We start from the raw sequence: 117,769 nt of genomic DNA, 5'->3' as shown, positions 1-117,769 counted from the left end.
AGCTACTCGACATTATTTAACATTTTGAAATATTTAATAGCGTTAAAGGTCTTCACTCTTAGCTAATTAAATCCTTACTTTAAAACAAACGTCTAGGTACATTTTTCATAAAACCTGAAAGTCGTGTCCGTCTAGCTAAGTTGCTAGCATATATAGCTATATTTTTGACCAGGGAGGGATGCTAACATTTGAATTGCTGTAAAAACATTGTAAATAGCTGCCATTTTAATCTTTTAGAATTATTTCTCCACTTAATGTTTGCCTGACAGTAATGTGTCCATCTTACAAATCACATTCATTGTTCAAAAGGGCAAAAATGCAAAATCGTGACTGTGGGACTCAGTTTAGGACTTTAGTGTGCAACGTTACTGTAAGCTATTTGTTTGAATATTTTATTTCATGTTTTGATATATTTATATGGGTTTAAAGTGTGCTTAAGGCATTCCCTAGTAAGCAGGCTGAGTTAAGTGCAGATGTAATTTCTAGTTCTTGCATGATATATTTATACAACTAAACAATATATTTATTGTTTAGTTTGGAGCCACTCATTTAATATTCCTAGTGTCATTGTGGCACCTAATGACTTTACTTTATACTATATTGTGATGTTTAATTTTCTGTAGATTGTGCAGTACTACAATGTAAGCTACAATAACCACCTTCGGGTACAGCTATAGCCTACCTGTAGGCCTATCTGTGAACGTGTTGTTTGTTTGTGTGCTCTCTGTAGAAGTGAGCTGTGGCTCCTGTGTGTGTCTCTGGCACTGGGTCCCTCCTCCTCCAGTCTCTGCCGTCTCTACAGTCTGACTCTGAACTGATCTACTGTTGCCTCGCTCGCTCTCAGCTGGTGTTGCGACCACACAGCCAGGCTCTCCGCTTGTTGTTTGATACTTTTGGTGAACTTTATCTCCGGCGTGTGTGCTGCGTTGCGCATCACTGCTCGTAAGGATTTTGGAAAACGTGCTGCTGCAAGATGGACTGAATTGCAACAACTCAGCAAAGTGTGGATACTTAGAAAAAGAAGAGTATTTCTGTAGAGAGCAACCTTTCTGAGGGTTAAATTACCATCATGGAAGAGGACGACGGGCATCATGAGAACGGTATCCACGCCACCAAGGAGTCGGACCGACAGCAGCGGCTCAGGCTTTGTGTTTTAAATGAAATACTCAACACCGAGAGGGATTATGTTCGGACATTGCTTTTCCTTCAGTCGGTAAGTTTGACATTACCTTTCATGTTGCTTATGTTCACGTTCCGCTCTCTCATTCACGGGAAGAAAATAAAGCCAAACCCTAGTGATACATTTTATAATTCAAGTTTGTCTTTCCTTTTGACAAACGTACACGTCTCGTGCGTTGTATTATACAGCTGGTGACATTTTATGAAATGATAGGCTACACTCTTCAATTCGGCATACATACAGTACATTAAATGACACACGTTGCAAGATATAATACACTTTAATATTTTCCCTCCGCTGTAGCTTACTGGCTGGGTATGAAGATAAACCACCAACAACGTGTATTGAGTTTGGCGTGAAGTTCTGTACACCAGAGTCGCTTTTCTGTTTTGTATCTAATTTTTAACATTCTGCAGAGTTAGCCACACCTCGCAGCTTTGGTTGACAGCCTTTGTTTGCGGCATCTTCACATATAGGCCTACTTTGATTTGACAGCTTTATTCTGAGAGGGCAGCCTTCTGGAGATGTTATAAGCATAGACGTACCTGTGTCAAACTTCCTGCATTTTAGCCTAATTTTGTCATTGAAAATATGAAGGTAATGTGAGAAACATATTCCTATGCAGATTTGTTACAATTTAGGCATGGTGTTTTCCGCTTGGGCATGAATGCTGGGGGGCGGCATCATTCACACCTCTCCATTGTGTGTTAAAGCTCAGGCTCAAACTAATCAAAGGAGAGCTCAATCCACACTTGCCTTGCAAATAAAAAGATATTCATGAGCAGTCACCACACTTCCTTTTCCCAGACAGAGATAAGAAACCATTAAAGCACAGCTACTTATTCACTCATTGTACATCAGCTGCCTTTGATAAATAGATGTACTGGTAATTTTACACACTCCTTTCAGCCACCAACACAGTGCCAGTATAGATGGCTCCCAACTGCAGGAAACCATTCAATTAGTCACTTCTCCTTGTCATTTTTGTTGTCTTTCTCCTCCCCTCATCCTGCCGTGTCATCTGTGGTTCTTACACAGTGCAGGTGGTTTCTGCTTCCAGCTGTGACAAAGTCAGTGTGTGGTTAACTCCAAATTGGCTGCATTTAATGTGACACGATTAATGTGACGTTGTTAGAATGCTTCATTGCTTGCTGTAGGGAAATCGCCTCTTTTGTTGCCCTCTCCACAACAAGGGCAAATGTCAGGGTCAGCTACAAAACCTAACCCAAAGCTGGTAGGAATTCAGGCTTTTCTTACTTACTTTGCCATACTGACTCGAAGGTTGACAAGGCAACTGTTGATTGTTATAATGTTTTACTTGCTGTTTCTTGAAAGAATGAATGATGCAAATGATTCTGTTCATTTTCTAATTTCAACATCTAGCAAGCATTTTTCAAACATGGTCATGGTTCCCTCTTTCTCTTGTGCTGTCATGCGTTAAGGAACTTCCTCAAAGTTCTTGAAATAGTTCTGTTCATCTGTACAGACAGTTCACACTAGCACAGTGTTACGAAGACACCAAATTATCATATAGACTTCAAGTCAGTGAAGTATTCCTTTCTCCAGATTATACCCATATAATATAGCTTCAAGATGATGCATGCAACCAAGCCTGAACTCGTTTACTTAATGTATTTAAATTCTACACCATTTGGGGGCCAAGCTCGGTGGTACGGTTTCCTTTCACAGTTACCAGGAAGCAGCCATTGCTTATCTTCTGTTACAAGACAGGCCAGGCAGCAGAGGGACATGCTCTGACCCCCCCCCCCACCCAAACCCAGTTCTGACATGATAAAGACAAAGCCCCAGTGATTTATTAGAGAAGTCTGGGAGCTTTTTCCTGTGAACATCTGAAAGCTGTCAGTGCCAGTGCCCTCCACCATGCTCCTCCCCATCATCACATCAATTGGCATGGCTTGATTTAAGCCATACGGTGTGTAGCCAGAGGGGAGTCGGGCTTGAGAGATATTCTGTTATCACCTGTGTCTTTGCATTGAATGCCCTTTTATACAACCAAGCCTTCAGTCAGTAAGGCTATAGGGTTTTGTTGTTGGGATTCATGGGAAGCTAAGGATGGCATACTTATTCAACTCTTGCACATTCACAGTTTGTTTGTTTCACAATGAATCATCCTTTTTGGTATAAAAAGGAAATGCCAGTTATGTGTACTGTAAAAGCAGACTGTTTTTTAATGTATCATAAAATGTAGCTTGTTAACAAGTGTTTCTGTAGGCTGGAATAGATCCCTAAGATTGCCCTCATTACTAGTTATCTTCACATATGGGCACTGTTTAAACAAGCCTTGATGCCAAAGAATGCTGCTCTGTATTAATGTACCCTATATATGATCGTATAATGTTGTGCGTGCATTTAGACCATTCTCCATATGGAGGACATTGTGGCGTCGGGGCTCAGTGGCTTACATAGCTAAGGGAGTACATGGACAAGAGAAATAAGAAATATCAGTCCTCCTCCACCGACCCCAATCGTCTTCAAATACCTCCCATGCTCTCCGTCCAGGGTCCAGCTGAGTCTGCTCCCCTTCCCTAAGTGGGAGCCGAGGCTTTGTCACCATGCAGCTCACTGTGGTGTTGATAAGGGAAATCTGGCTGTGGGAACTCGGAACATTTGGTTTCAATAAAGATATAGAGTGGTTCAAGGTGGGGGGTAGGTGGGTTGGAGATGCATAGTCCCTCAGTGTGAAGAGGCTAAAGCAGTGATGGGGAATGAAGAATGCGATTGGTTATAGAATAGAATCAGATTGTTCTCCAGCAGTTATTTGTGTTTCCAATACTTAGTTTCATAAGGGATGTTTTCTCACATATTTGACTGGCTGCTTTTTATTAGTCTTGCATTGCCAGACCTTCCTCCATAGTGCTGTGGAGGAGGGTCTGGCTAGTCCACACAGCATTCCGGGATGGGAGAAAAACGTGCTCTGGTTTATTGGCATTGTTTAAACCAATCCCAATCATCTTGGGCGGCGCTAAGCCCCGGACGGAGCCACGGTGCCGCTGCAAAATAGCCTCGGGAAGGAACTTGTTTTGGTGGAACGTGTATGTTTAAAAGTTGTTTTAGTCGTGCAACAGAAAACTCTGATTGGACAGATAGTCTAGCTAGCTGTCTGGATTTACCCTGCAGAGATCTGAGGAGCAGTTAACCACAGTCCTCATAAATCGGCCGGAGTTTAAAATTACAAAACACAAAGAAAGCGGAAGGTGACGGACATCTGGCCGAAAAGAGCGACATCCGGCAGAATTTCTGGCGGCACCGGAGCAATCCCGGAAGTGGAACGTCATGGATATAGACTAGCTTTTTATCAACCTGCCTCCTCTACTTCAGTTAGATAGCGCTTACTTTTTCCAGAATGCCCTTTGCTAACAGATAATGTTTGAGATATATATATATATATATATATATATATATATATATATATATATATATATATATATATATATATATATATATATAAAAATAAAATGCATGCATGCATTTTCTGTGAGTTATACATGAACATGGGAAAAGGGATAGGGATAAAGTAGGTGCTAGACAGTGAGAGGTGTTTTTCCCAGTCAAGAAACTGCACCTACGACTGAAAACACAACATGGATTGAGGATGCAATGCTTTCTAGTCTCCTGATGCCACTGTCCTATATGGTGAACTTATGGAACTGACACCACAGCATGACAAACTGTTAATGTATAGATCACTGTAACAATTTCTGCGGTCACACAGGAGATATCAGGACGTTTTAAGTCCAAAATACATTAACATAGACAAGTGTTTAGATTTTTATGCAGACCCCCTCATCTTCTTTCTTATCTGAGGTCATCTTGACAGTTTTGTTTTCCTCTGGGTTTCTCCCCCATGTCAGGGATAGAAATTGAACAGTGGCAGATTGAATGGCAGCTCCCTGTTGGCCGCCCACATCTCTCTATTGCCCTATCACTGATTTATTTTCCATCTCTCTTTGTGCTCTTCCACAACCTCCTGGATCTTTAGCCCCCATACAGAATCACTTCTCTCAATCGCAATGATTGCAAATAACACATATAAGAGATGGTTATCCGGCTTTGGCCTCTCAGCCATTCTGCATGTCACTTATCTTCACTAGCAATAACAAGCTGATCCAATGTGCTGGGGATGGTGGGAGGAGAAGAGGTGAGAAGGGGGTTGGAGGTGTGAAAAGAGGGATTAGAGGATTCAGTTTTCAATGTGAATCTCCAAATCTATTGCCTCTTTCAGGTGGAGTGGAAGCAGTCTCATCCTTTTTCAATTCCAAGTTTATGGTGATGCTATTTTAAGGCTTTTGTTGAAGCAAATTCCCTTGTTTGTTTGTGTCTGAATTGATCGTTTCTTAGTGCCATAGATTAGTGGGGATTTTCTTCAGGGAAGCGCTTTGTTGATTTAATCCACGCAACTGGATTTCCCCCGTCATGATCCACCAAAATGTAGACTATCTCCGACTATGACAGGAATACGGTCCGTGGCGTCATGCCCAGTAGAAGTGAGGGATTTTCTTTTAAAACCAAAAAAAAAGGATGGTTTGCAAACTGCTGTCGCTTCATTTTGACCACTCTGACCCATGTTTTAGTAAATCCTGTCCAGTTAGGACAACAGTGGAATCATGTGGCCAATAAGTTAGTCAGCTTTTGACCTTCCTTCTTAATTCTGAGAAGTGTGAGACTGAGAGAAGGGTGACCAGGAAGGTCTCGTCAGGCTGCGGGATAATAGGAAACATCTGGAAACCCTGCCCTCTGTGACCCTTGCTTTGGGCCACACACAAGTGAGATTACACATGTCTAATACTGATGTGTGTTTGTGTGGATAAATAAGAGTAATTTTTTATTTATTTTTTGGTGTGTGACTGCACATACTCTTTATAGCCACAGTTTTTTTCACACTGCTTTCTCTTCTTTTGCTGTTGTTGACTTTTAAATACACCTGTAGTTACTGTTGACAAGACTTGCTAAGCAAACAGGGTGGCACGTGTACATTCATACAAACGCATTATCCGACTGGTACCCAGGAAGACAGATGTGCAGGAAGCCAGCCTTGAGCTTCCTCTCCAAACTTGAGCCTGTGTCTACCTCTTTCTTTTCTTTTTTCTACGCTCCATCTCTCCAGCCCTCCCCACTTGGTGGGAAAGACCAGCATGAAGTTTCTCTGGGCTAGGGGGGTATAAATAGCTTCAGATTCTAACTCTCATCTTGGCCACAACGCTAGTGGTTTTAGTTCACTGCAACCTCAGCCCCACTGAAGTCATACAAACACAGGCACACATCCTATGTATATAGCAAGAGTCAAGGGAAAAAAACTCCTAACAGCAGGTAGAACAGTTACTATGGCAGACTGCTGGGGTTTTGCAAGGGTTTTTATTATTACTGGGCTTTAAACTCTCTACTGCTGCTTAGTAAGACTTGAGAGATGGGATACAGATACAGAGTCTCATCATATCTTGTAATTTCCAGATTAATCAAACCTTTAAAAGATCAAGGCAGCTTTATTTGTATAGCACATTTCAGCAACAGGGCAATTGAAAGTGCTTTACATAAAACATTAAAAAAAATATATATATAAAATAAAAAAAACAGACAGGACCATATTTCTTTACCATCTCATCCACCACGGCCCCGCAGGAACATGTGACTTTGTACTCTTGTTACCCATAACAAGAGTGGAAATACTTCTCTTTACCTACAATATAGCTGTCGCTATAAGGCTTAGTTTAATCATGCGGTATGAAGTTGAAGTTGAAACACATGCTGGCGTAGAATGAAGGAAAGAAGAGAGAACTAAACATTTTGGTTTAAAAATATTGTGCCCTTCCATTTGATTAATCATGCTAGATGTTATCTACACGCTTTGGATTTTTGGTTAGAGTTCAAAACAACTTCTCTGACTTGTTTTGTGGGCCGTCTGTTTCCAAACCAGTGCCCGTTGTCAGAGACGTTTGCACTCTAAGACCTGTAGCATTACCTTAACCTGAGGTCAATGCATAAACCACTGCTTTAACTTGCCACTGTGTGCCCTCCCATCTCACTCTGCACAATTGGTACCTTGCAGTGCAGCTTTTGCCACACAGTGCCAGACTGATTCTTCACAATGCAGAGTGTTACATAAATGGGGGTAAATGCCAGTTTCCAACTTAATCTTAGTGCTTTTAATAATAAGTCATGTGTGTTGATAAGCCATTTCTTTGAGGCATAAGACTGCAGCAGGAATTTTAAGAATTCAAGTTAACAAGTCTAAACCACTGTAACACCCGGAGGCATGATGTCAAAAAAAAATAAAAACACCTCTTCCTTCCCTCCACCAGATATGGTTTGAGATTGTTACAGCTGTGAATTAGCATAGGAGAGAAGTACATGATCAATGTGGAAGGGTGGATTTTGTGAATGTGAAAAAAGCCATTAGTGTTCACTGTGTCGAGTATCAGACCATGCAATGCCAAGAATGCAGAGCAGAGATACTTTTCAGATGCACTGTTTGGTTAACAGGGATCTTTTTATGACTGGAGCAAACACCAAATAAGAGACACTACCACTGTGTATGTGAGAAGCTCTGTGAAGTGCTCGTCAACAGGCTGATATATGATACAGTGGATGACCTGGCCTGAATTGTAATAGCGCGGCAACATGAGATCTCGAATGTCCCTTGGAGAACACGACCTGGACAAAGTTGGGACATGTAGTTTCTCAGGGTGGATACTGGGTGTAGTAGCTGTGCAGCATGTTTTTGAGAATATCTTGAAGGGTGAATGAATAGGATGGATGGATACCTGACGTGGCATAGACTTTCCCCGGGGAGCTTCTTATTTGGTTTACGAACTGTGGCAGCAGGCTTACAATGTTTGTTTGCTTTCTCAAATACAACCAGATGTGTGGCTTCTTTTAAGGTCGGAGGTCATTTACCTTGGATGGAAAAATGCTGAAAAACAAAACAACCATAGAACAACTTTACACAAAGCTTCTTGGATGTAGAGAATATGGAAAAGAGGTTTGATAAAGCCTGGGTTCAATTACAGGACTGCTGATGTGTTGCCCGATCAGGGTGGGTCAGAGTAAAGGCCTGTGTGCTGTCCAGCCAGGAAGCTGCTCACAGGACACAATGGGACAAAGGAGTGTCTCACACACACACAACACACACTACCCAACACAATCCTAAAAGTAGGTCTTCTTTTGTCTTTCGTTCCATGGTACAGAAGCAGTTTCACAAATCTATTTTGAAGTGGACCGATCCAATCCATCTCATTTGAAATGTTTAAATAAAATTGGTGTCCAGTTATCCAGAGTGGATCAAGTGGACTTACTAATGTAAGATTTGTGCACCGGTGGGAGATGTCGCTATGAATGGCGTTTCCTTTCCAGTTCATTCTTGTCTCTTTCATGCACTACTTTGGTCTGCAGACTCAGGTCTTAAAGTAGCATTATCACTTCCTCTGACAGACTGTTGGTTTATGTGTTGTGCCAAAACTGAATGAAAAGTGTGTCTAATGATGCCTTGTTCAGCGTAAGAATGCCAATAGAGCGTACTGTGTGTGACAGCCTGAGTGAGAGGTGGAATGATGTAAAAGTGGTGGGAAGATGCACGGAAGACATAACACGGATTAACTTTTCTAGCTAATTGCCACGACTACGAATGAAGAACATTTACACAGTTGAAAACAAAAATGGCATATGCTGTAATTTTCTTGTCACTTTGTTAAATATTAGCTCTCAGATAAACAGTTTCCCTTTACCAGTTAGTGGAGATCTTTGTCTATTGATGTTATTTAACCCGCAAGTTAAACAGGCTGATGACTGTTGTTATAAGTGTTCACAACAGCTGCTGACAAATTCTTGGGGCTGGTTGCTGAAGGGCTTTTATTTTGGCATTTGTTCAGTACGATGACATTTTTTGCCAACTAACATGGCATGATTAAAGGCATGAGTCATACATGCTTAAGCTGTTTCTGTGATGATTTTGTTCTCACATGCTGACAGGAAACCTTTAGGAAAGGTACTACGTTTGACATAATGAATTACCATTTTTTGCCTCCAGGTGGTTTACATAGCCCTTTACAGGATAGACATGTGACAGAAAACAACACCTGTGAGTGAATGGAGCCCTTGTTTTAATTGGGACTTTACCAGGACTGTTGTCTCTTTTCATCATATGATCACATATCTCTCTGCTGTACTTTTGCTTAAGAGGAAACATTGTAAAAATGATCCTAAGCATCACTTCCAGAAGTGGAAACTAACACAAGTCGGCCTTAGTGACTGCCAAAATAAGATATTGAGATATAATGTAGGTCAGTTGCATCAGTGTTTTCAGAGCTAGAATAATAAGACTTTTTTTTTTCAGACAGAGAAGGCTCTAACTAGCTGCTGTCTGTCTGTTCGTCCATTCAAAAATGTTCTCTATCGGGTTGTTAAATACAGTTTTAGTCAGATCTAGTGGGTGTTTTCTATGATCTTCAACCCCGCTTTGCTAAATGACCATTATTGTGTAGTATGGGACACTCATTTGGTTCTTTCCACTATTTTCTCTCTGTCTGTGCCCTTGACACTGTTTATGTCTGCACAGCTGAGCACAAGGTGTGGCATTCTTAGTTTTGCTTGGTTATGTCACATATATGAAAGCAAACACATGATTTTTGTTCTGAAACACACAGGTGTTATGGAAACTATAGAACATTTCTAACTGAATGTAGCTTAAATGATCAGCTACATCTTTTTCTGTAGCTGGACTTTGGTCTGTCGGAAGCTTCACATATCTCTGATGGCTCACTCAACACCATACTCACCGCACTCTGATCCAGTCTGTGATTCCCTACGTCTGTCAGCACCAAAAAAACTTGCGTCCAAAACGTCCAGATGGCCTCTGCAATCTGGTCCATGATGTTATCTCCTGATCACCACATGTCACCCCTCAACGGGAACGCCACTTAGAAAAAGGATCCACGGACAGGCCTGCGCTGAGCATCAAGCACTGGCAGAGATGAAATCAGGTTATTATTTAGCCGAGATGAAAGATAAACGTTCCCCGTGAAGACAATGTAATTTCAGCAGTGGAGACTTGAATAAACAAACATGTCAAATATAGATAAGGTTAGATCATTTTAACAGCTATTTACATCTACATTCTCACAAGGGGAGTATGTGAGAACAAGTGTTGCATGCTTCTGTCTTTTGTTCTTATAGATGTGTTACAATGAGTGACAGAATTGCAAGTGAGTCTTTAATTGTGTGACAGAAGCTGTTTAACAACCTGAAAAAGTGGCGATATCATAGGATATTTATAACACATTAATTATGTGCAGCCACTGTGAAAGCGGGAGCATTAAGCTAACTTAGATGGTTAAAATTGCCCCTCAGTTTTACATGCGTCATGCCAACTTGTCCAATAAAAACAAGACCTGCTCAGAGGTTCTAAATGTTTGCAGCAGTGACACCCTTTGAAAGCAGACTTTTGATGGATTGAAAAGGCTTTCTAAGCCAGATCCAGGCTGAGAGATTTTTCACTGCAAGTGTTACTGAAAGTTTGTATTTCACATATTCATCATCATACATGCATTAATGCAACAGAGCTAATTAGGGCTTGATAAGTGGGCAGTTTTAAACAACAGGAAGTATCTGGTCATTGTTGCCTGTCTGTCCTCTGTGGTCGAGACACTGACACATCCCCCTGTAGTGTTTGGTTTCCGCCCATGTGGGCTACTCAAAGAGCCCTAAAGTTTAAAGTCCTTCAAAGCGGAAGTGAGTGAGAGTGGGAAAAGAAAAAAAAAACTGGACAAGACTCAAAGAAGACTTTGTGTTTTGGTGATTGGCTCTGCCAAAAAGGGTTTCTCTTGGAAGACAGCGAGAGACTGGTTGGCGGGTGAAGGGGAGCTGAGGGAGTTTTTGGAGGGTTGGGGAGGGATGTGAATTACGGCTTCAGAGAGAAAGTAGTCTGCTAAGGTTTGCTGGGGTCCCTCATTGTGGCAACGCCACGGGCCATTCTCTGGCTCCGCTGCACTCAGGCCACAAAGAGGGGATTTCTTCATTTATTTATTCAATTTCATGCCATGTCGACCCCAAAATGGCCCCCATTCCCTCTCCAAAACTGCCCTGTCCCCCTTTGTGGCTGGCCACCCCAATCCTCTCCCAAAAAGAGAGACCCTTAATGGACGCATTGTTTTTAGCTTGTTGTTGTTTTCTCTTGGATAAGGAGGGGTAGAGAGTTTGAGGCTGGTGACCTGAGAACTTGCATAGAAAAGTCCTGAATCTGTGGATCTGTGATTCTGTTTGAGAGTTGTTTCAGTAGGTGTGGGAACCGCAGCGAATTGAAAAGGGGCTCTCAAGGCCCGCTGGAAAACCCTGACAAGTGTTAGAGCTTGTGCTTGATATACAGGGTCGCTTGTGAGATATCTGAATTGAGTGAGATGGCCCAGCATTGTTGCTGAATGCTGATGTAGCCATGGGCAATCAAAATAATGCCCCAGTTTTGTCCCCATCATCGCCATCTTTAGTCTCATTATGGAGTAGCTGCTAGAATGAGAGAGGTCTCCTCCCAAAGAAGATAATCAAGTTTTTATATTTGAAAATTAAAGCAATGATGTGCTTAGGATGGTTCAATCTGATAAACAGACTAATTCAGTAATGAGCTGCTCTATTAAATGACTAGTTCCATCGACGTGTACCCATTACAGTACCTTGTATTGCTATCCCAAATATTGCATTGCATGTAAATTTGGAAGTAACAGGAAACATAATCCATTAGGTCAATGTCTCATCTCAGTTATTCTCTTTCTCTAGGTTACACAAAAGACTGTTTACCAAATGGAGGTTAATGAACATGAGTGAACTGATTTAAAGTGAATGGCAGTGACACATGGCACATATCTGCATCAGATCAGAGTCTGACCTAATTGCCTTGTAGGTCAAAAAGCAATTTTAAAGTTCAATGTTTCCAAACTAGCATACACCAGGGGTGTTGAAATGAATCATTGCATAGAGCATCGCTATGCGGACGTGGGCGATTCTGCATCGATGCAGTGACAGACCATAATCGATTATAGCCTACTAATGTTGCTTGTTGATTTTTCGGGTCGCTGTTTTTTTTTGGGGGTTTTTGCCTTTTGTCTATATGCGGTGTTCAGACTCTGTACCATCAGGAAGTGTCTTTTTTAAGAGCAGATACAATAAAAAGGGGAGTTCATACATATCTGACTGCTAGAATTTGTTGATGAAAACCATGTGTAGTAATGTATAATAATATTGAGGAGGTGATGCATCGTGATATCTGTTTTTTTTATTTTTTATTTTTTTACTGAACCCTCATTATTTATTAAGTTTGTTGTGTAATTCAGGAGACTAATACAGAAACACTCTATAATTTTTTTGTACGAAATATTAGAAATCCCTTTCAGTATAATGCACTCAAGTACAATGCCACCCCAGCTTCCAAAATGTCAGTCAAGGTGCCAGGTTTCTCACATTCATCTATCCAGTAATTCCTGTTTAATATGGATAGCCTTTGCTAAATGTAAACATACAAATTAAAAGGATCCTCCCCACCTGACTCTGAGGGACCCTTGAAGCAACATCCCCTGCCAACAGTGTGACAGCAGCTCCAACAGCTTTAAACCAATCTGCATGACCGTACGCCTGACTCACTCCCATGTTGCAACCTGACCTAGTTTGACAATTATGACTGTTTCTAACTTCTCTCTAGTTAATTTTTTATTGTAATTATGAGTGTGTCAAGTTGTTTTGTGTTAAGAAATCATTTTTAATTGTTAGGATTTGACACATTAAGAAAGTGTAGGTTACATAGTACATTGTGATGTGCTTGTTTCACTGTCGGCTCCATGAACTTTACGGTGGTGTTGTTGGGTCATCTTTGTGTACTTGGCTTGGGTGCAGGTAGAAAGCTCTGTTCAGAAGCAGACAGGGCAGACGTGAAGGCAGCATGCCTCTTACTAAGCGTCCAGTCGAGCGAACACTGAACCCACACCAGCATATGGTCCATCTGTATCTTCACACCTTACTGTCTGGCCCCTCTTTGCTCTGATAAACCTCAACATTTAGCAAACACCCCCCCAAAACCTGACCTTTTGGCTGTTGGACATATGAGATGATGCCTCATATGACACAAGACAAGTTATTGCTGTTAAACAGTGATCACACTGTCTGGGGTGGCAGGTGATGGCGAATGTTTTTGTTTTTCTTTTCAGCCTGCCAAGTATTATGATGGGTGGAATTTGCATGTGTAAATAATGAAGACAATGGATTTTCATTTCTGTATGTTCCTTTCAATCCAAAGCAGTAAGGAGTGTGTAGAGCACAATGGGATTTATTTGTTTGTTACATTTTGGTTGCATGCTATCACAAAACTGTCAGACTTTAATTAGAACACAACAGAGTTAGCGGCTTATACTTCCTTTACACAAAGGCCACACTTCCTGTTCCGAAACAACATCTGCTGCTTTTGTGTCGAGTGGCACTGCTTCATTCTGCAGACTGTTTATCTTCCTTCCCCGCTGAGTTGAACCAATGCCTATCTGCTTGAAAAGAAACTAAGTTCTTGTCAATTATTTGGTTGTCTAAAAAGGTATTTGTTCAGTGTGATTGCTCTGTTTTAACTACCTGTTTGCGTGCCACACACACATACACACTGACAGAGGCGTATGCACTTCGTCTTTTGCAGTTTAAAAAACAAACAAAAAACGTGTCTTCACTTTTTCTCGCACATACGTTGTTGCAATAAAATGGACAGTGACTCAGCTTGGCGGGATCCCCCAACCCTCCCTTCAACCTGATCTTGTGCCCGTTCAGCAAGTGGCACGTGAGTCAGCTTTTATGTGAAGTGTTGTAAGGGCAGTTTCGCACTCGGTCCACTTGGGAGGAAGAGTGATGTCTGCTTTGGCACGACAATCCTTTTGAAAGTGTGGATAGACTGTGCAACATGCATTCATGACAAAACTTTATGCGGTCTATTACATCTAATGTGCTACTTTTGTAAGACACGCACTTTTGCTGTCAATGCTTTTTGCGTGATATCCAGATCAGTCATGTCCTGTCGTAAGGCACAGTTTTTGTGTGACAAGGCTCACAATAGTGCAGATTTTCACCAGACGAGGGTTTTGTGCGGTGCTCTTTGCATTCATTCACACCACGGAGGTAAAATGACTCTAGTGATCAGCCCCAGAACTTACAGTAGCTTTCACATTTGTTGTGGACTGAGTGCTTTTCTGAACCACACCTGACTTGGACAGGTTTCATACTTGAGTAAACTTACCGAACTCTTGGGCCAAACAGTGTCCAGAAAAACCTCATGTTGGTTCAAGTGTGAAAACACCCTTGTACAACAGTCATGAGGGCAGAGGTAGGGGTGTGGGGTTGTGAAAATGTTTGCAAAAAGCTAATATGCTATGTGCTGGTTTCTGGTAACTTGGGGTCATGTAGGATTGCTCTTTGCTGTTTAGTTTAGATCATTATCAGTCCATCTTTTTAATGTCTATTTTTCTTTTCCTGATATAAATATGTCCAACTGCATACTTTAGGCCAGGATCTTCATCTGTTTGACTTTTGTAGTAAATAACTAATTACATTTTTTTTTTTTTTGTATCTTCATACAATAAACACTTCACGCTTCACCAGCCTGTCATACTTCACTACACTGACAAGAGACCAAGCCATTACATTTTACATTTACTTAGTGCTGTCAGTTCAAACAAGACTTTAGCCGTACAGTTTCTAGGTGAAACTGTAAATAAGTACATGGGAGATAAGAAATCACAAAAGTGAAATAAGAGAGAAATTATTATGATTGATCATTGAAATATTTAGCAAACTGTTCAATATTATAATGCTTTCCATAATGATGTAGGTTAACTTTAAAGTTTTATATTTAAGAAAAAAGCAACCACAGGAATAAGGTATAAACTGTTCACAGCTACAATAATCATTTAGTTATATTTTTCCTTTAAAAAAAAATAAAATGTGAATTTGATGTTGATTTGATTTTTAGTATGACTTTTCGACTGCTTCCTTTTTGTTGGACTTCCTTGGCTTTACCATACTGAAATATTAGTGGTACAATTCTGCATTAGTGTCGTACTTGGCAGCTACTTTGTGGTCTATCAAGAAGCTCCATGGTTGTGTTACTAGTCTCCTGTGGGATTGCATCATGAGCAATTTCCCCTAACAGCCCATCAGCCCTGTGGCAAGAGACCATTGTGTGCAATATCTCTGCCGTGCTCGGTGCAGCAGCTGAGCCCTCTCCGTGCAGCCACTCTGACTCATTATTATGAGTCCAAGGGTATCAATAAATGAATTTGTGTCCCATGTGACCAACGGTTATTAACACATTGATTGATGTCATCGCTATTTTTAGTTATTCTGAGAATAAAGGCATCTTATACACACAATCTGCTGTGATCTATTTAGGGCAACCTGTGCATGAAAGGCCACAATAGATAGATAGCATAGCTGTTTTTTTTTTTTTTTTTTCCCAATGAGATCTATCGTCTATATTTTTTAAAGACCACAGTTTTCTTTAGACACTGTGCTTTTAAAACATCTCCTAGTTCATCTCAGTCAAATCGGGTCGAGAGCTGACCTGTGGTTGAATCAGATTTCAGATACTGTAACTCAATGACAAATCTGTCCATCTTAACCAACGTAGATAGCGTTATTGTTATTCAGCATACATGTAAATATAATTCATCAATGTCTGATCCTCCACCCAACATGAACACACACCCTCGGCTCACTGATGACGATGTGTTGTTGTCAGAAAAGAGGCAGACGGGTCACCTGAGTAGAAGATTTGGAAGTAAACAAGGACCGTCAGCCGCATTCTGCTGCCTCTCAGCATGTTGATTAAGAAGTAATGAGCTCAACAACTGCGTCCAGCGGGTAGAGTAGAGTTACAGTGTTGGTCATGACGACTGTGTTTGTTTTTCATGATTGATTTTTTTTTTTTTCAATAAAAACTGGCTTAGCTAGATACTGTGGAAAGGATGGCTCTTTCAATATTCATATCTTAGTGTGTGTGTGTGTGTGTGTGTGTGTGTGTGTGTGTGTGTGTGTGTGTGTGCGTGTGTGTGCGCGCGCGCGCGTGTGTGATGCTCTGGGGTATTCGCCTCTCCATGCAAATGATGCATGACTTGTAATATGTTGAGGGTTATCTGAGGATGCAATCACATCTGCTTCTTTTTGTGTAAACCAAACCAAAGTGGGAAATAGTGACTCTGTTTTATTTTTGCTCTTTGTTTCTTGCCACATTATAAAGCCACTCTGGACATGTTAACAAAAGTCACATGGAATTACGCCTAACTTGTCTGTGAGTATTGGTAGCCTGTCATCTTACCAAGCTACAATTTTTAGGCTGTGGAGGAAGTCAAAACTAATCAGATTCCAGTATCCTGTAACTTCTGCTAAGTGTGACTGACTTGTCTGTTCTCTAGGCAGGGAGTTACTTTCACTGGTGGTCATTACTGTTAAGGGCTCAAGAAATAGCTGAATATGAAAATCAGTCCAGACTGTAGTTTGCCCAATTATGATGCTTGGCTTTCCAAGCACATTGAACTGCTGTCCATCAGATGTCAACATCCTTCCAATTATACCCACAATACCTTCCTTTGGGGAAATTTGCTGTTGTTCATTCTGATCACAGTTTTTAAAATATTACAGTCGGTAAAAAACCTGAGTTTGAGTAAACTCAGACATGCTTGGTGTGAATGCCCAGTTTAAGCTCTGTTCTGTTGTCAACTCTGGCTCTACTGAAGCTGGTGTTTCAGTCATGTTGGTGGTGGACTGGGAAAGCTTCCAAATTTCTCTCCAAATAAACCTGTGTGCTTTGTGATGGAACAATGAAGACAGCCAATACAACCCTGGGTGAGACGGCCATGTTGGTGCGAGACTTTGACTGAAAGGATCTCTTTGTTGCTCCTTCCCTCCATCCTCTCTGCTGATCCCCCTGTCACCACATCTGTGTGGCACATTGTTTTTAAAGAGTGAATTCTGCCTGGATGATAGATGTCAATAAGGAGTGACTCCAAAGTCTGGATATTACCTCTGTTGCACCCCTGGTCCCTTTTCCTTTATTGTTTTTATCCTTTGCTGTCTCCTGTACCCTGCTCTCCTACATCATGACTGAGGAAAAGTCTTGTTTCCTGCCTCTTCTTGTCTTCTCTGCCAGGGAGCAGTCTCACTCTCACATGAGTGACTCCTCCAGTGTGGACATGGTACAAGTTGCCGTATGGGAGATTTAATTAGTGTATGCCTCAAGCACAATCAGCTCCCTCCCAAAACCAGTCAAGAACACAACAACTAGTGCTTCCCTTTAATACTGGTCTTAATTAGCAAGGTCGCAGCTCACTGCTAAAGATCTTTGCTTTCTATTTTGGTACAACCTACGCAAAAGCCAGTAAAGACGGGAAAAAAAAAACTGGAGACAATCCTCCCAAAGTGTTCGGTCTCTGAGGAAATAATATGATTGCTACCTGCTGCTTGGTTGGCTGGGTTCTATCTTTAGATCAAATGTGTGATTACAAATGTCAGTCTTTCATTATAGGCAAGGAACTCACTATAAGTAAGACATGCAGTTAATGCTGCTGTGTGTGACTGAATAGAGCATGCAAGGGTTTCCTACAAAGGGTCAAAAAACATGTCTTACTTGCATCTACTGGTATCTAGTCAACATTTTGGGTTGATAACCAACAGTGCATTGTAAAAAGTTTCCATAGCGACTATTTCTTTTCCAATAAGAATATTTGGACTGGATATCTAATCTTAATACTTTTTGAGTACCGACTAAAAGCATAGTATCAAATAATTCCTCAATTCTTTGATCAGATATTCCCTGATCAAATTTGGGAAACTTTATTCATTTCATTTATTTAACACTGATCACTGAGCAGTGAAAAAAGGGTTGGAACATGTTTATATCCCCCAAAACGAAGGTATCAAAAACATGCTCGATGGTGTTTTAAGTCCCTAACGTCGACTTCAAGGCAGCGCTGTGACCGTTTACTTCAAGGCACCTAACCCTAACCCTAACCTTAACCCTAACCATAACCATTGCCTAATCCTAGTGCCTTAATAGAGGCAGCGCTGCCTGGAAGGCGACGTTGGGGGCTTAAAACACCAAACACCCGAAAACATATTGCTTGGTATTGAAACTCAGGTACTGTGTTGGCGTCATGCATTGCCCAGACTTACTAAGACATTGTTGTTGAAACATTGCTGTTGAATATTTGTCATTTTTAATGATGTGCGCACCAAAAATGAAAATGTATTGTGTTGCGGCAGAAAATCATAAATAAAAAAAAAATAGATAAACAAAGGTTATCGCAAAGCCAAATAAATTGATAGATACCACTAGAACCATTGACTCTGCTTGTTTCATCAGTGTAACTTTTAAGTGGCAGGTGTAAATCGGCTGAAAGATTTAGCAGTATCCTCCAGTAGTACTTTAATTTCAGAATCATGTACATTCATCAGTCAAGTGTTTTTTCTTTTGTAACACCCTTCATCCATGTGGCACGCTATCATTTCTCAGACCTGAGGTGCTGAAATGCAGGCAGACACAACAGCAGGAGCCTGCCAGATGAAGGAGGCTACAGGAGTAGAGTTTTATTTGGCGGTTTGGGGATTCATATCTCCTGTATCCCTTTCTTTTTTCAAGACAGTATTGGCGTCTGGAGATGAGGCAGACAGTCAGACTGAGGCAGGTTAAGCCTGTCAGACACAGGCTGATGGACAGAGAATTGGGGAAGAGAGAATAAAAGAAACTGTTTGCAGATTCACTTCCCTCCCTCTTCACCATTCCTTTTTTTCATGCGTTAGGATTCTGATTGTCATTCATGTACACACACACACACACACACACACACACACACACACACACACACACACACACACACGCAAAGCTCAACTTGACATGAGCCTAATACTGTCGTCTACGGTGAAGTGGTGTCTGTAGACGCTGCAACAATGAAGCAGTTATTTTTGCTGTCTTACAGCTGAATGCTCAGTTGCATTAGCTTCCACTACAGAAGATCCATACAGTGAGCTTTAAGTGTCACAAGACAGTGAAAAAAATACATGTCTTGCATATAGTGGAAAGTTTTGTGGTACCTAAGGGACAGTGAAACAATTGTGACATGTCTTTGTGTAGCCCCATGTAAGGCAATTTCCTGTTAAGTATGTGAGTATACATGTGACTGTCTGATTGCTTAAAGGCTTGTGCGTTATGCTCATAATCAGACATAATATGTAGGTATCTGTTTCCACAAAGCAAAGATCAAATGCATACTTATTTAAAAAATAATCAGTAGAGGGAACCTGGACTTCCGCTTCCAGGCCATACGCTTATGTGACAAAAAGTCTTGTTATCTTGTTGATATCGAATCAGACTTTCTCATGATGCCTTCTCATAGATGTAAAAATGCTTCAGCTTGCTGCCATATCAACAATAAATCACAGTGCTTATTCTTAAACATGTTTTGTTTCTGTTTCCTCTTCAGGCATTTTTGCAAAGAATCAGACAAACTGCAGATGACCAACAGTGTCTCTCACCAGATCATGTCAAGGTATGCCTGGCTTTTAAATACTTTGCACAGCCAAAAGACCAAGCATATAGGTCACTTTATCAAATGATTCGATACAATGATCCTCAGATATAGTATTTATTCATGGATTTGCTTTCTTTCTCCACATCTCTGTCCATCTGTTGGCTACTTCCTTGCTCTTTTTCCTCTCTTCCTTCCACCCTGCCTCTTTATCTCTTCCTTCCTCCATATCCCCTCCCTTTACATCATCCCCTGTTTATAGATTCTGTTTTCAAATATTGAGGACATCCTGGAGTTGCACAAAGAGGTGTTGTCTGCAGTGGAGGCCAGTCTGCAGCCCGAACCCCACCCTCAGCATGCACTGGGACACGTGTTCCTCCAGTTTGTAAGTACATGACACACACAAAAACACACATGAAACAGCAGACAGTCATACACATATGCAAGGGCACGCACGTACGCACGCACGCACACACACACACACACACACACACACACACTCTTTTTATGGGCTACCCGTAACCACAGATGCAGGGAAAGCATACAAAGCTTGCTGTGAAACTACCCCTTAATTCTCTCTTTCTCGCATGAAACACCCCTCCCATCTCCCAGAATCCCCCCTCACACACACACACACACACACACACACACACACACACACACACACACACACACACACACACACACACACACACTACCACCCCTTTGCCTTTCCTCCTTTCTTAACAGGCCTGCATCCTGTCAGGCTAAAGAGTCTCTCTGCATCAGTCTGCGTCTCTGCCTCTGCCATCTCTTCTTTTGCCTCTACATCCCTCCATCCAAAGATTCCTCTCCGCTCTGCAATCCCACCTTCCCCACCCCCTCCGCTCCCCTCTGTTTGAACTCGTTTGGCCCCAGCGAACAAACAAAGAAGGGTCTGTGCCGGGGAGGAAGAGATGGTGTGTCACTCAGCGAGGGGACAATGCTTCTGGTGGTAGCACTCAATCGCAAGCTCCTTCTCTCGCACTCTCTGTTTGTCTCTCTCAGATGAATTTCACTTCACTTTCACTGAGGCACAGAACACCTCAGCTAGGTATTCCACCACCAGTGTGCTCCATCAGCCATTCATCATCCATTTTTTTTTGTTGGAGAACAAATAAACTCACAAGTTTCCGCCCCTTGCTTTTTCACCTGGGTTCAATCTAATATCAGAGTAAATAGTGAGATTAATCTCAACCACTAACATTATTTCTGTCTCCAGAGCAGGTTTTGCCTCTGAGAAATTTCTGTATAGCCAAAAATCCAACCTGCATGCAATTTTTTTTTTTTTTTTTTTTAACTGAACAACCCCTCTGGAGTGAAATGAAACAATCAATAATAATCCATCCACTGCCTGCCTGTGGCATGAATGACATCACATTTGAATTGACTATTCATACACAGGTACATCAAAATGTACCTTCACACATGTGTGAGGCGTCATGGTCATTCAGTCTGTCAGGCCAAGTGTCAGGGTGGAGAATTGATTAAAGGAGCCAAACCTGTTTTCATAGCTCTGTGGTCGGACTGGGAGATATAGAGGTCAGACTGGATGGGTAATAGGAAAGCTGCAGGTGCCTGGATTTCTAACTGAACTGATATGTTTAGGAGCCACAGCCTCTTCATAATTTCAGTTTAGTTCAAGTCTACATCAGTGCCATGACAGGAAAGAAACCTTTGTGACTCTAACCAGTATTGGATATTGAGTTCAGGTATTATGGGTGGGTCATACTTATAAAAAAAAAAAAAGAAACTCAATAAATGTCACTGTAGCACTGATGTAATGAATTTTAAAGTGTTTCAGTACAGTTCTATTCAACTGATTACGATCTCATGTGAAAAATATACATGAAAACTGAGGATATGTAAAGTATTTAAAATACACAGTAAAAATACTGCGACTAAGAATTACTTTCATTATCAATTAATCTGTCAAGTATGTTTTGCTTTTTGCTGGCCTTCCAACAGGCCAAAACCCAAAGGTTTTCACTTTACAATAATATAAAAAGATAAAAGCAGAAAATCCTTACATTTAAAGAACTTGGTTGATGAATAACTTAAAGTAGAAGGCTGTCACTACTCTGTATTTTTTTCTTAGTGTCAAACAAATCCAATAAAAAATACTTAATAATATCATAATAATAATGATATGATAATTATATCAAGTATCTCTGTAGTTGTCCAGAAACTATAATAGTTGTTTGACATTTATGGAGGTGTTTAAGTGATGTGTTGGGGTTCTACAAGAGGTTATGTCAATTTAGTTATTTATATATATATATATATATATATATATATATATACACTGTATAGACGTAAGAGTGGTAATTATCCTCTTATTTAATTCTCAGCAAATAAGCATATTTTCCAAAATGTTGAACTATTCTTTGATATTAATGTTTAATGTGCAAACAGAAAGTGTATACGATACACAAACACACTTTTTTTTTTTTTACCTCTTTCTCTTCGGGTTGGGTTTTCTTCCATCTTTGTGTGTGTGTGTCTGATATAATGTGCCACTGTGTTTGCGCGTCTTGCTGTTGAGGTATTGAGCTTCCCACACATACCTGTTACTGTTTATGGCAACACTTAAAGCCCCCCCCCCTATTTGTTATTTATGATAAAAATGCAATATATGGTTTATAACACAGTGAAACGTAGATATAAGTCAATTAAAGTTTATCAGTGAATATGTCAACATCTTAAACTCCTCCTGTGAGCACAATAAGTGGAGGCTTGTGTATAAACTGATAATAAATGACAATATAATAATATAGTAGTAGACACCTAATATATAAAATAATAGACTTAAACATGTCCTTATGTCTGCTTACATCTTATAGTGTTTTTAAACCCTTATTAAATGTGTATACACTGCTTATAAATGCTAAATAGGGGGAGAAGTGTTACCCTGCATATCCATTACACTTTCCTCTTCAACCGTGACCTTTGTCTCCTTCAACGCTGACACGTCTCAGCCAATCAGCTGGCGCCGTCTGGCCCCCTCCAGCCACAGCCCTTGACCTCGACCAGAGGTCAATACCATGACTGGGATTTGATTAACCTCCTGCATTGTTCCACAAGACTGTCTGCCACTCACAGTCAGTCGAGAAAAATGGGAAGATTCATTGCTATTCAAAGTCAGATGTTGCCAAGATGGCTTGGGAGGCTGCAGATGTAAAAAAAAAAAAAGAAGAGAGAAACCGCACCAGTCTTTTATTTTGAATTTAAATAACCAAAATTGTTTTTCATCGTAATTCTTCTTAAGCAGTATACAGATGTTTCTCCGTCACTATTAAAGAATATAGAACATTTTTAAATAACATTTTTTTTTTTTTTTTTACTAACAAAAGTCTGTTTCCTTTACCAAACACACCCACCCACTGATGCACACAGTTTATTCGCCCTCGTTTCAAGATCACGGCATGCATGAAATCGTTCAAACCCTGCTAAGGTGAAAAAGTGACTCATATTAGAGGAGAAATCGGAGACATCAATATTTGCTTTATTTCTGGGAGTGTATACACGGCACTGTGCAAGAAGCAACAGTCGTGTCATTATGAACTTTCTGAACTACAGCCATTATGCTTTGACTCTATGTGATTCCTCTGTGTGTGATACTACCCTCTCATCTAGCTTCCGGAATAACATTCCAATGATGAAGAATTCAAATAAAGACCTATGTTTATCAATGGGACAACCCAAGTCTTTGAGCTATTCTGAGTACAACTGATGTCTTTCAGGGCAGTCCTGATGTTTAAAATTGACTCTGTGGTTCACATATTGGCCCTGGTAAGACATGTAGTTGTGCCTGTATTGACTATGTAGTTGTTGTCACCTGAGAAAAGGAAATACCTTGGAGTGGGCTTTGGTTGTCAACATAGCTTCAATAAGGCATTCTGTTTCTGGGAGCAGAACGGTTCTATTGCAGATGGTGATTAAGAGTTGAAGTGGTTATTTCAAGTTCAGTTACCGAAGTGCCACCATATCCAGGAGCATGTAAGTGTTTTAACTGATATACATTGCCTACATTTACATGTCCCTAAACACTCCCGTCATATCCAGCCTGCCCAAGTATTCTGTTGATGGGTTAATCCATGGATTGATTTTTCTATTCTCTGTTTGATATAGACTGGAACAGCTTATTCACATGTTGCTACATATTACAAGGTATACACACATTTGATATTTGGTGCATTTGTCCAGCCTTCATAGTTTGTTGCGGGATGGTGTTGCATTGTGCTGTGGACAAAATAGAGCCACATTATTGTCACAATACTTTGTATTTGTTATTGCTAGAGAGCTTTGGGACTGCTGAGATAACAGAGTGGTCTCAGTGAAATAAATTATACAGGTTGATGATTTTTGAGAAGATGGGCAAACGCATTCAGAAACGCTAGTTTCCTTTATGCATATTATGAGAAAGCATTTACAATATGTGTCAGATAGTTACGAATTTTACATGTGCACATGAACAAATAGACTTAAGTGTTACATGCATATTTACAAGTCTTGCCCCTCCTGGGCTCTCTTCCTCTAGCTGTGTATTAACTGAGTTTGACAGTATCTGGGGTTTCACGCCATATGCCGGCCCAGCTGTTGCTCCCAGTGGTGCTTTGGAGTGGAATTCCCTGCCAAACGTGGCTTTGGGTGTGTTTGGGTTCCTGCCTGCCTATGTGGTAAAAGCTGCCCATTGTTTATATTGTGCTGCTCACTTGTGTTACACATCTACCAAATAGTTTCAACTCCTTCTGGTCAAGGCAATAGGATTGAGCAGAGACGTAGAGTTCTATAAAAATAGCTGTTCGCTTTGTTTGGCTTTGCCTCTGTCACCACTGCTGGCTTGTAAAACAGACACATGCACTCAGCAGTGACACAGACTGTGTGTGTGTGTGTGTGTGTGTGTTAAAACCACACCCGATTGGTAACCATTTGTGTTTTTAAGTGTTTTCAAAGATGATCATTTTATGAAACTTCATACAGTATATGCTGTCAAACTCTTTAGGCTGATTGGTGTCAATGACTGAATAATGATTATTCAGTATTATTATTATTATTATTATTATTATTATTATTATTATTATTATTATTATTATGGCCAAGCAAGCTTTAACTGCAAAGCATTCAGGCAGCAGCAGTTAAGGTTGAAAGCGGTGTCCGAGCACCTGCAGTTTTGGATTTCACTTACTAGGCTGTTTCAGATGACAGTTTCAGTTTCTAGATCTTGAGCTTAGGCCCGACCATGCACATGGTTTCACATCCCAATTACTGCAGTTTAGAATTTACAATAGGCCTCAATAAGCTTCAGGATGTAAATTCAATTGCAGCTGTGATATTGTGTACATACATTGTTATCTACAGTATACTGCATGAATAATTCATTTCAAGCTACAGTGTATTCACTTGCCCAGGTGTCATGTTATGTATAGTAAAGAAAACTAAATGGCTCAACAAAAGCTTCTGTTTTAGTAATGGGGTTGTTTTGTCTTGTTGCACAGCATAATGCTGTCACCTAGGAAAAAGGAAGTGTCCTGTGTTGTCATGCTATTTTTCCCCCACTATGATGTAGATTACTTTGGAAAAGAGAAGTGTGACAAATTATGTTTTAAGAATACTAAAGCACATAGCGATTCAAAAAGCTTCATGAGAGTCTGTATTCTTTCGGTAGTTTGGTCTAATCATTGTTGCAGTTACACTTCACCATGAAATGGCAAATGCTGATGTTTCTACTACTAATAATGATGACGTGCAGTTCTCCACCACTTTTCTTGAGGTATAGTACAACTGAATCTCATTAGACTTTAGTAACTGGAGCCTTCTCCCCAGTTTTCTGCCCTGCACTGTGAATCTTCCCCCTATCAGTTGTCTCAGTGGATTTCTCAAATTGTTGCCATCTAGTAAAATATGGTATCAAGTCCCTGTTGTGCAATCCTGACCTGTATTTTTCTCCTGTTTTGCAGAGGGAGAGTTTCTCAGTGTACGGCGAGTACTGCAGTAACCATGAGAAGGCTTTGCGTCTTCTCATGGAGCTCAACAAAATCCCCAACATCAGGACCTTCTTGCTGGTAAGTCGCCACAGCGCCTCTCCTCTGCCCTGCTTATCTTGCCTATCCTTTGCATGGCTTCTCCACTCCTCATGCCATCAAATTTGTCTTTATTCTGCATTTTTATGGGTTTCCTTCCTATTCCCACTATGACTCTGACTTAGAGCTGGGCAATATATTGATATTATATCGATATCGTGATATGAGACTAGATATCGTCTTAGATTTTGGATATCGTAATATGGCATAAGCGTTGTCTTTTCCTGGTTTTAAAGGATGCATTACCGTAAAGTGATGTCATTTTCTGACCTTACCAGACTGTTGCAACTGTTCTATTATTTACCTTTACCCACTTAGTCATTATATCCACATTACTGATGATTATTTATCAAAAATCTCATTGTGTAAATATTTTGTGAAAGCACCAATAGTCACCACTACAATATTGTTGTGGTTATCGATATTGAGGTATTTGGTCAAAAATATTGTGATATTTGATTTTCTTTATATCAACCAACCCTACTCTGACGTCTCTCCTCTTAATTATGTATACATGATATCCATATTTTCGTTATATCATGTCACATTAGTCTTATGTTTCCTTTCCCCTAGTAGTGGTCAGACTTGTGTTTGTCCATATAACCCTCACACCTTTTTTTCTTTTCTGGTATATTTGACTTCCTTTGCCCTACATTTTTACCTCCTGTGAGTCTCCTCTCACTTATTTCTTTTTCTATCATCTGTCCATCATCCTCCTCATTTTCCTGCCATCATATCACCTCCATTTCCATGTTAACACTTAAATAAAAGGGCAGAAACCATAACAAGGTCGGGGGGTTCTTCCTGCCCGGACAGGATGCAACCACCATCAAGGTCACTGATGTGTCGCTCTTGTAGTGTTTCCGCTGCCAGCTGTTTCTGTGTTACACCCAAACCTCTGGGCTCTGGACAATGAACTTAGAATGATGACAGGGCCTTTGAGCGAGGGGCCAATGAAAGCATCTGCAGATTCTGGGCCAGCCAGCTGTGGAGTGTTGGCAGCCTTTTTGGGATTGGCCGAAAGATCTGAGGCCCTCCGTTTGTCGCTGCCTGATGGTTTGCTTCCATAGCATTATTCTGCCCACTACCCACAGGACTGGAAACAGTGGGATCAGAGTGTTGCTGTGTGCTTTGGCTTTTTGCCTTCCTGGCCCAGTGATGCAGTGGTTAATTGGTTAGGCATTGTGCGACATGGATGCTTCCAAAATAAAATCACTACACAACATCTGGTTATGTATTAAAACAGTTTTCAGACCTGTTTAATATAATCTCAAATATTGGACTAGCTGTTGTGCTTTTAGTAGCAACTATGAGCAAAATAGAAACAAGATTGGTTTACTATAATTTAGGAACCCCCCCCCCCCCCCCAAATATTCTATTTAAGAAGTTGACAAAGATAAAATATGTGATTCTTCTGCAGAATAGCAGAAGATACAGAATGAAAGTTTTGCAATTCTTGAAGTGGGGACCATTGTAAACCATTGTCATTGCTATTAATGGCAGTGTAACATGTATAATAATTTCTTTTTAGTTCTTTTTAATTCCAGTGGATTTTCTTTTTTCTGGATTAAACTATTTTTATGCTAATTGAATCACACAAGGAAGAGAGCTTTTGAAATTGTATGTAGAAATGAAGCGCTAATTGCGATGGAAAGAGAGAAGTGAAGTGAAAGCAAAAGGAGGTCAGAGTGAGAGAGCAGAGGGAATTCTGGCTTAAGGCTGGCAGATTACAAATAAGAAGAAGATCAGAGGAAAGAAGAAAAGGAAGCCAGGGAAGATTTAGACAGAAATGGTGGTGTGGGAGAGAAATTCTGCGGAATCCCAAAGTTCTGCAGTCATGATCAGTTGCATTTCTGCTGCTTATTTTTCATCAACAATACCCCCACCATCCTCTCTTGCTCTGTGTAGAGCTGAGAGGAATTGCCATATGATTATAATGCTCTAAACTGATCTGATCTTTCCCACTGGAGAACACTCAAGTGGTTTATCTGCATGGCTGCTTTTGATCTTTCATCCCATCCCATGAGCTCATAGCATACTGACAGGCTGCGTTCCTTCAAAATACAAGGCACGGAGAAACCATGACTGTAACTGTAACCCCCCCACTTCTGAAGAGAAGCCCTCCTTTTTTTCTCAGTGATCCTTCCGTTGAAAAGTGTGGCTATTTTGGAGGGTTTTTCAGTGGTACAGTTGAAGGAATGTGGAATAGTTTCAGACATGGAGTGTGTCTAAATAGGCCAGCTTAAAAAGGTGTTTTTTGTTTTAATCTCCTGAATCGCCCTCTTTTCTGAAAGAGACTCAGAAAGAAAATGATCTTTTGGTGAACATAAAATAAAGTGCTACCAACATACTCCATGCGATGCATTCATATGAATTAAGATACTAAAATAAAAACTTGACACAAAAGAAAATGCAGTACTCTGTATATGTAAAAATACACCTGCGTAAACCTAAATCTGAAAATGTGGCTGAAACCGACCATAAAGTGCTATTGGTAAATAGTAAACGCCATAGATAGAGGATGTTGTCATTAGCGGTAAAACCTTTCCGACAACTACAGCTATCGTGGTTTAGACCTACCAAAATATGAATGGTATAGGGATGAATGTGTAACTGTGTGAATGTGACAGGTTGTCGTTGCAAATGAGAATTTGTTCTCAATCGACTTACCTGGATAAATAAAGGTTAAAAAAAAAAAAAAAAGAAATTAAGGTTGTGCAGAGAGGTCATGTAACAATGTAATTAAATGAAAACATTAATAAATGGTAAAGGTAATAGTAGTAGTTCCTCTTTACTGTAATATAATGGCAAAATTGCTACAAGTATAAATAGACTAAGAAATAAATACTTGTGCATTTCTGACACAAAATACATTACTGGCCTTACATGATTATTGTTTAAAATCGCTCACTATATTGATTCTTTATACTATATTGAGACTAAATACATTTCTTTCTGTGCCAGCAAAGCATTTACTCCATAATTGCACATGCATTTCTTTAGCAGGAAGAGCATGTTTCAATCTGCATACAGGTTTTAATAACTTGTTTATAAAAGCAGCAGACATATGGAAAATTAACCACACCTAAGGCTTTGCTCCTACACAAACCAAGACAGATTATTCTTCTGCACCTGGACCTGTTATAGATCTGCTGCCGGTGCAACAGACTGTGACTGAATGGAAATGACAACAATAGTCAATTAAAGTCTGTTTATTGCTGAAAAAAACACAAGAAGTATGAGACAGCAATGAAAACAGCTGCAAATGCTCTAAAATAGACGCTGTTAACATAGACAAATAGATGCTGTGTTAGAAAATAAACATTTTTTAATTAGTTTTTGTATTGTTTGAAAAGTTAAATGGACTAATCTATGCTGTAACTGAACCAAGATGAACTTTGAAAAAACAAGACTTAATGAAGAAATATTAGATTTTTTTTTCCACCTCTTTAATTCATTCCACTGGTAGTCTATATCGACGACGTTTCATTTACGGGATTGTTCCGGTGCCGCCAGAGGTTCCGCTTTCGGGCCGGATGTCCCTCACCTTCCACTTTCTTTGTGTTGGCATTCTAAACTCTGGTCTATTTGGAAAACATCCTCCGAGCTAGAACCGACAATCAAATTATAATTATCTTTTTTTGAGTAAAATTCTAATCACACACTCGACAGCCATTTTAATTCCATAGCTCGCCTCCCGTGCACATGTTCCACCAAAACAAGTTCCTTCCCGAGGCTATTTTGCAGGGCCACCGTACCTGCGTCTGGTGCTTAGCGCCGCCCAAGACGATTGTTAAAGTTTAAAGAAATGCCAGTAAACCAGAGCATGTTTTTCTCCCATCCTGGAATGTTGTGTGGACTCTGGCAATGCGAGATTATTCCACTGGTAACGAGACAGGAAGTAAAGCTAAAGAAAAGACAATTTGTCCAGACAAAGCTGGACTCACCAGCACATTTTCCACTCTTAATTCTTTGGTTTTCACTTTTGTACATTCTTAACTTACTTGATTAGTAAATGTAAGTGTGAACATTGGTTTGTAATATTGTTTGTTTGTGTTTTTTCTTCAGCACTGTATGCTACTTGGAGGGAAGAAAAGCACAGATATTCCTCTGGAGGGTTACCTTCTCTCTCCCATTCAGAGGATCTGCAAGTACCCTCTGCTGCTGAAGGTACTTATTTTATATTGTTAGCAAAAATTGCATACCTTTTGGCATTTCAAGGCACCCAATCTACCCAATGTACTAGTTTATTTGTCTGCAGAGGTGGCAGGATTTGGACTTAGAAGAGGTTGTTGTTCAGGGTCACAGTACAATACTTCAAGTACTACTTCTGGAAAGTCTACAGTTTTTGTTTTAAAACTCAGCCCAACTCCCCGTTTCCCAACCTAGGAGCTGCTGAAGCGGACCCCCAAGAAGCATGCTGACTATCCAGCAGTGGAAGAGGCTCTGCAGGCCATGAAGGCTGTCTGCTCCAACATCAATGAGACCAAGAGGCAGATGGAGAAACTGGAGGCTCTGGAACAGCTGCAGTCCCACATTGAGGGCTGGGAGGTGAGAGCAAGAAGGACAGAGTGAGGGGGAATGAGAAAGGGTCAGACAGTAGTCATGAAGAGACTCGTATGTCACAGGGATGCAAGATAAAGGGCCAATTAAATAAGGAAATAGCTATTGCTTGCTTGAGAAGTGAAACCTTGAGAGCTGAATGATCATGACAAAACGACGAGGGGTATTTCTGTGACATTCAGAGGGTAAAAATTATAGCATCCTGAAATGCAACACAATTATGATTTTGTACAAGGTACAAAGAAGCGAAAGTCCTGTAACCTAACTATGACAAACACAGCCAAACTTATTTTAAAAAGAGCTCAAGCACCACGGTTGCCATCTATCTTGAAGAGTTAAGAACTATTGCAGCCAAATCACTGCTCTGAGCACAGGGGCCACGGACGGGGCTTGGGAGCCGAGCGAAGGGTCCAGTGCATTTTTCACGCCTCCCTCACCCACCACAACAGAGGCCTTGTCTTAGCAGGCACCAATGGGACAATCCACCCACACAGGGTGCCAATGGGGATGCCAAGAGGCATACTGCCCAATCAGAAGAGACTTAGGAAGCAGAGCTCCAGTCTCACATGCACTGGGAGGGTTATATGAGGGGACCTTTTGGAGAGAGGGGTGGGGGGGCATCCCACATCACACATCCCACTATTCGCTTGCCAAAACAGGCCCCACTTCTCCCTTTCCCTCAGAAAAATGTCACAATTTGACCCTGATAATTGGTTATTCAGTTTGGGTATATTGACAGTGAAAGACCATACCGAATATTTTCTTGTCCCTGTCCCTGTGATGAATAATTAATTGTGCATTTCTTCATCTTTTCTTTTTTCTTAACATTTTAAATTTAACATCTTTGAGTTTAGGCTGATAGTAGTTGCACATTGAACTTGAAGACATAACTTTAGGCTTTCTGGGAACAGGTTACAATTAATTGTTTAGTTAGTGCACCAATATGACTATGCAAAGGCGCTCAAAAGGCTGCTTTCTTAAATAAATAACTGTATTAAAGAATATTTTACATTATTATACATTCATTGTATTACAATGTCAGCCAATTCTAGAAATGAAACCAGATAAATGAAAGAATAAATAAAAATAAAATAGCTAAATAAACATCAGTACTGTATGTTCAGTATTAGTCTATTGCTGACCATTTACATAAGGAACTAAGTAATGACACTATCTCTAAATCACCCAACCGTCGTTTTCATATTTGACAACATGTACGCTGATACCGATAGATACAGATATGTCTGCGATAAGCCAATATTGGCCAATAAAATTGGTGGAGCTCTAGTTAGATACAATCCTAACAGCAAGTAGTATCGCTGAGTCACTTTAATGTGGGGTTAATGTTGGGCTAATTTACCTAAATTGCATGAACAAGAATGATTATTGAGCTCAAATGATATTGGTCATCAAACAGATCACAGCCATTAGATTGCAGCCAAATTAATTTGATTGAAAACCTCCGACTGTTGTTTTTGTGGCCCTAGACAGGCAATTTCTCTGTGCACTTCCTCTGAACAACTCAGTAGAAGCTCAGAAAAGCACTTCAGCCCCCCCCACAGAGCCTTCAACCTTATAGCATTAGCCTCGTACTTGTTTCCTCTCTCCAGCCACTCTCCAGGCTAATCACCTCCAGCTATAATGGAAGAGGCCTCCAGTAGTGCCAAATCAGGCACAGGAGCATTACCGCTTCTCAGATACACTGTGTACGCGCGCACACACACACGTGCACACACATACATGTCACTATGTATTTCTATGGTGGTAAGCTTTCATATACATTATAAATGCAGGAAAGCATAGACACGCCTGCAAACACACCTCACAACACTCAAAGACAACAGCCATTGGCACAAGCAAGCCGATCATGCCAACCCCCACCTCAGGTTAGTGCAGTTAACACGAGGTTGAATCAATCGTCTGAAATACGATCCCCTCCCCAGACCCTGTCGGTATGCACCTTAAGAAAAAGCTCAGAGAATCGTTTTCTCTCTGCGAACTTCGGAGCAATGAACATCCATCATAAATATATACTCATGGGAATCAATTATGGATGCTCGAGAGGGGGTGTGGCCAGCGGGGGGGGTTCCACTAGTCTCTGGTGGACCCATGTCAGAAACATCAAAGATAACCGCAAAGTCCAAGTCTGATGTGTGTGTGCCTGTGGGGCTGTGGTGAGGGGTGGTGGGTACTCTACAAGCCAGAGGGGGGAGTTTGTCCTAAGTCAGCACATGGGTGTATTTAGTTCCAGATGAATGGAGTGGAATGATCCGTTTAACAATGAGTAATGAGATGTCTTGATGTTTTGTTTAATTTAATGTTTTAGAAACCATGTTTTGACAGCTTGGTGGGCAGCATGTTTATCTACTCCTGCTCACTTGAGGAAGTTATCCATGTTAAATGAAATCCTTTAATATTTCCACGGTTATTTGAATTTTGATAGTAGGAAACAAATTAAAGGAACATGTGAGTGCATGGTTGCTCATGCATGTATCTGTGAAAGTGGTTACTGTTCCCTAGTTGGAAATGTGAAAACACTGAAAATGATTTCCTAAAACGAATGATGCCTAAATAATGTTAGTAATAGGTACTGAAGTTCAGCCACTTTGTGAAAAGGTTAGTTAGATGTCATGCTGTGGTCAGTCAACAAGATATTTTTCCTAACGGGTCCAGATTGATGTCAACAACCTTGTGAGCAAAGACCGGAAGGTTCATGGATCACTTTTCTAAATATTAATTTTCTAAATTTCAGTAATACGTTCAAAATGAGAGGAAGTACTACTTAATGGCTGATTAATGTAATTCAGACATTTCAATATAGAAAATGCGGCATATATGTTGAACAGAGAAACATTGAACTTGCTTGAAAGACCAGTGTTTGTGTCATTCTGCTGATTATTTTGGGGTTGGGGTGTATTTGATAGCTGACGGCTATAGCGACGGCTTTTAAGGCCCGATCATATCCAGTGAAAGTGGTAGGCTGCAGAGTAGCATAATACATTTTTCTGAATAAGTACAAGGGAGTTGACAAGGCTTTTATTTTACAATTTTTTTTAAATTGACAAAGGGACGAAGCATTTCATCCGAATAAGGCTTAAGCACTTCCACCTACGGTCTGTACCATGTCATGAGTCCTGTGTTTCCTTCCACTATGCATATACAGCTGTATTTGTATGTGTATGAATGCAGGCATGTATTTGTAGCTTGTGTGTACATGTGCTTACATCCTGTGAAGAGAATAAAAAGGTGTTGTTAGTTCCAGAGCCCCACAGGAAACTATATGTAGGCCAAGGTAACAGTTATGCAGGGCTGCCCTGCCACTTTAGTGTTTAGTGCTTCCAATTAATTTACACATTATGAATTTGCAAAAAGGTTCAGTTTGAGACAACTTTACAGTAATGTTGGGGAAACTCTCCAGCTGCTATGTGTTATAAACACACAGGAAGGCTTGGTGTAACTCATCACAAGTTCTGTAATTGACTTGCCAGTGGCTAACTGTCTTGGCAGTGAACAGCGTGCAGTTAATATTTTTGCATTGGGTGTAAATTGAAGCTGGGTGGGGGGCAGCTGAGTTTACTCTTTCCTATCATTGACGATGGAATGGAAAACATAATTGTTCACAATGTCAAAGTTGAATTTCATATTGTTTCACTGAGGCTGTGAACTCTTCAAGTTTTTATACAGACAACAATGTTTTGTTTGCAACTCCTCAGTCTAGACTGAGAGTGCTATCAGAGTTTCCATGCCAAAACAAAATGACAAACGGCCCTGTACATGATAGATAAATCTGCCATCTTAAGTTGTGTGTCACACTTAATGTTACAGTAATAATGCCAGTAGCTAATCTCCTTTTCAATCTTTTTTTTTGTTGTTGTTTCAGGGAACCAACCTGACAGATATCTGCACAGAGCTGCTGCTTCACGGAAATCTCCTTAAAATCTCAGCAGGCAATATCCAGGAACGTGTCTTCTTCCTGTTCGACAACCTTTTGGTTTACTGTAAGAGAAAGTCCAGGTGAGAACGGCAACCGCCGGACTATACAGCAGCTTCCAAAAGGAGAAGGAACAGGAAAGCATTCAGAAATATTTTTATTGACTGACTACTGGAGAGAAACCAGACATAGAAAATTGGAGCAAATGTCCACATTCCTGTTTGTGTAGACAGGATTTTAGTATGCAAACAAAACAGAAACAACTACACGTGTCTGCTGCTCCCATAGCTGTGTCTGCATGAATGTACATGTGTTAAAGACACAAGTTCTTTTCTTACTGTGGCACTGGCATCAACGGATGTTTTCCCTGTTGAGTGTAACCACAGTGTTGTCCCATTTTGTAGGGTTTCTGGAAAGAAGTCCACCAAGAGGACCAAGTCTATCAACGGGCCCCTCTATGTGTTCAGAGGCCGAATCAACACTGAGGTGATGGAGGTGGAAAATGTGGAAGATGGAACAGGTTTGTGTTTTCCCAGCAGCGTTACCTTTGGAGAGTGTCTATATGTTCATTCATGCAACTTCTCCTGAGTCTGTGGTTATTTCTGATGTAACCGCTATGTTACCCAAGCTCTTGGTTTGTTCATTTTGATGGCAAGTGTACGAAAAATGACATTGTGCATTTAAAGTAATAGTAACTACTTTCTATTTGCCTATAGTGCTATTTTTTATTTCACATTTTAGTTTATGAAACTGTGCCAGTTATAAACTGGTGGTTGGATATGAATCAGGTACTTGTTGACAGTTTGGGTGGAGTATCATACTTGCACCTAGTTTCAAACAGGATGTAGCTCGCAACCTCACGTACCACCTTTTGATGTCAGCTATTCAGTAATGGGTTGAGGTGTTGCTACAAATCTGAAGTGCAAAAGCAAGCCCGAGCTGGGAGATAAACTTGATGTGCTCACGTATTAGGTTGATATTGTGCCAAAGATTAACGACTCGTCTAAGAGCTTGTTAAGAGGTTGTAAGGTTGTCACCCAGCTTATTTTGCTGTTGTGGTTTGGTTGCAAAGCACAACGCTGGGCTTAGTAGAAACATTTTGTCTTCCTCTCTCTCACGTTTCCCCCTTTTTGTCTCACATGACCCTTTTTTTCTGCATGTTGGCTGCTGGCTGTCACATTTAGGCTGCCGAAGGGGAAACCACAAAGAAAAACATGCCTTAGTCCAGAACCGAGGGGTCCCGCATTGAAAATGCGTGCATGTGTGAACTCTCAGATCACAGATGGCCAGATTACTAAGTGTATAAGATATGAAATGTGGGGTTATCATTGACTTTCTATTGAAAATGATAAGAACAGATAACCCAGATTTCAACCAGATTTTCAACCAGATTTTTAACCAGTTTGATTAATTTATTGTGAAATGAATTCAAATTCAAAGAAATGAAAGCATTAAACATACTATCATTTCCACTGACTCATGCACCTCTCTGTCTTGATAAATGCCACCTTAGCAGATCTCAACATGTACTTACATAAAATTTTATGAGAATCTATCTTTTCCATCCCAGTGGCTAAAAGAGACTCGGCACAGTAGTGTGTCCAAACCTAGTTCCATGCTTTCCCAGGTCAGCAGGAGCTCCTCCCTGTGGGACCTGAAGTATCAGATCTATTTATATGACCTTTGAGCGTGAGACTAATGCACCCCATTACCAGAGGCTATTCATTATTCAGTAGCTGCTCACCTGCAGCTAAATGGATGATAAAATTAGAAAGGGATACAAGGAAAGATTTTGTTGAGTCAGTGAAAAGATGGCCTTTTCTACTCTTATGGTGCATCATGTTTATTATTTTAATTGGCTTGTAAATCATTGCTGGAGTAGTAAATAACTTTAGTTAGAGATAACTCTAATGCTAACTTATACAACATCTTTACAAGTGTGGTATGCGTATACACAGTATTACTTTTCTTTACTCACTGAGGTCAGTGTAAACATGTCTGTGGTTTCACATTCTCTCAAAATGAAAATGCTAAGAGAGAACATGAGAACAAGAGGAGAAAGAAAAACAAGCTTGACATAAAACTCTGAATCAGAGAGATAATTTACATTAGTAAATTTTATTTTATAAAGTAAGTTTTTAAGTATAACCCGAAATGCCATTCCAATATAGGCCTGACAAATCATAGCTTACCCTACTATATAATAAAGTCTTTTAATTTTCATTTAATTATGACCCTTCTCCCATTTTAAAAATGAATTTCTTGATTACTTTTTTTTGCCTTGCAGCGGACTATCACAGCAACAACTACACAGTGACTAACGGATGGAAGATCCACAACACTGCTAAAAACAAGTGGTTTGTCTGCATGGCCAAACATGCAGAGGACAAGCAGAAGTGGCTGGACGCCATCTTGAGGGAACGGGAGCAGAGAGAATGTGAGTAACACTTTTTTAGGCAATATACGGCACTTATAGTTTATGGGCCTTTTTTTAGTACTAGAGTTCCCCTCATGGAAAATGATCTTGCTTAGAAAGACATGGCAGCACAGACCATGTTTTACAAGGAAACTAACAAGTGTGAGCAATTCTTTTTTAATTAATGCTTTAATTGTTTGAAATACACTTGCCACAGGTAGGATGTATTGCAGGATGGTGTATAGAAGCGCCTCCTGCTCTTCTCCTACCTCTGCTTTTCCATCCTCTCTATTTGCCCTACAGGTTGGTGTCACCTTAGATTCACAAACCATCAAGGCTCCCTCAGCTGGCACACAGTAACAAACACAGACTGTAGATGTGCTTATGACCTGGATGCAGTGTTTGTGTCCTACGGTTATGTCCCACCTTGAACAAGCTGCCTGCCTTTGTTTAGTAAATAGAGGCTTAGGTGACATGACGTCTACAGTTGGCCTGGTTGACCTGTGCACTAAGCAGATTACTACAACAATCTTCACATAAAAAAACAAAAAATCAAGGTATAAGACGAATCAAAGCCCTCGGTGTGAAGTGACTGATGTCTCATTAATAAACAACAAACATGCTAAAAACAGCATCTTCGCTTTAAATAGAAGAGCTTTCGCTCGTCAAAGAAAGTGAAGCTCAATTACATCATACACGTGCATTTTAGATAATCTGGATCTATTTTTACAATAATAAAAGTGTTAGTGTGTCTTGCATAGACTTAAAGGCAGAGTAGCATCAATTTCAGCAGTTTGTTTTGCAGCCATGTAATGAATTGATGTGGAATTAGCTTTGGATTAGTGTGCAAAAATCCAAAGTGTGTTTAGTCTCACCCAAAAGAAATACACTTCATTCATTGATGGTAAAAATAAGCCCTACACAGCACCACACCCACTGATTTAAGATTAGTAATGCAAACTGATATTCTTGTTGCTCCTTCAGACTTCCCTCTTTTGCCTTAAATTGTGTTCCCACCTGTTCAGCACCGACCACCTGTCTTTGTTATGTTGTGTGCATTAGACAGTGTGAAAGGCTTTAACCAGATTTGGGGCTGCACACAACAGGTCACCTGATAGCATTGATGGCTAACAATCAAAATTGGATCCCTAAAGCTATTGGAACATTACTTGGCTAAATGTATCTCAAAGGTTCAGCTGCACACGATGCGTCTTAGCTGAGTACAACTGTCAACATAAATATTTGCATTTTTGTCTGTGTACATTCACATTTAATTAGCATCCACAACGGAGGTCGACGTCATAAGCATCTGATCCTGTGATAAAAGGGTTTCAGAGTAGGAATAAGTACGAACGAGTGTGCTGCAGCTTGTGGTGTTTGGTTTCAACCCGGCAGAAATCAACCTGAGGCTAACAGATGCCAGATCAGTCACAGTGCCCAATTTCCCCACACTCTCCCGTTATATTACCCTCTCCACAGTATACTCTGCTCTCAGTGTGCTTACCTTTCTCTCAACCTCTTAACTACAGTCTAGACAGCTACAGTACATGATAAAGTTTTATTGCAATAAATCCTGGCAACGTTTTCTTTTTCATGTCTTCCCCTTCATGCATTATTGCTTTTCCTGACACGCCTTGTTTAATGTGACCTTTTCCATGTATTGCTGTGGTCCTTCCGTGTGCTGGACATGTGGCTCTCTTGAACCCTCCTAAAAGACTGCCAGCTGGAGGTGTTTTGTCTTATCACTGTTTTAATGACAGTTTAGAGAAAATGCGTGGGTCAGATAATGCGATAGGGTATTAGCTCATGCCAATGAGTGCAGGAAGACAAGGAGCAGCACAAGACAAACTCTGACAGCTGGAACAGAAGCTGAGGGGCCTCTGCGCTGGACAGGCCCCGTCTGTTGTTCAATGACACTCATTGTTTAAGTCTACTCCAGCTGCTGTCAAATGTAATATAAACCCACCTCCATCACAGGCTGCCAGTACAGAACCCCGGAGACTTAAGAGTTAGCAGTGTAACTTTTTACATTGTTTGTCTCACCCCTCTCAGTTGGTCAGGCTTCCACCACAACACTTCTACTTTCAAAGCCATAAGTTGCGTAATGCAGCAAAAAAGATATCTGTTTTCAACTGGATTGCACAGTTTGCAGTGGACAGCCAAGAGTCCGAAAATATTAAGGACCCTGGCACTCCAAGCCGACCTCAAAGGAATAGTGACAAAGGTTAAGTGATCAAATGCCTTGCATTGCCGCACATTTCCTCGTGCCTTCTGTTCATATTTGCAGATAAAGTCACTTCAAAGGCTACAGCCAAATGCCAGATGACCGCCAGCATGTACATATGAGAGGAAATAACTAGTCAGCAGTTTGTATTTGTAGTCCAAAAAACATCTCAGGAAGACAAACAAAGTCCCCTACCATATTCAAGCCAAAACGATAAGGAGAAGCGCCACTAAATGGGGCGAATTCATTGATTTGCTAGGCTGAGCAGCCCCTTAGCAAGGCTCACTGGCACAATGGTTAACAACGGAAGATTGTCAACTTGTGTGTGTCAGGGTCCGAAGAGAAAGCAAGGTGGTTGACGAGTGACAAAGATCCCAAGTTAGATCGGTTTCCAGCTGTACCAAATAAGTTTTCTGTCAAGCATATTGCAACGTGATCAGAATACTTTATAGTTGAGTTCAGCAGATTGATGTGTCGCTCAGTAGAGTAAAACGTGTGGTGTACAAGCCACAGCCGACCTGTCGAGTGCCAGTGTGACGTCATGGGAGCGCCATAACTGTTAAATAAATAAAAGAATTCTTCTTAACCCAGTACGTTTACAAGTGAGACTTGCAGTCACTCTGAGAGTCCTGGTGTCCAGTTACCCTCGAGCTCGTTCAGGCTTCCTGTTTCCACTTTGTCGTGCACCGCTGAAAAAAAAGCGGTGCGCGCCCTCTGGACGCACACTCAAAATCCTGGCGCACCAGCGAGATCTACGTCATTTTGACGTAACATTGGCGCACGCAAGCTCGGATGCGGTGACTGTACAACGGCCTTTAAGAAGCTTAGGGAGCCACAGTGCAGCAGAGTTGAGTTGCCCCGAGTCAGAAAGTCTCACAGTGCGGTTCAGAAGTTCATCAAATCCACGGTGAGGTTAAGCGGCTCAAACTGTGAACTTACTGGAGAGGTTTTACTGGGGCAGCGAGCCTTACAATACGCCCTCACATGTAGTGCTTTACAATAGAGGAATAATAGTTAACAAACCAACACAGAAATAAGATCAGGATCACACTGCCCTCCTGAACTTTACTTACTCCCAAAAACAACTTGTCTAGGAGAGATTACCATCTGGGTTTGTTTCAGAAAGTAAGGTTGTGGCAGCCCCATGCCGCCATGCTCTGTTCCTGGCTTCATTCCATCTGCACAATACCAGAACACAACCGGGCCGTCCAGGCAAAGGTCCATTTGTTTCTTCTAACAGCACCATGACGGCCTTTGCCTTTTGGCTTTGACACGTGTGGAAGCTGTGGAAAGCAAGTAGAATTTTTTGTCCAGTAATGGGTCTGCTGTATTTTTCTTGCCATTGGGATAGAGTCACTGTTTTTACAGAAATGTTTCTCATTCGGTTGATGGGAAGGTTGACAAATCCTCTTAGATCTGACATTTTTTTTTCTCTTTTGTTTGTAGGTCTCAAGCTTGGAATGGAGCGGGACGCCTATGTGATGATTGCAGAGAAGGGGGAGAAGCTCTACCACATGATGATGACCAAGAGTCGGCACCTGATTAAGGATCGGCGCAGGAAGCTCAGCATTGTACCCAAGTGCTTCATGGGAAAGTGAGTTTCTTTGCTTCTTTAGTGCCTGGTTTCTTCAGGTTCCAAGAATGTGACTGCAATGCTATGCTGTTCACAGGGGGATCCTTACAAATTGTCGTTACGTAAGATCAGCAGGCTTTCAAAAGAGCTGGTATCCAGTCTCCCCAAGTCTTGGCAAGATGCCTAAACTGTATTATCCCTACATCCTCTTTTCCATAATGAGTCTCCTCTCATGGTTCATAGAAAAGACCAAGTTGCTCCCCACATACTCACCCAGACTTTTATTTGCAAACTGAAGCTCTGCAACAAGCCACCCCTCTTTCGGTCCCCTTGATGTTCAGTACAATGAATAGACAATGAAAGACTTGCTTTAGTGTCCCTCAGGCCAGCGGTTGTGAGATCCTGAGCAGCAATGAAAATTCTTTCCGGCACCATTTTAGGGAAAAATAAAATTAGGCAAGGCTACGATGGAGACCAATGACTGTAAAGATAAACCAGGAAGCAACCATTAATGTCTGCAAAACTGCCAGCATGGCCTCTCAGTATATTACAATTCATAAAATGCATCACCTATGTGAAATAGTTTTTCGAGAGGTGAATGCAGTCGACGATAACACTGCATTGAGTACTATCACATCAGCTGCTGCCAAGAAGCAAATTTAATGGCTCGCTCAAAAATGTAATGGTGTTTCTGGGAGACATGTTCCATCGTGGTGGCGTCACATGAAGTCCTTGTCTGGGTGTTTTCTTCTCTCTGTTTAATGTACCTCACTAGACGGTCAGGATCCTGAGATCTTCCAGGAATTACGTTCAGCCAAAATGTGTACGTCAGCATTCAGCACTCCCTGTCAGAATATAGGCCCTACTGTTAAGAACAGTGCGCTTTTACTATCCTCATTGAAGTAATGCTTTTTCCTGCCCCCATCCACTAGTAGGTCAGAGTCAGAACATTGGCTGTCGAGCTGGTTTAAATTTCAATATTTGCTAACATGGATGCTTCTTTTCTCAGACAATCCTTTTTCAGTCACTCCCTTCCTCCTTTGCCTCATCCATGTGGTATAAGTTTGTCTGTTTTTCACTTTCTATCATCTCCCACTTTCTTCACTTTATCACTCAGTCATTTCCTGCCGATGAGTGCAACCTGCATTAGCTCTGCATTTGTCTCACTGATGAAATTAGCAGCGGCCATAGTTTGAATGCTTATTGCATTAAACAGAGATGCTGACTGCTGGTTTGATAGCACCCTTGTTGTCTCGATAGCATCATTCCATCATCTGTCTCTCTGTCTGTCTGTCTATCTACATTGGAAGGTGGTCGGTGTTACCTCGCGTTACATTTTCTTATTGCTACTTTTTTTGGTTGTGCCAGTGCTGGCCTGGCATCTTTTGTGGGGATTTAACGTCCTAATTTTCTTGTATTGTATTGTACTTTTTTTGTGGTAAGAGGAGAGCTGTTCTAGGAAAGGATAGAATTAGATCTACCTGCTCCATTTCTGGGTTGGCTTCTATTCCACTAAGTTTTGGTTCTCAAATCTATTTTCTCACCCAATTCCATACTGTGTTTCTTCAGAGCAGGTTTTGAGCATGTAGTGTTTTCCTACTTTAAACAAGACAAAATTAAGTACACTATAAAAAGTCAGTATTCATACTTGCGTGCACTTGATGCACACTGTTGTCCCACAATGTAATTTACAATGGAAATGGAGCTGGAACAAATTAAGATAAATAGCAAATGGTGGTGAGATGGCTCCAGAAAGATCTTAGAAAACAAACAAAAAGTGTTTGGGAAAAAAAAAAATCTCTTTGTGAAGTTTAATTGCCAGAACATCCTAAAGTTGCAGTTAGAATAATTTACAGACAGTACAATGACACCAATATTGTGTATATTGTATTTGTATTCTATTAGTATAAAACCGTAAAGTAAGTTGTTTTCTTGTATAGTACAGTACTTACTGCAACACAAGTGAAGATTAGTATGTAGTATATATACGGCACACGGTCAGAATGTAGTATGTGGAATAGGGACACAGCAGTTGTCTATCCAAGTCTAGGGGGTCACTTGAAAAGCCAATTTGCTAATGTTGCTGAACTATATATATATATATATATATATATATATATATATATATATATATATATATATATATATATATATATATATATGCAGAAGCGCAACCAATCATTAGCAGATATTCCCCCAAATCCATTATCCCTGTCTTCTACTTCTCCGTGTGTGACTGAAGGTTCTGGCGTCTCTCTTACACACACACACACACACACACACACACACACACACACACACACACACACACACACACACACACACACACACACACACACACACACACAATGCCTGCTCATCATATTAATTTCCATCACAGCTCTGTGTCCAAAATTAACTTGACTCTTATGTACACACACACACACACACACACACACACACACACACACACACACACACACACACCAATTAAGCCACCGGCTTTGACATGAACATACAGAGAGACAAAAAATACATACACTAATAATGCTGGCATGAAAACACATTCTTTTCCCAATGAATTGATAACATACTCTTATACTTTTGTGCGTCAGGCAGACATAAAGAACCAGTGGCAGCTCAAGGTGTTCGCAGTTCTTCATTATCATACACACACAGCAATCATATGCTTGTGGGTCATCTTTTTATGCACGCACGGCCGCACATCTTGTTTGCTTGTCATTTATGCATGCTAAGCAATCACACACTCGTACGTCCGTTGCATGACTGCCTGAAAGTAAATCAACGCACGCACATACTGTATATCTCACACACACACTTTGAAATTGTTCCCATGCTGAAATGTTCAATCTTAGAATTCAGGAACACACACACACACACACACACACACACACACACACACACACACACACACACACACACACACACACACACTCACTCACTCACTCACTCACTAACTATCTGGGGAAGTGATTTCACTCAGCAGCATGAAAGACGAAGAAGGGGAGAATGTAATTTTCTCCTTCAAACATTTGTTCAGCGCACACTGGGTGTGACAAAAAGGGAGCGGAGCTGAAGTGCTTAAATTTGGATAGTTAATGCATGTACAGTACCAAAGCCTGAGGGATATTTGAAGAGAAAACGAGAAACTTTGTTGTATGAATATGTATTGTAGATGCACTGTCTGTGCCTGTGGTCGAAGTAGTTCATTAAAACTGTAACCATTTTAAATGTCATACTGACAGACTAAATTGCAAGAGCCTTGCACAGTGTTAAGATATTGCATTGCGCAAGGCTCTCAGTAGTGAACAACATCCAGGCCAACTCCACTTCAGAATGGATATTGGTCTACTGAAAGCAATAGGCTCTGCTTGCAAGGCAAATCCTATATGCATTGTACATGTATCATTGAAATACAAACTGTTACAGTTGGGAATAGTCTGGGGAAAAAATTACCTTCCCTAGGTTACCTCTGCTGACTGGCCACAATGTGCAGAAGTGCAATTTTGATTTCAAAGGTGGGGTGGACACAGTTAGTACAGGCACAAATACTTGCTGAAATCATGTGAAATGACTGTGAGCTAGATAGTACTTAACTGTGGAGTTTGACATTTAAACATTAAGGTGGTGCAATAAAGAAAAAGTGGGGAGTAAAATGCAAAATGCAAAATAACTATCAAAAATATAAAATGTAGAGCTCAAGCTTAACATTTTAAATTGTATCTCATCTGACAATGTACTAGACAATCCAAACTCCATTATAATAGTTGGTTTTTAGTTTTTAAGTTATTCTCTTTTCCAAACTCTCCATTCATTCTGGATAATCAGTAATTTGCTGCACACTGAAAATACCAACTCACACTATACACATTTAGTAATCAGAGCCACAGTCAGCAGTGTATACCAGTGGTTTTCATATACAAACAAAGCACTGGGTTAAATCTCATTTTTCTTCTTCTGCTTAAACAACATAATCCAACAAAAACTAATAAAAAGCAGTTAGGCTCTGTGCAATGACTCTGGAGGGAAACTGGAGCACTGATACTGTTAAGTCTTTAACGCCTTGGCTACTGGTGCTGCTGCCTTGCTAGAGCAGCAACCTGAACTCCCCATTGTTATATTTTAGTGGTAGACTGTGGCACGTGCATGTAGACTTTGACAACTTATCAAGGAGTGAATAAGGACCTCTGCACATATGCTGGGAAGTTGCTTTGGCTAACCAAAATACCAAAATGCTGTTTTCAACTGAAGACTAAGCTGTAGTGCACACGTGTCAAACTCAAGGCCCGCGGGCCAAATCCGGGCCCTTGCTAATTTTGATCCGGCCCCTATATACATTTAGGTTCACAATACATTTTGGCCCACCTACTTGTCACTTTTCACAACGTTTTTTCCCAACATTTCTTGATTCTTTTGGCATTTTTTCGACATTTTTGCCGACCAAACTGTAAGTGAGAAGACTACATGAGACACGCAATAATTCAAAGATATTTGACTTTACCCATGACATAAAAGCAATAAACTCTACGTCTGACTCTCAATGTGATTCTCATTTTCTAGTGTGGCCCTTAAGGAAATTGAGTTTGACGCCCCTGCTGCAGTGAAACCCCCCACTGGAGTAGATATATCAAAACATCTCACATATACATAGGTGTTATAGATAACGTTACAGGTTTTCTTTGCATTTTATTTTTTAAATGTAATGTTCTACAGTTAGTGTTTAAGAGCTTATCTATCAGAACAAGGGGTGTGTTGCAGGTTTTATGAGTGTGGTATGGTCTGTATATCATAAAAAAGGATCAAACTTTATGTATTTATTATATAAGCCATGAGCATGAGAGGCTTAATGAATGAATTTGATAGTAAATGGGGGTACTTTCAAAAATACCAACCATATCGACAGAAAAACAAGACAAAACATAGGGGCACCCAAACTGTGTGTCTGCCAGGTAATTTCTGTGAAGTTCAATGCAAAGACAGCACAGCAAGGAGCCCAGTGCCAGGGATGGTAACAATTTCAAAAACAGCAAACAGATTACCACTTTAAGAAACCATGCCTCATCATATGCTTCTTTGTCTTTGTGTTCTCAGTGAGTTTGTGTCATGGATGATGGAGAGTGGAGAGATCAGTAAGCCTGACGAGGGGGTCAACCTGGGACAGGCCTTGCTGGAAAATGGCATCATTCACCATGGTGAGACGAAACAAAATCCTTTATTTCTCTCTCTCCTTTCCTTGATCTCTTTCCGATTTTCTTTGTTTGTTTTAGTTAAACCTCTCCCATCTTCTATTCCTTTATACTTTTGACTCGCATCTTGATGCTCTTTGCAGCTCCCCTTGTCATGTTGTTTTTTTTTTTTTTTTTTTTTTTTTTTTTTGTTTAGTCATCTCGTTCTTCTTTTACTGCCTCTCTTTTTCTCTGATTCACATTCTCCTTCTGCAATAGTTTGACCCATTCATGTTATGAATTTGTCCCCCCACTTCCTGTTGGAGCACCCAATTTTAGGGTAGAAACCACCATGATCCAAAGGCAATCTTTGGTAATAATAATTCTGGAAATGTGTCTTACATTATTTCCCCTTCCCTGTTTTTGTCTTGAGTGTGACATTCACAGGACCACCAACCTGAATTATGCATTAAGGGATGACACACACACACACACACACACACACACACACACACACACACACACACACACACACACACACACACACACACACAAACAGCTATGCATAATGTATGAACACAGTTGTCCAGAGTGTTGCTGAAGGGGCTTTTGTACATAGTAAGTGCAAACCACTGTCACAATGTATACACACCACCCTCTCAGGGAAATTTGCTGAGATCCAACCTTCACATTCCTTAATACCTGTGGAAAAAACCCTGAAATCCTCCCTCACACTAGCCTACGACCACAGAGAGGTACAATGATGACATGCAGGGCTCTGTGGGATAGCAATGAGGTTTTGTGGGCAAACCGTAGAGGCTCAGGCCCTGCAGGCAAAGTATAGGTGTCATCAGTTAGTCACTGAAAAGAAATCAGACAGAGAAGTAATGTGACAGAGTGGCAAATTGAAGCTGTCCATCTACCCTTTCTGAGTCAAGCATTACTTAAGTGAAGAGACACATAAAAAGAGAGACAGTCAACCACATGCATTTTAAAGTATGTAATGCAAACTTTATCCAATCAGCTGTGCATGTTTGAGCCACTAAATCACACCAGTTCATACTTGAATGTTTGTCATTTTGACATCTCCTTTGCCCCCATAATAATTCAGCTATCATTTTATGTGCTTTAAATTTCACATTTGACACTTTACAATGGCTGATTGTGTGGTGCCTTTGGTTTTATGAGGACATTTTAAGTCTAGACTGAGAAAACCAGTAGATTTTTTTGAGCCCATGCCAACTTGTTGTGGTAGAACCAAACTGCCTCTGTTTGGCAGATTTCACTCTTAGCTTCTCCAACATGCATCTGTTTGTGTATGTACGTATGTATTAGTCATTTTCCATTTTCTTTATTGGATTAATTATAGATACAAACATTTTTTTGTTTATTAATGTGAGTATGGAGATGTTATTGGAATTGGCAGCTGTCTGCTATGTTAAATATTTGAATATCATGGCTTACCCAACACAGACAGAATTTACAACTGCAGAGTTTCCCACAAACGTCTTGCTTTGCAAACAATTCCTTCTACAAATGCAATTTGTAAAAAAAAAAGTTAGGAACAAATCACATTGGAAACCCAATGCTTAGCTATACTCCCAACATTATGAAACTTGCATGTTTGAAAAGGCCCAGACAAAGTTACGACAGTCTTTTTTCACTTTACTGTGCAAAGTTTATTAAGAGGTGGACTCAATACAAGTATGTTTTAACTAAATATTGAGTAGTTCGTAATGCATCTGTGTGTGTATGTACAGTCAATAAATCATATTGGCCGAACCATATGCCACTCTCCACTAAGCTCTACTGACACATCCTTGGAAAACTATGGCTATAGCTCTTCAGCCATTGATATCTAAATACATGTGGACATTATAGACATGCTAGCCATTTAGATGTGACAATAAGCAGGAACATCAATGTTCTTATCAATCTTTTTGGAGTCAATGTAGACATTTTTTTGAAGACTAGAATATCTCAAAGCAAAAAAAGAAGTTGTGAAAGGCACAGTTTTTATTTTGCTTAATTATTCCACAGTTAAGAGTGGAAGAGGCAAATGAAATTTCAAAGTACTGCAAATCCCTTGTTCTCCGTACATACAGTATGGACAATGATATATGTATCTACTTGCAGTAGCGCTGATATCTACAACCTAGACTGTTAACGGAATGCTTTTTCAAATGAAAACAAAATTTAAGAAAGGAGAAATGGCATACTTAAGGTTGATAGGTTATGAACCCAGCTAAGGTGACATTATCTCATTGTGGTGATATTTCAGTGTCGGACAAGCACCAGTTCAAGAACGAGCAGGTGTTGTACCGATTCCGCTACGACGATGGTACCTACAAGGCCCGCAGTGAGATGGAGGACATCATGTCTAAGGTAACTATAATTCTGCATCAGGATATCATTATTGGTGTTTGATAGGTAATGTAAAAGCCAAAGTTGAGGAAAAAGGAATAGCCCTTTTAGACGATAGGCATTATAAAATTGTTAATATGCATCAGATTTACATTCAGTAAATTAGAAGGAAATAGAGATAAGTGGCTGCACAAGCTGCGTTTGAAAATTGCATATAAGCATCTCATATTAAGTCTTATAAATCATTGTACAAATGAATTGATTGTAGAATGATTCAAAAATGTAACGAGTGCACCTTTGCTAAAATTTGCCAAATTCTGTATCCAAAATGTCTAAAGAATTTTATGATTGTTTACATTTGTTCAACATATCAACAGTTTATGCAAATGTTCATACTCTAGAGGCACTAATCCCATTCCCATAGAAAACTCTGTCAGAATCTAAACATCTGACATAAAGATTGGTTATGTTGGCCTACCTGACTATGATTTTGAAACTTTTATCTTCAAACGATAGCCTTGGGGTAACTCTTTTCACAGTCAACAGTTAATTCTCTTGGCCATGCTTGTACTTGCTTACCCAAGGTGTGTATGTTATATGACTCAGCGCCTCCGTTTTTCTTCCCTTTTTAGGGCGTCCGGCTGTACTGCCGCCTTCACAGCCTCCACACACCTGTCATCAAGTAAGTACCTGCCCTTCTCTCCTCTCTCCTCCTCTCCCGCTTTCCTTCCATATGCTAATGTCTCCGCTGTCCAGGTGCATGAATGCATATTCATGAAGGGTTCGCATTCGGCCCACGTCACCCCTTTCTGTAATGACTGCACTAACAGTAGCACTGCCAGGAATGAGAGCCCTCAAACCTCCCTTTCCTCTCCAACTTGGACTACCAGCCAGGCTCTAGCTGCTGTAGGTTCATGTGTACAAGATTCAGTTAAGGTGGAGGATGCCAGGTTTCATGACTGGAGGTTTATATGGGGTACCTGTTAAAGGATTAAGGAGAGCTACATGTTATGAGCATTTGTCTCTTATCTTTACAGTGTTATGGGTTTGCTGAATGTATGTTAGTAACTATATATATATATATACATACACTTACATGAGTTAAGTGATAACACAACACAAATTTCAACCCTGACAACTCTCTCTCTCTCTCTCTCTCTCTCTCTCTCTCTCTCTCTCTCTCTCTCTCTCTAAAACGTTTTACTTGAAATACATACGCAATACACATACTATAGAAATATAAACTTTACCGTATACAGTATATGCACACACATATACAAACTCCATCCCCAGAATGTTATACGCCCCATATGCTGATAAACAAATGCAGTTGTCCATTAGTCCTTAGTTGTTAATTTAAACTAAGCCTTATTATAATTCAGTAATAAGTCTTGTAAATATTGGCCCAAGACCTAAAACTATGTCTTAAATTAGAGTTAACTTAAAAGAAATTGTAACACTGAAATTAAAATCGGTCCTGGGAAGTGGAAAAATGATCTCACTTTACCAAAATGTTTTTCTTCTGAAGGTCTAAGAGTCAGAATAGAAGTACAAATGTAAATAGAAGCACAGGAAAAACATATCGTCTCCCTCTGACACCTCCTCAAACACACACACACACACACACACACACACACACACACACACACACACACACACACACACACACACACACACACTCTCTTTATCTGGCACAGCCCCTCCCTTCATACTCTTCCTCCATTACCCCTCTATCTCTCCCTACATCACTCACCCGCTGGTTGAAATGCCCGGGGCTGCCATCGGTGCAAACAAAGAGCTTTTGGTCCGGGTACAAATCCTATTAACATACAAAGGCAATCCCTCTGCTTGCCAGCAGGATATTATGTAATATAGCCTTGCTTTTTTAATCCATCACTAAATTGGCATTTGGAAACATTTTGAGTGATGGATGTATTGCATTTTATGAATCATAAATAATTATAAACCGTGCCTCTGTTTTATTTAACTCTGAGTGACAAAGCACCCGCCGGTTTGCACTTGACATAACTTATGATAAAACAGATATAAACCTAATGAAATCAATCTTGGGAGTGTCATATATGTCTTATGCTGTAGAAGATAATGCCCTCCCTAAAACAGAAAATCATTGATCAGTAAATGATGTCTAGAAGCAGCTTTTCATGTTGTTTCAAGGCATTGTCTGCAGTATCAATCAACACACTTCTTGTCCACATATTTTGATTTGGCTTTCATTATGAATGTGGCAGTATGGGTGGTCCAGACACACCCTATGTCTTACTCACAACATTGAGATGTTAAAGCAACTGTACCGTTCATTTCATAGGCTCTGATACACCCATCGAGTCACACAACCAACCACACTTCCTCTGTAGCGTTTCCTGTTTCACATGTAAATGTTGAGCAGATTGGTCCACAGTGGTTGTTAATGTAATCTCACAAAAAAAGCTCAAAGAATCAAATAATAAAATGATTAAGTCTGGCAGGATTTAGAAAACTATAGAACGACTGTCTGGAACACGTGTAGCACATGTAGTACTATACCTGCAAATATATAATTCTCATGATATGGATGTTGTCATGGCAATAACAGAAATTTATATATTTTTTACTTTCTCTGACTCTAAATCGAGACGATGTTGTCTTTTGTCTGTTACTCAAGAAATGCAACATAACAAACGCAAACAGACACTGTTCGCTGTTGATGCTGTTAACCACAGAGAGGTTTTGTTATCTGTTAAACACATGTTGTATGTAAAGCCACAGACTGGGAACTGTGTTTTTCTTTCATGCCACCTGTGTTGTACTGTTAAAATACATTTTGTGAATTTTTTTTTTGCTTCTTTAGGGACAGAGACCACCATCTGAAAACCTTTAAATCTGTGGTGCCTGCCAGCAAACTGGTTGACTGGCTACTTTTGCAGGTAAAATCGTTGTCTTATTAGACTTTCATTTAATCCAAACACATATAATACTAAACAAGGCGCCAAGGTTGTATAAAATGATAATAACTGTCATTACTGTCTTTTTTTGTGTCATTGTACGGTTTGATTATAGACTTGAATTGTATTTCAATCAATGATCGTGAAGAGCACAACCAAGGACATGTAGAAGCAGTCTCCAATCTCTCATTGTCTTTGTTTTACACATATTTATGAACGCTTAGTGGCTCACAAATCACCATCTTTACTGCAACAAACGCATAGATAACTCAGGCCAGCGGTGCTGCAGCCTGCTGTGTATGAGAAGGTGTAAACAGGCATTGTAACTGACCGACAGTGTGCGTCATTGATTTGGTTTCCCAGGGAGACTGCTCGACCCGAGAGGACGCTGTGACGCTGGGCGTGGGGCTCTGCAACAATGGCTTCATGCACCACGGTAGGTTAAATTCTCTGTCACACACACACATGCATGAAGGACAGGTAAAGACACCTCAAATTGACTAGGATTTTGACTTCAATTCACTTAGATCATCTATTCTGCATAAGATAAAAGGAGCTCAATGACACATGCATGGTGTGGAGATGTCTCCAATTATTTACATTGCTCTCTTTTGCAACAGCCCATTCACACTGTTGTTGTGTGACTTGATCATTCCCTCATCGTGCGTTTACCCATATTTGCCCCCCTACAGTCAGTCCTTCCCTCTGCCCGTAACATGTAATATGTAATATTAGCCTCTCCTCTATCATGCTGTCATAGGTTGAAAAAAGGGCATGGTAAATTTGCATACCTGGTCTAGCCAAGTATTGGTAACCTCACTGACCACATTGTAGTGGAGCGGCTTTGGTTCTATCCCAGCATGTTGAACGTAAACAGAATTAGCAGCGTACCCTAACCAGAGCTGTTTGGCTTAGCTATGTGGCTGTCTGGGTCAGTCCACTGAACCATGACCACTGCTTAAGGCCTAAAATTGAATCGCTCATCTTCATTGGCCAAGTGTATGATGTGTACTTAGTGCTGGAATGCTGAAGAAGTAACAGTCCTTTTAGTAGTGAATTACATTAATAGGTTACACTAGCAGACAGGTACCATTTCACAAGCTGCTTATTGTGCAACACTTAGTACAAGTGAAACATTAGAATGTATACAATACCAAGGCTTAAATGTACACATGATTTAAAGCATACACATTTCTTCTCAAGCATCTGTATTTCACTCTCATTTAAACACAAACATAGCCGCTCCCAGGCAGTCATATAGTGGCTTTCCCTTTACTTTTAGCTTGCTTGATTGGCACTCACAAATATATCTGCCTCCCTCTACCATCTGTTGGAAGGTGTCACTTGTTCTCTACCTCTCCTCTGCCTTTCTTCAGGGTCACAACCTCTCTTCTCAGCCTGTCTGCACTCCTCACCTCTTCTTAAGTCACTTGTTTTAGTCCTTTAGTCAGCACATCTGCTGCTTTTCACCTGGTACATTTTGAACTCTTCTTCTTTTTCCATTTTTTTTCTGTCCTTGTCTTTCAAGTCTTTTTATGTCTGTCTGATTGTACTTGATATGAGGTTACGAGGCTCCTTACTAGTGGGAGGAGCATTGATAACAGATAACAGTTAATTTGCCTTTCATCTGTCCTTACCTGCTTACATCATTCATCTACACGTCTGTCGTGAACACCTGTTGCATTTTGCCCTTCAGGCAACTTAACATATAGGGCACATTTTCCATGTATCCTCCATTAGTCCTGTTATACGGCAGGGTTGAATGGCTCCTACGCCAAAATATCATTAATTAATCATTTGCCAATATTAACTATAGAATGCCAATAATGGAAGTAACGGTGAGTAATGTTTTTTTAACCACAGATTTTCCTTCCACCACAATATTCTGAAATGTAAATCAATACTGAACCAGTGAAAATGAATGATCTTCCAATGTTCCCCTCAGGGACTAAATGTGTCTTATGGGGATACATTTATTGAAGGTGTGTCTATTTGATGGTCATTGAGATTAAATGATTTTAAACCCCTGGTTAAAGTTGCCACTGCATTCAGATCAGTCTGAAATGCAGCTTTTAGATTGCTGTTTGAAATTTGTTTGCACTTTGTAGAGAAGATACTGAAAGACCATTACATTCATAATTGCCCACATAGTTGCTTCAGTGCATTATATTTTATGTCATGCCTATATAGTTTAATTATATAATTTAAATTTACTTGATATTGTCAGCTGTTATTAGCATTTAAATGATGATTTAGCATGTGTGTGTGCAACTGTGTGTGTGTGTTACTAGGGTATGACAGTTTCCGGAGTAGCACTCCCTCCAGTTGAATAGGTGGTGTTAAGTTATTATATGACTTCAGCCTCTGTGACTAAGAGGAAATTACTCATGTTCAGGCTTCGTTTGAGTTGGTGTAAGGCCTGTGTGTGTGTGTGTGTGTGTGTGTGTGTGTGTGTGTGTAATCAGTTTGTGAAGGCTTTTGTTCACCTGAGGGTGCCAGATGCTCGCCAAACCTCTGAACAGCTGGGTACCTTTGGTTCTTTGTGTTGGCTGTTCAAGCCCCATTTTACAGTGGCCTTACAGATTCATACACCTATGATAAGATGATTTGGGGCCAAATGTAAAAAATGCCAATTCCTATGTGACAAAACAAGATGGATATTTTACACAAACAATCTGCCTCCAACATCATGGCTTTAGTCCAAATGCGAGCATGAAGCTGTCATTTTAGAGACATATACTTTTATCTCACCACTTCATCCCGTTTTGTTGCTAACACATCAGGATAAACAATACCCACAGACCTTCCCGAGTACCACCAAATACAGATATATTTGTGTATCTGCACCTGTTGCAGTGTCCGGTGTTGATACAAATGAAAACTGACAGGAGAATTATTGTGGAAGAGCGTTATGTTTACCACTTCAATTCAGTGTTTCACAGAAAGTAACAAAATCACAGCTAAAATGATTAAAAAAGAGAATCTTTCATTCAAGAAAATCGTTGTTGAGCACAATACCTGCTCACATACTGTAACCAAGGGCCTTATTTCAGTGGCTTAGGTTTTTATCAAACTGTCTTATCAAAAAATGTAGTGTGTTTTGGTTCAAGTTCAAAAACGGCTGTGACTGAAGAAGCATCCGTAACGTGGTCCTCACCTGTTAGACCCCATGTGTTGGAGTGAGGCTCAGCCCACAATGGGATTTCAAAACACATTTAGACACATGGCTGTGTGTGTTTCTTGTGTCCTCTGGAGAATCCTTCCTAGCCCTTGTCTGAGCTGGCTGCGTCCCAGATGTGGTTTGGCTCCAGATGTTCCTACCTGCATCATGAGTTAATTAGCTAATTAACTGTTAGCTTGTTTGTGTGAAGATGTGCACACATTAAGTGGCAACTTCTTGGGCAAACATTCATATCTCCACAGGTCTTTGAAGTTGCAAACACACTTAACATTTACAAGGTCAGTTTTGCAAGTGAAGGCCAATTTTGCAACAAGACCATCAATTTAGCCAGTATGAGCGCAAACAAAGTTTGGATTATTAATGGACAAGAAACATTGGATGTTTATTTTATGGCCTTTCATTAGCACCACTTTCAGCAACTTTTAACTGAGATGTACCCTATTGCTGTTAGAGTCGTTATTTCTTTCTGATTACATGGTGTGTGTTTTCCCCTCAGTCCTGGAGAAGAGCGAGTTCAAAGATGAGTCCCAGTTCTTCCGTTTCTATGCGGATGAGGAAATTGAGGGAACCAGCACCAAGAGCAAGCAGCTCCAGCGCAATGACTTCAAACTCATCGAAAACATCTTGGCAAAGTCCCTGGTGGTAGGCTGGAACACACAGGCACATAAAAACCACAAAATCCACACATTCTTACTAGAAGGTGTAACGGTTCACAAAATTCACGGTTCGGTTCGATACGAGACAGCGGTGTCACGGTTCGGTACGTTTTCGATTCCGCAAAAAGAAAGAAATGTCAGAGAAATTTACCTTGATTTTTACAAATTCATCATATCATAAAGTATGATCTTTTTACTTTGAACAATGACAGAGCTCTACTTAATCCATCTTCTGAGGTGTCTTCTTAGCAGCATATAAAACAAAAACGGCTCCTTATAAAAGAAATATACACGTTACAGTCAGGTAGCTTTGGGTAGCACTTGACGTCCAGCCGTCTGCTGTCAGAGCAACAGCTGGTGCTTCGGACAATTGGTTCTCTATTTGGGCTTTTGTTTTTTTAGTACAAGGCAGGAATTACGGTCTGGCTGAAATGGGCTCGTAAAGGAATAGTGTAACAGGCCTCAGTTACTTTAACCATGTTCGTAAAACCTGCTTTTTCCACTACAGAGTAGGGTCTCCTATAGGGGTGCACGATTCAGAAAATGTCACGATTCAATATCGATTTTTAGTCGCATTAACGTTAATAGCCATATTGCAACGAGCTAGTTCAGCGTAGCATGCCTGACTGGAGTGGAGTGTTTTTCTTTGGGAGTGGGAGGTGCAGACAGCACATTGCCTGTTACGTTGTTTGGGCTGCCTTGTTGAGTGCAGCGGCGCTGAGAACATTATATTTTTACACAATTTAGGCTTTTTTTTTCTTTTCTAAGTGAAATAGGATCAGTCCAACGAATCGTTCAGTTTGTAATGCACCTAATTGAAATCCTCGTACCGAACGGTTCAATACGTGTATCGTTACACCCCTAACTGTTACACAGAAGCCTATTGTCACGTTGCCAGGCTCACATTGTCATTTAGTTTCTTTTTGTAGAGAAAAAAATGATAATTGTTGGTTAAGTGTTAATAAGTGTTTCACTGAAGCAAGCACACTAAATACTGCACAAAGATCTTTTAATTTACTACTTGTGATACCAGCAGTATCCACTCTAGAGAGTGTTACCAAAGAAAAACCCTTATCTAGGATGGGAGACAATGGATCAATGGAAATGGATTCAAAAACAAAGAGAGCAAGCTGCTTTTTTGAAATCTATCCACATTTATCTGGATGTGTCACTCTTTCATGCAAATATATGCATACACACGTGCAAGATATTGTATGTGTGTGTTGCTAAGACAGTGACGATATAACAGAACCATATTGTAGTGTGTGTGTGTCTGTCTGTCTGTCTGTCTGTCTCTGTGTGTGTGTGTGTTTCTGATCTCCACAGCTAGATTTAATTAACATCATACACGCAGAACCCCCCCCCCCCACACCTGCCCTTGTCCCCACGGGAGCGGGGACTGCTTTGATGACAATACACACTTTTGAATTTGCTCTGTTCAGTTTGCATCTTAATGAGTCTTGTCTTTTGGAAATCAACTGTACTGCCTGGGATGAAGTCCCTTTTGTGTTGCTGCTGAGACAAGAGATTGAACCATGAGAGGTGACTGCAGTTGATTGTTGCAGTTAGACAAAGTGTACACTGAAGATTTTATTTAAGTGCACAGACGTGAAACTAGGGATTGCTAGTTAGCTCAGTTTGGATTTGTCCCCTCTTTACTGATTGTTCTATTAAAATGGCTCGCTAGATAGGACCTTTCATTCCAGTCTTTTTACTAACGGGCTGCTTTGTTCCCTTATTTAATAACGCAGAGTCTGAAAACTAGTTTTGTGGACATTGGACAGTGGTTTCCAGAGGCTGAAACTGAAAGTGTTTAGTTAAGTCCATTCTCTTTGGGGAAACCTAGAAGCATCACTAGCATCCTTTTTCATATCAGAGTGGGAAGTGGGCACGCTATCTGGCCTTCCACAAGAAGTGGAAAAGGCTTTTTTTCCTTGATTAGCAGAACTAATCCTCCCTCGTGGCTATTATTGAAGTGAAGTGCAGGAACTCTTTATTTACCTCAGCCATCTCCTCTGATGTAACATGCAGAGATCCCCATCTTATCAGGGCCATGCAGCAGGAAGATGGCCTACCTAATGGAAGCTGGCTAATGTGTTTGGTGATGACAGCGTTTAACTAAGCCTCACCCCACTGGGGAATAGAATATGAGAGGCTGAGAACCATCGAAATAAAATCCAAAATCCTCAGAAGCAAGACACCGGACACACATTGTAAATCACAGATTGCAAAAGTTTGTATATACGGGAACCCCGAAAAAGTGCCATAGATCACATTTTTAACACGAAGCATCAAACTTCCAGCAAACACGAACAAATGACCTTTTACAGCAATGGCATGCAGTTGACTTCTGATTAAGAGTCAGATGTACGAGATGTACTAAAGACAACATCTGGGTGTGCAAAAATTAATATATACTGTACTGTATGTTATGACCGTTATTTTGCTACTTGCTCACTTGTGATGCTAAACCAGTGAAGTCACCCGTGTAAATGTGGGAGTAATTAGGTGATTTCCTTTGTGCGTGCTAGATTCACCCTGAGGAAGAAGACTACGGCTTTGAGATTGAAGAGAAAAACAAGAGCATTGTGGTGAAATCTGTCACCAGGGGCTCACATGCTGAGGTAATGGCCAACCCATACACACACATACACAATAACACACGCTGTATCGCCTTCTCGCCCCAGGGCATTAGTTCCGGTAGGTAATGGCTGTCTACTGTTTTGACGGCTGCTGTCCGTCTGCCTCTGTTTCGCTTTGGAAGGACTTCGTTCTGATTGGCTGTGAAGCCATTAGACATCACCGGCCCAAAAAAAACAAAACACGCGCACACACCATTTTATTCATCCAGAGGGATTTTAAAATGCAGATAATGTTGTGATAAAACATTTAAAACATGCATGGCTATTGACTTTCATTTTATTAAAGCATGTTGTAGTATTACTGTTATGTTCAGGAGCAGCCTGTAATAATGTAATTTGTCATATCCGTGTCTACTCTGTCAGCAGTGACAGACTTATTGTTTTTCAACCTGACAAATAAATAGCAACCAAACCTGCGTACTGTTACACAATCTTTCCAGCATCTTCCAACTTGAAAACAACTTTAAGGATGATGCCCTGGTTGTTTGTGGAATCTTTTTTTCCCCACAGGTCCAGAGATGGGAAAACCCTTTCTTTGCTCCCGACCAAAATTACATTTTACCATATTTCTCTATTATATTATATTTCTCTCTCCCTGTGGTTCAATTTTCCTCCAAAATAATCTTCTGTTATTTTACTCATTTCCCACATTGCTCTCCCCTAAGTCATTTAAACAATCTTAAACCCATAAACCCTTACTCTTCTGCTCCCTCTTACACCCTTTCTCCATTTCTCTCTCCCTTTCTTACTCTGTTATTCATCCCCCATGTCCCTCATTCATTCCCCACAATAACAGGATTGCTAGTTGAGACACAGCCCGTGTGCCAGCACTGTGAATGGGGCTCAGCTGATTCCCATGGGGCTCTGAAAAGGGCTGAGAGACACACTCACACACAGAGCTCTTTCACTATATGATACTAATATAGAAAGTCATGTGCAGACAAGCACCCGTGCTGTATAATCACACACATACATACACATACATCTATCCACATTCTGATGGCTGTGGCTCCTCCTAGTTGTTTCTTCACCCATCCTGGGCCATTATCCAGAGTTAGGGCCCGGCTCAGCCAAGGCCACCCCTCCGGATCTGTGCCCAGGACACTGGACTCACACCGTGAACACACAGAAGCAGCATTATTCGCACAACATGACTGAAGATGTGCAAGATGGCTGCATTCAGTGACGTGTAACAGGCTGTGGTGCTGTGTATGTGATTTCAGAAGCTGACTGTGATCTGATAACGCAAACTACCAATAGTGGCCAGAAATGTGGTCACATTATAAAAAAAATGGAAATTAAGTGTATCTCTGTATTCACAACTGTGGTAACCTTTTAATCTGTAATTGCGTGCAAATCCAACAGGCAGCAGGCAGGCGACCCATGTCTAAATATCATACAGCTTAATCATATCTAGTAGCCAATCTTGATATGCACTCTCTCCACAACAAAAGCCTATTTATATGCTGGAAAATACATGACAAGACTGAACAGGCTGTGGAAATATTGAACAGTACACACTGATTTGCTCCTTGGAGGTACATATACTGAACAAGGACTTCTGGGTAATACACACTATTACTGCCAGTTAGATAATAACTTAAATCATACTTTATTTAAGCCTAATGCTGCACACAGTTTAGGTCTCACTGTGACACTAGAGAAATAATTCATGAATGTGGTCCCCACCTGAAACTCTTAATGTGCAAATGGAGCCTTTTGAGAGAGCTATAACAAGCTGCAACCTAAAAATAACCACATTCTGTCTCCTGTCTGTGCGTCTGTCCATCCAGATGGCTGGCCTGCAGGTGGGCAGGAAGATCTACACCATCAACGAGGACCTGCTGTTCCTCAGGTCCTTCTCCGAGGTGGAAACCATGATCAGCCAAGCCTTCTGCATACGACGCTCCCTGCGGCTGCTGGTCGCCACCAAGGCCAAGGAGTGAGGAACCACACATAACACTGTGATACGCGTATACACACATACAGGGCACACTGGTCTTACTGGTCTTTTCTCATCCAGGATTGTGAGGATCCCTGACAACCCAGACAGCCTCTCCTTCAGACTCTGTGGCTTTGCCCCTCCTCATGTCCACTCTGTCAGGAAAGGTGAGTGATTAACTTCATTCATTCATCATACTTAACCTTTGATAATGATAAAGCTACCAATAAAGAAGAAGTTCCTTTCTTATCACCCAAACTAAACTTCTCATAATTAGTTGTGGTCCTCGTTTGCTAAACTTACATAGTAAGAGAGATGAAAAATTGTAGAAGAGTTTAACATTAGATGTAATCAGTCACACGCAAAGACACCGTATACAATATAGTTTTTAAAGATAAAAGGATACCATTAATTGGTACTGTATGTGTAATGAAAAAGTAATGTGTTGAGTGGTTTAACAGTTCACAGCTCCCAGGAAGATGTAATTCAATTAATATTGCTTGAAGTTACAAGAGACATATATTTTGGTTATGACCCCACCACTGGATCAGAGCAGATTTATAGGCATTTGGCCTTGTTATTGCAGGATCTGTGCCAGTAAATGCTTTGAAAGTGTTTACGGTGTCAGAAAGACACATCATTCTGGGTGAATTTGAGAGAAAGATGAGGTAACTCTAGCCCATAACCACCTGTTACTTTCTGCTTTTAGTGAGCCTCTATTAGGTTTTTATGGCCACCTGTCAGCCAGACAGCCTGCTGAAAGGGTTCAAACCCCTAATAGACTAAACTCTACTTTTAAAACACACACACATGTGCGCACACAAACATTGCTCTGTGATCAGAGCTAAAAGTGTAATAGGTTACTGAAAAGTAACTCCACACTTTAGTTCTTCCTTGTCATTCCTTTTTTTCTTTACAACCTCCTGACCAGATGTTTGTAGCACCTACTGACTCGAAATAGAAACATATGAGATTTATGACAAGTTGAATGAGAAATGAGTGCAAATGTGTAAACAGACAGGAGTAGATGACACACACAAAAACAGTGAGGAGAGAAGCTGCCTGTTGGTGCAACCAAGGAATGTGATCTCATGGTTTTACTTTGCTTTATTATGGCAGTGGGACTTCTCTGCTTTCTGTCCCTCTCAGTTCTCCCCATTTCTCTCCTTTCCCCTCCCTCTTCACACTCCCTCTCCTTTTCTCTCTTTCCTAGTGTCTTGTATTACTTCTGGCTCACTGCTGGTATATGAGGAGCAGTTTTTTTTCCCAGCTGATATTCAGAGTCTCCAGTTGTTGTTTTTGTTCTGTTCCTAAATAAGTTCCCCTGTGTGATATCAATGCATGGGTCAAGTAGCCCTGGACCTAGGTAATTGCTGGCACCATGGGTGGGAGTGATGCCAGCTTTGGTATTTTTAGGTCGGAGAGGAAGATGATGGAGGTGTTGATTGAACTGCCAGGCTGTAAAGCCATTAGTTGCTTGGGACAGCGTGTTAGAGCATTGAGCTGAGTAATTTTCTCTTCTCCTGGAGGAGCAAGACGGGCGAGGTTATGTACACATGGGAATTGAGTCCAAAATAAGACTCCGTAGAAAATGAACTCATGTACTTTTTTTATTTTTATTTTATTAAACCTTCATTTAACCAGGAATATTCCCATTGAGATTCAAAATCTCTTTTACAAGGGTGTCCTGGCCGAGACGGCAACAAGATTCTTTTCTTAGATATGAAAATTCACTTGTACAGCACATTTAACTCCCACTTTTCCCTGTGTTAAATTATATCTTTTCATAATAGCCCCATATGTTGTGTACAGTTTCACTGTACTTATATCACCTTGTGACCTTTTACCTCTGATCCTGTTTTGACACACTGCAGGCTGGGAGGCGGTGGGGGCGGGTCTTCAGCCCGGCCAGGTCATCCTTAAGGTCAACGGCAACAACGTCAACCGCAGTGACTACCAGGAGGTCCTGGAGCACTTCACCGGGCAGCACACACACCAGGAGCCTCCCCAAGCGGTGAGGGGACACATGAAAACAAACGATAAAACACATTTATTTCTTAATCTGCAGCAGGTTTTGTAGTGTAATTTATTAAGAGTGTTTGAAAAGAAATCCACTCTGTTCCTGTCGTGGTGTCCAGTGAGTGTTTGCAGTCCTTGCATGCGCTGTTATGGCTCTCACTGTACCGCAGCACTCCCCGAAAGCTTCATATATTCTACAAACTAAGTAATGCCACAAGCATGATTAGTATCAGTTGTAGGTCTGGAAGTTAATTTATCAGGTCATTTAACTATGTGGAACAGCTTACTAAATTCACATTTGGCAAGCTAACAGAATGGAGTGACCCAGACATTCCTGCTCTGAAACGGTACATAAAACAGCATTAGCATTAGTTAGAGCTACACTTACCTATAGAAACTGAGTGTTTGAAAAGAAAAGAAATGTATTCAAGACCTCAAGGATTTCCCTGACTGTGCGGCACACTTGCTCTTTTAAATCTTCATCTCTGTATGATACCAAAGCGGTGTCATACAACATGTTTCTTCATTTCAGCAACATTCTTGGCTCCAACAGTGGGTGGCCTAGTGATCTCAAGCATAAATTTCTGGCGGACGCTTTGTCGCCGCAGGCCACTTGTAGTGAGGGTTGAACATTTTTCAGCTCAAGATACAATCCTGCCCGGGGAGAAAAGGTAGCCCAAAGCAACAAATAAACAACCTATTTCCACAGAATTTGTATCCATTCCTGCTGCCAAGATTGTTTTAGTTAAATTCTGTTTTAAAGTAACAATGGTTAGTTGAGTTAGTTAGTGAGTTTTCTTTTTTTGGGTCATAATTGGATAAAAGTATTTACACTCCATACTACAAAACTAACTTTTAAACTGCAAAACCTATGTCTGGTCGTTTGGACATCACTACAGCAACAGGGTATGGCTCCAGGCAGTATTTCACAGGGCTGCAGTCAGAGTAGGATGTCCTCCTTTCTGTATAAAGCACATTGTTTTGTTTTATTTAGCCTGGCCTACTCTTCTGGCAAATTCCCTTGAACAGGCTCAGCTGAGCTGCCTTATTTTGGATTGTTCTAGTAAATGTTTGCTGGTTAATTTAACAGCAGAATAAATTGCAAGGATGTTGTGGATGTGGCTGACTGCACTGCCAAGTTTGGTGTAATGCAATCAGCCCTGATTACCTCATCAGGTGAAAGGTGTCCATGTCCACAGGCCATGTAGATGTATGCTTTAGATTCTTTCCTTCAAATTCTGTGTATAAAGTGCAGCCACATCTACAGCTTTGATTTTTTTAAATAAAGAACATATCGGTACTTGAGCATAGCTAAATGTCAGTTAAATAATCGGTTTCCTTATTCTTTCTCTTCCATGCTTTCTCCCTGTATCTCGCCTATACCTCAGTTATCGCTACTACTCCTTGGCTCACCTCCTCATTTTAAATCCAATAATGTTTTTATTTCACATTATAGTAATACTTCATGTTTTCTCCAGTGTCAGTGGGTGTATCGTACATTTGAGGATGTGGAAGAGCTCCAAAGAGAAAGAGACTCAGGTGATAAGGAGAGCCCTTTCAGTCCTTATCCAATGGAGAATGGTTCTGACCACGAGGAGGAAAACGGCACCAATGGAACAGGTAAAACATGTTTATGTTTCTTCTTATACGACAGGCTTAAAGTTTTTTGGAATGACACAAACTAAATATATCACACCCACAGTAGACGTCACAGCAACATCACGTGACGCTTCTGAAGATGACTGCAGAGTCAGCAGTCGAAACTGTCAAGGTATGACAAAAAACTTTAAGCCTGTCGTATAAGAAAAAAGATCCCTTATAAATTTAAATAGTAGGCTAAATGAACTTGTTTGGATTATATGTTTATGTTTCATCCTCTGAAATTGTCTTTTTTTGTGCTTAAATTAAAAATGTACTTTTACATTTCTTTTTAAGGAGTCAATGCTGAATCATTTAAGTATCACAATGTTATTCATTTTATATTTTTTGTACCAATAGCATATGTAATGCAGACAGTTAAGAGCAGCAAGTTTCATTTCTAGCCCATCACTCAGCAAAATGCATTTGGAACAGGATTAGTGTTACTTGGGAGTGTGCTTTAATATAAACTGTGGCTGCTTTGTGTGTCTGTGTAGATCAATTGCAGGCTTGATGTTATAAAAATCTGTTGTTGCCAAAAACATCAGAAAATTATGTTCCACCTAAATTGCTATTTTCAGATGACCTCTGTATTTGGTTGTAGTCACTGTGTCAGTAAGAGATGGCTCCAGCAGTAGGTTATTTTGCCCTGGATATGGAAAATCCTCAGTTTAAAAATCACACATGCACATGCTATATACAGGCAGTAGTTACAGTTGTAGGACATCTAGTAACACTGTGTCAGTGTATATACAATAAATGACCAATCTTTCTTACAGTGCTGGCAGGATAAGTACACTTGACAGATGTACAGCACACTGTGTACCTTGACTTATGTCATTACTAAACAGATTTATAATATAATTATTTGTCCATCAAAAGCTTTGGGGGTTTAGTTATACAAGCAACTTTTTTTGTATCTTAGGTGTGCCAAAACACTCTGACTCTACCTCTGGAAAAACACCTGAAATCTTTTTTTTTTTTTCCTGGATGCTGGACTTTAAAATGGCATATATCAAATAAATACATATGACTTCTAAATACATGCAAAGCTTATATACTGACAAGTGACAATTGTGCTCCACAGATCACCGGCTGGGCAGCCTTTCCATCTCTGATGAGTTGCCTCTAGTTAGTATGACGGTAGATAACGTCCATCTCGAGCATGGCGTAGTCTATGAATATGTCAGCACTGCCGGCATCAAGAGCCACGTCCTGGAGAAAATGGTGGAGCCCAAAGGCTGCTTCAGCCTTACTGCTAAGGTAGTTATGGGAAAATGAGGCAAAGTTTCATTACCTTGAAAAATGCAGCACAGGGTTATAAGTCATACTTTATATAATGGCACTTTTAATTATTAACCCTAACAGTTGTTGAAACAGCTTACATGTTCTCAGCTACCGAAATTTCACATCTCATATCATAGAAATTGGCCGTTCACCAGTTTGTGGGTCACTGATATTTGTTCAACTTGCACTGTTATGACAGGATCTTTTTTTGGCCTCACTGGTGGTTTTGGTTGTTAGTATTGGAAAGCTGAATGTTAAGTTAGATAAAAAACACACTTGCTGCTGCTAGGAATGCTATTTTTACTATGATTGTAATCAACTAAATGAAAAATCTAAACTTCTATTGTATGAGTGATCTATCCTTACCAATGGTTCTTGTCTCTACAGATCCTGGAGGCATTTTCTGGCGATGACAGCCTCTTTGTTCGCAATTGCAGCCAACTGATCTCCCAGAGTGACCGAGTTGTTACCATGCCTCAGTACGAGTTCAGACAAATCTGTGACACCAAGTTGGAGAGTATCCGACGGCGTATCAGCAGCTATCAGCAGGTACTAAGACACACTTCTACACTCTCTTTAACACATAGACATTAGACGATCACATCCAATTGTTATGCTCAGAAATGTCCCCAACTCATTGATATTAACTTAAAAATGCAAGCACAACAGTTCACTGAAGTAAAAGTCAGGTAAAGTAAAATCGTCACATTTATACCAAAAAAGATGTATTGTCTCTCTTCTTGTCAGTATATTTCTTACTGGTTATTATTTAAATGTGTGTCTATTAACCTCACAACCTTACACTCACAAACATTTTCAAATATACCACCTCATGGCCAAATACAGCTCATCTATATACACTTGTAAAATATGACACCTAATGAGAAATTGGATGTTAATAGCCTTTACATTTTTTAAATTGTCTTCCTCACCTCCAGAGGCAGTGCTTAATACTGGATGTTATCCATCCTGCACATGTGAGAAGTATAACATCCAGTTATTTTGTCTGCCATTATGTCTCCATGTCATATTTTCTGCTCCAGTGACCATGTTTTACCTTGGTGGTGAAAATCATCTTATTATAAACACACACTACAGACATTAGAGCTGTCAGTCATGCAGCTTGTGCTTTCACTAAACTAAGGCCGGCTACACACTGCCTGTGTGGCGTGAGCGTGGCGTTTCTGTTGCATGTCCGCTGCATGGATTTTTCTATGTCTTTACACACCAGAAACGTGTTTGACGCGGCGCTGCTGCTAGCCTTGTCTGTACACATGTATGTTTCCCATTGCTAAAATGAAATACCATGTTAAACATAAATATAGACTGATTTGATTACAGCAAAGACAACGTCAGCAGTATCGACGGCAAAATAGGCTACAGAATATTTCGTTCTGTATTGACGGGTGCAATATTAGAAAATCAGATTTGTTTTTTAATTACATTTATATCTGCATTTATATCAAAACCTAGAGACTTTCAAACATCAACATGCCATTTATTAATATGTATTCGTGTCAAAATGACATATGAACATCTTTTCCTATTCTATTTTGCCTGGAAACGCTTCCAACACACTTAGGTGTCACGTGAAAAATAGGCGTCGGTTCTATTTCTAGCATGCATGCCTGCATTTTCGCGCCTGAGACGTGCGTGTCACGCAGGCAGTGTGTAAGCTCTAATCATGTTGCTCTGTTAACATGGGAGCCGAAATATAAACGGACACGCCACGCAGCGGACACGCTCACATAACGCAGCCAGTGTGTAGCCGGCCTAAGTTTATGTCCCCTTTTTCACCAAGTTTGCCCTGGAGCTGAGGAACAAGGCGTGGCCCTCCTTCAGGCAGGCCGGCGGTCACCCTCACCCACTGGGCTGCATGGACTTTGTTCCCACCAATTGCCACGTCAACTTCATGCAGGTCTCTTACCCAAAGAGCACTACCACTGCTGGCAGGACTTTCAGTATCCGCTTTGGGCGCAAGAACTCCATGTTTGGCCTGGATCCTGACCAAGGTAGAGAGGACACACATACACTCACATCTATCCTATAAGATTTGAACATCTCTGTCACAATTCCACTGCTTTAACTAAGCTTCACTAAGATCATCCCTACGGTAACACAGCTTAACCCACTTAACACCAGCTCAGTGATCATTTTGACTAATTACCCTTCATAACCCTGTAAATCCCATGGCACAGAGATGGGAATGTCAACCCCAGCCTCCCACAGTAGCCATGTGGTCTCAACAAGAATTCCAATAGTAAATTAGATGAGTGGTTTGCCATTAAGAATCCATTAGCCACAGGCCATACCCATGTTATTGACATGAGAAGTGAATGAATGATGTCAACAAAGATGGTACCTCGAGGCAGTGTAGGAAGTTGTGTCATTTACTCAATGCTGCTGCTGAGGTCAAAGGGGAGGGATAGAGAGAGAGAGTGAGAGATTTGAGTGGAAATGGATTGTAATGTTGACAAAGAATATCCAAAGATACAGAAAGAAGTACCCTGTCCTGTTGTGTTTATATGGCCTGACTTTATCATAAACCAGCTAAATATTAATCAAGAGACTTGAGGCTTGGCTGCTGAACTCTATCAGCAAAGATGAAAATACAGTACAGTTAGCATTGCTGTCCAGGATGCCTTGTCCTCAACTTTCCTCTTAGCACCAGCTGCAAGTCAGACATCTGCCTAGCAGTTGGACTGACGAGATGTTCCACTCTGGTGCTTTTCAGTGTGCGTTCTGTCAGCTCAACCAGCCAACAGCAATGGAGACATTGTTTTCTTTAGTGACAGTGGCCAGTCTTTAGCGTTGCAATCAGAAACTAAATTTACAAGGCTTATTACCTGAAGTGATACAAAATGTCCTCTTCCAGCACCATACCCTGGATTTTAAAGGAATGTGTGGAATGTACATACATGTACAGTATAAGGGCTTCTCTATTTAATCGTAATGTTCACTGTGTACTAATAGTACACACCCTGGCTTAATTTGCAAGTACTTAATCTGTGTGCAGTTTTTGGATGCCTCAGGTTATTGCAGTTCAGCTTGGCATTCGACCCAAGTAAACAGTTTTGCATCCTGCTCTCGCTGTGCATATCAGTTGCATAAGTGCCCTTTAAGAAGTTGTTTTTCATCTGGTCTAAATGGAGAACAGACAAGAGTGTTACTTCATAGGGGTTCAAACATCTGGGGTAGATAGAATTGTCAGAGATTGAAGTCTGTTTCATTTGCCCACTGCAAACATGTTGTTTATTTTCCGCTCCTCTCTATCCTGTCCTGTAGCACAACTGAACCCCATGTCCCACACCCAGCATTGTTTGACCAGCATGGGAGCTCCTTCCTGGAACTGCTCTGGCCTGGAAGGGGACGAGGCAGACGGCAGCGGGGAGGTGACCATGGATGGAGGCGAGGGGTTGATGGACAGTCGGCAGGGTGGCCACGGAGATGGCGGTTTGAGCTTCCTGCTCAAACAGGAAGACACAGAGACCCAGGACTCCTACATTCACTTGTACAGCCGCCTGGATGTTGCTGTAAGGGAGATGAGGCAATATGTTGCTCAGATTGATGTGTAAGTGTTACAGTTAATATGTGCAACTGAATAATTTGATTCTCACGTAGGAATACGTTTTACCTTTAAATGGCATTTCTTTGTTGCCATTTCTTATAAATCTTTTATCTCTACCCCCATGGCATCTACCAAATAAAAAGTGTTTACTCATATCCATTCAGGAAAATGTGTTCAGCTCTAACAGTTGGTGCTGTTAACAAATATTTGCATTCCACTGGTGCTTATGTGAGTAGACTGTTTTCGTTGCCTTTGCAGTGACATTTAGAGATCACTGCATAAAAAGCTAGGAGCTGTTATCCCCACGCCAGCCTCCCGAGGCGGTTCGTCAGCCTCTCTTTGTCTGTCTGCCCTTTGCCTTGTTTAAAGCTGAGGATTTACAAAAGGAACATTCTTCAGGCCCAAAATATTTATGGGCTTGGCCCAGTACAGGAACAGGGAGTGAGGCCAGGATAACATCAAGAGAAAGAGACACATAGTGTGTGTCTGTGCTGAGGAAGGGGTGTGACAATGTGGCTGATTGTGAAGGCGTCTATGCACAGTGTATTATAATACAAATATAAGCGTAATAGTGTCTTCACATAATTTTCATTTTCAAATATTTAAAAATGCTAAAATATACCGCAAAATATACTGTATGATGGCCTAAAAAACGTGTTGTAAGTAACTACAGCAATTAGCCATATTTTGTTTAATGTGCTTTCAAATCTAATTTTGGGAATGAAACCTTACCCTCCTCTTTAGCCTCTTGTCGTCTATCACCGAGCCCACGCAACTCCTGGGTGAGGGTGGGGAGCCTCCAGTTTACGAGTCAAGTCAGCCACCCTCTCTGGCCCCCTGCGAAGATGGCTGCGACCAGGACAAAGTGGAGCAAGGCGGCATTAAAAGGGTCTGCTTCAAGGTAAACGAGGAGGACCAGGAAGACTCGGGACATGACACAATGAGCTACAGGGACTCCTACAGGTAATGGTTAAAGACTATGTCACAACTAGATCAGAAAACAGACTTTGATTTTAGACTGTAACCTGGTTATGAGTTCTCAGGCTTAGAAAGTAGTTTGGAGATAACCAAATGTAAGACGAGAGTAACTTAAAAATTACTATAATTTAGACTTAACATTTTCTCAATTATTTGATATTTGTACTTTTGTCATTCGTCTTTTCTCGATAAGCTGCCTGGTTTAAAGCACAATTAATTGTTTATGTTTGGGGGAAATCTATATTTCCCTTTTGTAGCAGCATCGTTAAAAATACAAAAACACAAGTGTGTCACACCTGTATTTCTAGCTACAGACTGCATGCAAAGCATGAACAACATTCAAACTCCCTCTTTACTCTTTAAGCCCATAATGCTCATTTCCCCCCCTTTGGAGGCTAAAATTCATTCCAGATGTTGGCATTTTGACTGAGATCGAGGTCTAAAAATGACTTCAAAATGTTTTGGTCTGATCTGGTTATGTCATTTGCCTGTTGTAAGTTCATTCAGATGTGTGTGTGTGTGTGTGTGTGTGTGTGTGTGTGTGTGTGCACGGTTTACTGGGCAGTGCTCCACTGAGCCCCACCCTCCACCACCCACTGAGATGTAGTTATTGGTTGTTGGTGTGGTGGGCTGGTGTATAATAGAGCCAAATGTTTGGGGCGCTGCCTCCTTATCCACTCTGTCATTAAGGCCTAGCCACGCAATGTAAAATGTGACTACCTCATGGCACTGAAATGTAAAGGGAAATGTAGGCTGCTGTATGTGTGGTGCACACACACACACACACACACACACACACACACACACACAGGGTTTTGAAGACCAGTGGAGAAAAAAAAACTCTCTTCAAGGTAGCAGTAAAAGGATATCATCCCACTTGTGAAAATTTTGGATGCGATGAAAAATGCTGCTGTGTTTTGGGAGTCTTGCTGAGAGAATCAGACATTAAAGCCTGAGGTGGTGACAGTCCACAGCAGAGCTCAACAGTCGGAGGTCACTGGCTGAGTACAGTTTGTGAGGAACAAGGACAGAAGAGACACACACGCAGACAGACTTAGGGGATCAGACAGAAAAATACAGAAAGAATTGAGGAGAGAAGAGTGTGTGTAAGAAATCATAATCAAGCATTGTACGTTCCTAACTCTGGTACATTGTGGCTGTTAAAAAATCTCTGGCACCCAAATCTCTGAATGACCCTGTTAAGACCTTTTGTTGTGTATTTACACAGTTTGTAGAGTATGTCCAGATGCAGCTGAAACAGATTACTGTTCCCTCCAGGCATCAGTATGCTTCTCTCAAGTGATAACCTGTGATTGATCTTCCTTTGTTGCTTAACATTTCCAACAGTCCTATTCATCTCTTCTGTTTCCTTAAACAAGAGACTCCTCAAAATCAATCCAATACAGACTGCAGTCATTTTTGTCTTGGCTTCCTTAGCTATTACACTTTCTGACAGTATATGAACCTTAATTTCTCAACCTAATGTACCATTCCAGCTTAAACACATTGTTTCCAATTATTTGATATTTGTACTTTTGTCGTTGTCCGGTATGTCCCTAAAGCTGTCGCACCAACGTCCAAATTGGTTTAACAATTTTATTAGCTGAGTAGCTGCTTAGGTTTTATTGTGCATTGCGTTGTGAAGCAATATCTCTATTAACATCACACTCAATAATCAATTTTAGTCTGTGTGCTGGCATTAATGTAATCTTTCCAATGTAAATATACATCACCCAGTTAAGTGTGTGTGTGTGTGTGTGTGTGTGTGTGTGTGTGTGTGTGTGTGTGAGCCAGATCATCTACTATAGGCAGGATAATTGTCACAGTGGTGCTCACACTTTTGGCAGTAGGCTTGTGGTTAAATTTAGAAAATCACCACTTGTGTGTCAGTGTGTATGTCTCTGAATTCAACTGGAAAACACACCTAAGCAAATAGCCAGGAGGGGAATAATACAGGAAAAAGGAATTGTGAGGGAGAGAGGGAATTGTGTGTATATAAGGCAACAAATAAATAGAAAAGCAATGGAAGGCCTAAAGTATGATTAGACAGACTGCATGGAGAGAAAGAGTACAAAGACAAAAACTTTGATTTACTGGTGCATACACACATATTAGTTTGAGTGTAACACAGTGAGTTTGTATGAGTGTGTGTGAATAAGAGCCAGCGGGGAATTCAAGCCAAACTACAAAAAAATTGTTATATTAACTGTCTCCCTATAATTGTAGCAGCTTTGAGGTAGCCAATCTCCCCTACCAACACAAACACACATTTACACACATCTACACACACATTACGCACCACAGAATAACCCGGAGGTGATATCCACCCCCTACTCCCCCACATTGTCATCCAGCCAATAGCAAACGAAAACAAAGCCAGTGTTGTCGTTTTGTAGCTTATACTCGCTTCTAGGGCATTTGTCATGGTAATTCAGCTTCTGAATCAGAGGGGATTGCGGGTGTGCTCACTTGAAGCGATGTATAATTTGAGCCACATAAATCTTTTACATGCTCCCGGTAATCATGTTGAATCACGTAGACGTATGACTATAAATACCAGACTATGTCATTTTACAAAACTGTCTCAGGCAGGTTAAAGTTCTCTGCACACACCTGTATGAAGGAATACACTGACAACTTAGCTGCAACACACTGACAGCGCTGAAAAGGACACGTTTTTACAAATATATTTGTGCTCCATTTAAGTGTTCAGTGTTCTAATGTACACATTTGTTATCAATGTTTGGGACTAATGCAGCAACAGTTTACTGAATGCTCCTCTGTGTAAACCAGTGGCGGTTGTTGCTGTGAGAAACATTTAATTACTTTTGGTCGGATACTGTAAATCAGAAAAGGCATTTACAATCAAAAACATTATTTGGCAGCATAATTACAAGTCGCAGCTTTCCAAATCCTCTCTGTGGTTTAAGAACGGAATGAACCCTTTGGTTTATTATGCATTTTAACTGTGTGTGTGTGTGCGTGTGTGTGTGTGTGTGTGTGTGTGTGTGTGTGTGTTTCATTACAGTGAATGCAACAGCAACAGAGATTCAGTTCTGTCCTACACCAGTGTGCGAAGTAACAGCTCTTACCTGGGAAGTGATGAGATGGGATCAGGTAAAGGAAAGAAAGGAGATGTAGCTTTTCTCTGTCCACAAGAGCTCTCACTTGAATATCTGACTAAGTGTCACATTTTCTATTGTTTTGTCCTCCAGCACTTCAGATTTCAGATCCAGTGTTGAGTAAAAATAACACGAAAACAAATGTGTCACTGTCCAAGCAGACAACACTGTGAAGTGAATTTAACAAAAACAAAATGAGCTAGGGCGAAGCAAATACATGCTTCCTGAGTGTCAAACAAGGGCAAGAAAGAATGGATGTTTGCATAAGAATTCATCAGTACTTGCCAACTTGTGATTCCTCTTTAGTTATGTGGTAATCATATGTCATGCTTTCAGAACGCCAAAACAGAAATACTGTAGATATTTCATGGCGGTGACTCTGGTCAGATATTTTGTAACATTTCATAACCATGTTTTTGTTTCCGTGAGCCAAGTATGTGTCCACTGTTTTTACCAGCTTTAAGTCCACAATGAGGCAGATGGATAAATAGCCCAAATGTGTGATTTCTCTTCAACTTTTTGTTTGGTGTATTTCGGCTGCTAGGGGATGAGCTGCCGTGTGACATGAGGATTCCCTCGGACAAACAGGACAAACTGCACGGCTGCCTCGAGCACCTTTTCAACCAGGTTAGTTCTGGGGTTCAGTTTGGAGTAATTTATACATTTATTGTGGGAAATGTTGTGTTGTAGAATTATAGAGCGCCCTTAACCGCTTCCCCTAACCTCAGTCTAATTCTAACAAAATATGACGGTATTCTTTATTCCCAAACTACACCTCAGAGAGTGAGGACTAACTGAGATTGCCTCACTTTAAACTCAGCCAAAATATTTCAAACTGAAAGATAGTCAAACTAGAACACACACACACACACGTCAGCTTCATACCCCCACCAACACCGGCAAACCATTTGGAACAGATGATTGTGATAGTAATCAGACAACATCTGGGGTGAGTTACCTTGAGGAGCTCTCTGTCCTCTGGTCTGGATCCTGGTTTTCTCTCTCATCTTTCACTCGACCTCCTTTCTTTCTTTCTTTCTTTTTCTCCTCACACACACACACACACACACACACAGTTATGTGTATGTGTCGGGGTATGTGTATGTTTGAATGACACGTAGAGTAGAATATGAGGGATGAGGATTACCTGACAATCTTTGTGTGTGTGTGTGTGTGTGTGTGTGCTTTTATTTCTGCACACAGGTTGAGTCTATCAACAGTCTACTCAAAGGACCTGTCATGACCAAGGCCTGTGAGGAGACCAAGCACTTTTACTCTGACCACAGCCAACCAGGTACGTATTTATATCTGTGTGTGTGCTAGAAGGGTGAATGGGTGTGTTGCATACTACTGTACTGTTAATACAACTGTTACACAACAGATACCCACATTCCTGGATTTTATTTGAACAGAGTTCCGCCAAACGGAAGATTGGACGGTTCGTTGTCGTTGCATTATCCACAAGAACATCCAGGAGGACCCTTGGAACCTGCCCAACTCTATCAAAACACTTGTGGAAAGCCTGCAAAGATTTGTGGACGGTTAGTGATACACACACACACGCACACACACACACACACACACACACACACACACACACACACACACACACACACAAATGTGATCGTATACAGTTACAATCAGTCATTCCATCTTGTTTTCCTTCTGCCTCTACAGATGGAAAGAACCAGCTTCTCCTGGCTCTGCTAAAGTGCACAGGTAGAGTAACATGTCAGTGTTTAATAGAAACCAGTTCATATTCAAAGCAAGGTGCTGGTGAATAATCAAACTAGATAAAACCCAGTTCTAATTTTCCATAAAATTACCAGATGACTTGTCGAGACGAAGTCAGTCTCAAGCAGCAGGAAACGTCTCATAACTGGAGTATTTTAAATGATTCCAACAGTTTAGAGCACTTTGCAAATGAGATCATCTATCATATGAAAATACAGCCACTTCTACATCAGGCCATTTGCAAGTCCTTAAAACATCCTCAAAGGTTATTAAATCGCCACAAAAATATGTATTTTAAATATCATTAATACAGTCTCTTTGTTTTTCTAACATTTTTCTTTCTTTTTTTTCTTTTTACATTTAATGGTTATATTTTCTTTTTCTCTTTCAGTTTGTCACATTAGCTTTTAAACAATGCATGTCCACTTTTTTGTATTATTAATGAACAGCCTAATATAATAGCCCTATACCAAGTATGTTTTTATTTAATCACATCTGCTTTATTACAGAAGATAAAGCAGATGTTTAAATTGATTTAGTCTCCAGTATAATCAAACTGTTCTAAGACGTCTTAGTTTTCAGCATGGGTTTTATTTCTAAATCAGGCACATTTCCAGGAGGCCAGTTATTCTGTGTGCTTGAACAGGGATGAGGGTTGGTGTCAAAGCACATGATGCTCCAGTCACTTTGAACTGTGCACATTGGCATATGGTGCTAGTTAATGGGAGATATCCTCTCAGGGGATGCAGGCTAATGGAATAAAGTATATGTATTGGAGCAACTCCAGGACATGTGTAATGAGGAAGGTTGTATTGGGAGGTTGAGATGCTTTAACCTCTTCTGCACTGATATTCCCCATAATATCCCCCTTTGTACTTCCCTGTACCCCCTCTATCACATAAAAATTTCCCCCAACACCAGACACGTCTCTGCAGCTGCGACGGGATGTGATCTTCTGCCAGGCGGCGACAGGCGCCCTGTGCACACTGGCGGAGCAGCTGTTGGCGGCGTTGCGGTCACGATTCAACAACGCCGGCGAGTACCAGGAAGATGGCAAGGAAACCAGCCGCAAGTGGCTGGAGCAAATATCTGTCATTGGCGTGCTGCTGCACTTCCAGTCCACTCTAGCACCACACGTGGTGAGGACAGATTTTCTGTTTTCATTTGACAAGAAGGTGCAGACCGATGGGTTTTCTCTGTGATGTAGCTTCATACGTTGGATGCATTTCTTTTTAAAATTCAAGTATGCTGTAGTTAGCCTGACAAGCCAGACCCACATCAAGATGTTGGGTCTGGGAACTCACCATTGGCAGGGCTCAATCCGAGGGGAGGATAAACGGTTGTCTTTCAAATTCCCTCTGCACTCATAGCCAACCAGAGCAACACTAGTTGATAGATTAAACTTTTGCCGTATGCGGTCGACAAAACTTCGAACACATCTTCCTTTTTTAAGAATGACTTCAGTGCTTAACTCCAAGAGTCGCAGCCAAAGCTGATTCGAAAGGCCGCTGTTTGCCAGCAGCAGCAGCCATCTTCTTTGTTGTCAGGTAGCAGGGAATTCACGCGGAACCGCCGCAACTCTGCCGTCCTTATGTTAAGCCCACCCACCGACTCTATACATGACGTGATTGGCATGACCAGAATTTGGTGGAGAGTTGCTAGACCCCCTGGCTGCAAATTACATTTGCTGCCGTGCGTCTAGATTTCTAGGCTATGCTGTAGTAGTAGTAGAAGTAAAATGCCTGTCTAGCAACGTAGCCGTCCTCTACTGCATGGCTTCTAACTATCAGAACTCTCTTCCTGGTGCAACTTCTAAGCTTTCTTTTTCTCCTCCGACAGAAAGAGGAGCGGACCATGCTGGAAGACACCAAGGCGGCCCTGTTGGACTTGGACAAAGTCACTGTGTTCTTCAGGCAACTGGAGGATGAGTGTCTAGTCGCAAGTAAGAGAGTCTATCAACAAAGACTGACTTTTCCCATTCAAACCACACTGCTGCTAATGAGCAGCTGTATGGATGTATGGTCGCTATTGAGGGTGAAATTGCCATTTTGCCGTTGCAGATTTAATTTTCTTTTCAGTGGAGAGCGACTGAATAGGGAGCTAAAACCAACACTATAATGGCTCCATAAATCATCTTAAAGAAGGGCAGAGCATGCAGTCTCTTAAAGTCCTCGTTGTCCTTGTATTACAGATAAGATTGTCACTTCCTGACAGGCTGCGAGGGGGCTTCATGTAAACTTAAGTACTGCTCTGAGACACACATATGGTGGAAGCACCTATAGATATACACAAACAGTACATTTAAATACTCATACAGCTACTGTATATAATATTCCTGCACAAAATGCTGTATGTGCTGTAGTAAAAAAAAAATCTTTTTGGAGCATGAAAGTGCCAAATTGATTTTGTGCTTTGCATTTCTATTGTCCAGCAAACCGCGCAAGGTCGCAACATTTATTTCAGAGTAAGCATTCAAATACAATAGTTTATTGCAGTTGTTTCAACTGAGGATGCACCAAGGTCGTTCATAGTGGGCATTGTGAGCATCTTGAATTGTTGACATGACTGTCTATAGAAAGTTTAAGACCTGGGCATAATGTGCCTTTCATAACCTGTATTCACTGAAGGTACTCCTGGCCATCAGAAGCCTTAAAGCCAGTGGATACAAAGGGCGACTGCATCCTGAATCAGTTCTCTTTTCTGTAGCCTCAATATGGCCAGCAGAGATTTCCGCTCAAAGGAAAAGCACAACATGCATTTCCCATTTTTGGAGGCAAAGCTATGGATGAGGCCTGGATTTGCTATTCTAGGTTCACGCACAGCAGCAGAAAGCATATTGTATACACATGCATATATTTTGCATGACCATGCGAACCATTGCAGGCACATATTCATACTGTACTTATATTAATTACTTACAACAGGCATGTATAGATATATACAGTACAGCGTGCAGAACCAATCTCCTACACGTTAGTGTAAAAAAACAACCTGTTTTGAACCAAACTGCTTTGCTGAAGTTGCATTTTGTGCTCAGAGTGCTGCAGTGCAGGCAAATGGTTTATGACGGCAGCGTCCATTGGACAGTATTGATTTGCTAATAGCATCTTCAGCAAGCTGTGAGCTATTGGTAGGGTAGAATTGTGTAAACACCACAGAGTCTGAGGCCCCCCGAGTTCAGCCTGAAGCATCACAGCCAATTCAACAGGATTATGGCTCGATGGCTTCTGTAGGAGAGCTGGCCCTAGAGGTTGCTCAGTAAAGGTCATCTTTTCCATGTTCTAAGAACTGCTCATGTGCCACAGTCTGCCACTGTTGTAAGTTATAAATTAGACCCGTCATGTATTGCTTGTAAAATTAGAAAAGGTTACTGCTCTGCATACAAGTGATACAGTAATGACAAATGTGTTATAACTAGAATTGTTTTAGGTGCGAAAATGTATTTAAAAGATCAAACAAATGTGCCAGACAAATCAGTCATTGTTATACGTGATAGGGATCAACCTCTGTCCGTTTGTCCGGCACAATAGTTTGGACACCTCTGTTTAGATTTTCATCACTAACTGTAAAAGATTTTTATTTTGTTGCTTTTAAAGAATCCCATCCAACCAGTGTATTTGCCAGCTGCTGCTACATTAAAAGCAGCATACAGACATAACAGTATGTGTCTTGCAGATTTTCCCAAAATACCTAACACAGGTAATTACCACTGTTATATTTAAATGGACTTTAGTCATTCTTTCCATTACTGTGCACTCTGCGGCAGTGTCAAAGAAAAACTAAGGCAATGCTGTAGACAGTGAGTTTTCCACATTCAGTTCTGACAGCATGGAGTTTCTGATATGACTGCAGTGATTGTGGTTTCATGAAATCCTGCTTGGTAGAAATACAAACAATTTGAAGTGATTGACGATCCTCACTAATGCAGCAGTATGTCTGTGCTGTCATGTTGCATACGGTATATGAATGTATGTCATGGCATTGGGAAACCTGGACTTCTGACCCTGGCAAATATAAGCATTAAGACACATCAATAGTGACAGAGCACAATACACAGGTGTTGTTTTCCTGTTCATGGTAAAACGTCACTATTACAGACTCTATTATTAATGCTGACTTTTGTATATGTGAAATGAACTGTTTTAGTTAATTCTCTTGATGTCCATAACAAAACATCCGAGGGTACTTAAAGGTCACTAACTTCATAGCCCATTTTCATTCTCACATTTTCATTTGTGGAGTGGCTCAGATAGCCAACATGATAATACTGCAGTCTTGTTAACATCTCTCCTGCCTCTGGCTCTGTATTGCAGACACGCCAGTGTGTTACCAGGTGGAGGGCAGCCGCCAGGCCTTGAGGGTCACCCTGTACCTGGACAGCTGTCACTTCAGTGAGCTGCCCAGTCGGCTGCAAAATGGAGGCAGCCTGAAGCTCCACACCGTCCTCTTCACCAGGGGTAAGACTGGGCAGACTGGGACAGAGGAACTGGAGAAACTGAGAAAACTGCAAGTCCAGGGTCTAGATAAATAAGTATAGCATAACACATTAGTGGCATGTGGGTCTGGGGGTTGTTCCTTTTGAAATACAGTACATGAGCACCAAGGCAATAGTTTTATACAGAATCTTAATTTAAGCAAGAACTTAATGCATAATTTAAAATATCATTTTACACATAATTTTAGTTTATTTGATTTAAAAACAAAACAAGACTCTGACCAATCATTCCATGCTAACTGTTGATGATGTATGCTCATCAAACTGTTAGGGTCAATAGAGCCAACTTCAGGGAGGGTTGTTTTAAACACAGAGGACATTAAATCGCTTCTATACACTATAAATTGAACTGTATAGTTTAAAACACTCTCAATGCATTCCTGAAAACTTTACCTGATTTTATTAAGTTAGATTGAAGCCTTTTATTGGCCATTTAAGACACTTCACCTTTGCATTCTCCTTCTTCTTCTTCTTCATCATCAGTCTCAGCCGGCCTAGTGTGAATGGATAGAATTGCGCATCATGTCTGTATGCCAAATAGCCTTTTATTTTCCATAGACAAGTGCCAGTTGGAAGTGCCAATGCGAGAACTCATATTGTTCCCATGTACTTCAACTGGAACAAAGTGCTGCAATACAGCTTCAGAGCCGGCAGTGTGGATATGTGGATGAACATCGCCACCTACTGGGAAATAGTCCTTGCTGCAGGTTGGGGGGGGGGGGAAGTATTGCAATATTGCAGATGCTGAAGTTTGTGTGAGTGTGTGGCTATATCTGTGAGAAAATCTTCGAAAGTAATGAGATTTTGGGCAATCCTCAGTTTTTCAAAATATTATTTTAGAGTTGAGGTTTTTACTACATTTAAGGCCTGTTGGATCAGATGGATTTGGTGTTAAGAGTTAACATTAAAATTATGTTCATGTTAGTGTTAGCCATAACAATGAGGTTTGAAAATCGGAGGTGAAATGTGTTAAAATTCGAGGGCATGAAAATATGTGATGATATAAAAGTGTGCCCATATGCGTTGATCTAAATACCTCCTGACTGTTTAATCCAGCGCTGGAGCGTCCAGAGGGAGTATCCCAGCAGGACTACGCAGCCATGGAGGATTTCCAGCAGCGCACCAACGCTGTCTCTTTAGAGAAGGTCAAGGCCTACTACCGCAGACTCAGGTAAGCTATGCTACACTGCATCACGGCCCTCCAGTGGCGTACTCACTAACACTCAGTATACATTTCACCTTAAAGGTAGATTCACCATGTGATGTTGCAGAAACGACGCTTCCATTGCTGTTTTACTTTCCTCTTAACTATTTTCAAGGTTTAGAATTTTTCAAGGTTAGAATTGTGTCATTTCTCTCGACCTGTGCCACATCGAATAACAGGGCTTTGTTGGGTACATGAGTGGCTTGTGTAATATTTTTGATTTATTAAACCATATTTGATAGGAATTTGGTTACCAGGTCAAAATACTGTGAATGTTGTCGATTTTTAATAATCTCTGTCCGAAAAACTATCATGTTTTGTTAGATATCATATGTGCAAGGTGAGATGTTAAGAAAAAACTAAATGTTTACAACAAAACATTGCGTATATTGAAACAATGGTACAACCTTTAATGTAGCAATTGAAATTGTGGTTTACAATGTTGCATACAGTATATGAATGTATGTATGTATTTCTACTTGAATTGTTATTGTTTATTGCCCTGTAACATCTTCATGTTTTTTAATAGCCTATTAATATGTCATTTCTTATATGTGCATGTTAATGACCAGGAAATGACTCATGCAACATCAATAAATTGTGAAATGTGTACTGTAGCAAATGCATATTCTATAAAGTGAAGTACTCTAAATGCTAGATGACTCAGCACTCACACAGTTGGAGTCTGAGGTGAAAAATCTGTAGATTTCCAAACAAAGATGGAGAGTTTTTAAAACTGATATATATATATATATATATATATATATATATATATATATTTTTATCTCAACAGGGCTTTCTATTTGGAGAAGTCTAATCTCCCTACAGACTCAAACACCACAGCAATGAAGATAGACCAGGTAAATATACACTTATTCTGGTATGTTTCCCATGTATTGCTGTTGCTGTCTACATTACAGTCTATGTGGTCTTTTATCACGTAACGTATATCCTGTTCTTGAAACATACGTCAATTTTTTATATAATGTTGTGACTGAATATAAATGCAAGCACAGATACTGGGCCTTGAAGTTAGAGACCTTCAACCAAGCATTTCGAAAGTAAGATGAACCTGTGTCCTGTTCCCTCCACTGGAAACCCCCCCCCACTAGCTCGTCAAGACTCCCCTATTAACTCCAACTAACCTCAACACTTCAACATTATCAACTGCTTCCATTTGAACCTCAGCGATGATTAGATTAGAAAGAAAATTCTAGTGTCCCAAACTGACTGTAGCTGAACTAGAACCAGTAATTAAAACCGAATAGAACATAGTTTCAATATCTACAGCCTTATTCACAGGTTTTCATTGTCTTTTTAAAAGCAAGACTATAAAGAGTTAGACCTCTTTGTGTTAGTTTTATGGTTTTCCCCCCATTTCTGCTGGTGCACCATCTTAACAAGTCAGTTACTCTACTCATTCTAGTGTTAAGGTGTGAGTGGTGTGAGATAATGTGTCTTGTGTCGAATAAAGATTAACCTTTTCACTATTTTGAATCTTATTTATCTCTAATTTAATTGATATTACTGTGTATTATCCGGCAGTATTCCGCTTTTTTCAATATACTTTCACTTACCTTGACAAAATTGCCAGAACTGAAGAAACCACATAGGAAACAAGTTGGTTTATGCTTGGTTTTTATAAAATACAGATTTTAATAGTAGTCTAAATGACTTGGTAAGATGGCCACTTTTGCCACACTGTGCTGTAACTTCTTGTTAGCAGTCCATTTAAGCACTGACCCTCTCCAACCTTTACTTATCTCCTCCTCATAGCTGCTGCGGCCCCTCAACACACTGGACGATCTTTGTCGACTAATGCAGTCCTACGTCAACGTGCGCTCGAGTGCCCAAGGCCACCCATCAGGTGTCAGCGTGCTGTGCGTGTCCTCTGAGCTGTGTAACCGCCTGGGAGCCTGCCACATCACCATGTGTGGCACAGGCATGCAGAGGTCAGCCTGGCAGCACGCCAACATTATTATACCTCTTGTGTAGTAGCACTAAACTGTCAGCTGGAATAAAGGTTAACACAGTGCAGAGTGGATGACAGTCACCCCCATTGAACCTTGCCTCACTGTTTTGAATGAATTTCTACTATGAAGTGTCCAGCAGGTGCACATATGGACAACCCCATTAGTGCGTTGGTTAAATAGATACACACACATCCCTGACCTTTTACCTTTTTGTTCTTTGCAGATGTACCCTAAATGTGACACTGGAGCAGGCAATGATCTTAGCCAGAAACCACGGTCTCATGCCGCGCTGCATCATGCAGACCATGGATATAATGCGCAAACAGGTAAAGCTCAGGGGCAGTTGATCTCAGACTGAGTCTAGTAGAGATCCTTCTAGTTCTTAAGTAAGAACTAGGACTGGGCATAATGGCTGAAATCAGTACTACAATATTAATTAAGTGTATTGTTCTGATATAGACGTATATCACAGTATAGAAAATGTGTAAATGTTTGATATTTGATGCAATGAACTAAAGTGTTCCACTTTATTGCATTGCTTCAGACAAAACTCCAGACACATGTACAACAAAATATTCAGTAACTTTTTTTGTTGGTTTTGAATAAATTTTGCTTGGAAATATTTATTTGGTCAACAGAACTTTGTAAATGATAACAAGGTATAATCATATTGTCATATTGTTTACTGAAAGTCGATGAATTATAATGCCTAATCACCCAGCCCAAATTCGATTCCATATACAGTAACTACTGTGATAATACATTTCTCTCAATACTCTTTACCTCAACCAAATCATCTTACCACACGGATGCCTTTGTCAAAATCATATCAAATAATAATGTGTGCGTTACATGAAAATACATCCAATCCCTTGACTTAGAACAAGTATTTTTAGGTTTTTGGATGCTTAGCCATTCAGGGAAATTGAGCTCACTGCAATAGCATATGTTTTCTCTTTTACCAGGGGGCAAGAGTTGAGCTTTCTGCTAAAAATCTCAAGGTAATGGACCAGATGACTCCTTCATTCCCAAGGTACTGTATAAAACCACTTCCGGGCACCTTTTCCCATGCCATTAGTACATGACACCATTTATGGTCTTAGACAAGGCGGATTCCCCTCATTTCAAGTTTTTCTTTTTCAACAGGCTCTTCAAGCTGTGTTTGCCACCCTCAGATGGAGATCTCTAAGAAAACTCATCAGAGAAAGGGGCGAAAGATAGGATGAGAGATGACAATAACAAAAGAGAGCAAGTCTCACCGCTTTCTTTCCAAGAGAGACTCCCAATGGAAAGACCCTTCCTCCTCCCACTGCCCCACATATACAGGGATCACTCCACCATGGATACCACTAGAGTCTTCAGCGCAAAGTATAGGCTAAACAAGACTGTACAAATGACAGTTACCAGGGAGCACTTGTAGTGAGATGCATCCTGAAGCTCAAGATCAGTCATGTACTGTTATACTGGGAAGCCACCCAGATAGAAGTATTATTGCTTTGGCTGTCTGTCTACACAGCTGACATGAATGACTTAACAACTGGTGCAAACTATTCACAACATAAGTGAAAGGCAGATGTCAGTTTGATGCCTCGTACAGAAGACATCCACAGTGATCATGCTCCTAACCGAGCGCTTATTATTAACTGGATTAACCAAACTACCTATACCTGACTGTTATCCTAAATGCAGATGTTATCTGTTTTGCCTTGGACTGCAACTCCAGAGAGCTGTCTCTTCATCTGTTTGGGCTGGTGTTCCCCAGGGCTCAATGTTCGGAACCCAAGTAAAGTAGAATACTTGAAAACCTTGGTATTCATGTACTGTATGTTGGCTGGCTGAATAGATGCAGAAAGTCAAAGAATAGACAGAGGGATGGAAGTAGGGATTGAGGGACAGATGGAAAGACGGATGTTAGGCGGGGCTGCTCTTTCTTCAGCCATTTGCATGTGGTTACTGTGCAATTACTGTAGGTTTAGTGTGAGTACTGTATTACTGCACTATATGAAGGATAGTTATTTATTGTGTCCGGAATGAGCATTTTTATCCCTCACTTATCCTATATCAGGTATTAAAGAATATCAACGCATTCCAGCCTACGTATTGAACAGTATTTAAAGGACCAATGGCATGCCATTTTTTAGACGTAACTGCTTGTGTATTTTATTTATATGTGTGAACTTTGATCACGTCAGGAAGTGTTACATTGATCTTCACGGAGAGCAAAGGAGAGAAGATGAACAGAAGCTTTCTAATTAGAATCTGGACAAAGGAAGCTAAAGCAAACCATACAAGGCTGCTTGTCCAAAAGCAGCCAAACAGATTGATAAATTATTAATATATTAATTCAAATGTACTAGTTGTATTGCCTTCTGTTAACTAAGACATTTTGATTTTTAAATTGGTTTTTACATTGTCTTGGAACTGTTGTATTTACTGTAGGTATTAAAAGGAGCACAATGATTGGTCCATTCAAGTTACAGTGTTAGCAAAAAGTACTGTAAGCTGTTTGTGGATGACATAAACAAAGGGATCCTTTCAGGACTGAAACGGTAACATTATTTTACTGAAGATTTTAATTTCTTGTACATACAAACTGTAACCATGTCAGAGAAAAAAAGATAGGATATGTCGGAGTAATGCTATAAATTAAATTGGATTATTTTTTATGGAGCTAATATAGTATATAAAACATTTGTATTCATGACCTCACTGACAACTTGTTGTTTTTGACTGTTAAAAAAGTCTGACGTCCATTTCATGAATCTGTCTCGGCATGCTGCATTCATTAGCCAGGTCATTTAGTCCTTTTTATTTATTTAAAAGCAGCCTGGTTCGAAATGAGCATGTTGGAATAGTCTCAACACATCCCTCTGTACTAGCAGGGACACTGTAAATTCACATCCCTCTGTTTGCATATAAGACTCAGCGGATATCTGCATTGTTGTCATTTCTCTTATTCAATTTGCTCTTAATCTGAGCAGTGTACATTGTATATAAACTCAGAATGGATCAATATTTACCATACTCTGGTTTTAGGCGCATCACCAGTTTTAATTCGCTAATGACTGCAGCATGTTGGTGTAGCCGGACAAACACATATGTCACTGATTACACATTTATTTACATTATTCTAATGTTTTTGTATATACTTTATTTGCAATTTTAAGTTGCTTGAAAATAACTGTACAAAGGGTCTTTGTTGAATCTTTCTAAAATTATCATTGTAAATGCATCTTAACAAGCTAGTAAATAAAATGTTCACAGTATGATGATGTTTTTTAATGAAGCATTAATGTTGTCAAGTGGTGACCCAACAGAGGACATGATGTCCGCTCTAAAAATGCTAACACACCGTTAAAGTGGTTACCCTCTTGTCAGGACCTTTTTTTAATTGCCATTTATCTTGTAATTGTCTTGCTTTACAATGTGTCCTGTTTATGTTGCCTTTTTGTTTTATGTAGTTTCATCTTAATGATTTGAAAGGAGATTATTACATCTCTTTGCCTGCACATACAGTTTTAGCAGGCTGTGACTAAGTGCTACTGGAATAGGACCTCTGACTGAAGTAGTTTCTTTTTTCAGTCCACTTGCTCATCATTTTGCTTTACGTCACCTCTTACTGTCACCTCTAAACGGATGTGTATAATGGGGAAGCTGAATTCACGCATTCTGCTATACATTATTTAGTCTTTATCTTTCACATCAGTTTGATGCTAATTAATCTACATGGTTCTGCGTTTTAATGTCCAGCAATGTGAGGGCTGAAATATTCCATTTCTTTGTTTTTATGTCTTACTTGATGTTGACAGATACTATCTGCATGTGTCCTTTACCATTGCTCAATCAGAGAATGCAAACCTTAAAAACATAGCTTGGCATAGTTTTTTTAGGTGTCCATTACACTGACTGAAAAAGCTGCACATGAATATTGCATGGACATGCATCATCTTCTGTGCAGCTTTTTTCTGGGAATGGCCTTAAGTAGAAAAGATGGAAGGTTATTTGGGGGTTTTGGAGACAAGACATGTACATTTTTCCATAAACGCACTAATGATCTTCTCCAATAACGTGTAATTGTTTTGATCTAAACTGACAAGCCAGCCCAAATGCTATTGATTAGAAGAAGGCTGGTTGCATGTTCAGTTAAACTTTGCAGTGTTAGTCATTGCTGGGCCATTAAATGATTGCAGATAGTCTCTAAAGTGCTGATAGCCAACGTGATTAGACTTGAAAATCATGTGCATTTCCCTCCTTGTTGTGTCTGTCAAATGGCCGGAAGGGGCTAATGTAAAAGCATACACTGTGCAGTTTCGCATGATTATTGCACTTGGTTTTCTAGGGGGACCGACCCCGACTGCATTCACCATCACCACCACCAGCACACACCCCTCAGCACCGGTGATGCATCCCCGCGGCAAAGGCACGGACAACTCCTCGTTAGAGTCGTCTCGACTTTAGAATGGTGCAGAAATCTCTCAACGGCGGGGTTTACCCAACTCAAGCCGGAGAGAAAAAGCACAAAGTCGGCTTTGTTGGATTGGACCCCGGCGCTCCTGAATCCAACAGGGATGGAGCGCTGCTCATTGCGGGTTCGGAAAGCACCAAACGGAACAGCATCCTCTGCAGACCGAGGTCCAGCATCTCCGCCGGGAGACCCAGACCGTCGAAGAAAAATGCCAGCTATCGGAAACTACAGAATTTTCTCTATAACGCGCTGGAAAGACCGCGGGGATGGGCGTTCATCTACCACGCTTATGTGTAAGTGATTTTCGGGCTTAAACCAAGCATGTTGATTGTGTCATCATGGCCTTTTACTATAGGATGCACCGCTGTTACCGTGTCATGATTTCGGAGGAGCTGTTAGGGAGTTTTGCGGGTTTTGTGTCTCGTTTTGCATGTATGATGTTCAGATAGCGCATTAAAGGGTTAAGCGTTATGCTGCCAAGCTGCTATGGCCCGATTATAGGAGGGGTATCGCTTCACCTGCATAACTCCTGCTTTGACTCTTCATGCTACCTTTTGCAACTCATGCTTGTGTCATATTGACTGATGGCATTATGCTGATTCAGGACATGCCTACAGTCGATGTACGGCATGTGCTCACATCTTACACAATATTGTTTTTCATTGATTAGAGTTATGTGTTGCGGCAGGCAGCAGTCGGTTTCAGCACCGCGGTCCGTGGACAGGTCCGCGCCCCGTCAGTACTTTCACTAATTAACGTTGCAGTCCAGCTCTGCACAGTGACGTGGACTGTATATAGTATGTCTGTGAAGGCAGATACAACAGTCTGTGAGCTTCTTGTAGTCAGAGCCAGTGTAGTTGGAACATGATGCCTCGCCTTTGTGTGTGAGGTCTGGGTTGAAGACAAACACTGTCAGACTCCAGTAATGGCATCATAAATTAAATAGGTTGGTGATCTGTGACATCTGGTGAGCAGTAGGCATTAAGGTAAGCAACAAACAATGACAAAACATTTTGAGGATACATATTCCGTAATTCTTATACTTTAAAGGGGTACTGCATCAATCTGATGCACTTCCATTAAGTTGGTTGGGCTAAGAGACTGACAATAGAGAATGGTCAGAATCGGTGCAGCAGAGGCTGAGATATCCACATTTTATATTCTACATTTCCCATAATTCAACCTATAATAACCCACATCGTTTAAACTCCATGTCTGACATGCAGACTTTCTGTTAAAAATGTGTTGTCCTCTATTATTTTTATTTTCTCAGAGTCGATAAAGTTCCTCCAGAGTCCCAGAAGACATTATTTAACTGTTTGCAGGAGCTGAGTAGTACTCCCAATTACTAGTAAACTGACCTTTATGTGTAAAATCAATGGACTTTCACCACATGTAACTTGCAGTAGTTTTGTACATGCTATTAAGGTGTAAGATATTTAGCCTACACATGTCAGCTCTATTTTCCAAATGAAATGGTGGCTGTTGTCAGTAGTTTGCCCTCCAGCCATGCCTGGATCCTTCCTATTCACTGATAATGCATGCTTGGTAGTGAGGAGTTAAACGCCACAGCATTAAGAAATTCACTGTGCACCGCATATCGACTCCCCAGAGACGGCTGGTTGCCCAGAAAGTAAGCCTTTAATGTGAAAACACACACACACACACACACACACACACACACACACACACACACACACACACACACACACAGAGGCCCTCTGGGTACTTTGAAATATTAACTGAATACTATAACAGCTAGCTAAAAAGCCTTCTTTACCATTTGTGTGGCTTTGCTTTGGTCTTCATGGACTAATGTCGCTCTTAGGAGGTGGTGCTAACTTCATGGCTGAATCTAGTACAGGCAGCAGTGATGTCTTGTGTATGATAATACTGCATTTAGAGGCAAATAAACTAAGCAACCTAGTTAGAGCAGGGTCAGTAGCATTTGTGCTGCCTTAAATCTGAATCATGTGGATCGCATGTTGTAAGTTAGTGTACATCTCTACCCTTATATAAAGAAATCTGATTGGAGAAAGGGGACACACCTACAGTTACAGCAAATTCATACAAAGTTTACACTATGCCATCCAGCCTGCAAATGAACCTTTGTGTAGAGTAACCATGACTCTGCCTCTTTTCCAATTGTCTGTTCTCTATATTATTCATAGCCACCACACTTCATTTAATCTTCCAACTCTTTTTACTTCCAGCCAGCTGATTTATAAAACTATCATGTGCTGACTTCGAAATCTTTCCCCTCCTCTTTCATTCTTCTACTTATCTCTGCTCCAAAAGACAGCATTTGGCAAACAAAATGACATTGCTGCCTTGAGGTGACAAAGAGCATTGCAAAATGTGCTCATGCTCAGAGAACAGCTATTTCTCTTTGAGGGGTGTCCTCCTGAAATGTTAGGCAGGTGTTTTGCTCCTCAGTCTTGTTTGTAATGCATGTGTGAAAGATCAATGTGTGGAACATGAGTGCCTATATCCAGTGTGCTCTCTGTCTTGCTGCCTCTCTTTCTCCTATCTATCTAGCTGTCTGAGGCCAAGGCCACCCCTTAGGTTCTATCACTGGTCCAACATCAGTTAAAGAGGAGAGGCACAGTAGTCCACAGTCAAGGATATTCATGTGCATCTAAATCTTTAGTGTCTTGTAAAATGCAGCATGCTTTAAATGGGTTTAAACATTTTGGATTCTTATTAGTGAAAGGGAAAACGGTGACATACCTTTTATACCAAAGGCTTCTTTGAACAGCCTGCTGTCAGAACAGTTATAGTGTGTCTCTTTGTTCACATTAATTCTGTAAGGAGGGACAATTTGACAGTTTGCAAAAAAAGGCTTTTCATTTGTCATGTTCTTGTCTCTAGCTACAGGTCGGCACCCTATACGAATCTATCCAAGCAACGTTATGTTCCTGCACTGATACAGAGATCAGGGCTCTGATATCTTCACTGATTTGGCTTCAATAGGAGCCTCATTACTGTGTCCTCTTGCAGGAAGCACCAGCTGTGTGGGAAAATTGAAAGCCCTCTGCAGCTGTTAGATGACAAAATGTGTCAGTTCTGCACCAAAGTGGAACAAAGGACTTCTACTGAAAAAGATGGCAAAGAGAGGAGGACAAACAAAGAGTTTAGAAAGTGATCGATCAGTGAAAATAAAATGAATGTTCTGGTAAACTTTCTTATAGTGATTCAGAGAGACAGATTGAGGACATGGTCCAGTTATTTGCTATTCTGCTGAGCTGACCAGCTAAAGACAAACTGGTGAAGAAATAAGGTGAGGACAGTAGCAGACAGATGCTCGCTGCCAAGCCACTGAGATGTGATAGAGTGGTCTGTTTTGGGAAAAAGGGTGTCTGATGGGAGGTGGAAGTAGAAGACTAACGTTTGAATTCCTGTAGTTAGGTTATTGCTAGGAATAAATTGTGTTCCCACTGCTATATTGATGAAAAGCCCCAGAAAGCTGTTAGCATATTTTAATATTTTGTCCCAGAAAGCTGTTAGCATATTTTAATATTTTGTCTCATGATGTTGACCCGAGAATACACCCTTGCTCAATTCTACACACTAAGGGGTTTTGCAGCTACAACCTTACTTGGTCTGGTCATGACCAGTTCCAGTTAGCGTATGGTGGTTAGTATTAGCAAACTTGAGTTAAAGTCCCATAATGTAAAAAGTGAGATTTCCATGTTTTTGATTATGAAGCAGGTCGAGGTGCTATATAAATACTGTAAAAGTATCAAAACTATATATAGTTATAAAGTGCTACTACAGTGTCATTACAGTCATTGCCTTTCTGCAATGACAGTGCAGACACATTATTATGAATTCCATTGCTTTCTTTCTCTGCGTAGCATTCAAGCGCTAGGGTTGTTCAGGTGTCCATGCATGTGAGGTACCAGAACCTGTTTTGCACTAGTGCATGCATTTACACAAGACGAGTGACCCAGAGAGTCGTCACCACCCTCAAACATCCCCTGAGGAGCCCACATAGTGGACACCGCAGTGCTAGCACATGGCACTATTTGCTTAGTAAAACTCCCTCCTTCCTTGTTATTTGCTCTCCTCTGGTTCGTCTCAGTCCAAATTTAGCGTGATAAGTATGCCTGTGTAGGCAATGTTGTGCTGATCGGGGCAAATCAATATTTATTTATCTCCAGCTCAGGAGGAAAGGCAAGTTTTTCCTGCTCCCAACAACAGCCCCCTCAACTTGATGGATCAATAGTCACGTTCCTACTGATGTCATCTGGACCTCTCTGGAAACAAGTGGATGTGTGTGTGTGTTTCTGCCCGTGGCGGTTTGTCATCTGCAAGAGTGTGTGTGTGTGTGTGTGTGTGTGTGTGTGTGTGTGTGTGTTCGTGGTATCAGAATGTTACATTATCAGTAGTAGAAATATCCATCTTGTTATGTTCAGGGGGAAATGGGTGGACCCAAATGCAGAGGCAAGGCAGGCAGGGGAAGGATTGAGCTCGAAGGTTTACTGAAACACAAAAAACAGGAGATCCAAAAAATGAGGCAGACAGAAACAACAAAGGGAATACTAAGGAAGCAGGCAAAAACTAAAATCCAAAAATAATGAAAACTCGAGGAACAAACTTACAGCAAACTCATGGGAACAAAGAGAGAACACAGGGAAGAATCCAAACCTGGTACACTTGATGCAAACACGCTGGGCACAGACACAAACTGACTGGAACAAACACAAAATGATCTGACACAGGACAAGGGGAACACAAAGACTAAATACAGAGGGTAACAAGAGGCAGGTGGAAAACATCAGGCAATCACAAGAGCGGGAAAACACAGGGAGTAAAACTAGACAAGACAAGACAGAAAACAGACTATCAAAATAAAACAGGAAACGGAACATAAAACAAGACAAGACCGAAAATCACACAATCAGAAGGAAACAAGACATGACTACAATAAGACAAGACAAAACACCAAAACCATAACACATCTATCTACAACTGATCCATGTCAATAGAATGAAAACTATTTAGTAACAGTAATGTAATAACAAATCTGGAACCTTAACAGTGTTAGTTGATTTTGGGTCCCTGACTTTAAGATATTGATTAAAATGTTGCACAATTAATGTAAGGAATAGTTCAAAATGTTGGGTATATTCCCCCCCCCCTTTGCTTTCTTGCAGAGAGTTAGAGAAGATTGATATCACTCCCATACCTGTGCAGTATTGTAAGTACAGGGTGATTTTTTTCCCAAAACATTGAATTATTTCTTTTATTTAAAATTAGCACAAATTGCTTTTTATCAGACATGTTGCAGTCATAAAGTAAATTACATATTGACATGCTCTTGTTTTGACATGTTTATTGTCCTCATTGTACTGTCCTGACCAGACCTCATGCATATTTGACCATGTGTCTCACCCTTTCTCACTTTGTGTATCCGCAGCCTGTATGATGGAGAGGTATACATGGATCTATTGCTGCTTGATTTTGCTGATGGTAAAGGGAAGCATAGCTTCAGGAGCTAATTGTTTGACTGTTTCAGGAGGCAGGTTCTGCCCCCTCTCCTTTATCAGCAAGTGTCCTCACTAATAAGTACTGATGAGCTTGGCGAGGTCGGATCAGGAAATTTGCATAAACTGATGTCCAATTAGACTTGCAGTGAGCCAGCGTCTTTGTACACAACATTTCATTTCAGTAGTTAGGGACTACATGGAGCTTATTACTGGAAGAAAAATATGTGTAAACATGTACAGTAGAACAGTTTTTGTGCAGTCTCATAGTGCATCTTTTGAATGAAACTGACTAGAAGTGATATCAACACCTTGTTACGGTATCAGCATGATTAATGTAGAAGTCCTCATTATAGATGTGTTTTCAGCAGCCTATACATTAAAAAAATGTTGGTCTTCAAATGGTGAAAAGACAAGTCAATGTGACAAGTCAAAGTGCTGTAAATGACAAGATGTGAAGACTCCTTGGATGACTGACCTACCAACAGGAACACCAGACATCTCAGGGTCGTCACAATGAAATGTTTTTCTGCACTTGGGAAAAGCAGGTGCCTAAAGAGGAAGCATTTGATTCCTTTTGAGCTCAAAATCTGCTCGAAGCTTATTTCAGTGGATCTGTAAATAAAATTTAACACAGAGACAAAGTGTGCACACGTCATTTGCACCTTTGCTTTTGCAGGAGGAGGCAATGAAGGTGATCATTATGGCATGCTAAAAAGGGAGAAAGGAATTTGTGTTTTTGCCATTCCTGGTAGATGATAAATGACAACCATTCAGGGTCGGCCCTCGGCTCTAGACTTGTTTGGGCCCTAAGTACTGTAAATATGATTTTTTTAAGCACACATAATGTAAGAATATGCATGTATACTAAACCTATTAGCAGCAAGACTATCTTTAAATAGACTATGGTAAAACAGTATTTGTCTATTACCCCCTAACCCCATGACTGGTCCTTCTTAGGGCTTTTTGCTTAACCTGGTTAGTTTGATGCATATTTTAGTGTTATGTTCTTATTGGAAAGAGCTGATGTGTATGATTTCTAGATGTAGAAAGGATTTGACCCAACCAAAAAGATATGATGCACAAGGCTATATGTTAGGCTATATGTTGAAGAACATATACTGTAGTTATTACAAATAATTAGTGTTATTGTGCCAAGGCTGGTACAGTGAGAAAATGAGAAAGAAAAGACAAAAGAGCAAGAAAAGGGCAAAACGGGTAAAATGTGCAGATTTTACTAGATACCGAAACAGCAAATGAGCATGTAGTTTGGGGCACTAGTTTGGAAAGCCACAGGCAAGTAGTTTAGTCTTATTTTAATCAAATGTATTCTCTCTCTTTCTTTGATTGATTATTATTACAGTGACCTTTCATATACTCAGGTTTAAAGTACATTTGTGCTATTACTTTTGATTTTTCACGGGGAACCTCTAAATCTAAAATCTACAATTTGTAGTGACACAGTAAATTCCTGCAGTGAAACATCCACCAGGCAGGCCCGTAAGGACATAACATATGGCTGTTCCCATGTGAAAAGAATTATACCACTTTCTTAAACTGACCTCCAAATGTAATTTATTTAACTTAAATCATGGGCTGCAGTGCAGGCAAACTGTTAAAGACTAGCTTGTGAAGATACTTATCTCAGTTTGTGTTGACTTTCATTCTTGTAAATCGCCCGTCTCTGAGCTTATTGTTTTATCACAATTTGTTGGCAAAAATGTTGTCAATTTTTGGTTAGGAAGTTCAATTTTGATTTTGTTATTGTCTTGTGTTAATTAAAAAAAATCTTTTCTAGGGCCCCCCCCAGAGACCAGGGTAACCTAAGCAACTGTTTATATTGCCTATTGGGGAGAGCTGGCTCTGCCATAACTGGTACAAGAGGCACCTGTCCTGGGGCGATTCAGGATTTTTTATGTGGGGTGGCACAGGGGAGGGGATCAGTAATCAGTCAGGGAGGCTCGGGGTGTGTGTGTGTGTGTGTGTGCGTGCGTGCGTGCGTGCGTGCGTGCGTGCGTGCGTGCGTGTGTGTGTGCGTGTGTGTGTGCGTGTCTATAGGCTCAGTCTGCCTTTAAAAAAAATAAATAAAAAAACATTTCCAGTGCTGGTTCCATAATTTTGGATAGTCATCATGGAAACATTAATTGGTCATGTGACAAGGGCTGTGAAGATTAGCAGAACAAGCAGCCAATCATGTATCATGGGGGGCGGTAGCCACCCCGTGCCCCCCTTCTAGCCCGCCCCTCAACCTGTCAGAAAAAGACCGCAAAATTGAGTGACCTGGAATAAAAGAAAGCTAAACCTTGCTATGAATAATAGTGTTGTTAGTTTAACAATATCTATACTGACTGCAATTCCAATGTACCAGAGATGCTATTGAACAGTTTGCATACATTTAATAATCCAAACTATACAGAAAGCTGCAGAATGTAATAGAAGCTTTCTCAGTGCAAGAAGAGCTCAGTTTTACCAAGCAAGTATTGACTGCTGTAGCCATCAATGATGTATGAGATGCCAAAAACACACATATGCTGTAGATGTAAGAGAGAATGACCTCAACCTAACACATACAATGAACACAACTTGTGCAGCTGAATGTGTTAACAGCTCATTTGGCTTTTTGTTGTTCTTCATGTCTCTGATGAAGAATAATAAAGAATATAGTAACGAATGAGCTCTTCCATGGACTTTACCATTGCCACATAGCATTGGTCTCTGCCGCTTCATTCTGATTGGCTGACAGCCAGCAGCCTTTGCCAAGAGTTTGATACACCAAACAGAAACTGCAGCTGCAGGAAAAGGAAAGTCAGGTGAGCTGCAGTTCTGGTATAAAAAAGGGAACCCATGGAGGATTGATGAGTGTCCTTGATAAGGATGGATGACGGCTAGATGAAGCATGATGGAAAGTTAAAGCTTGGATAAATTTGTGTGTCAGGGTAGATCATGTGAAAGATCACATGCGTAGCCAGATTCACTCTAAATTTACTCAAGGAGTGATGAATTTGTGTTAAAAGCTTCCTCGACAGGAAGGTTCAGGGGCAGTGAATGGGCCCCCAGTAAACTATATCAGGATTAAGACTGGAAAGAAATGGTGTTAGCTCTTTCCAGGCCCTCTGTGACATTTTGCCATGATGGCCATCCTCTACACTTTTAAAGCTGTACAAATCAATATTTCTTATATTAATAATGGATGAAATGACTAGGTGTAATGAAATGGCGTCACTGGTGGTTACGAACCCACAGAGACTTATGACCCAACTCTTCTCTCTTTCCCTCAGCTCTACAGAGTGTTGAGGGTCTGGAAACCTCTGCTCTCATCAGCTTTATTTTAGCTATAGCATGCAGCTGTATGCTACCTGTCTCTGGAGTTGATAAAGACCAAAACAGAGCTAAAAGGAGAGTGAATATTGGACTTCGTTCATCAAGTGGAAAGAAACACGACTCCAGATAAAGTTGCTTTGTGTCTGCTGGATGTGTAAATAGGTATTCCTAACATGTTCCTCATAACACTCACCCTATAGTTTCTCCATCTTTTTGGAGCTGGGGCAGGCACTTTATTTTTGGCATCACTGGGAAAACATTCCATAATTATATTTCAGCACATTGTAATTGTTGTGGTCTGAGAGAACTAAACGTCTGCATTTCAGATGTGTGAGCACATTCGGTGAAAGTTCTAAAATCTGTAGCTTAGGGCTGCAGCTAATTAAGGGCTAAACTATTAGATAAGAGCTACTTTATTGTTATCCATCTATATGCAGTGCAGTACTGTACATATAGGAGTAAAATTGTGTAAAAATGTGTCAGGACGGTCATTCTTGTACAATTGCCGCTATATAACTGCATATATAATGAGTACCGCTATATATATAATGGTATTAATATTTTTTTTTGCTATCTGCCTACTCCAGCTTTATTCAAACCTGGTTTATTTCATTCATCAGGTCACTTATCTCATACTTTAAATTGGTAAATGACTTCACTTGACATGTGTTACACCTGATCTTGTGCGCTCAGGAGATCATTCCACAGTATCTCTACTATGATTAATGTTAGTTGTGCCTGCGTCTTTAAAAATCCTGCATTGTCCCAGTATTGGGTTTCACCAGGCACTCTCCATTAGTTCTGCTTTGGATTCCTTCCAGTAGATCTTTTCTTCAGAAAGTCCCTTAGGTCGAGCCCTGCCATGCCTCTTCCTTTTCAAATCACATGTTATCTTCCATCCAATAAAGCGCTCGCCTGATGGTCTCTGCCAGTCTTGGCTGCAGAATTGATTTTCTTCCGAAACACATCAGTCTACTTAAAACCATCTACCATTGCTTTACTATTTGTATCTGAAAGAACCATTGCTTTTGTGTCTCTTTCAGCAACTTTCTACGTGTTTTTGAAGATGTTTGTTCTATGGTTTTGTCCCAGTCTTAACAAAGACTAGTTTATTAACCTCTGACATTAACTCCTATACTATATTGAAAAGAGTTGTGACAAACATCACTAATGACTTTAGCAGAAGACAGATATTGTTGTTTAGGCTGTACAGTAAGGAGGAGGTAATACGTTTTTGTAACTCCAGTGAAGACAGCTGACTGACACAGCCAGTAAATATACTTACTCTGTCTAATAAGATGTAACTCCCATGTTCTACACTCCCAGGTGATTGGATTTCTTGTACTCTTGTGCAAACATATGTGCAAATGGTCACTTAAAGTTTCATATGCGGAATTTTAACTCACCAAATGTATTAAAAGTGCACTATGAGTTCCTGCATGGTTTCAGCGCGTTTTCATTTTTGTCTCAAATCGTAGGCATCTCTCCTTGATCCGCTAGCTGCCTGTCCCCTGAACACACTGTGAAAAAGCCCGGTCTCGGGAGACAACACAGAGGTCGTAAACGTCAAACAAACACTAGAGGCACAGGCTGTGCACCAAAATACAACAAACCACGTTCCAGCCAATCACTCCAAGAAAAATCTGTGTTCAAATGAACATTTACCTAATGTTATCTGCTTGCTTGCCTGCAATTCTTCTTTCAGGTTTTCTTTATTACTGTATTTACTCAATAAATAAAATAAAACATAAATACTATATACTTTATTAATCCCTTTTGGGGAAATGTATTTGTTTGACTCTGTTTTGTTATTTTATTATAAATCCACATGCACATGCATTGGAGAGATTTCAGAGCGAGGGGGCAGCCCATGGACAGGCAGGCACCCCGAGCAGTTGGCGGTTCGGTGCCTTGCTCAAGGGCACCTCGGTCGGTTATGGTCTGTGCGGGGACTTAAACGAGCGCCCCTCCGCCCCTACTTATTTACTTATCTGAGCTGCAGCTGTTTATGCAGTTTGGCTTGTTTGGTTCCACTAATGAAGGCACCACCCAGGCTCTGCAGCTCTAATGATTCATTCAGTCTCCAACTGTACCCACTTAGGTTTCAGAAATTGATTAGCAGATGGCAATTGGTCTTTATGGTATATTATCACAACCATCACCACAGCTGAATACTAAACCTAATGTGGAAATACCATAAATTGTTGGTTCTTCTGTAATGGTATCTGCAATATAATACTGATATATATAATAAGAAATTGCAGCACATGTGTCAGAGGTGAATCTGAAAACCTTAATTTAGTTATACCAACGTATAACTAAATTAATATCTACACACTACTAAGGTTTTCTTTTGGGTGAATTGACCCCTTAAGATACAGCTATTCAAATAAGTTATTTTTCTTTTAGATATTTTCTTCTAGATATTAAACTGTTCCATTCTTGGAATCTTAAGACATAGGTATGTATTTTATTGTGTTTTTTAGAAAGCTTGACACACACTGAATACACAACATTTACATTTTGTGGCTTAACTGACAAGCATGACAGTGAGCAGTAAACACAGCGCCTCAGAAACCTCTCACTGACATCATAGTATCATATATCCATATGTTTCTCCAGTCAGTTTCCACTGAACATATTGAACTTCCTGTATCTAAAACAGGATTTGACAAATGGAACTGTGACCTCAGAATAAAAAAGCAATTCATGTTTGTATTCTATCTCTTCCAGCTTCCTCTTGGTCTTCTCCTGTCTCATACTTTCAGTCTTTGCCACCATCAAAGAGTTCAAAAATAGCTCAGAAAGTGCCTTGTACATCCTGGTAGGTATCATTTCATTTGCTGTAAACCTATTTCTCCATTTACATTCATGTCACAGGGTTAACTTCACCAGTTTGGTTTGTTCCACAGGAAATTGTGACCATCGTGGTGTTTGGAGTGGAGTACATTATAAGGATATGGGCTGCTGGTTGCTGCTGTCGATACAGAGGATGGAGAGGGAGGCTAAAATTTGCCAGAAAACCTTTCTGTGTCATAGGTGAGATAACAGGGTCACTGGCTGTCATTTCTCTCACCTTGCTTTCTCAGAGGAACAAAACAGACAATTTAGAACTGTGTTTTTTCATCTCTTCCTTTTTCAAATGCTGGAGGGTCTGAGCGAGTATAAGATAACTATCTTTGTTATGCTTTCTCTTTTTTGTTTTTCATCATATCTGTTGCCTCGAGGGTATGCAAAATTAAAAGAAAACTACTAAAGTAAAGAAAATTTGACACTTCAAATACTAGTTGCCTAAGTACTTGGAACAACTTTTGAATTACAACAAAATCGATCATAGTTGCACACAGTAAAGTTCTGTAAATTCAGTCTGATTTGATTAAGGATGCTATCTCTCGCTTCCCCTGCTTCCCAGAGTGTGTTGAGTTCTATGATTGTGTTTTGTTCTTACTCCAGACATTATGGTGCTGATAGCCTCAGTATCCGTACTGGCAGCTGGATCTCAGGGCAATGTTTTTGCCACCTCGGCCATCAGGAGTCTGAGATTCCTGCAGATCCTGCGCATGCTGCGTATGGACCGACGGGGAGGAACCTGGAAGCTGCTCGGATCTGTAGTTTATGCCCACAGCAAGGTTACATCATTTTGTTATTTTTCTGTAGAGGTTCACAAGGAGTTGAAACACCTTTCTCAATTTTGTGATCAGAGAATTTCTATAATTAGCCAGCCATATGTGGTGTTTAAAACCATATCTGATGTGCACTGCAGTAATAATATTACACTGAAATATCCAATGAAGTCATAGGCTTTTCAACTAAAAGATTTAAATGAAATTAATTATCATGCTTTAAATAATAATGGTGGTGGTATAAAAAAACCCTGATATGATAAATGATGTATCTACAACTTTACTTTAAATAAGTACTATTCTTTACTGCCTTCTCTTTGATTAATGTCCACTTCCAACATCGAGTAAATAAAAACTATTATTATTATTATTTTTACCTAGAAAACATACCAAGTGAAAATACTTTTTTCTACCTTGAGTTATGTCTGTAGTCTTCCTGTTAAAGTTGCAGAAGGTAAGACTTATAAAACTAACTTTCTGTCATATTTGCTGAAACTGACCCTATGTTCAAGTAGAACTACATGAAACAGGTAATTTAAAAAAGAAAATCTGGCTCCTCTGGCACCACCTACAGCCTGTAGTGCGATTTGCAAAAATCCACAGCTCCCTGTTTACATGCACCAATCAGGTCCAGGGGGGGTGTCTAACTGCGTGTCAATCACTGCTTATGCACACACACATTCATTCTCCCTTGTGGGGCGAGGGGCTTAGGAGAAGTTGTTGATGTTCAAATTTTTTGGCTAAATCCTGGATCTTCCCAATCCTACCTACAGCACCTTTAAGCTGCATACAGCCTTAAAGGGGTGATAGAATGATTATACAGGGTATTTCACACTGTTCCCTAAGGTCTCCTAATAGGGTATGTAACATTGGTTGGGCTGAAAATTGCTCGAATGCTATTTTATGGGTCCTTAACTACCCTGTGAATATGGCCCTATTTGTAACAAGAGCTTTTCTTCCAAATATGGTATGCTCATGAATATTTAGATGAGCTGCACGCTGATTGGTTTGAGCGAACTACATACAAACACATTGGAGACAAGACAGCAGGTCTCATATTTCAGACACTGCAAAGTTATACATTGTTTATCTATTATTTTGTTATTAAATTCACTTCTGAGACTTTTTTATGCGAGAAATCGACTATATAAAGCTCAAATATGGGCCGTTTTACGAAAAATGATCGCTAATTGCAAATTTGGTAAGACGGGTCGGACTTTAGGAGCTCCACACATTCTGACGAGAAAGCGACAACCTCCATACCCAGTGAAAGTCACCTTTGCTCGGTTACTGGACTACCGGGGCTCGGGGCTCCGTGGAGCTCCGCATGAGGGGTTTCATTAGCTGCTTGTAGTCCCTTCAATCCTTTGTGTACAGATCACGGCTAGTTAGCTACACTTTCGGCATAACAAGAGTATATTTACAGTTTGAATTTCGTCACGCCACTTATATAACATCTACCCCAAGGTCTTATAAAGCTAACAATGGTGTCTGATTTCAATTTAATGCATTTTTGTGAACATGAGGGGTTTCATTAGCTGCTTGTAGTCCCTTCAATCCTATGTGTACAGATTGCGGCTAGTTAGCTACACTTTCGGCATAACAAGAGTATATTTACAGTTTGAATTTCGTCACGCCACTTATATAACGCAATTTCGCAGACTTTTTATGTTTTAAAAAAGGATCCTACTCTTTAACATAAAGGTTGACCTCCTTAGAAATACTTTCGATAATGTTGTCAGACACTTAATAATAATATTAATCTGAGTCTGTCAGTGGCAAAACAGGCACTTTTATGAACGTAAAAACAAGCTGTACAATTGACGTCCTATTAACTTACATTGTAGCTTGTTTCGCCGTTGCCGACTGCAGTGATCTCGTTTAATACTGGACCAATGTCAAAGGAAAATATTTCCTCAATAGTTTTAATTGTATCCGATACTCAATGAGCTGTTGCAGAAACAAGCCCAGCGTGAAGCATTAAAGCAAAAGCTGTCAGATAAATGTAGTGCAGTAAAAATTACAACATTTCCCTCTGAGGTGTAGTGGAGTACAAGTATGAAGTAGCAACAGGGGCGATTCTAGGATCAGACCTTTAGGGGGGCTCAGCCCCTAATGAGAATGTGACATGGATATGGCGCATGCAAAAGTGTTAACCCCATTGCTGTGACAAATTGCAAGAAAATTAACATTGAACTTACATGAAATGTTATCATATTTGCATTCTGCATAAATCTCTGCACACCTACTAACTAGGTAACTAACTAATTATAATGTATTCTCATGTAAACTATTTATGTCAGCACAGATAATTTTTGTAAATTGCTTAGCCAGTGTATTCCACCATAATGGTTATTATATTGCCAGATTCCAGACAATCCCACTTACTTTTTATATATATATATATATATCCCACCTACAAATATGAATATATATTTCTACTGGTATTCTTCCTAGTAACATTAATGCAAAAATATGAAGAAAAAAACTATTCCACCTGTGTGTGCATGGTTAAAATTCTGAAGTGCAAAATAGCTCAGGCTACAGCACAAATATTCCCATCCATAGATATATGAATAATAATTAATAATAATAATCAAGTCTCTGAATTTCTTTTCAAAGGGCACCAGATTGATGCATTTAAACGTTAAAATACACAAAATGTTCTTACAGGGGAGCATGCCCATGGACACCCCCCCCCCCCCCAGGGGAGCTTGCGCCCCAGTGCAGCTCTAGGTCTAGTGACGCCCCTGGGGCAGTGTCCCTGTTTTAAGTTTACAAAGATAAAAAATGACCTGTTTTGGAGGTATTTATGCTTCTGAGCTGAAAATGTCCCCGGATTTTGTCTCAGAAATCTGGTCACCTTAGGATAGCTAGCTCTCATTGATAGAGCTCCATCCAGCTGCGGGCTCTATCAATGATACTCACGGGCAAGAGGCGTTTATTTCCCCGATCGCTTGTTTAAATAACTCAACACACATATCCATTATAAGATTAACTGGAACATGTGGTAAGAGATTGCGGGCGTAACAAGCTCGCTGACCGCGCTCTCACTCACACACACCAGCCATTTAGCAGGAAGAGGGGAGCCGTAGGCCTTGGAGCTCTGTCAGGGCAGCGGTGTTTGGTAGTCCACTATCCCAGAAACGGTGACTTTGCGCGGGTATCGAGCATGGCGGGCTGCCGGCAGTGATGGAGCTCCATTTAGCTCACAGCGGACCGAGGTCTGTGAAGGAAGACAGGCTGGGCGACGAGGCAGTAACCCAGGCAGCATCGGCTGCTGAATTCCGACACACAGTCGGACAAAATTTGCAATAAGCCATATGTTTTCACAAACAGCCCATATTTGACCTCTACATAGTTGATTTCTCGCATAGAAAAGTCTCAGAAGTGAATTTAGTCGTAAAATAGCAGATGAACAATGTATACAATTTCTGAGATCTGCGCGACCTAGATTCAGAAGACTACCTGATCTCAGATCAGTGGTGTAGCCTATGTAAATGTTGGGGCGTGACAAAGGTAGAGACCAGAGCCAAATAAGGAGGTTAGTTGAGATTTGCCCATTTTCAGAGGCAGTTTCAAATTGTGAGATTTGCAGAGGAAAGAGGTGTCAATGGGATTTTGAGGTTCTATGTATGTCCTATTTACCCACCAAACTGTCGTTATTCAACTATGACAAGGTAAAATCGGTTTTGCATTCTATCACCCCTTTAACAATCTCTATAAATAAGCTAAGGCAGCTCGAGAGGCAAAACCCCAGGGCAAAAACAGGACTTTGAAAAGTGAGGGGGGGAGATGTTTCAGCCATCCCCAGTGGAAATAATGTCATGGACTGCTGCCTTCTTTGCGACTTGTTCATCAAGCTGCTAATACATCATGTCACAACCTTTATCATTTCACAGCATTCTCTTTCCCTTAGTCTATATCCATGATGTTCTACTTCTGGGATTGCTTCGTTGCCTTTGGAGATTTTGATTGGTTTAAAGAAATGCCAATAAAGCAGAGCATGCGGGGCTGTAGAGGAGGGTCTGGCAAAGCGAGACTATCTTTCCCTGGAATCATAGCATCACCCATACAATACAGTATGTCACTATATTTTGCTAGCCTTTGGCCACATGAAGAACTGAGTACTTAGTCAACAAGATGATCAGGTACAAATAGAGGGTACCAGGTTTAAGGCCTCTGCACAAGTTTACATCTACGTCTGAGTCACTAGTATTCAAGTCTAACGGTAGACATCTTCACATGGGGGTTTAAACCATCGCAGTTGAAATTACAAGTGCTTTATTTTCCAATGTGCTACTTCAGGGACACACTGTTTCCAGTCGTGTCTCTTCCAAGTAATTCTGTCATGGTGAGGAAACATGTTTCTCTCAGTTTTATTTTAATGAGCTTTGAAATACAATTATTAGATGGCACTAATAAGCTGTGGATAATGAGCGACTGTGTGTGTTTGTGTAAGATGTGGTGAGAGGGCAGGTGTGTGGCGTCTGTCGAGGGAAATAAAGGCGTCTATGAAGTACTTGCCAAAGTACCTGCCACAGAGGGCATGCAACTCACACAATCACGTCCAATATTATTACAGAAAGGCCATTTTTACCAATTTACAGGGGTTACGTCACCACTTTGCAAGGCATCCTAGATGACACTTTATTACTTTAGATTCCCTGATGCTCATTGTACTGGTTTTCCCTGTAGGAGCTCATCACAGCGTGGTACATAGGCTTCCTGTGTCTCATCCTGGCTTCATTCCTGGTCTACTCTGTGGAAAAGGAGTCAAATGAGGAGTTTGAGACCTATGCTGATGCTCTTTGGTGGGGACTGGTAAGACTTAACCGAGAGACCTGAGACCTAGAATAGCATCCTGTGATGTTTATGATACTCATTTTCCTTCCCCCATTTCCCCCCATTTCAGTTTCCTCGTATTTTCTATTTAAAAAAAATCTACAAACCTATACCACACCACTTAAATCAAGTATGTGACTTAAATTGATGTTTTCACCAGATCACTCTCACGACCATTGGATATGGTGATAAGGTTCCCAAGACGTGGAATGGACGCTTGCTGGCAGCCACATTCAGCATGATCGGGGTGGCCTTCTTTGCTCTTCCTGCTGTAAGTACGAGGCCTCGTCAGCGGTACTTTGACCCAGTGTCGTTGACAAAAGACTAAGCTTAAGGTGCTGATTTGTAAGAGCCTTGTTTGTGTTCATTTGGTCTAGTCTATCCATCATGGTGTTCAAGCGCTCACTGACACAGTGTAACTGCTCTCCACGTCCCTAAAAAAAGAGTGTCCAGTTCTGTCACGTATTCTTGGATTTTTTATTGTTAAAGCTTAAATTTCTATAGATGTCACTGTGTCTGTTATCTGTTTAGCTTCTAACTACTCAGTTTTCTTTATGGTTATTCCAAACAATCAGAACATTAATTACATCAGATTTACCGTAAAAGACCCCACAGACTGTGAAAATTTGGACCAGCAGACGTAAAAACTTGTCGGTTTATATAGTTGTCATTGGTCTATGCTTGAGAGTAAACATAGCAGATTATTTCCTCAAAGCTGCACTAATTATTATTCTTATGTGGAGAATTTAAATTCATCAGGTCACCCAAAACATGACTCCTAATACTAATGCTAATGCTAAAAGCTCAGGCAACTGTTGGTTAGCACAACATTAATAAGGTAATGTCTCAGTGTTGTTTTCACAACTGGCTGCGCTGCAACCAAGTGGCCAAAAAAAATAAAAAAATGCTGCTTTAAAATGTAAGAGGTATATTATTATTTGTAACAAATGAACCAGTGAACAATGAAAATGAATTATTACATTATATGATAGGTGCACCTCAGCCACTTAAATACTTTTCAGTCTTTTATGATTTTGTCAATCAGAAAAAAAGCACTCTTAGTGAGTAAGCTTTAAGAAAGCAGCTAAGACCTGATCAGCCTAGCGCACATACAACTGGATTGCTGTGTCAGCATCAGAAACAGTCATACTTTTGCTACGCTGACTTCTGATGTGTGTGGAGGAAATCAGCATTTTTCTCTCAGATTTCTACTACCTCAGGGCTTTTGCAGACATCAAATCTGAGATATTATGTATTTACTAGATCTTTTTGTTGGATCTGCTTACTGGTCTCTGTTCTACAAGGTGTTGTAGGAATTTTTGCAATTCCAACTCCTGGCCAGTAGAGGTCATTAAAGGTAACTGATCACTTTATGGGCTCTCTGTGTCACACTGACTCTGTATAGGGCATCCTGGGTTCTGGCTTTGCCCTCAAAGTCCAAGAGCAACACAGGCAGAAACATTTTGAGAAGAGACGTAACCCTGCAGCAGGCCTTATCCAGGTATAACATAACAACACCATGTACAGATTTATCAAACAGAGATAACGTCTGTTTTGTGCTCCTGACAAAAAGTAAAAAAAATAAATAATCTTTATTTCCATCTAGGGTGCTTGGAGGTTTTATGCTACCAACCTTTCCCGGACAGATCTGCTGTACACTTGGGATTTTTATGAGCAGACTGTAGCTATCCCAATGTACCGGTAAGTGATACAACTGTCTGAATAATGCTGTACATTGATCAGCATTTCCAATACGTACAACTGTTTTTCCATATCACATTCTGCCATCTCTCTTAAAACTGGGACATCTTATTGTATTCCACACTCCCTTGTTGAATCAGATACTACTGATCTGTTGTGCAGAATCACACTCTGGTGTGACTTTTCACTTTCTGCTTTAATAAGTGTAATTTTACAGTGGAGGGGAGCCGGTGACTTGGCAGTGACACCAAAACCTCTTTTTGAAATGATGTTCAAAAGACAACCACTGCCAGTGTCTACTTTGTTAAATGAACCACTTATTTTGCTGTCCAACTGTATGAATCAGCAAATAAGCTGTGCTTATTTCACGGTGCAGAATTCTGCCCTTTATGTGTCTAGAAGTAGAAGATCGCTGCTTGTCTGTTCTATTTGTAAATGACCTCATGTTTGGTTTCATTCCAGTAGGAATTTGAGGTGAAAAGGTGATGACCATCAGAATAAATAACTGTCAAAGTAAATGGAATTAACTTTAAAGTGCCTGGCGGTGAGCTTTAACCTTTCAACACTGAGTGACTTGACCAGAAATGCTCTTTGTCTTTTGCCAGACTTATTCCACCTCTGAATCAGCTGGACCTGCTGAGGAATTTGAAGGGCAAGTCATTCAGGTATATAAACATGACAGTGAGAGTGACAAAGCTGATGAGGATCTTATGATCATGAGGATGTCGAGATGCTGATAATGTGGATAAAAGTGATGATAATGTGGATAAACGATGAGCAATATTCTTGGAATTCAAAAGACAGATTTGAAAAAAATGTTAAAGCTACACTCATCTAATGATTATATTATCAAGGCATCTATCAAAACACAAATGAACAAAGTGGAGCATGTAGCAAGCTAAAGACCCAAATGAATTTTGCGATTTGGTGAAGACCAAAACAAGTAAAGAGAATGAATATTGGACTTTAATGTTTCATGCTGACAGAAACATGACTCCAAATTAATGCTATTGCTAAATGTTGCTCCGTGTCTGCCATATAAACTTTGTTGGACTAAAATATGTCAAACATTTCACACTGCTGTAGCTTTAAAGCGGTTATAATCACTATTTTTATAATAACAATGGATGGAATAGATTTGTGTAATGTGAAAGAGGTCGCTCACAGTGACAAACCCACAGATATTTATCACTTGACACAGTTCCTCTCAGCTCTACAGAGCTTCATAACATTTTTCATTGTTTGGGTTTTCGGGCCTGTAACTTTACTGCTTAAGTTCACTCTCATAACACAGTTTTGACATTTTATTTTTAGCAAAAAGTTAGATAAACCCACTGTATACTACTTGGTCAGCACCAATCGTCAAACAGACACAGCTAACTAGCTGGTGAACATAGTGGAGTGTTTGTGTTTCGTATATATTGCTCAGTATCTGCTGCATGTGCATATAGGCAACTGTTTGCTAACAAGTTCGCCATATCAACATAAAAAAAACATATTTCTATTTTTTCTCAACTTTTATGTTTATTGGGGAAAGTTAAACAAATACCATCATTTAAATTCTGCTAAATAGAAATCCAAAACATGTGGTCTGTATAGATTTAAAAGGTGGACATAATTAAGTGTTCACAGCTTGTTTCCGCTGCCCCCAAGTGGCCAAAAGAAAATCCCATCATATGTAATATTTTTTTGTTTAGTCTTATATATGATTTGAATTTGCAGCAGCACAGCTTTTAACATCCAGCAGTTTGACTTAATATTTCTCGGGACATTTTCCAGTGCTAATCCAGCTCAACCCTAACAATATGGAGCAATGTTGACATACAGTGTAACACCGTGTAACAGTTGGTGTCTTCTGTCCTCACAGGAAGGAGTCTCAAACAGAAACCTCTCCCAGGTCTGTGATGTGATCGGTTTTTATCCCTCTTCACCTCCCTTTGGCTTCTCTTCAAATCTGCTCTTAGTTGCTGCTGAGGCACTCTTCTTGGGGGAGTGTGTGTACAGTAGCCGTGTGTGTGTGTGTGTGTGTGTGTGTGTGTGTGTGTGTGTGTGTGTGTGCGTGCGTGCGTGCGTGCGTGCGTATGTGTGTTTTTTTTGGGGGTAAGTCCAGACATCGATGTGGCTGTGTGTTAAGCACCTCCTTCAAGAATGGTCATGCTGCATTTGCTCACATGGTGCTCAAAGATCAGCTCCCTTTGGTGTCCCTCCCACTTTCTTAAATACTCACCAATAAGCTGGTCTTTGATACTCTGGCTTTCAGCATCACCTCTGGAAAAAGTTATTTTTAACACTTTAAGAGACTTGCTTGATTTTGATCACATTGTTTTTGACAAAAGAAACAAGTGTAATTATTGACAATGTAGTAACACTTTATCATTACTTAGTCCTTTATAAACCATTTGCATATTTTTTGGTTAACCCTTGTGCATCCCTTTAACAAAGTTGTTTTGTTGTTTTTGATGTCCTTAGAGGACAAAGCTGCCTACGTAAAAAAACTGCCATAAAATGATACATTTATATTAATTTCCACTTTCACTGATTTGAATCTATTAACCACCACCAGTCCTGATCATTACTACCAAACATCCATTCATTTTCTGAATTTTAACCCTTTGAATGCCAATTTGTTTACATAATGCCATTGTTGTTATTATGAAGAAAAACCGTACATTTCATTATTTTCTGTATACTAAATGCTAGATGGTATTTTGATTTAGATTTTTTTCACAGTCTGGCATATATCAATGATTAGCAACAACATGGATTTTGATGCATTACATCAAACACTGCAGTGCTCCATAATACAACAGCAATAACTGTGGAAACCAGGAAAATAGCATGTATTGCCTCATAGGGCATACATAAGAAACTCAATCAATCAGGTGGAAAAACTACAATTTTGAAGCCAGTAGATTGAAAGCCTGATATAATAAAATGTATGATTTTATGCTGTAATGGCCATTGGATCTAAACAATTGTGGGTTTTGATTGGGACATTTCTGTTCTTAACCTTCTGGGGTCAAGCAGGATTAGAATAAATTTGTCATGTATTTAGATTAATAGCTTCACAAGTTTTTAATTATACAAGCATGACAAAAATATTGACAGAAACCTTATAATTTCCAGTGTGTCCACTGACAAATAATATGTGATTTTTAAAATTACGTGAATTATATCAAATCTAAAACTTTTCACATTAGACTATACTATTATTCACATTAACAGGGACAGCACAAACCCAACCCCCTGTATTTGCATCTCTGTTCACATGCCGATTAGTTTCGGTATTGTGGGAGGACCTAAATCACACTGGACATTGCCCATGGTAAACCAGCTAAAATGCCATGCAGGTTCAAGCATAATTCATTTGAAGACAAGCTCTGCATTTTGGAAGATGGTCTGAGTGTCTGTATTTTGGCTACAAAGTTTATTACACTTATTATAGTAGCTGACATTGAACTTACAAAATTTGAAAAAATAAAAAAACTCACATCGTTGCCAAAATGTATGCCATATGCATCAACACAGTCAAAATGATTGAAAAATGAAAACGCCCTAAATGTCCCTAGTGATGCATTGAGGTTATCTATAGTTTAAAAATCAGCCCTGAAACATCATTATAAAGATACTGGCATGTGTTTAAATTCATTCCACGTGTGTTCATTTATGATATCATATGAAACTGGTTGCAAATGAATTATAAATGATAGTTACAATAACGTGTTACTGGCATCACAGTATGGCACACACTGCTGTTTTTGTGACTGTATCCACTGCTACTTTATCTCTTTGTGTCTCCTCTACTGCCCACCACTCCAGTAATGAAAATGCACACAAAGACAGACTTTGCGGGTGCTGCCCGAGAGCTATTAGGTATAGTTGCTGTACAGTTAGGCCTACTAACAACTGCACTGCAAGTCTGTATGTGTCCTTCCATTCCCACCTCTGCTCCTCCACGTCTTTAAGTAAAGGTAGAGGAATCACAGAATAAGGACCTTTTTAGATAATATTTCACTTAATGAAAAATAGAATCTTTTTTTGCACACCTTTTACCTTTTACTCTAAATGAAAAAAAAAGTCAAACCTACATCCTTGTTTACCGCCCTGTCACAGTTGATTTATGGTTTCTGTTTAGTAATGTCTTTATGCAGTTTATTTGCTTGCTGCCTTTTTTGCCTAATCAGCACTTAAAAACTTCTGTTCAGCAGGCAGGGTGCATATTGCTGAGTATCAACAGTGTGTTTCCTTTGACCGATTCCCGTGTATGAGGTGGAGCATACAGTATGATGGTGAATTATTTTGCATGATTTGTGTTCACTTTTTTTTTTACAGTGAGATCTTTGAGAGCTTTCTTTTTGAGATGTGCAGTGTCACTTTGCTTCCCATGCATGCTTGCTTGTAGCTTCCTGCTGCTTGTCTGACCTACTGAATGCTCGTATGTGGACATGGCTCCTTCTGCTGTAGGACTTTGCCCATTTTGCATTTCTTCTGAGGTAAGATTTATTATCACATCAGTGCTGAATTAGACAAATTCCCAAGCTTACACTTAAAACAACAAAGCAGTAGGATGAAGACATTTAGTTACAGATAGTTGTGTACTTTAATTGAGTGATGCTGTAAAAACTTGGTTACATTTCCCTTCCCATGATTTGCTGTCTGTAGTCGAAAGGCTAGCCTGAAGGACAAGGTGTTCCCCAGTCCTTCCAAGGCTCCCATGGCCAAAGGGAAAGTCCAGTCTCCAGGGGCAGAGAATGGGGCTGAGGCGAGTCCCAGCAAAGTCGCCAAAACCTGGAGCTTCACTGAGAAGAACCGAGGGCCAAAGCACTCCTTCAGAGTCCGGGGCAGCGCCTCACGCCAAAACTCAGAGGGTGAGGAAACTCCACACAGCACAGAATACTGAGTGTTAGAAGGACACCCCTACTACCACTACTTTAAGGTGGAAAGTCTCTGAAACATTATTTAAACCTTCATGAAACACTTTAAAGTTGGCAGCTGTTAAAAGGAACAGCTCGACATTTTTGGGAAATACGCTTATTCACTTTCTTGCTGAGAGTTAGATGAGAAGATCATTACCACTCATGTCTGTATGGGAAAAATGAAGTTACAGCCAGGAGACGGTTAGCATAGCTTTGCATAGAGAATGGAAGCAGGGGTAAATAGCTAGCCTGGCTCTGTCCAAAGGTAACAAAATCCACCCACTAGTACCTGTAAAGCTCACTGATAATAGCTTGTTTGTTTTTAATCTGAACAAAAACTGAGCAGTGTGCAGTTCTAGCATGTAAAACCACAACGTTTTGCTCTAACTTCATATTTAGCGCATAGGCATGACAGTGGTATCAAAAACTATGGAGGATGTTGTTTGCTGTACAGATTATAAAGGCCTTTGAAGCTAAATTTTGATTTGGGATTTTTGGCCGTAGATATAAAACTGACTTGACTGTCAATCTTCTCATCTAACATCCCATCATAAAAAAAGTGAATAAGCGTAATCCCCTAAAATGTAGAACTGTTTCTTTAAGCCAATATTACCTGCTTCGTGTTTAATTGTTGAGAAACTCTGAGCTCCTTCACAGTATTTCAAATTAGGAATCGAAATGAGAAAAAAACTGTGTTCAGGAAGAAGCCTCTGTATATCTTGCAGTGTACACAACAAGCCTAAATAAAAGGAAAATGTATGTCCAGTATTTTAGAAAGCCAATATGTTGGTCCAGTCATAGTGGAGAAGTCAAATCTTACCTTCGGTAATGCTGTTTTTCAAATTGAATCTGGTATTTAGATTGCAAGTTACTGTTTATTAATCAAACAATATACAGACTTGACTTTTGTACACATTGTTGACACTGGATCTTTCCACAGTTATGAATTCAGTTGTGGAAGGGTATACGTCACAGAGCTCTGTGTGGGTCCATGCCAGCTCAAGGCCACAATCTCTCCAGCTGTGTGTTTTTAGAAGGAGTTGATGGCCCTATTTTGTCAACCTGGAGCCCAACCCATGTTTTTGTGTCTAAGTGACTGATGGGAACAACAATTTTTGAAAGGATCCCTACAGAGGTTAGCCTTTTTGTTAGAGTAAGAGTAGAGATCCTTTTTGTTTAAGAATGAAACAGCCCCAAAATCACTATCAACAAACTCATCAGACTCTATTTAAAGTGCTCATATTATGCTCATTTTCAGGTTCATAATTGGATTTAGACGTTATATCAGAATAGGTTTACATGGTTTCATTTTCAAAAAACACCATATTTTTGTTGTACTGCACATTGCTGCAGCTCCTCTTTTCACCCTGTGTGTTGAGCTCTCTGTTTTAGCTACAGAGTGAGGCATCTCACTTCTGTTCCATCTTTGTTGGGAGTCGCACATGCATAGTAGCTAGGTAAGGACTACTACCCAGTCAGAAGCAGGGTATGAGGGCGTGCCATGCTAGCAGCTAGGCGAGCATTATAACGTGTGTTACAAAGTGACACACATTTGTTACTGAAGTAAAGGCTGGACTACAATAGAGCTGTTTGGAGCAGTTTGTGAACAGTGTTTTCTGTTGGAGATGGTAAGTCCCTTTGGGGTAGACTTTGGGCTTTTTCACTTTGTAAACCTGTAACGTGCACAAAAAAGAGATATGACACAATAAAGAAAAAGGCCAAAAAGCATAATATGAGCACTTGTAATGAACAGTAATTTTATCGTCTTTCATTCGGCTCTCCACTGTTCCAACAATCACCACTCTGAGTCTGTCCACGGCAAAAACAGCACTTTTAGTTGACATAAATTGACGGCGCGCATTTGCCCTATAGGATTACATTGCAGCCCAGTTCGCTGCTGCCGGTTACAGCGTTCTCGCTAAATACTGGACCAATTTCAAGGATTTTTGTTTACATTAGTCAGTAAGACACCAATGCATGGGAAAATAGGGTTGAACAAATACAGAAATGTTCCTTTAATTTTCTTCAAGTTTCTGACCCAGTCATTGTACAGACTGTGCAGTCACTGTCATACAGGTAATGTTGCTACGTACTGTATATCATTTCTCCAGCATGTAATCAAACATACGAGGAAGAGGGGAAGATTTTCTCAACACACACATTGTGCTGGGGAGACAGAGGTCCGTTGGTGCAACTGCATCCATATGTCATCCAGGCCACTGTGTCAAACAAATACACTTCTCTTTTTCATCATTTCTTTGCATCTTTGTTGAACAATTTGAAAACCAATTCTCATTAGTTGTTTTTCTTCTTTTGCCTGATGGCATGTTAAAGTGCTGATTGAAATGCAGGATGAAGACCTTGGACTGAAGAGTTCTCCAGGTTAGACAAGTCATCATGACATGTCTTCAATTTAGACGGTGATATACTCTGTAATGTCTAGCTGTATATTTGACCAAATATGTTAAATAAAGCTTTACAATATGTGCAGTCTGGTGGTAATTGTAAGATAAGAGAGAGACCAGCCCTTTCAAACATGAACCAGAAATCATTCAGTGGACTGCACAAGTTCCCATGTTTGGAATTGGTTTGTCTGTCATTGTCATCCTTCTAGAATCCATAACAAATCTTTCTCCATGTCTCTCCTTTCTCTCTCTTTGCAGCAATTGAAGGTTTAATAAGTAAGACATTGGGATATTTTGTTGGTTGCCTTTTATGAAGGAAATAATCCAAAAAAAAAGTCGGAGTCACTGGTCTGAGAAACCTGCATGTTGAATCTGCTGAGATTTATTCACTTGACATGAACCCTTTTTTATTTTTTCTTATGAGTTTTCCCCTCATCGGTGACTGAAGACTGAAGCATGATACGAGCTGAGAACAAGCATGTATTTATTTCAAATTTAAGAATTGATGATAAGTATTTATTAACAGTAGTGGAAGGCTTAATTAATCGTGGGTTCAAGTCAAGTGGTACCAGGATAATCCAAAATTGACCCAGAGACAAAATGGCCAAAAGCCCCGCTTTATCTTGCATGAAGAGACCTCACTTTCCCTACCGAACCTCACCTAATGTCTGATTAACTGTGATAAGGCCTTTGCCTGTATGCAATATGTTTTAAAATCCATAGATTAAAATGCTAATCTAGACTGTAATTGGTGGTGGGAAGAGAGTACTTGTCATAAAAGGTTTCAGTAAAGCTTCAATTCTTCAATTCAGCACTATCCTTCAATTCTGCACCAAGTCCTTTTTTCTGTTGTTCCACAAAGCCCGCTCACTATGCTCACAAACTGGCTAACTGGCTTGAAACCAACTTGGTACTGTAATTGAATTTTGCACCTTTTAAAGCTTAAAGCAACAGCCCTGCTTTGCTTCTGTTGTGGACGTTGGGCATGTGAAAGCAGATGAAATATTCTTTAAGAGTTTCCTTGTCTTTGCTCTGTAGAGGCGAGCCTTCCAGGAGAGGAAATTGGTGACGATAAGAGCTGCCACTGTGAGTTTCTCACTCAAGAATTACCACCAGGCTTGAGGGTTACAATAAGGGCAATCTGGTAAGTATTCACTTTAATACCCAATTTTAATGGTTCTGCAATGTTCACACATGGACAATTATGATGCATTTTTAAAGAAAGACATTTTGACATGTCACAATAAGAATGGCTGAATACAATTTAGCTGGTTCAGTTTCCTGGTTTTGATCATGCTGGCTCACTGTCACACTGTCATGACTTCCTGGGACACTTGAATACAACAGAGCCGTCATTAATGTTATCAGTAACACCTGTGCTTTTCTGACAAGTCAAAATGTCAGCTGTGAAAAAAGCCTACTCATACTAAATAATGTGTCCTCCCTCAGCATCATGAAGTTTCTGGTGTCAAAGAGGAGGTTCAAAGAGAGCTTGCGGCCTTACGATGTCATGGATGTGATCGAGCAGTACTCTGCAGGTCACCTGGACATGCTGTCTCGCATTAAGAACCTGCAGTCCAGGCAAGTAAATGCTCACTATACAGTATATAACAGTTTAAATCTGACCCACACTTGTTTCCGGGTTGTCTCAGAGTAAATAACCTGTCCAACTGTCACTTTCACTGTGAGCCTATTCTATATCTACGACGTTACACTTCTGGGATTGCTCAGGTGCCGCCGGAAGTTCTGTCAGATGTCCGTTACCTTCTACTTTGGCATTCTAAACTCCTGTGGATTTATGAGGACTATGGTTAACTGCTCCTCAGATCTCTGCAGGGTAAATCCAGACAGCTAGCTAGACTATATGTTGAATCTGAGTCCTCTGTTGCACGACTAAAACAACCTTTGAACGTACACGTTCCACCCAAACAAGTTCCTTCCCAAGGCTATTTTGCAGAAGTGCTGTTGCTCCGTGCAGCGCTACGCTCCGCCCAAGACAATTGTGATTGGTTTAAAGAAATGCCAATAAACCAGAGCACGCTAGTGTGTACTAGCCAGACCCTCTTCTCCAGCGCTGTGGAGGAAAGTCTGGCAATGTGAGACTACTGTGGGCATAAATGTCAGGCTGGATATGGAAGATTACATGGAAGCAGTTTTTTTTTTATTTTTTAGTTTTTTTTACACTGTTGTTCAATATGAGTTTAAATTCAGTATAATGTGATTCAGCAATACAGTGTTTGTGGTGTTACTGGATACACACATGTTGTGACACACAAGTCATTGATTTGCCTGTTTCATTTGTCCAACGACATGTGTTGTATTCAGATCGTTATGTCTGTTAACATTTATATGTACAAAAATGATTCACTCCTTCAGCTTTGAATGCGTCACAAATTCATTTTAGATATAACATTGATGTATAATTCACATTGTGTTACTTTCCGCAAATTAGCTCCTTACATTTTGATCCCCTAAAGGTCTAACATGTAGAATAAATATATTCCAACTGTGAAATACATGCACTCTTCATCCACAAAGCAAGTCAGACTCACCGTATGTCTTGTGTGTGTGGAATATATTGTTCTCTTAGCTAATGTGATTCCCACGTTGCTTCATTTTGCATTGCACTCATATCGTCTCTGTGTGCCTTGCCAGGATAGATATGATTGTGGGGCCCCCTCCCGCATCAACACCTCGCCATAAGAAGTCCACTGAAGGTCCTAGGTTAGGTTGATAGACTGCACCTCTAGAATGACCATGTTACCAGCATTATGCTCCTTATACCACAGTCCAAATATTGAAGCAGTTATAAGCTACCTTATTATTTTGATTAGCAGAACCCCTTTTGAGTACAAGCCATTTGACCTGTCTCATGTAGCTAGATAATACATGCAGCGATGAAGCACTGTTACATATTTTATATTTAATAGAATCAAGAAAAGACTTCGATAAACAGTTTAACATGCAACATTTTGAGGATGTTGTGCAGTTACTTCAGCTCTAATGTCGCACTATATCAGCTGCTGTCAAGAAAAGGCAAAGAAAGAAAAAGAAAAAGTGAGACATCCCGTCGCTTTTCTCACTGAATGTTAATGAGCCATGTCATATGGTCTCACTCAACAGGGGTTTGACAGTGCTAGATGCTTGCTCTCATATTGGAGAGACAGAAGGAGAGCTCCCCCAGCTGGATGCAATGGAAATGAAGCATGAAGCACAACAAAAGCATGCCAAGTGATGCATTTTGGCCCAAAAAATTTCCCCCCTATTCACACTTTGTTTCATTAAAGACTGCCTAATCTCATAATGCATGCATCCACACTGTCCAACTGACATCAATACTTTCTTAGGAAAGGCCATCATCATCATAGTCATTCATTCATTCAAAACATATGTATAGCTTGATGAGTTTCTCCAACATAAACGCTTTCTTTACATGATTTCCATGTAACAGTACAATAGTTCACATTATGGCATCATGAACTTCTTAAATTTAAACCCATGTGGCAGAGCAGTGTTTTTCTAATCTCAGATATTAATTTTCTCAAATGCTAGAGTTGACCAGATAGTTGGTAAAGGTCCTAAAGCTGAAGGAGGGGCTGCAGATGACCAGAGCATGATGGGACGGCTGGTCAAAGTGGAAAAGCAGGTATGAATGTTTCTTCCAGGTGCGTAAAAGTAGTATGAGTTGGTTTACGCTGAGGTCAACCAATGGAGTGTGCCTTCATGTATTTTATGGTTTTCTGATGATGAATTTATTTTAATTCTGGGGATGGAACACCTTTTCTACATTGTGTGTTTTTCTTACTCCCTGCAGGTGGTCTGTATGGACAGGAAACTTGATTTCCTGGTCAATGTGTATGTGCAGCGTATGGGAATCCCTCGTTCAGAAACAGAGGCCTTTTTCAACTCTAAAGAGCCGTATCCTGCCCCGCCCTACCACAGCCCAGAGGAGAGTAGGCAGGAGAAGGAGTATAAAGAGGAAGTGAAGGAGGAAAAGAAGGAGCAGATATGCTCACCTGCCGATGTCCAGTGCTCTGATGGGTCTTTGGAAAAGAAAGATCCTTTACTGGGTCGGTATGTGGCGAGATCTGTGGGTACTCCCTCTGGCAGCAACAGCCGCCCCTCTACCTCCTGGCAGCACCAGCTGCAGCACCCCCTCAGCCAACCTGCCTGGAACAGCAGTGTGGCCAACAGCCCCTCACCAGTCGGTGGCAGCGGCGATCATTCGCCCACACTATTCCGCCTCCCACCTCCACCTGCTAAGGTTCACGACCGATCCTCCTCCGGCCCGGGCGGCAGCGGCAGAGAGAGCCGCTCCCAGAGCAGGAGGCGCCACAGGAGGCAGATGTGTCAGCAGGATGCTACCGCCGTGGAGAGTGACACGTCTCTATCCATCCCATCTGTTGACCACGAGGAGCTAGAGCGCTCCTTCAGCGGCTTCAGCATCTCCCAGGCCAAGGAAGACTTCTTTGGGCCTTCTTTCTTTATAGGCTCAGGAGGGGGAGCTGGAGCAGAGCCTGAAGCCGCAGCTGGACCTTCTCTCTGTGCCAAGGTCAGACCCTTCATAGCAGAGGGAGAATCAGACACAGACTCTGACCTATACGCTCCCTCACCCCTATCCTTCACCGGAGAGGTCTCATGCGGAGAGAGGGCATGGCAAGGAATGAAGTAGGTCAGGAAGAACTGCTCCGCATGGCAGGGAGGCTCATAGTAAAAGATATCAGTGCTTCAGTTGCCATTGTGAGACCTATCATGAAACCTTGTAGCCAGCTGACTGACTGTTGCTGCTGACGATGCTATCACAGACTATTTTAGATTAAGTGAATGGTTACAACGAGTATATTAATGAAGATGGTAAAAATATGTCCTTATAAAAACAAAGGGGTTGTCCTTAATCACCTTTTTGATTTGTGATTACAAGCAATTCATTATTACAGTTGCATTGCATCCATCAAGATCTTGGTTAAATAGAAAAAAGCTGTTTAGGGACATTTCTTTAACTTAGTTGGGGACATTTGTGTTGTATTTATTAGTGATGAAAGGTACACAAGCATATAGATGTGTGAGAGTTATTTATACCAATTCATTTTGCATTGACCTTATACTTGACATTGATTTGTATGGAACATACAAGAGAAAATCACCTTGATTTTGTGTATGAATAGCGAGTGCATTTCAGCACTTCTGTTACACTGACCACTTTAACTTTGAAATCATAGTGGGAGTTAGTAATGCCAGATCATTTCAGCCTTATCACATGGTTAGCATAGTGTCTTGATAACTTCTAAACCTTTGAATGACTTGATGATGCCAAAACATTAGCTATGATAATCAATTAGATTATTGCAGAGTAAAAAAAGTGTGCTTGCTTTTCAGTATCATTAATTCAGCCTAGTGTTTAGTGAATACAACAGAAGAACTCCCCTTAAGGTATTGCAGAAACTTCCCCATCAATAAACTTGCTGCATGGTATGTTAAATGGTTGATTTAAGGACTGCGTTAATCAGACTACAAAACCAAACAACAGTGGCAAAAAGTCAGCTGAAAAATTCCATGAGTTT

At 40.5% G+C, this 117,769-nt stretch overlaps 2 protein-coding genes across 11 annotated transcripts; both read left to right on the top strand.

Annotated features, from left to right (window-relative positions):
* Positions 1 to 788: 788 nt before the first annotated feature.
* Positions 789 to 84,709, top strand: prex1 (phosphatidylinositol-3,4,5-trisphosphate-dependent Rac exchange factor 1). 3 transcript variants are annotated; one of them, XM_078254387.1, is made up of 41 exons: positions 789 to 1,213; positions 19,681 to 19,746; positions 19,988 to 20,110; positions 25,704 to 25,808; positions 29,895 to 29,996; positions 30,216 to 30,377; positions 34,270 to 34,403; positions 34,725 to 34,840; positions 36,608 to 36,757; positions 40,407 to 40,554; positions 45,625 to 45,725; positions 47,980 to 48,083; positions 48,695 to 48,744; positions 50,911 to 50,986; positions 51,368 to 51,440; positions 54,682 to 54,827; positions 57,373 to 57,465; positions 59,277 to 59,425; positions 59,507 to 59,592; positions 61,300 to 61,439; positions 62,923 to 63,064; positions 63,150 to 63,215; positions 64,170 to 64,345; positions 64,757 to 64,918; positions 66,171 to 66,381; positions 67,655 to 67,940; positions 68,682 to 68,900; positions 71,944 to 72,032; positions 72,582 to 72,664; positions 73,241 to 73,331; positions 73,450 to 73,578; positions 73,715 to 73,756; positions 74,693 to 74,910; positions 75,611 to 75,713; positions 78,085 to 78,228; positions 79,323 to 79,437; positions 80,264 to 80,330; positions 81,247 to 81,422; positions 81,667 to 81,769; positions 82,409 to 82,476; positions 82,590 to 84,709. In XM_078254387.1, exons 1-41 carry the CDS (start codon positions 1,070 to 1,072, stop codon positions 82,630 to 82,632), a joined length of 5,001 nt encoding a protein of 1,666 aa, XP_078110513.1. In that variant the 5' UTR covers positions 789 to 1,069; the 3' UTR covers positions 82,633 to 84,709. The 3 variants fall into 3 exon arrangements, with proteins under 3 accessions (XP_078110513.1, XP_078110512.1, XP_078110514.1); XM_078254386.1 differs by having other exon boundaries at positions 63,147 to 63,215; XM_078254388.1 differs by lacking the exon at positions 63,150 to 63,215.
* A 1,193-nt stretch (positions 84,710 to 85,902) lies between these two features.
* Positions 85,903 to 116,880, top strand: LOC144520249 (potassium voltage-gated channel subfamily KQT member 2-like). 8 transcript variants are annotated; one of them, XM_078253911.1, is made up of 20 exons: positions 85,903 to 86,201; positions 97,452 to 97,542; positions 97,631 to 97,757; positions 98,172 to 98,347; positions 103,040 to 103,165; positions 103,347 to 103,457; positions 104,592 to 104,687; positions 104,793 to 104,887; positions 105,493 to 105,552; positions 106,755 to 106,784; positions 108,707 to 108,760; positions 109,550 to 109,755; positions 112,138 to 112,185; positions 112,467 to 112,484; positions 113,247 to 113,352; positions 113,658 to 113,789; positions 114,864 to 114,914; positions 115,761 to 115,854; positions 116,023 to 116,249; positions 116,295 to 116,880. In XM_078253911.1, the coding sequence occupies exons 1-20, from the start codon at positions 85,903 to 85,905 to the stop codon at positions 116,878 to 116,880; spliced, it is 2,733 nt and encodes a 910-aa protein (XP_078110037.1). The 8 variants fall into 8 exon arrangements, with proteins under 8 accessions (XP_078110037.1, XP_078110040.1, XP_078110039.1 ...); XM_078253914.1 differs by lacking the exons at positions 108,707 to 108,760; positions 114,864 to 114,914; XM_078253913.1 differs by lacking the exons at positions 112,138 to 112,185; positions 112,467 to 112,484.
* The last annotated feature ends 889 nt before the right edge of the window (positions 116,881 to 117,769 follow it).

Source organism: Sander vitreus, chromosome 7, assembly GCF_031162955.1.
Source record: "Sander vitreus isolate 19-12246 chromosome 7, sanVit1, whole genome shotgun sequence".
NCBI lineage: Eukaryota > Metazoa > Chordata > Actinopteri > Perciformes > Percidae > Sander > Sander vitreus.
This window is presented reverse-complemented; position numbering and strand designations above follow the sequence as displayed.

Coding starts and splice junctions, on each gene's coding strand:
- LOC144520249 (XM_078253911.1), top strand. CDS start 85,903: ATGGTGCAGAAATCTCTCAACGGCGGGGTTTACCCAACTCAAGCCGGA. Junction 104,888..105,492: donor GTAGCTATCCCAATGTACCG/GTAAGTGATACA, acceptor GTCTTTTGCCAG/ACTTATTCCACCTCTGAATC. Junction 114,915..115,760: donor TCAACACCTCGCCATAAGAA/GTCCACTGAAGG, acceptor CTCAAATGCTAG/AGTTGACCAGATAGTTGGTA.
- prex1 (XM_078254386.1), top strand. CDS start 1,070: ATGGAAGAGGACGACGGGCATCATGAGAACGGTATCCACGCCACCAAG. Junction 59,593..61,299: donor TGTCCACTCTGTCAGGAAAG/GTGAGTGATTAA, acceptor GACACACTGCAG/GCTGGGAGGCGGTGGGGGCG. Junction 64,346..64,756: donor GCTTCAGCCTTACTGCTAAG/GTAGTTATGGGA, acceptor TTGTCTCTACAG/ATCCTGGAGGCATTTTCTGG.